At 34.6% G+C, this 144179-nt stretch overlaps 7 protein-coding genes and 2 long non-coding RNA genes across 14 annotated transcripts; 4 read left to right on the top strand and 5 right to left on the bottom strand.

Annotated features, from left to right (window-relative positions):
• Window positions 1-2844: 2844 nt before the first annotated feature.
• On the bottom strand, window positions 2845-4818 carry LOC125588312. The gene has a single exon (XM_048759599.1). The coding sequence runs from the start codon at window positions 4816-4818 to the stop codon at window positions 2845-2847; it is 1974 nt and encodes a 657-aa protein (XP_048615556.1).
• A 1418-nt stretch (window positions 4819-6236) lies between these two features.
• On the top strand, window positions 6237-7875 carry LOC106405385. Its single transcript, XR_001281340.3, has 4 exons — window positions 6237-6808; window positions 6876-7249; window positions 7348-7518; window positions 7599-7875. It is a non-coding gene; the product is annotated as an uncharacterized LOC106405385 (long non-coding RNA).
• Window positions 7876-39852: 31977 nt separating this feature from the next.
• Window positions 39853-42548, bottom strand: LOC106404232. The gene is made up of 3 exons (XM_013844967.1): window positions 42088-42548; window positions 40998-41988; window positions 39853-40776 (listed from the first exon to the last, which is right to left on the bottom strand). Exons 1-3 carry the CDS (start codon window positions 42546-42548, stop codon window positions 39853-39855), a joined length of 2376 nt encoding a protein of 791 aa, XP_013700421.1.
• A 23888-nt stretch (window positions 42549-66436) lies between these two features.
• Window positions 66437-71463, bottom strand: LOC106402454 (NADP-specific glutamate dehydrogenase-like). Of its 2 annotated transcripts, none has more exons than XM_022710299.2 (17): window positions 70970-71463; window positions 70682-70796; window positions 69633-70258; window positions 69162-69291; window positions 68869-69070; window positions 68698-68784; window positions 68555-68614; window positions 68406-68492; window positions 68233-68304; window positions 68102-68157; window positions 67895-67980; window positions 67534-67624; window positions 67301-67458; window positions 67113-67204; window positions 66933-67013; window positions 66771-66844; window positions 66437-66670 (listed from the first exon to the last, which is right to left on the bottom strand). In XM_022710299.2, the coding sequence occupies exons 3-17, from the start codon at window positions 70183-70185 to the stop codon at window positions 66595-66597; spliced, it is 1905 nt and encodes a 634-aa protein (XP_022566020.2). In that variant the 5' UTR covers window positions 70186-70258; window positions 70682-70796; window positions 70970-71463; the 3' UTR covers window positions 66437-66594. The 2 variants fall into 2 exon arrangements, with proteins under 2 accessions (XP_022566020.2, XP_048616394.1); XM_048760437.1 differs by lacking the exon at window positions 70970-71463 and adding an exon at window positions 70386-70459 and having other exon boundaries at window positions 70682-70884.
• An 8473-nt stretch (window positions 71464-79936) lies between these two features.
• Window positions 79937-84061, top strand: LOC106406590 (ubiquitin carboxyl-terminal hydrolase 6). The gene is made up of 17 exons (XM_022709772.2): window positions 79937-80068; window positions 80243-80388; window positions 80466-80501; window positions 80592-80699; window positions 81137-81237; window positions 81346-81472; window positions 81588-81647; window positions 81730-81848; window positions 82324-82432; window positions 82584-82672; window positions 82842-82911; window positions 82992-83072; window positions 83151-83237; window positions 83323-83371; window positions 83479-83601; window positions 83669-83743; window positions 83839-84061. Exons 1-17 carry the CDS (start codon window positions 80059-80061, stop codon window positions 83892-83894), a joined length of 1446 nt encoding a protein of 481 aa, XP_022565493.2. The 5' UTR covers window positions 79937-80058; the 3' UTR covers window positions 83895-84061.
• A 3714-nt stretch (window positions 84062-87775) lies between these two features.
• On the top strand, window positions 87776-90483 carry LOC106404233 (G-type lectin S-receptor-like serine/threonine-protein kinase At1g34300; the record flags this gene model as incomplete). The annotated part of the gene is made up of 2 exons (XM_048759598.1): window positions 87776-89117; window positions 89197-90483. Coding segments are annotated over 2 exons (2493 nt in total), but the record flags the coding sequence as incomplete, so codon positions are not given.
• A 4457-nt stretch (window positions 90484-94940) lies between these two features.
• LOC106406623 (serine/threonine protein phosphatase 2A 55 kDa regulatory subunit B alpha isoform-like) lies at window positions 94941-98577 on the bottom strand. Of its 4 annotated transcripts, none has more exons than XM_013847314.3 (14): window positions 98235-98577; window positions 97923-98026; window positions 97754-97849; window positions 97540-97659; window positions 97174-97299; window positions 96977-97068; window positions 96733-96851; window positions 96499-96622; window positions 96287-96410; window positions 96120-96188; window positions 95942-96033; window positions 95767-95844; window positions 95614-95669; window positions 94941-95519 (listed from the first exon to the last, which is right to left on the bottom strand). In XM_013847314.3, the coding sequence occupies exons 1-14, from the start codon at window positions 98356-98358 to the stop codon at window positions 95374-95376; spliced, it is 1470 nt and encodes a 489-aa protein (XP_013702768.1). In that variant the 5' UTR covers window positions 98359-98577; the 3' UTR covers window positions 94941-95373. The 4 variants fall into 4 exon arrangements, with proteins under 4 accessions (XP_013702768.1, XP_013702769.1, XP_013702770.1 ...); XM_013847315.3 differs by having other exon boundaries at window positions 94941-95516; window positions 98235-98576; XM_013847316.3 differs by having other exon boundaries at window positions 97177-97299; window positions 98235-98576.
• A 13938-nt stretch (window positions 98578-112515) lies between these two features.
• On the bottom strand, window positions 112516-117933 carry LOC106406313. The gene is made up of 9 exons (XM_013846943.3): window positions 117556-117933; window positions 117348-117469; window positions 116909-117104; window positions 116307-116823; window positions 115968-116219; window positions 115684-115875; window positions 115528-115602; window positions 113200-115431; window positions 112516-113108 (listed from the first exon to the last, which is right to left on the bottom strand). Exons 1-9 carry the CDS (start codon window positions 117744-117746, stop codon window positions 112830-112832), a joined length of 4056 nt encoding a protein of 1351 aa, XP_013702397.1. The 5' UTR covers window positions 117747-117933; the 3' UTR covers window positions 112516-112829.
• Window positions 117934-118115: 182 nt separating this feature from the next.
• LOC106405128 lies at window positions 118116-120715 on the top strand. Of its 2 annotated transcripts, XR_001281272.3 has the most exons (9): window positions 118116-118793; window positions 118869-118950; window positions 119049-119173; window positions 119296-119376; window positions 119486-119603; window positions 119678-119835; window positions 119933-120053; window positions 120259-120363; window positions 120440-120715. It is a non-coding gene; the product is annotated as an uncharacterized LOC106405128 (long non-coding RNA). The 2 variants fall into 2 exon arrangements; XR_002660925.2 differs by having other exon boundaries at window positions 119933-120363.
• The last annotated feature ends 23464 nt before the right edge of the window (window positions 120716-144179 follow it).

The raw sequence follows: 144179 nt of genomic DNA, 5'->3' as shown, positions 1-144179 counted from the left end.
TTCTTATCAGCTTGAAATGGCATGGGAGGGAGCTGTGAGCTTAGGCGGAAGCAACACAAAGTTCAGATGAACCTGGCTCTGATACCATATGAGATTTGTAGAGTTCTCTTCTCTGGTTGTATGTGTGTGTGTAAAACTCCAATGGAGAAAGATGAGAGCTTGCTCTAGGTGATTTAGAAAAAGAGATTGATGAGAGTGTTTATGGGAGAATAAGAGACTTAGGAACAAAGATTAAGATACTGAGAGATTAGGAGAATAAGAGATTAGAGATTAGGGTTTCAGATTCAAGAACAAGTTTATCATTCATGAAGTGGAGAGGGGAACTCCCCCTTACTCCCTTATGGTTACAAATTGCCACTACATAGCCTTTATATAGGCTTTACACTTTGGAATTACATAAACCCTTAATCTAATGGATAGAAATAACTTGAGATGAATGGATGGCTAGGATGGAGAGTGAGTTTGCAATCTGTGTGATGTCTTGTGATTGGATGATAGATGATGGTGTCTGATTGGTTAATTCAAATCTGGTCAAAGCAAGGGCTGGCTTCTGATTGGCTGCTTATAGGCTCCTATGAACCTTCACATGTATCAGACCAGATACATGGTCCATGCTCCTTTAACTTTACAGCTCACTTCAGCTCATGACAGCCTGGCCTTATCCACAAACGTCCACAAGCTGCTACAACTCAGGCCGCCTCTCTTCTTGCTGAACCGGTATCCTATCTTTGCACTTCTTCACTTCGGGTTGATCCGGAACAAGTACGGTCGATGGTACGGACCACCTGTCCGTACCTCGCCCTATTTTTGCACCATCACCCAACTATCTCCAAATGGTGTCTAAGTCCCTCCTGGACTTGACCCTATCTTTGCACCAGCTTCATAGTATCTTAGACTCCTCTGAAGCCTTTCTATAACACTCCTGAAGCCTATCAAACAATCTCTGGAAGACTTGTCCTATTCTTGCACAAGACCCAAACTCAAATCAACTCCTCCTTTGGTTACATTTCTTTCTTCAAGTTAACACCGCCCACGCCCGAAGTGTAGACAAGAGAAGTGATCTAAGTGATTTTCGTACTGTTATTAATCTTACTTTTACTAGTTGAATATATTGAACACTAATGGGAAATATAATTTTTGATTCTTTACAGTAATTGGAAATAAATAAGGATTTCAATATTTTCTGTGTTTAGGTTATTGTTCATAGCATCCTTGATGACGAACCTTTGCAACCTATTGATGCTGGAAACTTAGTTTATTCTGACGAAGAGCAAGATTCGAGAGTAGACAACCTGGTTGAGGGCATCAACTGTAAAATTAATTATAATTACGATTCTTTTCATGGTGGGATGAGAAACATTGATGTTGAGTGTATGCGATAATCTTCAAAAGGATCTACAAAGTCAAAGAAATCAAAAAATTCGCAGTCTAATGTTGATGGCAGTGATCCTTCTTATATTGCTGCTATTGTGATAGAGAAAATCAAACCTCAGTTTAATTTTCTGGAGAATAACCAAAAGGGCGCATGTTTTAGGATGGATGAAATAAAGGGGAGAGTTGTTAGACAAGTTGAGTCCGTGTTGGTCAAGTTTAAGGAGGACATGATTAACTGTGTTAAGGATTTGGTTTCTGCATTGTGCAAAGATTACCTTGGTGCCCACGAAGTGCCCCAATATGTTCCCACGCCAGTTCCGAATGACGTTTCTGGTCCAGAAAACCATACAACTCCCGTAGCTGATCTAAATGCAGTCACTATCAGAAATGTTTTACAAAATCTTAGTGAGTACTCTACTCCACCACGGTCGACTCCGATGAGTCAGGTAATAAGTTTTACTCTATTTCTAGGTCGGACCTTTGTTTTGGAACACATGTTGTTTATGTAGTCATTTATTTCTCCATGTTCTGTTAATCAATTAGGATGAGAATCTAACTCCAACGAAGAAGGGTAATGTTGGATCCGGATATGATTGTGCTACTCCGGTACCTGAGAACTGTGCGCAATCAGCTAACAGCGAGAATCGTGCAAGGCAAAGTTCTTTCCAACAAAGTTTGGTAAGATTATTTAAATTTAGTTACAATGGTGAGACTGTTGTACAATTTTAAACTTTGTATATTAATTATTATTCATGGTTATTACGAAGGAGTTACATAAAAGGCAAGCACTAAATCTCGCCGACGAACCTTCATTCTCGCTTGGTCTTACTCAGGAAGAACAGAGTCAGGGTGTAGTTAATGTTTTGGCAGCAGAGGATGAATTAGAGGATCTTGTGCCTGCCATTAATGTAGCTGACAACATAGAAGAAAGCCAATTATCTCGAAAGAGCAAGAGGCAGAAGACGGTTCCATCAGGGCTTGTAGAAACATACCAATGTGGTCCTCATTTACTGTCGCGGTTGAGAGAATCTCAGAAGTTCATTTTTTTTATTGGATGATATGTCTGATATGGAAAGGAAGTTTGAGAAACTGTCATCAAATCTAAACAGGAAGTCGTAAGTATTTTGTAATTTTTTTAAAAAAATTCATTTCTCCAGTTTGGCAACAAATGGTTTTTGTTTTATACTATTACTACATTGTTGTATCAGTGTGGTCAATGTTTCCGGAATAGCCGTATCGGTGAAAGAAATCCTCTTCATTGTTGAGAGAACACGCAATTATTCTGCTAAGGTAAGTTCAAATTAACTGAAGCTAAATGTTATGATTTTATTATATGTTTTTCTCATTACATATATATATTGCTCAATAACATCTAACATCTAACTCCCCCTGAATCAAGTACCATCTCCCCCTGCTTGAGTGGAAAACTCTGTGAAAAACTGCATTATACTTGTTGGACCATCAAAACCATCAACTCCTTCTACGCCATCGAACTGGTTCTTCAAGTTCAGTATATTGATCAACCATTCGAGTGTATGACACATTGGTATGCTCGTGTGACACACCTTTCGTAAATTTGGGATACAGATCTTTCTTAGCTATCCATACATATCCATACCTTCTAGGTTCTACATAACAAAGGTTCATCCTCCAAGCTCGCTCAATCTGGTGTCTTCGAGAATAACAGAAATCAACCTTATGACCATGATTCCCACAAAACAAACAACCATTCCTCCTAGTTATTGCAGGCTTTGGAGAGTGTAGTTTTGTCTGAGCATTAGGTTCTTTTTCCACAGGTGTAGATGTATGTCTTTTCTCAGCTTTCGAGCTACTTTCGGGGTTAGATGGAGTACCTTTTACAAACTTGATAACATCGAGTGGAATAGCTTGATCTTTTGGAGCAGCACCCTTGTATCCTAAGCCCCAATTCACCTTTGGAGGTTGTCCAACTGATAATATCTGATCTAAAGTTTCTGATCCTCTGTTCAGCATCCTTAACTTTTTGTAATTTTCACTGAGTTCTCTTTGCAGCAGCTGACTTTTCTCGCGTTCCTCATTCAATAGTTGTTTCGTCTGATCATATTTAGTCTCCATACTCTTTAGATTGTAGGCCTGCTCAGAGATTTTCTTCTGTGAACTATGTGGATCAGACTCCTTCTCTTCTTTTGACACTCTAGTCTCAGATTTATTGTTGGTTTCCAACTCTAGAATGTTCACTTTTGCTTTCAGCATTATTGTATCTTTGATAAGCTGAATATTTTCTTCACTGAGTTTAGCAAATTGACCAAACAAAACCTGATACTCAGCTAGAAGATCCACATTTATATCACTTTCTGCATCACTATGTGACACATCGGAGTTGGTGTGTGACACACACGACGCACGAAATTCACTTTTAGTGATGTCTTTTTCAGACCCCATAGCTCCATGAAGAGCCACGAAATTTAGAGCATCTTCTTTTCTTTCTGGCTTTTTATCATTGCAAATTCTCCTCATCTTCATCTTCTTTGTGTTCACACAATCTGATTTTATGTGCCCATAACCATTACATCCATTGCACTTGATTTCGTTTCTCTTGAATGATGGACAATCTGTTTTGACATGTCCAATACCATGACAGTTAAAACACACCGCTCCCTGCATTTTATTTTTTCCTTCTTCTTTAGGCAGTCTGTCGTTGAACATCTTATACAAGAGATTCATGGTTTCTTCAAGTTTCTGAATCATCAGGTGAATAGATTCTTCATGTTTTTGAGCTCTTTGGATGTCTTCATCAACTGTAACTGTAGAGTCTTGAGCAGGTTTTGAAAACTTAGATTCCAGTTCCATCTCCTCAGCCTTCAATATCCCTACTACCTCAGCAAACTTGAGTTCATCAGTGTTCATCGTCAAGTTTATTGCTGCTTTATGTGCTGCAAACTTAGTAGGCAAACATCGCAAAAACTTCTTCACCAATTTCGCATCTTCGTATTTTTTACCTAAAACTTGTGATTCATTGGCTATGGAGCTAAGCTTTGCACTGAAATCTCCTATCTTCTCATCATCAGTCATCCTTATGTCTTCAAACTGTGATGCAAGCAAATCCAATCTTATCCTCCTAACTTTCGCAGTACCCTCAAAAGCATTTTGTAGTATATCCCAAGCCTCCTTAGCTGATTCACATCCCTGTATAAGCTCAAATTGCTTTCCATCTACAGAACTGAAGATTGTATCCAGTGCTTTCGCATTAAACCTTGAAAGTTTTTTCTCTGCTGCAGTCCACTTTGTCTTCGGTTTAAGTGTCTTCAAGCCATCTTCTTGCATCACACATGGTTCTTCCCATCCAGATTGAACAACTGTCCAAATATCTTCATCAGCTCCACGTAAGTTTGCTCTCATTCTCACTTTCCAGTACCCATAATTCACATCATTCAGCAACAACATATTATTTGCCAAAATCGCCATATTCTCTTCTCAGGATCTCACCTTGGTTCGAAGAACTCTTCTTCGTTTAGATGTCCTGCTCTGATACCAATTGTAGAATCGAGATACAACGAAAACACAAGGCACAAAGTAATTCCAAGAACTCGTATATCTTTTATTAGAAATCCTTTACACAATCTCTTACAGATTTGTTTGATCCGAATTACACAACTCGACACGGATCGATTTCTAACAAACCCAACTTGCTTGACTCAACACCTGTTGATCAAGTCTACCAATTCACTCAGCTATGAAACCCCAAAACCCTTTGTGTTTCTCTCTGAGAATTACAACGTGAAAGCTCTAACCCTAATCTTAGGTAAAGCCACCATATATATTAAATAATATTTTCCTATTATCTAATATAATATTTCCTATATTTTAGCATCACCAAATATTCCAATTCGTGATCTAAGAACATTCCTTTAATGCTTATTTCGTCAACCAAGCATATGGAAATATGACACATCATCGCATCTTGACGTTTTCTTTTTATTCTCCGAAGCATGTGTCACACATTACTCTCCATGTGTAACACATGTACACGAACCAAAAGTCCACCACAGCAGCAACCTATCAAGCTCCAAGTTCTTGAGCTTACACCAGATTGTTGATATTCTTGTCAGAGTGATATGTTCTGGTATCCTTAGTCAGATTCCTCCCCATGGTCCACGAAGTGCTGAATTTCTCGAAACAAAAATTGTATCCGCAATTATTAGGAACTATCCCAAGTTCCGTAAGAGTACTAATAAAGAGGAGTATAATTTCCCGACTGTATTGAGGGATGTTTTTCCGACAAAAGATGATCCAAAGCACCACCCAACAAGGTATTACTTTCCATTCAATGTTGGGAATAAACATTGGGTTGGTATTTGCTTTGATGCTGGATATGGGCACATCAAAATTCTTGATTGTGCAACGTCTCTGCATAAGGATGCTTCAATAGAGAAATATATAAGTCCTGTCATACAGATGTTACCCTATCTAGCTCGATTTGCATGTCAAGATATAGGAGAAGATCCAGTGATCCAGTGTTTTGATGTTTCAAGGCCAAAATATGTCGCCCAGATATCAAAAAGATCTGATTCTTGCCTAATGTCTCTCATCTTAATGGCCACCCATGCTGTTTATGGCATTGAAGCGTGCAAGAGTATGAAAACTGAAGTTCTAACAGATGAAGGAAAAAGGGCTGCGATATTGGCGTATGAGTTCAAGGAGAAGCTCTAGATCATGATTATTGTTGTTATTTTACTAATTTAAAGTTTATATAACTTTAGAACTGTCTTTCACGTTCACCTCTTGTTGTCAGATTCTATCCGAGCTTTATCAGCTCTACGTACCTTATTTGTCACTCCTTTGGTTTTTTTAGTGCATTTATAATTTCTATCGTCTTCGTTTGGCCTACTTGCAATTTTAGCTTGTAAAATATGTTTGTTTTGAAAAAAAAAAGTTTTCTTAGGTAACGCGAAGTATGATGCCACCTAATGTTTTCTCTGTCGCGATAAAAATTTTTAGAACCATCTTTATAGTGTAAGGCCTTTGATTTCATCTTACCATAACCAGCTTTATTGTTCTTACTATAATTATCGGTCGTGTTCGTTATAGAATCAACAATGCTGAAAGATATAACATCTAATGTATACAACAAATCAACACTTACTTCCTAAATAATCCTTTATATAATATTTTTGGAACGAAATGGAATAGTGGAGATGATACGTCTCTTCAAGTCAGGCACGTGTATGGAAATGATCTTGGCATTTCATAACTTTTGCATCATATCGTGTCGGGTGACTCAGAACTCGAATCTCATCATCATAGCTATATTAGACTGACGACCTATATAGTTTTTTATTTGGATGTAAGGAGTTTGCTTGATCTTATCTTTAATTTTGTTTGCTTTTTGTGGTCTATAAATAATTCTGCAATTCAAATTACCTTCCATAACCTCACAGCGACCATAGCAACGAAGGTACCAAAATTACATTTTCATTTTGTTGTTTTGACAGCTGAACACTAATTGAACAAATATTTTTCAGATGTCCACACCATCACCTGTGCGTTTATTCTGTGGAGCTTGGCGCCGTAATGATGATGGGTATTGGATTTTCCAGAGGAAGCCAAGTGACCTTGGCTATAGGGTGTTAATCAAACCGACAGAGACGTTTGAAGGTTTAGAGACTATCATCCGTGACCGTTATAATTTGAAACCTGAGACTCCCTTGTCACTAGCTTATCACCCACCTGAGTGGATGCTTGAACCTGAGGGAACTCGAACGCCGCCGACAACGATCACTAAAACTTCGGAAGTGGAAGCAATGATGCGTCTTCCTTTCTTGGTACTGCGTATCATCGGGTCCTGAAGATGTTGCATATTACCAGTTTCTGACCAAAACAACTTTCTCAATTGGAGGTGCAACATTTGTGTTCAGTGGTTACATTTATAATTAAATTACTTAGATATAGAACATTGACTAGTATATTTATTAAAAAAATGAAATCCGGTTGTAGGTCTAGATGACCGTGAACTTGTTGCAAGCAAGAAGGTTCTCGAGGAGATTTTTAACGAGCAAGAGCTTGTAGGAATCTACAGAGCCCATCTTGAAATTGAAAAGGCTAAACAGGATCGCTGTGGAAATGGTGCATCTGGCAGTGGTTCCGCTGCTCCAGTTGCAAAAGAAGGTTCGATTGAATACAAATTTTACAATTGTTTAAGTTAGTTTATATGAATTGTAGATAACATACATTATTTTTTTTTATAGAATCTGGTTCTTCTCCATCTGGATCCGATGCGTGAACTCATCTGGTTGAACGTTGTTGGTCAAAGTCTCCAAGAATAAGGCATTGAGTGTCCTCTCAAAGTTGAACTTGCTTCTCGTTTAAGCTATGTTATCTGAATAAATGTAGTCTGTTGTATTATTCTATGCATGTGCGGATTAAAATGTTGGTTGTTTGTGTTTATTATGTTTCATGTGTTCCTTGTACTGGACAACACTTATTTTCTATGTATGTGTAATATGAATCGTTTAACTTTTTTAATATTATGGCATGCTATTGGGTACTAACAAATGTGTATAACAAACCAGTAATTGTACTTTCAACGTTTTACAAGTTCGCTATAGTTGGGAGGTTTTAAATGAAAAGAATTAAAAGTCCGAGAAAAGTTGTATAAGAAACAAGTTATTGTAGGTAGATCTCTCATATGAGTTCTCTATAGATGGGAAGGTTTCAAATGACATGAACTTATGTTTTGCTTTGTTGGATAGTTGTGTATAAAATTAATCTCTTAATTTTTTTGGGAGTTGAGGGCGGTTGGTTTAAGATCATAGTGTTGGGGATTTATTGTTTTGATTTTAGGGGTTAAGTTGTATGGTTTTTGGATTATGGATCATGTGTAGTGTTAATTTCAAAGTGTCACAAATGGTGAAATAGTTCTCCCTAACTAGTACCAATTTTTTTATTAAATTGTGTGGCATTTGCTTAGCATATCCGGATGTAGCTCTTGTGAGTTGAAAGAGTTTGTTTTTCTTTTTTCTATATATAGATTGGATTTGTTAAATTATATTTCCTTGCTTTTGTACCATTACCATTTTGCCGTGTATGACTTGTTAATGAAGCAAACTAAAAACATCAAACTATTTGTGATCATGATAACATTAGGGAAGTGGCTTCTTATTTATCTCACATTCTCGGGAAATAGTACAACATGCCTCAGTCCTAACATGGATAAAATATTTTACATTCACATGTTAAAGTTTATTCTGTCTTTGACAGTCCACCATGCATATCAAACACCTTCATCATCCGAGAAGAGCCTCCTCCGACTTCTTACAACTTTTTTTATATCACAACTTTGCATGTTGCTTTGTTATGTCCCTTCCCTTTGCAACGGCTACATAGATGTCTTCTTCTTGGAGATTTCATCTGTCAAAAGGAAATTTGATGTTAACTATAATATAATATTTTAAAAAATTTAAATATCTATTGCTTACCCGTATTTCCCCGGTTGACAATATCCTGCTCTTACGAGGTTTACCCGGAGGTCGTCTACTTGCCGGAGGGAATATTTGTAATGGTTCGTTTTGACCATCTATGGTAATTCCACAGGTATTGACTTCGGATCTTATGGGTACTATATCTTCTGCATATCCAGCTGCAAGCGTTTTCTAAGTGTAAAAATCAGAAACAAGAGATTCAATACTAACGTTTTCTTTGATTGCTGCAGCTATTGCATGGGGGCAAGGTATGAGGAGCATCTGGAATGAGTAACAGCTACAAGATTTTGTGTCTAGGTTAACGTAGAATGATGAACCATTCTTCTCTTTAACCTCGTACTCATCATTGTTAATCCGGCTTACAAGCAGGCCACCGCTTTGGTCAAAGTTGGCTTCCATAATATCTTTCACCCGTGGAGTTAATCTTCCATTTCCCTCCAATGTAAATTACGTCGTTCGGCATACCAATCCATGAGTTTGGATCTGATAAACTCCAACAAAGACACTATAGGATACTCCCTTGCTTCTCGAAGAACTGAATTCCATGTTTCAGCAACGTTGCTTGTCATTATGTTGTAGCGATTTCCAGAGAAATGAGCTCGTGCCCAGTGCTCAAAACCCATACCCATAAGGTATTCTGCACAGGAAGCATTAATGATTTTGATTTCGTTGAAAGCGTTGTAAAATTCACCGAGTTGAAATGCCTTTGCTGCTTTCCCCACCAAGTAACTAAGGTGCTTGTTTTTGAAATGAGTCGTGATGTTGCGCTGCAGGTGTAAAATGAAGGCACAATGTTTTGCTGCTGGGTAGACCTACACGTATATTTACATTTATATCATTGACAAATATGTTGTATTCACTTTTCCAAAACCGGTAAAAATAAGTTATTCACTTATTAGCCATGGATTAAAAATTTGTAGTAAAATATTATATATGATGCAGTATAACGATATGTTCCTTAGAAATTCCATTGTATATGGAAGAGTGTCTGTCTGATACAAAAACGAGATCGTCATCGTTGGGGATGAACTGCGAAAGCAATTTTAAAAACCACTCCCATGCGTTGTCGTTTTCACCATCAACTATGGCCACAACTATTGGAAATACTTGGTAATTGCCATCTTGGGATGAAGCTGTTAATAAGTAACCGGCATATTTACCTCTAAGATGTGTGCCATCGATGATCATAACATTACACATTTGCTTGAAACCGGTAATACATGCACCAAGGGCAAGAAACATGTATTTGAATCTATGACCAACTCCATCTTGGTATACTGTATGAATTTCTGCTATTGTGCCAGGATTTGCTAGAACGAGTTTATGCAGGTACTCTGGAAGTAATTTATAAGACGTATTAAACGACCCTTTTGCATATTGGAGGGCAACTTCTCGTGACCGCCAAGCTTTCCAACAGGAAATTCTAATATTGTGATCACTCAGCATGACTTGAATTATCTCATTTGGCCGTGGGCCCTTACCTGCAAATCTTGCCTTTATCATCTCCCCAATGACAGAATGTGTCGATTGTTCTTCGTATTCTGCGCTTAGAGTCACCATAAGTGGAAAAAATAGAAAGTACACCTTATATAATATCTACTAATTTAACAGTTGCATGGAAACCAAGTCATTTTTCCAATGTCTATGCATATGTTACATAATCCATTTACTTTCCAAATTTGCGTTATTTTACCATTTGTTCGGGAAAACAAAACCATTTACCCATATGTAGGCATAATAAGGAAATGCGGTATATGAAAAACTATTTAAAGAAATATATATATGTATATATATATATATATATAATTATCTGCATTTTATAACCGAACACAAATTTTATTTTCGGACCCGAGCATTGTATGAATTGATGTTAGTACCTGTTCGATCGTCCACTGAACATGTATGTTCCAATATCATTTTCCGAATTTCGTACTTGTCTACGTTCTTCATTTTTATTGCATAGACTCTCTAGTTGCATGTTAAACTTATGCAACGAAGTACCATTCCTTCGGTCGACGAACGGGAGTTTTTAAACCGGAATTTATGTCGCAATGCGTATAATGCCATGTGTTGTTTTAATTCAGCTCTACTTGTAAATATCTTTCCCTCAAATAGTTCATCTGATTTGTTTGTTCCGTTTCCTACAAATTTGGTTTCGGATGGTCCATTAGTACGAAGCTAATTACGATATTAAATTAATATTTTTGACATTAATATTTCACATTACAAGGTGCCGAGAACATATTATGCATCATTAGGGTTTCAGAAAACACAAAAAGGATCTCCCCGCAGCCACATATTTCACATACAAAGCTAGCAGTTATTTATGTTACTTTTATTTCAAAAGAAGCTTTAGGTTTAAAAGAGGGGATCAAACCCACCGCTTCCCTCTTCAGCTTCAGAAGACGAGTCATCCAGATCAATGAGAGGAACAGCACCGTGTTAAAGATCACATGTTAAATGTTGACGGTGATGGACGGTGAAAGAGTTGTTACGTGGAGACATAGTGATAGCAAAGTCAAAAAGGAAAGGCTTGGCCACTGTCAACAACAACTTCTCACCAAACTCTCGTAAGCTCTCTTATAAATACATGATATCTCTTATTGTTCAGAAGCATCCCAAAATCAAAATCACAAAGAGAAGTGAAGAAGAAGAAGAACGTGAGAGAGAGAGAGAAAAAAAAAAATTCTATAATCTCTTACGGGTATTTGAGATCGGGTTGAGAGAAAATTATTTAGAGAGTTTGGGTATTTTCTCCTATTATAACGAGAAAATTATTAATCGATTTCTCCGTTATAATTGAGAGGTTGTAACTCCTATTATTTTTCTCGTAATAAATTCTTCTACCTTGTCCGTGGTTTTTACCCTTTGGGGTTTTCCACGTTAAATCCGGTGTTCCATTTATTACACTATTTCTCAAATTATTAGCTGCGATCCTGCTCTATCCGGTCCAGTTTTACAACAAGTGGTATCAGAGCATAGGTTCTGGAAGAAGCAATGGCGGCAAAATTTGAGATCGAAAAATTCAAAGGCAGTAACTTTGCGCTGTGGAAGTTGAAGATGAAGGCTATCTTGAGAAAAGATGGTTGTTTAGCGGCCATTAGTGCAAGACCGGCTACATACACAGATGATGATAAATGGAACGAGATGGATGGGAATGCTATGGCAAATCTTCATCTTGCCCTTGCAGATGGAGTGTTGTCAAGCATAGAGGAGAAGAAAACTGCAAAGGAGATATGGGATCACCTTGCAAAATTGTACGAGGCCAAATCACTGCACAATAAAATTTTCCTCAAGAGGAAGCTTTATACCCTTCGAATGGGAGAATCTACTTCAGTGACGGAGCACATCAACACCTTGAATACTTTATTTTCTCAACTCACTTTGTTGAGTTATAAAGTAGAATCGCAGGAACGTGCTGAGCTTCTACTTCAAAGTCTACCAGATTCATATGATCAACTCATCATCAACTTAACAAATAATGTCTCCACCGACAGTCTAGTCTTTGACGATGTTGCAGCTGCGGTTTTAGAAGAAGAAAGTCGGCGCAAAAGTAAGGAAGACAGACGGGAAAATTCTCAAATAGAGGCATTGACGGTGATGAGAGGGAGATCAATGGAACATGGCTCAAGTGGGAGTCACAAACATGGTAGATCAAAGTCAAGAAGTAAGAAGACTTTTAAATGCTACCACTGTGGCAAGAAGGGTCACTTGAAGAAGGATTGTTGGGAATTAAGGAATTCCAACCCTCAAGGAAATGTCGCAAACACTTAAGATAATGGAATCGCGCTATGTTGTGAAGCAGCAATTTCAAGCGAAAATAGAAGAAGGTTCGCTGATATATAGTTGTTCGACTCAGGAGCTACATATCACATGACCTCTAGAAGAGAATGGTTCCATCATTATGAACCTATCTCAGGAGGATCTGTGTACAGTTGCAATGATCATGAACTTAAGATTATTGGCACTGGATCCATTCAACTGAAGATGTATGATGGTACAGTTTGTACTATTCATGAGGTGCGACACGTGGAAGGCCTGAAAAAGAATTTACTATCTGTGGGGCAACTTGATGATCTTGGTTGCAAAGTTGAAGTTCAAAATGGTACTCTAAAAGTAATTAGAGGAGCACTTGTGCTTATGAAAGGAGAGAAGATAGCTGCGAAGTTATACATGCTAAGAGGAGAAACTCTGTCAGAATCAGAAGCATTCGTTGCTTCAAGCAGTTCCAGTGAGAAAGCTACTACGGTGTGGCATCAGAAACTTGGGCATATGTCTGAACAAGGCATGAAAATTCTTGCAGAGAAGAAGTTACTTCCGGGTCTCACAAAGGTATCACTATCCTTTTGTGAGCATTGTGTGACAAGCAAGCAGCATCGGTTGAAGTTTAGCACGTCAAATTCTAGAAGTAAAGTTATTCTAGAATTGATTCACTCTGATGTGTGGCAAGCACCAGTTATATCACTAGGAGGAGCGAAGTACTTTGTGTCCTTCATCGATGACTACTCCAGGAGATGTTGGGTGTATCCTTTCAAGAGTAAGCCAAATGTGTTTTCAGTTTTCAAAGTTTTCAAAGCACGGGTGGAACTTGAATCTGAGAAGAAGATCAAGTGTTTGAGGACAGATAATGGAGGTGAATACACTGGTGATGTATTTAGCCAATTCTGTAAAGTAGAGGGCATCAAAAGGCAGTTCACTACATCATACACTCCTCAACAAAATGGAGTGGCAGAGCGGATGAACAGGACTCTGTTAGAAAGAACAAGAGCAATGTTGGGAGCTGCAAGCTTAGAGAAGAAATTTGGGCAGAAGCAGTCAACACCGCCTGTTATGTGATAAATCGGTCGCCATCAACTGCAATTGAGTTGAAAACACCGATGGAGATGTGGACAGGAAAGCCCGTCGACTATTCAGACCTCCATATATTTGGGAGTCCAATGTATGTAATGTACAATAACCAAGAAACTACAAAGCTAGATCCAAAGTCTAGAAAGTGTGTGTTCTTGGGATATGCTGATGGAGTAAAGGGGTATCGCCTGTGGGATCCCACTGCCCACAAGGTTATAATCAGCAGAGATGTTATCTTCACAGAAGATAAGAAGATCGAAGAAGAAAGAAGCAGTTCAAAAGAAAGGTCAGAGACTGTAGCAGTACAAGTGGAAAAGGATAATTCTTCTGGAGCAACACCAGAACACGAGGAAGCCGAACCTGCCGAGTTGGAAGAAGAACTTGGTAAAGGAAAACGTGTAAGAACTACACCAGCTTAGCACGAGGATTATGATCTGAACTTCAACGTTGCATATTGTCTTTTAACTGAGGACGGAGAGCCATCAAATCTCCAAGAAGCAATGAGCAGTCCAGATGTTTCTCAGTGGATGGAAGCAATGCAAGAAGAAATTGAAGCTCTACATAAAAATAAAACTTGGGAGCTCGTACCATTACCGCAAGGAAGAAAAGCCATTGGAAACAAATGGGTCTATAAGATCAAGCGAAATGGTGATGACCAAGTGGAGCGGTATCGTCCTAGATTGGTGGTGAAAGGATATGCTCAGAAAGAAGGCATTGACTTCAATGAAATTTTTTCACCTGTGGTTCGACTTACAACAGTTCGGATACTATTGGCAATGTGCGCTACATTTGACTTACATCTAGAGCAACTTGATGTGAAAACGGCGTTTCTTCATGGAGATCTTGAGGAAGAAATTTATATGCTCCAACCAGAAGGTTTTGAAGAAAAAGAAAAGGAGAACTTGGTTTGCAGGTTAAACAAATCTCTGTACGGTCTAAAGCAGGCGCCAAGATGTTGGTACAAGAGATTTGATTCCTTCATCATGAGCCTTGGATATAGCAGACTTCATGCAGACCCTTGTGCATATTTCAAGAGGTTTAGTGAAACAGAGTTCATTACTCTGCTGTTATATGTAGACGACATGTTGATAGCAGGCCCCAACAATGATCGTATCAATGAACTGAAGGCACAGTTGGCTAGGGAATTCGAGATGAAGGACTTGGGACCAGCAAACAAGATTCTAGGGATGCAAATTCACCGAGACAGAAATAATAGGAAGATTTGGCTGTCACAGAAGAATTATTTGAAGAAAATCTTGCGGAGGTTCAACATGCAAGATTGTAAGCCAATCTCTACCCCACTTCCTATTAATTTCAAGTTATCCTCCGGTATGAGTCCTAGCAGCGAAGAAGGAAGGATGGAAATGTCTCGAGTACCGTATGCATCAGCAGTGGGGAGCTTAATGTTCGCAATGATTTGTACACGACCAGACATTGCACAAGCAGTGGGAGTAGTAAGTCGGTACATGGCGAATCCTGGTAAAGAGCATTGGAATGCCGTAAAAAGGATTTTACGGTACATTAAAGTAACCTCGGATGTTGCATTATGTTATGGAGGATCAGACTTTGTTGTCAGAGGCTATGTTGATTCAGATTATGCAGACGATCTAGATAAAAGCAAATCCACAACCGGTTATGTGTTTGCACTCGCTAGCGGAGCTGTAAGTTGGGTTTCAAAACTACAGTCAATTGTGGTTACATCGACAACTGAAGCAGAGTATGTAGCAGCTACACAAGCTAGTAAAGAGGCGATGTGGCTGAAGATGGTAATGGAGGAACTCGGGCACAAACAAGAGCAAATTTCTCTTTTTTGTTACAGCCAGAGTGCCGTGCATCTTGCAAGGAATCCAGCCTTTCATTCAAAAACCAAACACATACGAGTCCAGTATCACTTCGTTCGTGAGAAAGTGGAAGAGGGCACAGTGGATATGCAGAAGATTCATACAAAAGAAAACGTAGCAGATTTTATGACGAAAGCAGTCACTACTGACAAGTTTATTTGGTGTCGATCCTTTTGTGGCCTGAAGGAGACGTAAGCAACATGGAATGACAAGGTAGAAAGAATGGTGTGAAGATCCGATTGATCCTCAATCAAATCTTCAGGTGGGAGATTGTTAAAGATCACATGTTAAATGTTGACGGTGATGGACGGTGAAAGAGTTGTTACGTGGAGACATAGTGATAGCAAAGTCAAAAAGGAAAGGCTTGGCCACTTTGTCAACAACAACTTCTCACCAAACTCTCGTAAGCTCTCCTATAAATACATGATATCTCTCATTGTTCAGAAGCATCCCAAAATCAAAATCACAAAGAGAAGTGAAGAAGAAGAAGAACGTGAGAGAGAGAGAGAGAAAAAAAAAATTCTATAATCTCTTACGGGTATTTGGGATCGGGTTGAGAGAAAATTATTTAGAGAGTTTGGGTATTTTCTCCTATTATAACGAGAAAATTATTAATTGATTTTTCCGTTATAATTGAGAGGTTGTAACTCCTATTATTTTTCTCGAAATAAATTCTTCTACCTTGTCCGTGGTTTTTTACTCTTTGGGGTTTTCCACGTTAAATCCGGTGTTCCATTTATTACACTATTTCTCAAATTATTAGCTGCGATCCTGCTCTATCCGGTCCAGTTTTACAACACACCCGTGCTGTTTTTGTCAAATCCTATTCCAAGGCTTAAATCAAGGCAGGGTTCGGTATTGGTTGCAGTGACAGCTGGATCCGTGGCGACGACAACCTCGTGGGTGGACGAGGTGTTTTGTTTGGAAACTGCTGCGGAAGACACACCTATATGTATTATTATGTCACAATTAGTGAGAATATTTGACGTTAAGGTTGTTAACTTCGTAATGTTAATACGATTGAAATATCACCTATCACGACCGTTGAAAAGGGTTCCATGTCTTCTGGTGGAGGTGCGCTTGTGACGTTGTCGTTATCGTTTACTCCGTCTGAAGACCCAGTGTAAGAACCATCATTATCGTCAATAATGATAATTGTAGCTGGTTGGGGCGCGGAAACCCTTTTATTTGGGGCAAGTTGGAGACCAAGAACTCCTTCAGTTGGGTGTGGTGACTGAGAAAGATAGACCTCATAACCAGTTTCATTGTCCATCATACCATCCCAGTATGCGTCTTCATGCGTGCTGTATCTCCAGACGTTAAGAGGTTGCACATCCAAAGGAGTTGATTGGTCAATGAATGCATTTTCCAGCTGCTCAATAGTCTAGGTTCCCCGTAGAGCACTAGCAAAGTCAGAAAAATAATTAGTTGGTTACTTTGATAACTGTATATAGGAAATTCCAATAACGTTATAAAATACATACATCTTAGTTTTAGTATTTACCATCTATATTATTAAAAGAGAAGTATCCATTTGAAAATGTTCTTACTTCATTAATTAAACTTCCTATTTTTTTTGCTTGTCTTTTTCAGTTGCATTTATGAAATATCCTAAAACGAATAAAACTTATTAATTTATTACTTGTCTCTTCAGTTACATTAATGAAATATGCTTAAATAAATTTAAACTTCATATATTATTGTTTGTCTTTTTCAGTTACCTTAATGAAATATCCTTAAATAAATAATGTCATTTAATCAACCAAAAAAACTTATGAGTTATCCTTACGTGCATAATTTTAATAATTGAGATTTTTTAAAACGTGCACCATTAAAATGTTACCTAAAACATGCAGCACTAATATATAACATGCATCAATAAAACTAGAATTTGACTCACACAATTGTACGTATATTATTTTCAGTTGATTAAATTTAAAAATAATTATTTATTCAAAAAATATTTAAGAATGGCTATGTTTTTAAAAATTATATGGTATTATTTGCTCATAACTCATTTGTAATTTGATAAATTGTTAGAAATAAAATTTTAGCATAATATAACTCAGTTGTCATTTGCTAAATTTATGGTTTTTATTTATACATTTTATTATTTACTTATAATATTTTCATTTTATATTTGAAAGATAAATGAATTTTCTTTCAAACAATATTTTTGTAAATATATTTTTAAAAAAATAATCAATTAAAATTGTTATTATCATTGAATATCATTATTTTTGATTTGAGTTTTCGTTTACATCAAAATTTATCATATTTTAGGATAATTTTAATTTAAAATGTAATTTTCATATTTTTCAAAAAAATTCTAAAAATATTTTTTAAATATTTTGTTATAATTGTTAAAAAAATATTGAGTTGCATTTCAAATAAAAAGGTAAAGGTATTAAAAATATTCTAATTAAAATATGTTAAATTTAATATAGTTTTAAGAAAATAGTCAAAATAAAAAAAAATTAGACATAAAATAATCATGATTTTTGTTAACTGGCGGATCATTATTTATATGATATCGTACACGAAAGAAAAATTTCTTTTCTTAAAATTATCTAATTAACTCTATACTCATTTTTTTATATTTTTTATATGATATCACACATTCGTAAAAAAATAGATAGTTTAAGATGTAAAAAAAATATATTTACTTAATGAATATAATATGAACGAATATTACAAATACATCATTTAATAAAATAAATAATTAAAAAATAAAAATTCATACCCGAGACCAGCGCAGATCAGAGTCTAGTTTATGTTATATTTCAACAATCTAATCTAAATTAATGGTAAATAACTAAAATGTACTTATTTTCCGCAATCTTAATATCCTGAACAACGTTACTCTTGAATTTTTTTTTTGTTAAATGTTAACTCTCTCCATACCTTCGATGTTAGGATCGTAGTTGGCTGGATCTTCTGGAGGAATTGTAACACCTTCATCCATTGAGATATGTTCCTCGCCGGTTAAGTTCAGAAACTGAGCGGGATCTTCATTTTCTTCATCATCGTTGGGTATACCATAGACCATCTCAATCTCAAGAGCAACACGGTAGACGAGGAGGAGTTGTGGTTCGTTGAACATTAACTCCAAAATATGGTGGCTACACACGATTGGAAGTCCCCCAACCAAGTCTTGCAAATTATATACAAAACAAACGGTTATTGCTAATAATATAGTTTCTATTATTTTTAAAAGTAAAATATTATAGTCAAAGAACCGAACCTCTTATAGCTTGGCGATGTTGTTCTTCACTTACTCCTTCTTGAAGGTAAGTGGTTTCATCTATTGTGAAGGGTGATCGACAAAAAAACTGATACTTGGCAACTAATTCAGGCCCACTAGTTACATAGAGTACCGGCTCAGACATGTAGTCACTCACACGAGATAATCTCAACATCTTTGTCACATGACAACGTGATCCATTTAGGAAGCTACAAGAGGCATATAAGAACGAAGAGGAGTATTGGCATCAGAAAAGTAGAAATATGTGGTATTCATCGGGGGATCTCAACACGAAATTCTATCATGCTCTCACTAAGCAACGGAGGGTACATAATAGGATTGTCAGACTCCATGATGCAGCAGGAAATTGGATTACGGAGGATAATGGAGTAGAGAAAATAGCAGTAGATTACTTTGAAGAACTATTTAGTACCACCTCTCCATCAGAGTTTGACGATTTTCTATCTGAGATAGTACCAGGGATTACTCCTCAGATGAACCAACGGTTATTGCGAATGGCGACGGAGGATGAGGTTAGGTAGGCGCTATTCATGATGCATCCAGAAAAAGCGCCAGGCCCGGATGGCATGACAGCTCTTTTCTTTCAACACTCATGGCATATTATTAAGAGTGATCTGGTGGAGATGGTGAACAATTTTTTGGTGACGGGGGAAATTGATCCAAGGTTAAACATTACTCATATATGTATGATTCTAAAGACAGAACGACCTACAAGGATGACGGAATTAAGGCCTATCAGTCTATGTAATGTAGGATATAAAATAATTTCAAAGGTTTTATGTCAGCGGTTGAAAATCTATTTACCCTCTCTAGTCTCAGAGACTCAATCGGCATTTGTGGCTGGTCGGTTGATCTCTGATAATATCCTTATAGCCCAGGAAATGTTTCATGGATTGCGGACTAATAAGGCATGTCAAGGGAAGTATATGGCGGTTAAAACGGATATGAGTAAAGCGTATGATAGGATAGAATGGGAATTTATTAAAGCACTTCTGCAGAAGATGGGCTTCCACCAACATTGGATTAAATTAATGATGGAGTGTATATCGTCGGTTCAATATAGGATCCTCCTAAATGGACACCCACGAGGTCTCATTGTGCAACACAGAGGCTTACGACAGGGAGATCCGTTATCCCCCTATTTATTAATTTTGTGCACTCAGGCGCTGATTGCAAATATTAGGAAGGCGGAGAGAGAAAAACAGTTAACATGAATTAAGGTAGCCAGAGCATGCCCATCGGTCTCCCATCTGCTTTTTGCGGATGATAGTTTGTTCTTTTGCAAAGCTCAAAGGGAGGAATGTCATACTATTCTCAAGATTTTAAAGGAATACGAGGTGGCTTCTGGTCAATTGATAAATTTTGAAAAGTCTTCAATTCAATTTGGACATAAGATTGAGGACTCGCTCAGGCAGGAGTTAAGAGATATTTGGGGTATACAGAATTTGGGAGGGATGGGATCTTATTTAGGATTACCAGAAAATCTTGGAGGTTCTAAGATTCAAGTTTTTAGTTTTGTGCGGGATCATCAAATCAGTGATTACGGCACTGCCGAACCATACGATGTCTTGTTATCGTTTGCCTAAGGCAACTGTAAAAAAATTGACGAGTGCAGTAGCACAATTTTGGTGGAGTCCTGGGGGCAGTACAAGAGGGTTACATTGGAAATCATGGGACAAGGTATGTGTCAGCAAGGAAGATGGAGGACTAGGTTTCAAGGATATAACTGATTTCAATACAGCTATGCTTGGTAAGCAGTTGTGGAGGCTAATAGAAAAGCCAAACACTTTATTTTCTCGAGTTTTCAAGGGTAGGTATTATAGGAACGCCTCACCCCTGGAACCGATTCGATCATACTCTCCGTCATACGGCTGGAGGAGTATTGTATCTGCTAGATCTCTGGTAAGCAAAGGACTAATCAAAAGGGTGGGAACAGGATCTTCTATATCTGTATGGAACGATCCTTGGCTCCCAACCACTCGCCCGAGACCAGCCAATAAAAATCAACACAATTTGTATCCAGACCTTACTGTGGACTCCCTTATTGATTCCACTTCGCGAAAATGGAATTCGCAGGTTATTCGTACTTTGGTAGACCCACAGGATGTGAAAATCATAGAGAGCATACCACTGAGCAGAAACCACTTGGTTGATAGGGAAGGATGGCATTTCACAAATAATGGAAAATTTACGGTTAAATCAGGATATCAAGTAGAGAGGATTTACCCGGATAGGGAAAGATCACCAGTATTAATTGGACCTACAGTTGATGTTTTGAAGGCATTTTGTTGGAAACTAGGGTGCCCACCAAAAATAAAACATTTTCTTTGGCAATTGGTTTCAGGGTGTGTTGCAGTTAAGATGAATTTGCAGGTGCGAGGGATCCAAGGAGATATATGTTGTGCAAGATGTGGAATGGATGAGGAGTCGATTAACCATGTATTTTTTGAGTGTCTTCCAGCAATTCAGGTTTGGGCGCTGTCAAAGATACCAACAAATCCAATTATTTTCCCAACAAGCTCTATATTTACAAACATGGATCACCTTTTCTGGAGAGTTGTTCCACCGATGGAGGATCATCACTTTGCTTGGATACTTTGGTACATCTGGAAAGGAAGAAATAATAAAGTTTTTAGTAATCTGGATATGGACCGTAGGGACACTCTTAAGTTGGCAGAAACGGAATCCACACTCTGGGCAGAGGCACAGATTTTGAAGAACTAGAACACGAGAACACAGGTTCAGGCATCTCTGCCGTCAATTCCTGGAAGATGGTGTTTTACTGATGGATCATGGAAAGAGGGGGATATGTTCTCTGGTCAGGGGTGGTTCAGTACTTTAGAAGGTTTTGAAAGTCTAATGGGAGCCAGGAATGTAAGAGCTTCTTTAACTCCCTTGCATGCAGAGATGGAGGCGCTACTATAGGCTATGGAATGTATGAAGAATTTACGTCAATTCCAGGTTACGTTTGCAACGGATTGTTCTCAATTGGTGAAGATGGTTTCAGAACCAGAAGAGTGGCCAGCTTTTGCAAGTTATTTGGAAGATATCAAGAGTCTGAAAGAGAGCTTCACACGATCAGAGATTATACATGTACCAAGAACGCAAAATACAAAGGCAGATAACCTAGCACGCAGTGTCAGGAAACAAACGTCTTTCGTCGTTCACATGGATCAATATCTCCCGGTGTGGTTTACAGAGTCAATATGAGTCTATAATGTTGTCGACAAAAAAAAAATAATAATATATATATTTGTTTGCTTTTGTTTTCTAGCGGAGTGATAGTCACGAGAGAGGAAGTAAAAAGATGAGAGAAACTTAATTCTTATTGTAGTTAATTGTGATTTTCACGTACACATATTTATAGTACAAGAAGAAGTGTCATAGTCATCACATCTGGAAAGAGAAGAAGACAAGTGTCTAAGAAGAAAGATGATTTAAAAGGAGATGAGGACACTTGTTGATGAATCATCACTTTATAATACTCCCCCTTGATTCATCTTCTATTACGTAGTGCCTCGTTAAAAACCTAATCACGGAAAAACTCTGTGGGATAAAAACTGTGAAGAGGGAAAAAGAGTACACTGCCGTAATCTCCTCCTGAGAATAGTGGACTTAGCTTTTTCTTCAAAGGTCACGCAAATGCCGCATTCCGATACCGTAGACGTGTTTTCAGAATGTTGTAGTCGGAAGAGCTTTAGTGAACAAGTCAGGCGGATTTTCGCATGACTGTACATACTCAATGTCCACTTCTTTATTTTTCTCAAGTTCCCGTATGTATGAGAAAAATCTTGGAGGGATGTGTTTTGTTCTGTCACTCTTAATGTAGCCTTCCTTGAGTTGAGCAACACAAGCCGAATTATCTTCAAATATTTTTGTCGGCTCTTTCTTGTTAACTATTCCGCTTGATTCTTGTATGTGGTGACTCATTGACCGAAGCCATACACATTCTCGACATGCTTCGTGAAGCGCAATAATTTCAGCATGATTTGAAGAAGTCGCAACCAGAGTTTGTTTCTGGGACCGCCAAGAGATCGCGGTTCCACCAATTGTAAAAACGTAGCCGGTTTGCGATCGAGCATTATGAGGATCTGATAAGTATTTTGCATCTGCAAAACCCACCATACCAAACTCGGGTTTTCTAAAATACATTAACCCTAAATCAACTGTACCTTGAAGGTAACGGAATAAGTGCTTTATTCCGTCCCAATGCCTGCGAGTAGGAGCAGAACTATATCTCGCCAGTAGATTAGTTAGCAAAAGCTATATCTGGTCTGGTACAGTTTGCAAGATATAACAGCCCACCGATAGCACTCATATAAGGTACTTCTGGACCTAATAACAGTTTGAAAGATCTACAAATCATTGGAGTATTCAAAGGAGTCGCTTTGTCCATAAGAAAGCGTTTCAATAACTTTTTCGTATAGTTTGATTGATGCACAAATATTCCTTCTCGGTGATGCTCTATCTGGAGCCCAAGACAAAACTTTGTCTTGCCGAGATCTTTCATTTCGAACTCCTCTTTCATATGAGTTCGAGCATCATCAACCTCCTTTTGAGTTCCAATTATGTTCAGGTCGTCTACATATACAACATTGATCACAAAGCCAGATGACGATTTCTTTATAAAAACGCATGGACATATCGCATTATTCACATATCCTTTACTCAAAAGATATTCACTTAAGTGATTGTACCACATGCATCCGGATTGCTTTAATCCGTAAAGTGATCGCTGTAACTTGACCGAGCAAATCTCCCTGGATTTTTCTTTTAATGCCCTTGGCATTTTCAATCCCTCAGGGAGTTTCATATATATATATATCGTTATCCAACGATCCATACAAATATGCAGTCACAACGTTCATAAGATGCATTTCAAGATTTTTAGATGCCGTTAGGCTCATCATAAATCTAAACGTAATTGCATCCATTACCGGGGAATACGTTTTCTCAAAATCAATTCCCGGTCTCTGAGAAAAACCTTGGGCAACTAATCGGGCTTTATATCGTGTTACTTCATTTTTCTCATTTACTTTTCTCACGAATACCCACTTATACCCAACAGGATTTACGTTTTCAGGCGTTATGACTATAGGTCCAAAGACATTTCTTTTATTTAGGGAGAGTAATTCAATTTGAATGGCCTTCTTCCACTCCTCCCAATCATGTCTTTTCTGACATTCCAAAATGGACCTTGGATCGGGATCATCATTTTCATGATCGATCTCTTTGGACCCAGAAAAGAGAAAATTCCATCAACATCTTTTATCATATTCCTGATCCATATCTTTTCATCTCGGGCGTAGTTGATGGAAATCTCATACTTTTCTGTTCCCTTCTCGTCATCTGGATCATCTTTATCTATGCCTTCTTTCAGACATTTTTTAGTATCAGGTTCTTCTGAAACCTTTTCATTTATGTCTTCTTTCAGACATCTTTCAATATCAGGTTCTTCTGGAACCTTTCCATTTATGTCTTCTTTCAGACATCTTTCAATATCAGGTTCTTCTAGAACCTTACTTTGTTCATCCAATTTCTTTTTCTTTCAGGGATTTTTATCTTTAGAACCCGCTGGTCTCCCCCTTTTTAACTGAACCCTAGGTTCATTCATTTTATTTCCATCAGTTTGTTCTTTAGGAACATCAACTCTTGATGGAACATTTTCAGCGGGTATACATGACTTCGTCACCCTTCTCGTATCTGTGAACGCATCTGGTAACTGGTTTGCCAAATTATGCAAATGCACAATTTTCTGAACTTCCAGCTCTCTTTGATTCGTAGGGGGATCAAGGTGTAACAACGATGGTGTACACCAAGTAATCTCTTTAGGAATTCTATTAATTCCACCCCCTAACGCTGGAAATTCATCCTCATTAAAATGGCAATCGGCAAATCGTGCCGTAAACATATCACCAGTAACTGGTTCCAGATATCTTATTATACTTGGTGACGTATAACCCACATATATTCCCAATCTCCTTTGTGGGCCTATTTTTGTTCTTTGTGGCGGTGCTATCGGAACATAGACCGCACACCCAAAGACACGGAGATGGGATACATCTGGCTCTTGCCCAGATGCCAATTGTAATGGGGAGTACTTATGATATGCACTCGGTCTTAACCGAAGCAGTGCAGCTGCATGCAATATAGCATGACCCCATACAGAAATTGGGAGCTTTGTTCTCAAGACTAACGGTCTTGCAATCAACTGCAACCGTTTTATCAATTACTCGGCCATGCCATTTTGTGTATGAACATGTGGGGAACTGGATGCTCCACATCAATCCCCATTGACATACAATAATCATCAAAGGCTTGCGATGTAAATTCACCAGCATTATCAAGCCTTACTTTCTTAATGGCATACTCTGAGAACTGCGTTCTCAGCTTTATTATCTGGGCAATGAACTTTGCGAAAGCCGTATTTCGTGTCGTCAAAAGAGACACACTTGACCATCTACTAGATGCGTCAATCAATACCATGAAATACTTAAACGGCCCGCACGGTGGGTGGATCGGTCCACATATATCACCATGTATCCTATCTAAAAACATTGGTGATTCATTGCCTACTTTTGCTGGTGATGGCCGAGTTATAAGTTTTCCTTGAGAACATGCATTACATGTAAATTCGCCCGTTTGCAAAATTTTTCCGTTTTTCAACGGATGGTCATTCGAATTTTGCACTATCTTTCTCATCATGACTGAACCAGGATGTCCTAGCCTCTCATGCCAAATTTTAAATGTATCAGTAAACTTCATGTTTACCACGGCATAGGACTCAGTCATGGTTATTTTTGTACAATATAGTCCAGAGGATAACATTCTTAACTCTTCCAATATATGTTTCCTCTCGGACTTAATGCAAAGAAATTCAATGCCATCTTTACTCATAGTCTCAATATGATATCCATTTCTTCGGATATCTTTAAAACTTAATAAGTTTCTATGAGACTCGGGGGAATACAATGCATCACTTATTTCAAATATTGTTCCCCCTCGCATTGAAAATTTTGCTCTTCCAGAGCCCATATAATCTTTGCATTACCAGATATTGTACTTACACTTCCAGCGTAATCTTTTATTTTGAGACTGGAGAAATATTTCTTATCTTTAATTATCGTGTGCGTTGACGCACTATCTGCCAAACACAAATCTCCATCCATAGTTTCAAAGTTTAGCATTTTCTGAATATAAAACATATATTATTAAACATTAAACATGAAACATAACATATATCTTACAACAAAAGATATAGATACTATAATACAGCCTACTTATCACATCGATCTACATCACTCATCGATACTCTCTGGCTCAACCAGAAAATCTTATACATCGAGATGAGTATCATCGTTTAAACCATGAAAGGATGGCCCAGGTTCATCAGACATGAAGTTTGTTTCACCTCTTCCTTTCTCTTTTCCCTTTTGGGATTCTCTATACAGATCGGCTAAATGTTTTGGCGTACGACAGTTACGTACCCAATGACCTTTCATGCCGCATCTGTAGCAAACCTTTCATGTTTGCCTTTTATCATCCTGGTCCTTTTCATTCTTTTCATTTTCGTGGAAGTCTTTATTATTTCTTTCATCATAGGGACGAAATCTTCTTCCTCGTCCTCTTCCACGACCATGATAACGGTTTCCACCACGTCCACGACCTCGTCCTCTTCTATTATCATAACTGGATGATGCAACATTCGCTTCAGAGAATGGAGCAGATCCAGTGGGACGAGCTTGATGGTTTAAAGTCACGAGTTGATTATTCTGCTCCGCTACAAGGAGGACTTGCATCAACTCCGAGTAACGGGTATATCCATTCACCCGATATTGTTGCTGCAGGATTACATTTTCAGGATGGAACGTGGAGAGAGTTTTCTCGATCATATCATAATCACTTATTTTTTCTCCACATAACATCATCCTCAAAGTAATTCCGAACATCGCGGAATTAAACTCACTAACACTTTTGTAATCATGGAACCGGAGATGGATCCACTCGTGTTTAGCTTTCGGTAAGATCACCTATTTCTGGTGATCGAACCTCTCTTTTAAAGATTTCCAGAGGTCACAAGGATCCTCTTTCGTAATATATTCATCCTTTAAACCATCATGGATGTGGTGTCGTAAAAATATCATGGCTTTTGTCTTTTTCTCATCTGACACCGTTTTCGAACTATCGATGGTTTCCAAAAGCCCGTTTCCTCTCAGGTGCATCTTTGCACCCACTGCCCAGGTCATATAATTATTTCCCGTAATATCCAGGGCATTAATTTCGAGCTTTGTCAAATTCGACATGATAACTGTATTCATAGAATAATATATAAATATAGTAAAGACGGGAATTTAAATGCATAATTTAAATGCAGAAATTAAAGGCATAAAATAAAAGCATAAACTTAAATTGCAGAAATTTAAATAGCATAAATAAAATCAGGAGGCTTAGCCTACCACATGATCCGAGGAGTCATAGACTACCATATTGATCATTTTTTCAAAGTCCGAGGAGACATGGTCTACCATTTTGACTTTTACTTATTTCAAGGTCCGAGGAGACTTAGTCTACCATTTTTGACCTTTTCATTTTTATTCACGGAGGCAAAGCCTACCACGTGTTTCTCTGATCGTGAAGGCATAGCCTACCATAATGATCAGTCGGGGAAGGCAGTGCCTATCATCCCGAAAAATAAACGGAGAAGGTCCAGTCTCTCACTCCGAAATAATAATAAAATTTAAATAAATTAAATATATTTAAATACATAAATTTAAACATTACTTCGGCTGGTTTAGGAACTTTCGGATTGATAAGTCTCAGTTGGTCAGAGACTCGTGCTGATAACGTGTTGTATAATAAAAGCCGAGAAAATATATTTATAAGTGTTTCTTTTATTATATTAGTAATATATATATTTGTTTGCTTTTGTTTTCTAGCGGAGTGATAGTCACGAGAGAGGAAGTAAAAAGATGAGAGAAACTTAATTCTTATTGTAGTTAATTGTGATTTTCAGGTACACATATTTATAGTACAAGAAGTGTGATAGTCTATCACATCTGGAAAGAGAAGAACACAAGTGTCTAAGAAGAAAGATGACTTAAAAGGAGATGAGGACACTTGTTGATGAATCATCACTTTATAATAGTTTTTACTTTCTTTCAAAGCTGGTACATATTCTCTTATCAATCTAGGCCCAATAAATAATAGGGTTTTCTTTCTCTTCGTTAACACAGGCGTTCTATCGCCGTGCCCGTGACTCTTGGGATCTCAAACCCCGACCAACGCCTCTGTAACGTCTTCAGATTTTGGCTAGAAGATACATTTATCCAAGCATTAACAACGTCCCATCCACTCCTCCTACTCTTTCACATTAACTCGGCATTATCATCCGCCAAGCTAAACCGTTCAAAGTACCTACTATACAAATGTTCCTTCTTGGACAGACGCACTGCAACAAAATCCCAAAGGTCAATCACTATTAAGCAACAATTCTATCAATGCCGAATCCTTACACTCTTCATGCCGATTTGAAGGTTGATTGCTGCTCAATCACCGCCGAGGTCCGCCTTCTCGGAAGGTAACTTCGGAACCATCATATTTTCTTATTTATGACTAATACAAAGCTTACAACTTCGAATCTGTTTATTTGTTCTTCTCAAACAGTCAAGGCTTATCCATAGAACATGCCCAACATGGGAGACTAAATGTGTTCTATATTTTCCTCTTCTCTTATCAGAAAATGTGTTTTATTATCTATTTGAGTTAATTAAGAATGTATGTTTTGTTTGGTTAGATCCCTGAGGAAGCTAGAGAGCTTGAAAAACAACTCAGACAGACTTTGAGAAGGTATTGTCTTACTGTCTATAAACCCAAGATTAGTGTCTATAATTCCCTGAGTTCTTCTATAACAGGCTGGTTCTCACTACAGTTACAAACAATGACCATACTCTACACCAGCCTGGATAGTGAACGTAACTCTTACTATGCCATGTCTCATGGTAATTTTGTCAGGTACCGTGTGGAGTTGACCATTTCAGATGAAACCGAGGAGGCTGTCTTCCGTAGCTTTTGATTCTGAGATGATCAAGCTGACTAACGTCCGCTCATCCGAAGTTGGGCAGGTCATGGTTTGATTACAACTAATCCTCCTATAAGTTAACAAATTTCATCTATTCCGGTGGTAGTTTTTTACAAAGCATTATTTCCCATGTTCAGGGTGGAGGTTTTTCTTAGCAGTAGGATAACATGTTCAGGGTGGAGGTTTTTCTTAGCAGCAGGATAACGAATTCCCACCTTTAATCACTGAGATAATCGGGAATGCTTACACTTTTCAGCTGAAGTTGTATGACTTTAATTTTACATCGAAGCATGAGACCTTAGCGTCAACAGGCCCCAAATCCTGATTTTGGTGTTTATGTAAATTTTTCGTAATTGGAATATACACTAATGCGCTGACTGGTTAAGCGTTTCCAAATCTCTTTAGCAGGGAGGAGGTGATGGGCCCAAAGACAATATGCATGGAGTCAGCTCACTTTCCTCAGCTTCTGCAAATCTAGGTAACAACAATGCGAAGAAGACACCGAGACTTACAGACCCTGCACTGGGGAACCTCCCTGAAGTGGATGGCTTCATATCCCAGAATCCAAAGCTCAAATTGAGCATGCTGCTAAGAAGGTTTATTTTATCATGTTGCTGTCGTTTTTTTTAATCTAATAATGCTTTACGTTATTCCATTTTCAAACTATTGCGTATGTTGGTTTAGTTCTTTGCACTACCAATATAAGATTTTTTTTTTTGATCAAGCACTACTAATATAAGAATATTTCGAAGTATTTACCCTTTAAGACAACCCACCACGGGCAGATGAGTTTACATTAAAATTATTTTATATTAAAGTATATTTTAATTTTATAAACATTTGAAATTTTATTTTAAATTGAATATAATAAATATAAATTGTTTCCTAATTAGATCATATATATTTATTTTGTTAATATTTGACATTTGTTTATAATTCTTACGTGTTTGGATTTTTATTTATTATCAACTATATTTTATGACATTGTACTATTTTATTTTCAGTATCCATTTCAGTTATATATTTTTTAATGCAAGTATGGTTTCTTATGTTGTATTTGCATGAAATTATTATTTCTTATAAACCTAACATATCCTTTGATTATTTTATTCCATTTAATTATGTAATTTATATATGTTTTTTTTAACACCCAAGTAATTTATATATGCTTAACTATGTAAAAACTTAGAAGGGAATGTTTGATGAGATATGAATTATAGGCTTTCATTCAATACAACCAACACAAAAGTTACATAATTGATTCAATATTGATAAAAATAAAGTGAATTTCAGTGAACATTTATATGCGGTTTGGTTCTTGATTTCCATATTATTAATGGTTACATTATATTGAAGTTTTTTTCCGTTTAGTTACAGTTTGGCTCATATTAAATTTTTGATTAAATTATTTGATATGAAGTGGTATGTAAATAAAGTAAAAAAAAAACAAATGTGTTATTAAATAGAGTTCAAATAATTTAACAGTTTAGATCATACTTCGAAGTATCATTTTTATTAGTTTATAAAATACTAATTTAAAAAAATATTTTAAATATCATGAGAAAAAATTTCAACAAATAATTTTGATATTATAGAGTTCACCAAAAGCTATAATAATTAACAAAACATTATCAGTAAAACACTAAGATTAATTGAAATTTCATTCAAAATCTAATTATGCACTAATATATATCCTAAAACATGATTTGCTGTTAAATTAGAAAATACTAATTAATATTTTTGATATTATTGAAACTATTTATATAGTATTTAAACATTAGGTTTAATTATTTTATTAAACTATTATATTTTTATTTATTTAGTTTGGAGGTGGATTAGTTTATTATATAAAAACCTAATTTGTGTAAAAATATTCAAACTTGAAAATTCTTGAAACAATAAATTTTATTAATAGAAACTTCAGATTTTATTTTATTATATATGTCAAAGTAAAAATAAAAAGAAAGAAATATATACCTTTCTGAATCACTTTTGTTAATTTTGTATTGTTACTGTTATTTTTAATTCAAACCAAAAATGTTTATTTAAAAAACAATATGATCTTAGAACTCTGTTTATTACTGTTTGTTAGTTTATAGTATTGATTTTTATTTATAATAGTTATTATAATGCTTCATAAAATTTTAAATATTTTTATATATACTAATCTTTAGTACTTATTCCCGTCCGTAGGGCGGGCCAACCACTAGTTATAAATAAACAAGAAGATTGATGTCAAAAGTTTCGTTGGATTAAAAAATGAAATATAAATTTAAATATTTATGGATCATTATATTCTTTGTTAATTGATTTGGTTAAAATGTTAAGAAAATGAAAAATTTAGGAAAATTAAACAATTTTTATATGTCAAATTTCTAGAATACTTCTTGATGAAATGGTTTAAGATTAAGAGACTTTGTTCTTCTTTATTGATAAAGATACTTACCAGTACCAATGTAGGTATCTAAGATGTTCTGGTGTGGTCTTCTGTCTGCTTCCGTAAGACCTGGAAAAACATTCTTCTGTTTGTCTTAATTCATGTGCTTTCGTAGTCTTAGAGCTCCTAATATGTCTTGCAGTTCAGCTGGGTTTGGTTTCCTCGCACACAGAAAATTGTCCGGACGAGGTTCCCCTTTTGGATGTTAAAAAATATGAATTTAATGAAAACTATATGATATAATGCAAAATATAATTTTCAAAAACCTTGCATTTTTTAAAACAAAATTCAAGGTTTTTGAAATTTCGAATTTTGTTTTAAAAAATGCAAGGTTTTTAAAATTTCGAATTTTGTTTTAAAAAATGCATATTTTATTAATAATAAATTAACTTAATATAGAAAATATGTTTCGAATTTTAACATTAAAATAAAATACAATATAATAATAATTAATTAAAAATGCAAGACTTTCAAAAAAATTATAAGTAAATTAATTTAACTCATGATTTAAATTAATGAAAAATAAGAATTAAAACACATAGGATTTAAAACAACTAATCATAAAATGACAACTTATTATTTTAGTTTAATATTTTCAAAAATGTCAATATTTCCAAAAAATTGTTTATTTCAAAATAACATAGAAATCAATATAAAATAAGGAAACCTAACAAAAGTAAAAGATTATATATATTAACTGAATATATAATAAATTTTTGAATTTTGTTTTAAAAATGCAATGCTTTCAAACAATTATAACTATAAAAATTCAAAACAGGTAATATTGATTGTTATTAATAAATTAACAAAATTTATAACCAATATCAAACAAGGTAATTTAACAAAAGTAAAATATTAATAAAAAATAAACTTAATATAGAAAATATTTTTTGAATTTTAACATTAAAATAAAATACAATATAACAATAATTAATTAAAAATGCAAGACATTCAAAAAATTATAAGTAAATTAATTTAACTCATGATTTTCCAATTTTAGACTATATGCTAATGAAAATCCATGTTATATAAAAGTTGAGGCTATAAGCCGTTGAGAGCGTCCACGTAAGATTTAAAAACACCAATTTTATTCTGACACATCAGCATTTTAGTTTGTTATTTCTAAAAATGTCAATGTTACCAAAATCTTTTATTTCATAATAAAATATAAATTAATTTAAATATAGTAAATATAACCATTAAAAGCGTCCACGTAGGATTTTAAATAGCCCTATATATTTTGACAAATCATTTGTTTTATTATTTTTAAAAAGGTAAATATTTTCGAAAATTGTTCATTTCAAAATAGAACATAAACCAATATCAAATTAGTTAAGGGGAAATTGCCAAAAATATCATTTTCAAAGTACCACTTTTCATGTTTACAGTAATCAATTTTATCCTCATCATTAATGAAGGGTAAAAGACATTTATAACGTTTGAGTTAACTTTGACAAAAAAAAAACATTACGTTAACTAATCTAAATTTAAAACATCAATTCTAAACCCTAACCAATGAAACATCAACTCTAAACCCTAAACCCCGAAACATCAACTCTAAACCCTAAACCCGAAACCTTCAAAGCTAAACCCTAAAACTTCAAATGTAAACCCTAAACCCTAAACCTTAAATCTAAACACTAAATCATCAACTCTAAACCCTAAACCATGAAACATCAACTGTAAACCCTAAACCCCGAAACATCAACTCTAAACCCTAAACCTTAAACTTTCAAATCTAAACCCTAAAACATAAACTCTAAACCCTAAACGTAAACCCTAAACTCTAAATCCTATATTTTCTGAAATTCGAACCCTAAACTCTAAAACCCTAAACCTTCAAATCTAAACCCTAAAACATCAACTCTAAACCGTAAACATAAACCCTAAACCTTTAAACCCTAAACCATCAAATCTAAACCCTAAAACGTCAATTCTAGGATTTTAGGGTTTAGGGTTTAGAGTTGAAGGTTAAGAGTTTAAAGTTGATGTTTTAGGGTTTAGGGTTAATTTTTTAGGGTTTTGGGTTTAGAGTTTTATTTTTAGGGTTTAGGGTTTAGTGTTGATAGTTTAGGGTTATTATTGATGGTTTAGGGTTTAGAATTGAAGTTTAGGGTTTACAGTTGATGTTTTAGGGTTTAGAGTTTAGGGTTTAGAGTTGATGTTTTGGGGTTTAGGGTTTAGAGTTGATGTTTCAGGGTTTAGGGTTTGTATTTAAAAAAATAGGGTTTAGGATTGATGGTTTAGGGTTCGTATTTCAACGAAATTAGGGTTTAGGATTGATCGTTTAGAGTTTAGAGTTGAGTTTTAGGGTTTAGGGTTTGAATTTCGAAATAGTATAATTCGATAAAAATTAAAAAAATTATTTTTTATTTTTTTAGATTTATTTATTTATTTATTATTATATATATAAAGAACAAGAAAATATCAGTCTTTTGCCTCTTAACGAAGAAAGTATTTTTGAAAATGTTTCTTTAGTGATGGTAAAGACGAAAAGAGGTAGTATGAAAGTGATAAACATAAAATTTCCCCTTAATTAAGTTAACAAAAGTAGAACATTATAAATAAGTTAACTTAATATATAAAATATTATTCAAAATTTAACATAAAAATGTAAATACAAAATAATAATTAATTTAAAAATGCAAGACTTTTAACAAATTATAAGTAAATAAATTTAACTCATGATTTATAACTTTTAGGCTATATGATAATGTAAATATTCACATATAACATGTATTATAAATAATTAAAAATGTTCACATAATATTTTTTAAAACACCAAAAATATGCGAAATATCATTTATTTACTATATAAAAGTTGAGACTATAAGTCATTAAAAATATACACGTAGGATTATAAAAGACCAATCAAAATATAAAAAATCATAATTATAGTTTACTATTTTTTAAAATGTTAAAATTTCCAAAACTAATTATTTCAATACAAAATAGAATTCAACATCAAATAAGGCAAACTAATAAATAAATCATTAAAATGGAAATAAATTATATGTATACTAAATATTTGGAAATTTAACAAAAAAAATAACTAAAATAAAATAAAATATAAAGAATACACGATTTTTAACTTGCAAGAAATTTCAAAAGTGTATTTTCAAAAGTGTATTTTTGAAATAAAATTTCAAAAGTATATTTTCAAAATAAATATCAAATGTATTTTCTTTAAAAATATCCAAATCAAAAAATTAACAAGGAACACATAAAAAAATATTGGGTTTAAAATGACTGAAGAATAACATTGAATGAAAATGAAAAACATCCGCGATGAAAAGTAATCATACAAGTCAAAGACAAAATCTAATAGACAAAAAATGCATCACACCAAACAATACGAGATATATTAGAGAATAATTTCAAACTATATGATGAATTCTTATTGAGAAGCTCTCTATTGAGTTATGTCGAAGAAAATATTTAGAGAACAATTTTTATAAGATAGATTTAAAATAAAGAGCATAAGAAATCATGGCAAATAAGTTAGTTAATATTTTAAATAAAATTTATAGCTAACACCAACAATAAATTAGCATGAAAGATAACATAAAAATGATAGAAAAAACAATTAATATGAATTTATCAATATAACTATAATATCTACGTACTATAATCAACAAAGTAAAGACATACAAATTTACAAATTTTGAACATTTAAAAAAAAAGTAAATTATAATATATTGTAATAATCATCAGCATTTAGCAACTATAAAAAAACAATTATCAAAATCATGTAATAGTTTTAAAAGAATCTTAAAAATCTTCATGTAAACTCCAAAACTAACAAATATTAATTATTATACCGGAAAGTAAATTATAATATATTGTAATAGATTATACGATCATACAAGCTTAACTACAATATAAATAATCAACTAAATAAAATAGAAGATAAATTTAATGCTTTAGATTCTCAATATTATTAATTCAATAAATAAAAATGTTAGATAACATTTGTTAAATTCATTATATTTACTTTACTTTCTATATTATCTTACAAAGGCAGTTTAATATTAACTATTCATCAAAATATTTATAATGATTAAATTTTAAATTTAAATATTATACTATCTTATATATATATATATATATATATATATATATATATATATATATATATATATATATATATATATACCAATCACACATTAATTGTAAAGTTTTTAAGACTACAAAGCAAAATTAAATATTATGCATATAGTTCAATCGTTTATGTTATACAAATATAATATATGTAAAATATATGATAAAATATAATTTATTACAAGTTTAAATGCATCAAGCAATTTATATAATATTTTAAAATACAAATTAGTGTTTTTAAAAAATTATGAATATGTTTATAAACATAAATATTACATTTATAAATACAAATAACTAAATAGCTAATAAGAGAGTATAGTTATAATTCAACATAAATAATAAAATCAACAAATCATATTTCAGATAAGAAATTATATAAATGCATTAAATAATTAGTTTTTAAGTTATTATAAACATAAATTAAATTATTAATAAAGATTTGCGCGTAGCGCGAGTATAAAATCTAGAAAACATCATGTACAAATCAATATCAAATAAGGTAAATTTACAAAAATATAAATACTATATTAAGTTAACATAATTTTTAATATTTTTCAAAAATTAAAAAAATAATAACGAAAAGAATAATTTAATTAATTTAAGGGGTTCTTTCAAAAATGATTCAAAATTTTAAGTCAAACACAAAAATAACCTATGCTTTTTTGAAACTTTGTTTTGTCCTATTCACCCTTGAAGTTTTAGTTATTCACGAAAATACCATTATTTATTATTATTTTTTTTGAAAATAAGGCTTTTACCTTATTATCCTCATCTTCACCAAATATTTACAACTTTGCCATTGACATCAATACCTCAACCACCATGAACTACCAAATTGAGAGTGTTAATGCCCCAAAGTTTCGATTTTTTCTCATTCTTTCTCATTTCATATCCACACAAACCACATATCTTACACTTTCTCTCAAAATTCATCAAAAAAACTGAAGATTTTGATTACAAATTATGTAAGGTTCATAAGCTCACGATTCTTGGTGATTAACGAGTAGGTAGTTGTTGTGGTGAAGTTCTGGGTGATTGGAGAAACCACGCAAGTCATCTCACGAGTTCAAGGAATGAAATCGCGAACTACATTTTATTTTTCAGATCTGTTCGACGAAGAAGACTTCTTAAGCGAGAAGACTTCTTTATAAGTCTTCTGGTCAATACATAGGTTAGTTTTGCAATTGACCTTCTGTGTGTTTTTAATAGAAGACTTCCCTAGAAGTCTTGTAACTTTCCTTCGAAATTCCCAGAGAAGTCTTCTCGGATAAACAGGTTACTTTTAAATTTGACCGAAGTTGGTCAGAAATTTGACTTTTTGTAGAAGACTTCTAAGGAAGTCTTCCTGGAGAAAACTTCTACAGAAGTCTTCTGAAAGTCTTCCCTAAGTCTTCCGAAGATGTCTTCTGTAAAGTAGACTTCCTTCGTAAATTTGCAATTGCAAAAATGACCTAAATAGAAGACGACTTCTTTTGAAGTCTTCCGTGGATGACTTCAAAAGAAGTCTTCTACGTAAATCTTTATTAAAATTCAAATGTATCCAAAATTAAAATGAATTTTTAATATCTTCTTACTAATTCATGTTTATTAGTCAATATTGGGACTACTGAGTCCAATTTATAACTTAATTGGTGATAATTATAAAGTTACAAACATTGATGTTTAATAATGTTTCTAGCTAAACGGAGAAGTCTTCTGTAAGTCTTCCTCATAGAAGACTTGTAGAAGACTTCATAAGAAGACTTCCCCGATGATTTTGTTATATTATGTTGATGTTCTGTGTTTGTGTTGTCTTCCTCATAAGATACAATTTTTAACTTCCATGAGATTTAAAATTAATGAGATTTAAAATTTGAACTTTCACTTAAAATTCAATTTTGATCTTTTGTGAATTTGACTAAGGTTTCTTGAGAAGTCTTCTCTCTTAGTTTTAGCAAATTTTACTAAGTTTTTGTGTTGTTGTGTTTTGTTATGTGTAGGTAGAATGATTAAAATATTTTTTGGTATGTTGCATCAATAACTTTAATGAAGTCAAGTACTTTTGGTAAAACATGAATATATTTACCATTCTTTTAATTAACATCTCTTAAAGTTTACAAAATAATTCACAACTAAAATATTACACATACAAATAATAAAAAGACCATAAAGAAAATTATTACACAGCTAGATATTATTCCTCAACATAGATAAGCTTGGACTCCACTTCACATCATCTCTTTGTACTACTTTGGGCAGAAGACTTTGGAAGACTTTCTGAAGACTTCGTGGAAAGTCTTACGAGAGTCTTCCGAAAGTCTTCCGAGAGTCTTCCGAGAGTCTTCCAAGAATTATCCCAGAAGTCTTCCAAAATCTGTCTCAGATCTGAAAAATCTGCATATTCAAAAGCATTCAGATGACTTCAAAATCGAGAAGACTTCAAAATAAATTTTTAGATAATAAACAAAACAGTCACATTAGGTTGGATCTATAATTTTTTAGAATCTAATATATAAAACACACAAAATACATATCCAAAATTTATACCACTTTAGGCAGAAGACTTCGGAAGATTTCCTGAAGACTTCGTGGGAAGTCTTCTAGCATAAAATGCATTAGAAGACTTTCTAAGAAGGCTTCTGAGAAGTCTTCCGAGAGTCTTCTGAGAAGTCTTTCAAAGTCTCTCAGATCTGGAAAAACCTGCAAATTCAAAAACATTCAAATGACTTCAAAACAGAGAAAAACTTCAAAAATGAAATTTTATGCTTACAAAATAAACAAAACAGTCACACTATGTTGAATTTATAGCTTTTTAGAATCTAACATATGAACACACACATAAATTTATATCCAAAATTTAGAGATCTACCTTTGAAAGAGTGAAAGATGAGAATCATGTAATGAAAAACCTGCAAAAAGAAGATAAATTAGTGAGAAGACATAAGAAAGAGTGAGAAATGGATATAAAGTTTGGTGTTTTGATGTTCAAAGAAATTAGAGAGAGGTTGGAGAATTTTAAAGCGAGAAACATTACATTTTTGTTGTAGTCATTTGATAGGAAGAAAGATAATGTGTAAATTTTCTTTATATATGGAGACAAAAATTTAATTTAGGTTAAATATTTTCTACCCAAAAGACTTATGGAAAACTTATGGAAGACTCATGGAAGACTTATGTAAGACTCAGGGAAGACTTATGGAAGGCTTTGATTTAGGCGGGATGTGTCGGAAGACTTCTTTTTAAGTTTTCTGTGAGTCTTCTAGATCCTAAAATCAAATAACTATGCAAAAAAAAAAACCTTTTTAAACTTTAAAAAACTAAGAAAGTGTTTAAATCAAATTGTTAGATAGTTACTAAACATATACAAGTCAATTTTTTTTTTTGACGTCAAACGGCCATTCTATTACTCAAGCTTGAGGTGGTCTAGGTAACCAAACCGGAATAGAACAACCAACAAAATGCAACTCCCTATGGAAAGATCTAGCAGTCTTAGCTAAAAAGTCTGAAAAATGATTGCGCGCTCATGGTACGTGAATGATTTTGAAGTCCGGGAAGCATATATGTAGCGTCTCTATTCTCTCCAATTCTGTCGTAAAACTTGGCCAAGCTTTAGGCTCCTTTATCATTGCAATCAGCTCCTTACAATCTGTCCCAAAGGTTTGACATGGTGAATGTTGAAGCATGTTCTCCATTGCCCACCGTAGTGCTTCTACTTCCGAATGCAAGGCTGATTCGCGCCGAGTGAAATTTCTTGTCCCCATTAGCTGAATGACTCCACCACTGTCCATCCAGACCCATCCACATCCACTAAAAGGGGCAGAGGCTGTCCAAGATTCATCGAGCAAACATATAGCCCCTAAGCTTATGACTTGGGGTTCCTCAGTATTATTATCTTGTACCACTGGTTGCACTGCTTCGTTTGCATCAAACCATGCATTGCATTCGCTTTCTGCATGTCGAACTAAATCTAAAGGATCTTTGTCTATCCCCCTGAAAAGCTTTTCATTCCTAGCCTTCCAAATATACCAGATTATCGAGGGATAAGGATCACTGTCTTGTTGTGGCTCGATGATATTATTCTTCCTCCAGAATAGGTAATCCATATTTGTGTAAACGCTTGATACTGGAAATATAGTTGGGCTTGTTGGATTCAATGATAAAGACCAAACTTGTAGAGCTGGCGGGCATTCGAATATGGCATGGGTTACAGATTCTTTTGAGTAACCACATCTTGGGCAGTAATTTTCACACCGCATATTTCGTCTTGCTAAGTTCCTCGTTACTGCTACATGACCAGTCAACAATTGGCATATAAGATGACATATCTTTTTAGGCGCCTTTAACTTCCAAGCAAAGGCTTGAAGCTTCGTGATACTAGGCTCCAATACTTCCTTCTCTTCTTGTGTCGGTAATAAGTTCTGAGCCACCCAATATCCAGACTTAACCGTATATTGGCCATTCCTTGTGTAGTTCTAGCAGAATGTATCACGACGATGAGTCGAGCTTATGGCCAAACTCCTTATGAGTGGTATGTCAGCACGATTGACATAGTTCTCCAAAAGACTAACATCCCAATCCCTCGACTCCTGGTTAATGAGATCATTGACTCTCATGTTGGGGTGCATAACCGGCTTTAGAGGAATAGCTGGTCTCGCCGGAGTCGTTGGAATCCATGGGTCCTCCCAAACTCTGACTTCATAGCCAGAATGTATCTTCTGTCTGATTCCCAGTAATAACAACTTTCTTGCAGCCGAAGTGCTACTAGCAGAGTGTACTCTTAGTGACGAACTCAATCTATAGTACCTTCCCCTCAATACTCGTGCAACCAGGGAGTCAGGGAATTGAACCAGCCTCCATAGCTGTTTTCCCAATAATGCCAGATTGAACTCATGGATCATACGGAAACCAATACCACCCTCTTCCCTTGGTAAACATACCTTTTCCCATTTTGCCCAGTGTATTCCTCTTTTTGGGGGATTTGAACTCCACCAGAATTGAGCAATTGCACTTGCTAAGTTTTCACATATCTCCAAAGGGAGCAGGAAAGTAGACATAACATAGGTTGGAAGGGCTAGCAGAATAGATTTGATCAACACTTCCTTCCCTCCTTTTGAGAGCCATCTGCCTGTCCATCCATTCACTCGATGCATCAACTTATCTCTGAGAAAAGCAAACAGTTTGCACTTTGAGCCACTTATGTCTTCTGGTATACCTAAGTAACTTCCCATTCCTCCTTCGTTTTGTATTCCAAGTGCATCTTTTATCTCATGTCTAGTAGTTGCATTAACCCGCTTACCAAAATGTAAGGACGATTTATCGAAGTTGATACATTGACCTGATGCTTTACCATATTTTCTGACTATTTTCATTACTTCGTCACATTCACGGGGCTCCACCTTACAGAAGAAAAGGCTATCATCAGCAAAGAGAAGGTGGATACCGACAGACACACGCGTGTGACGCGCATCCCCATTATCTTTCCTTGGGTCTGTGCATGATTAAGAAGGCTAGCGAGCGCTTCCGTGCATAGAATAAAAATGAAAGGAGACAAAGGATCTCCTTGGCGTAGGCCTCTACCAGGTACAATATTTCCTCTTGGTTGTCCATTCATGAGCACCTTGTATTTCACCGATGTAATACACCGCATTATCCAGATGATCCATGTTTCTGAAAAACCCATTTTGCGCATGGCAGCTTCAATAAACGACCATTCCATTCTGTCATATGCTTTGCTCATGTCCGTCTTAATGGCCATCCTCTTACTGCGTCCACTTGGTTTTGTTCTGAGAGCTAGGAACATCTCTTGAGCAATCATATTGTTGTCTGAAATCTGTCTTCCAGCAACAAAAGCTGACTGGGTTTCCGATATCAAGCCTGGTAACACTTTCTTCAATCTCTGGCATAAGAGCTTAGAGATTATCTTGTAGCTGACGTTACACAAGCTAATGGGCCTAAATTGAGCCATTTTAGTAGGCTTAGTTGTCTTCGGGATGAGACAAATATTCGTATCATTTAGTCTGTTCGCCATCGTCCCCTCAAAAAGGAATTTATTAACCATAAGAGTTAAATCCTCCTTTACAATATCCCATAATTTCTGATAAAAAAGCGCAGTCATCACATCTGGTCCTGGGGCCTTTTCTGGATGCATAGCAAACAGTGCTAATTTGACCTCCCATTCAGAGACCGGAGCTGTAAGGTTGTCATTCATTGCCCCAGTTATCGTCGTAGGAACTTGAGCTAGTGCCTCTTCAATGTCCTCCGGGTTAGATGATTCAAAAATCTGCCTAAAATAGCTAGTAGAAATGGCCACTAACTCTTCTTCATCCTCAACTGTATTTCCATTTGCATCTAGAAGCTGTGTGATTTTATTCCTTGCTCTTCTTTGCTTTGTTAAGGCATGAAAGAATTTTGTATTCCTGACCCCTTCTCTTAGCCAAAACACTCGACTCTTCTGCTTCCAGAACATTTCTTCTGCCTTAAGAGCGTCAGAGAGTTCTTTCAACGCTGCTGCGATTTCCTCAGTTGTAGCATTATCATTCGCATACAATCCCTTCACTTTTTCTTTCAGCTCCTCAACTAGTTTTGCCAAGTTAACATTGTGTTGCTTCCTTCATTCCCTCAAAGCTTTTCGGCAGCTATAAATATGTTCTATAATATTCGCATCGGGAGGGAGATCAGGATATTTCCATCCCTCGAGAATGACTTGCCTTAGCTCCTCATTATCCTGCCATCTTTTATCAAACTTGAAATTTTTTGATTTCCTCATTGGCTTTATGAGTATGTCTGCAAGAATCAGACGATGGTCTGATCCCCATAACCTCATATACTTGACATTCTTATGGGGAAACTTCTCATGCCAATCCACATTTTCTACCGCTCTGTCTAAACAACATCGAACTGTCGATCCTCCTGCTCTCTTCCCTACCCATGAGAGCATATGCCCCGTGAAAGGGAACTCTAACATTCCACAATCATTAAGCATCTGCTTAAAAGGAAGGAAAGAGCTATCAGGGCGTTGTCTCCCACCTTCTTTCTCATTGTGACCCGTAATTTCATTAAAGTCCCCTATCATGAACCATGGTCCATTTCTTGTTGTTGAGAAACGCGTAAGACGTTCCCAAACTTGATCTCTCCTTTCTAATACAGGGTCTCCATAAACAAACGTCATATAGACTTTTATTCCATCAATGACTGCCTCAATCTCAATCATACGGTTATTCGAAAATAAAACATTAACTTGAAATTCATCCATAAAAAATAAAGCTAAACCTCCGCTGAGTCCAAGTGGCTCAACAGTAAACAAATGATCAAAACCTAAGTCAGCCTGAATATTTTGCAACAGCAGCCTTCTGTTCTTCGTCTCAGAAAGGAACACAAGTCCTAGGCGATGCTTCTGAGACATCTCCGTAAGGCGTCGAACTGTGAGGTCGTTCCCAATCCCTCGACAGTTCCAACTGATTGTCTTCATAGATGATGTTTCGATGAGTATTTGGAACCCATCAAACCATCACTAGTGGACGAACTACCTCTTGACTTAGGAACATGACGTCTTGACTTAGGGGCATGACGTCTTGACGAACTACCATTCTCACTCGATTTAGCACGTCCTGAATACTTGATTGATCTCATTTGTGGAGATCCCCGACTAAGAAACTCATTCTTTTTACTTTGAAAGCCCGAAGGAGCATTCAATTTAGCACCACTCCTGGCTCCTTTTATACCTTTGTGAGCCTTGTGAGCCGGAGATACATCAGCCAATGAGGAAGATCGCGCCTGTTCTTCCATATCCATGAGATCATCACTCAGAAGATTATCGTCTTGGCCATCACAATCCATCATCCCTCCACCTGTGTCCAATAGTTCCATGTTGTTTAAAGCTCCGATCATTTGTTCATTTTCAGCCTCAACTGATGGACCATTTGGAGAAAACGTCGGAGAAAGAGCTACACTTCTGTCTCGAACAGTGACGTTATCAGCCAGACGTAGTGGGTCATGTGATGGAGTCAGTATGGCACTGGCCAATCTTTTAATACCCTGATTTCCTCCACTCGCTTGCTCCACAGATCGTTGTGTAAGCTCATCCCGAGATGGTGTCAAGTTCTTATCAGATATATGTTCATAAGGAACAACAGCATGAGATTGTGAGCTACCACCTAGAGAATCTGCTACCGTTTTCTCAATCCCGCTATCCTTCACCATTTTCTTTTCACGCCAGGTTTGATCAGCTCGACGATCATATGGTCTGCCACCATAGCGAGAACCTCCATACCGAGACCCTTTAGGGACCTCATCACGTCGTCTTATGATTCTATTAGAATGTGACATATAACGATCAGTAGCTCCACTGTTACCGCTCTGGTATTTATTCTCCTCATAAAACCTTCCTCTGTAGTCATGGTTACGCCTTGCATCAAACTCACGTGATGTTACTTCTCTGTTTCGGTCGTTCTTTAGCTGTGGTTGATGGGAAGACTCTACTTCACGTTTGCATTGCTCACCCAGCAAGGCCTGACGACCATACTTCTCATTAGGTAGCTGTACTCGCGCAAAGACTCCCCCTCGCTCCATAAGAGATTGAGGACGGCTAGTGTTGATCGTAGGACAAGACCCTTTTTCGTGAGACATCAATCCACATATAGTACAATGCTTGAAGAGCATATCATACTTGAATTCAATGGTCACCTCCTCTCCTTCATACTCACCCTTCCTTTTAAACTTTAAAGGACGTCGAGAATCAATGTCTATCAGCATGCGACCCTCCTCAAGCTCCAAAGTATCAACGTGGTCAAGTCTGCCTCCAATACTCCTCAAGTTGTTGACATTCCATAGGTGAAGCGGGATTCCAATTACCCGTACCCAAAAGGGAATGATCCATAGGTAGTCATCGTGCAGAATTGGTTCCCACCTCACCAATACAAACATACAGTAATTGTAGTGAAATGGCCCTTTGCGAAGAACGGACTTAAGATCCTCTTCACATGAAAAATTGAATAAGAATTTTCCATTTCCAAGATAATTCGCTGTGATACGATCAACCATTCCCCACTGAGCTGGCATTGTCTACAACAGTTTCTCAACATTTTGCTTCTTTGCATTAAGAACCTTACCAATCAGAGACATCCGAAACTCCTTTATAACTCCATCCTGATCAGTGAGCCTAATAGGTTCATCATCATCCTCGTAAAGAATTCCTTTACTTTTTAGATCTGCCATATGAGCAGATTTGTCTCGGAACATGGACCCCATACAAAGGTATTCGGGCAAAACAGAGTTACACCCAAACAGAGGCTCCGTTCTCTGTCTTATAATCAGAACACAGATTCTGATATGAGCAAGCTGAGAATACGTCTCAACCCCACCAATCTTTCAATCCAATGACAATAGCCTGATATCTGAGCGAAATAGTTTCCTCGAGCGAGTGTGGAAGCAAAATCTGGCCGTGATCACGAAACAAATCGATCGGAGAAACGTTGCGTACCGGTGAAGAAAGTGTGAACGTCAATGAACGTCTAGCTTAAGAGAAGATCGAATTTTCAAGATACAGGTCAATTTGAAAAAGGAAAAAAAATGAATGATAATTTCAAATCTAACCCTAAAAAGATACCAACAATATAATAACATATGTTACCAAACCCTAAACCAATGACTCATGAACCAATCTACATTCACTCATCTATATTGAAAATAATTTAATTTTAGATAAAATAAATTCACATTAGTGAAAAATATTTATTATTACATGATTTCAAATTTTAACCCATGAAAACATTTTTTATAAAAAATTTAAATTATTTTTAAGATCTAATCCATGAGAAGACTTTTTCTGTGAGACTTCTGGAAGACTCCTAGAAGACTTATGGAAGACTCCTATAAGACTTATGGAAGACTTTGATTTAGGCGGGAAACCTAAATTATTCCAAAATTTAGGCGGGAACCATAAATTATACTAAAATTTAGGCGGGATGTGTCTGAAGACTTCTTTTTTAGTCTTCTGTGAGTCTTCCAGACCCTCAAATGTGGGCATATCGGTTTAGTTTCAGGTTCGGTTTGGGTTCGGTTTGGTTTGGTTAATTTGGGTTTTATAAAACTCAACCCAATTAAAACCAAAGTAGCTTTGGTTTGGGTTCGGTTTGGGTTTAGTTTGGTTCGGTTTAGTTCGGTTTGGTTTAGATTTAGTTTGGTTTTCTTTATAAATCTATGAAACAAAAAACAAGCTCGATGAGAAAAATCTTAACCACGTCAAAGGAAGAAATACATAATAAGAAAAGACCAGACTATTTGTAATCTAATTAGCGTAACAAAGACTTGTAAGCATTCCAAAACCTATTAACTAAAAGACTATTTGCATCAACCTTTTTGTTTTTATTGATCCTATGATAACTGTTACATAATTTAGAGAATGAAAATTGGAGAAGATGAACGAAACGAGATGGCTACGATTTAGATGCATATAGTTTTTAGGTTTTGTTTTCAGTACAGTCTTTAGGTGTTAGGATTATTTGAATCATATTTGATTTTTTTAATATATGGAAGTTAAGAAAAAATGGAAAACAAAACTTTAACTAAAATTTACAATATGTTTACATATATATATATATATATATATATATATATATATATATATATATATATATATATATATATATATATTTATATATATATTTATAGATAAAAATATATTGGATTATTGGTTTGGTTCGGTTTGGTTCGGTTTGAACCCAAACCAAACCAAACCATTCGGATTGAGTAAAACATGAACCAATTGGGATATGTAAAGAGCACGGTTTGGTTTGGATTGGTTTAACTTCGGTTGGTTTGGTTTGGATCGGTTCGGTTTGGGTTTTTTGCCCACCCCAACTCAAATCAATTAACTATGCAAAAAAAATTTCTTAAACTTAAAAAAAAAACTTAGAAAGTGTTTAAATCAAGTTATTAAATAATTAGTAAACATATATGGGTCAATTTGAAAAAGAAAAAAAAATGAAGGTAAGATTTCAGAATCTAACCCTAAAGATACATACAATACTATAACATATGTTACCAAACCTAAACCAATGACTCATGAGCCAATATACATTCACTCATCTATGTTGAAAATAATTCAATTTCAGATGAACTAAATTACATCATTGAGAAATGTTTATTATTACATGATTTTAATTTTTTACCCATCAAAATACTTTTTATAAATTTATAAAATTATTTTTAAGATCTACTGAACGAGAAGACTTACAAAGAAGTCATCATAGAGAAGACTTACAAAGAAGTCTTCTCCAACGGAGGGTTATAATGGTAAAATTGAAAACATATTTTTTGTTTGTTCATAAAGGGGACTGTTGTAATTTCACTAGGCTTTTGGGTTACTTTTGCATTTGATTGAATTTGGGGTACATTTTTGTATTCAAAATCAAGTTTTGAGTCACTTTTAGCAAATCTCCCTTAATTTAAAATACAAGACTTTCAAACAAGTATAATTATATATATATATATATCTATATATATATATATATATATCTAAATTTAAACTCATGATTTTCAAAATTTAGGTTATATACTATTGACAATATTCAAAATAACATAAACTATATATAAGTTTATATTATAAATCATTGAAAATGTTCACATATTATTTTAAAGCACCAAAAATATACCAAATCGCTTTTTAATTTGGCATTTCTAAAAATGTTAACATTACGAATTTTTTTTATTTCAAATAAAATATAAATAATTATCAAATAATTTAAACTTACAAAATTAAAAACATCATGTACAAATCTATAATATATAAAATAAAATTTCGAAAATTAACATAAAAATAACAAACAATTATAATAGTTAATTTAAAAATGCAATACTTTCAAACAATTATAACTATATAAATCTAAAACACATGATTTAGAAAATTTAGGTTACATACTGCTGAAAATATTCAACAAAAATATGTACTATATGTAATTGTATGCAATAAATCATTGAGAATATCCACGTATTATTTTAAAGCACCAAAATATGTAAAATTACCATTTTAATTATTATTTTAAAAATTTTGAGATTTTCAAAAAATGTTTATTTCAAAATAAAAAGGAAACTACTATTCAATTTAGTGAAAAGGCAAAATTATTAAAGAAATCAATTTGATATACAAGTAAACCTTTGAAAGACCAACATAAAATTAACTAACAAAAAAAATCTTACCGAATACAAGAATTTAAAATAATAAAAACAATATGAATCTAAAGCACTTTTCATTACATATGAATCTAACAAAATATGATTTCGAAATGGAAGCTATATCTTTCAAAAAAATATCAATTGTAAATTTAGTAAACAAAATTGCCAAATAACTAAAAGAATCAGTTTATTATAAAAAATAAATGTTTGTAAGATAAACATAAAATTAATTAACAAAAATAATCTTAAAAATATAGGGATTTCAAATAATAAAGACAATGTAAATCTAAATCACCTTTTCATTACATATGAATCTAAATAACATATGATTTCAAAATTGAGGATATATATTATTTAAGTGTTCACCGAGAATTTAAAAATATCATGATAATAATATAAAAATCAGCATCTTAATTTGATAAAGTAAATAAAAATACTATTTTATTAAAAATAATTAACTTGATATATAGAATAAGTATATATTTGAAATTAAACAAAAATTAACAAAAATAAAAATATCCAAAAAGAAATAAATTTTGTAAAAACATATTTATAAATAATCACGTATGTAAAAATAAATAAAAGTCAGCACAAGACTATAAAAAGATAAATTATAAATTATAAAAATTATCTTTAAAGATAGATTGATATTTATAGCTAATTATTGAAAAATTAATATAATAAGAGATTATTCACATACCTTATAGGAATTGGTATTTATCGCATATTATTAATAAAAATCTAATTATATCTATAATATTTAATATGATATAGACTATAAGATTTAAAAATCAGAAATAACTGAAAATACCAAAAAAATTTTAAAGTCAGCATCTTAAGTTAATATTTTTATAAATCTTAAATTTTCTATAAAAAAAAACAAAACGAAAAAAAAAAAATGCTTACTTGACATATATGCTAACTCTTCATTAATTAATGTCAGAATTATAAAATTATGTCTTAAAGCATGTCAAAACATACAAATAGCTTATAAATCAAAATAAAATAAATAATTAATATCATATTACTTAATATGATCAAATAAATATATAGGTAAACTGAAATTTAGTATTTGCTTTTTATTTATATTTGTCTCAGCTATAAAATATTATAATGTTATAATATGTTATATGAGTTTCGTAGAAAAATAATGGTTGATTGTGATTCTTTTTTTACCAAGCCAATTTATTATTTAGTTTACAATAAGTTACAAAGCTCTGTTAGAAATTAGTGATGGTAACAATAATTACTTATGTAAGAAATATATTGTTAAACAGGTCGTTTATCTATATTTTTTTAAATCATTTATCTATGTGTTCTCAAGCTGTTTTATCAATAAATGAAATAAACATGGTTATTTAGTAATCAACAATTAAATTTAATAAATTTTGACATATATGTTTTTAAGAAAATAATTATAAAAATATTCATTAAACTAATCAAATATGTTTTTAACAAAAACTCTAAATATTCTGTAATCAACAAGTTTTTTTTTAAATATGGTCATTAAAAATTATGCAAACTATATGTTGACTTTTGATAAGTCTTTAGTGTAATTCACCGATACAATTTATATGACATATGCTTATGAAACTTTATTAAAGCAATTAACATAACATATAAAACTAAAAATGATCACATACGAGTTCTATCAATGAATGATATTTGAAACAAAATGTTATTAATATATATGACAACATAAAAAAAATCAAAGAGGTTAAAAATTAATATAAATTAGTCGAAAATTCAAATAATATTGACATTAGAGTATAGTCTCAGGCTCTTGACAACAGAAAATAAAGATATAAAAAATATTCATTATACATTCGCGAGCTCAAGTTTAGAGAATGAACATGAAAATGATGGAAACGTACAACCCATGTCTAATACGTAATTAAAAAAAAATTGTATTTTAGAAGTAACAAAATCTAATAAATGAATAATGAAAATAATATACCCTACATATTAATCTTGGAGCATTACAACATATTTTTGTAGCCACGAGTCATCACGAGGATGATTCTTAGAATTGTTTTAAAAATAAGTCGGTCCATATACACATATACTATGTTTTTTATTAAACTAATTATCAAATTAATTAGTATTGTACAAAAGAATATTTTTTTTTCCTTAAATAAAAGCTACGAAATTACCTAATATGACTAACATATATAAGACAATTAATGATTATGAATAATTTATATTTGAAAACAATTTTTGTATCCTTTCTTTTTTGTTTAATTTTATATTATTAAAAAAAATTAAAAAATTACATTAGCATATAATTAAAATTAGATTTTTTTTATTATATGTTATATTTTGAATTTTTAAAAATGACTATAAATTACTAAAAATGGTAAAAGTCTCACAATGAAAATTTTGCGATCAATGGTTTAACTGTTTTTTGTTCAAGCAAGATACAAATGATCATATACCGTAGGGATGGGCGTTCGGATACCCATTCAGGTCTGTATCGAGTATTTATGATTTTTGGGTATTTCAGTATAAAGGTATAGAAACCGTTCGGGTATTTTACATTTTGGGTCGGTCCAAGTATTTTATGTTTGGGTTCGGATATTTTGGGCCGGGTTCTGATATTAAAAATTTGAAGAAAAAATAAATAAATGATTCATTGTTTAAGTTTTTTGTATTTAAAATATACTTTTGACTTAACTGGTTTTCTACTTTTTAAAATGTTAAAATATTAACAGGTTTGGAAATAAAACTTAAAAAAAAAGACACTAATTTAGTTGTTGTTTTGAAATTTTAGATGCAACTTTTGTTAATGCAAAAAACAAGAGCTTGATATGGATTTTAGGTGAGTAGCAAATGATTTTGTCCATAATTATATGTATATTATCTAATTTTGAGCAATGTGCATCATTAATATAAATATTTTGAATAAAATGAGAGAAGTAAACTAGAAATATAGAGTTAAGTGTACTTGTGTTTGGTTATCTTCGAATATCCATTCAAATTCAGATATTATCCTTTTGTGTTTGGATATTACCTATTAGGGTTCAGATATTCAATCTCTCTGAATTCAATAACTGTTCTCGAGTATTTTCCTACTTCGTTTCGGATTTACGAATCGGATTCAGATACGGGTTTCAATATCGGATAAAATGTCCAGCCTTAATAAATCGTATGAATATGAAGTCTCATTTGAAATAAATTATATACTTTTTAATAAAGTATTTAAATATATTAATTTCAAAATTTGCATTGAAAAATTATTGAGATCTTAATATTTTAATTTTGAAATTTGTATTGAAAAATCTCACATTAAAAGTTTTATGATTAACGGTTTAAATTTTTGTTACAGAAAATATACAAATGTTAAGAAATCATATGAGTAGAAAGTGTCAGTAATAAATATTTATATTAAAATAAACTATATATGTATCTATGTCAATATCACTAAAGCTTAATTTATACCATATAAATAAAATAAAAATGATTGTTTTGATTTATTTACCAAAAACGTGATTGTAAATTAATAAAAATGAATTGGTTTTGATTTATGTGCTTATTCTAATGTATATATTTTTATGCATACAAATTGTTTTTTAAATAGGTGGTTTTTAATATCATATTTGATCCTGACAATCTCAAAATCGAAGTGATGTTTAATATTGGAAACATTATATATATTATTTCATTCAGTTAAATAATTTAGTCTTGATTTTTATTCTTAAAAAGATTTTAAAGAAATATCATGACAAGATTCTAATCACCCCCTTTTTTATTTTGTTTGAAGAATAAAATATTTGATCATTTGTCTAATATTTCTTTTTACCTAATATTCTATCTAGCTATTATAATTGTAAGAATGAGAGATTTGAACTATTTATTATAAGTTTTATGGTTTATCATTTAATAAATCAAACAGTTCTTAGTTATACATAGTTTACATATACTAGAACAGTAAATTATTATATATTTTTATATGTATACTCTTAAGTAACTAAACCTCAAAAGCTTAGGCTAATAAAATAAGTAATTTATTTTGATGTTCTAGAATTCGATAATTTTAGACCGAATTGGTAAATATATACTAGATAGACATTTATATCTCGAGTCTGCACTTATATTCTACAGCAACTTGATATATTAGATTTGAACACTAACCCGTTAATAGAGTTTGCGTGTGATTTTCGTCAAAACTTTGATTCTTAGATATGTATCTGGAGTGGAACTAATTTTTACAGATGTCTATCTTTTTTAATTGACACTTATTTAATTCACCGAGTTTATAGAAAGAGTTTTTTAAAAAAAACTAAATTCATATCAATGAAACAGACGAGAACGAAAGCACAATTTTATAGAGGTAAAAAAATGAAATCACTTATGAAGAGTCAATAGTAAACAAATCGAGAGCAGAAAAACCCCTGTTCAAAAACACGGCTAGGCGGCCGTCTAGGCGTTGTTCGGAGGTTGACCGCGGCGAATGTGCCTAAATCGGTGTAACTAGGCGTTGATCCGCGTTGACCCGCGTAATACCGCCTAATTTCCGCCTAGACCGCCTAAGTTTTTTTTTCGCCCGTGTAAAGTTGAAACACAGTTGATTATTTTTTACTCATTATTGACAGATTTTGTGTAATTATTCATTACAAAATAATTACAATTAGCTATCAAACCCAAAACAAACACATAATTACTTCATTTAGGAATTGTTTCGTACCAAACACACTATAATCTAGATGTTTGACGAATCAAAAAGATGTTGTTTAAAATTATATATAAAAATTACATAATTATGTCTAAGAACAAGTGTCTTCATGTTTAAAATTAGATAAATATATTATACACATATTAAATTATATTTAAAACTAGACCCCGCGTAATCCCCGAGTACTCCCCGATTTTTCGAGAACTCGCTAGGCTCGGGGTTGCCCCCCGACTAGCGCTTAGCGTAGTTCCGAACAAGAAGAAAACCTCATCCTCTTTCGTCATTATACAATCGATGTTGCTTATTTGGTTTTGGTGATTTGTGTCAACCGCAAAACTTAATTTCTTTTTGTGCATATGAAATTTTAAAAATAATTAAAATGAGCTGTAATATGTTAACTCTTCAACAACGATGATACATTTAAGAGACCAACATTTGTATTCGTAATTTAACAATCGATACAGATTTTAGTGTTGCAAAATGTTAAAACAATTTAATAAATAAACATTATTATAAAAATTTACCCCACGCATGTGAGCGGATTATCATCTAGTTTATATGTTCGGTTAGGTACTCTTACATATGTTTTTCAAATTTATATGCAATATATTCTACTGTTTATAGATTTTTAAAAAAATTAAAGCAGATAATAAATTTTAAAATTTAAAGTAATTTAAATTGGTTATCTAAATCCGAACTGAATCCTCAAAGATCTGAACCGAACACGAAATCCCAAACAGACCCGAAAACGAACCCGAACGCCCACCCCTAATCACTATTATATATCCTATATGTGTCATCATAGGTTACAAAAATATGTGTTATCATATAATTAATCGTATTTTATACGAACTATCAAATAAGTTCTCTTATAATTAATAATATTTTATACGTACAATCATATAAATAATCACATATATTATATTTTTAAATTTCAATGTGAAATATAAAAAGCATAATTTAAGTTGGTGTTTGAAATTGAGCTTTGTATTGTATTTTTCTTATATATATTGAAAACATTTTTACAATGGTTATTGGAAAATAAGTTAGTAAAAATCAATTTTTGAATATATGTATATTTTTGAAGAATTTTCGATATAAATCAATTTTAAATTATTATTTTGATTTGAATAAGTAGATCAAGTAACATAAACCCATTAGTTTTTAATATCATGTAACATATACTAGAATGGTAAATTATTATATATTTTTATATGTATACTCTTAAGTAACTAAACCTCAAAAGCGTAGGCTAATAAAATAGTTCATTTATTTTGATGTTCTAGAATTAGATAATTTTATACCGAATTGGTAAATATACATTAGACAGACATTTATATTTCGAGTCTGCACTTATATTCTAAAACAGCTTGATATATTAGATTTGAACACTAACCCGTTAATAGAGTTTGCGTGTGATTTTCTTCAAAACTTTGATTCTTAGATATGTATCTGGAGTGGAACTAATTTTTACAGATGTCCATCTTTTTAATTGACACTTATGTAATTCACCGAGTTCATAGAAAATGTTTAAAAAAAAAACTAAATTCATATCAATGAAACAGAGACGAGAACGAAAGCACAATTTTATAGAGGTAGAAAATAAAATCACTTATGAAGAGTCAATAGTAAACAAATCGAGACAGAAAACCCCTTGTTCAAAAATGCGGCCCCTAGGCGGCCGTCTAGGCGTTGTTCGGAGGTTGACCGCGGCGAATATGCCTAAATCGGTGTAACTAGGCGTTGATCCGCGTTGACCCGCGTAATACCGCCTAATTTTCGCCTAGACAGCCTAAGTTTTTTTTTCGTCCGTGTAAAGTTGAAACACGGTTGATTATTTTTTACTCATTATTGACAGATTTTGTGTAATTATTCATTATTAAATAATTACAATTAGCTATCAAACCCAAAACAAACACATAATTACTTCATTTAGGAATTCGTACCAAACACAGCATAATCTAGATGTTTGACGAATCAAAAAGAGGCTGTTTAAAATTATATATAAAATTACATAATTATGTCTAAGAACATGTGTCATCATGTTTAAAAATAGGTAAATATATTATAAACATATTAAATTATATTTAAAACTAGACCCCGCGTAATCCCCGAGTACTCCTCGATTTTTCGGGAACTCGCTAGGCCTGGGGTTGCCGCCCGACTAGCGACTAGCGCCTAGCGTAGTTCCGAATAGGGAGAAAACCTAATCCTCTTTCGTCATTATACAATCGATGTTGCTTATTTGGTTTTTGTGATTTGTGTTAACCGCAAAACTTAATTTCTTTTTGTCCATATGAAATTTTAAAAATAATTAAAATGAGTTGTAATATGTTAATTCTTCAACAACGATGATACATTTAAGAGACCAACATTTGTATTCGTCATTTAACAATCGATACAGATTTTAGTGTTGCAAAATGTTAAAACCATTTAATAAATAAACATTATTATAAAAATTTACCCCGCGCATGTGCGCGGATTATCATCTAGTTTATATGTTAAGTTAGGTACTCTGACATATGTTATTCAAATTTATATGCAATATATTCTACTGTTTATAGATTTTTAAAAAAAATTAAAGTAGATAATAAATTTTTTAATTTTAAAAATTTTAAAGTAATTTAAATTGGTTATCCAAATCCGAACTGTATCCTTAAAGATCTGAACCGAACACGAAATCCCAAACAGAGCCGAAAACGAACCCGAACGCCCATCCATAATCACTATTATATATTCTATATGTGTCATCATAGGTTACAAAAATATGTGTTATCATATAATTAATCGTATTTTATACGAACTATCAAATAAGTTTTCTTATAATTAATAATATTTTATACGTACAATCATATAAATAACCACATATATTATATTTTTAAATTTCAATGTGAAATATAAAAACTATAATTTAAGTTGGTGTTTGAAATTGAGCTTTGTATTGTATTTTTCTTATATATATTGAAAATATTTTTACAATGGTTATTGGAAAATAAGTTAGTAAAAATCAATTTTTGAATATATGTATATTTTTGAATGAATTTTTGATATAATTCAATTTTAAATTATTATTTTGATTTGAATATGTATATCAAGTAACATAAACCCATTAGTTTTTAATATCAAGTAACATATACTAGAATGGTAAATTATTATATTTTTATATGTATACTCTTAAGTAATTAAACCTCAAAAGCGTAGGCTAATAAAATAAGTAATTTATTTTGATGTTCTAGAATTAGATAATTTTATACCGAATTGGTAAATATATACTAGACAGACATTTATATTTCGAGTCTGCACTTATATTCTATAATAGCTTGATATATTAGATTTGAACACTAACCCGTTAATAGAGTTTGCATGTGATTTTCTTCAAAACTTTGATTCTTTGATATGTATCTGGAGTGGAACTAATTTTTACAGATGTTCATCTTTTTTAATTGACACTTATTTAATTCACCGAGTTCATAGAAAATGTTTTTTAAAAAAACTAAATTTATATCAATGAAACATAGATGAGAACGAAAGCACAATTTTATAGAGGTAAAAAATGAAATCATTTACGAGGAGTCTAGGCGTTGTTCGGAGGTTGACCGGGGCGAATATGCCTAAATCGGTGTAACTAGGAGTTGGTCCACGTTGACCTGCGTAATACCGCCTAATTTCTGCCTAGACTGCCTAAGTATTTTTTTCGTCCGTGTAAAGTTGAAACACAGTTGATTATTTTTTACTAATTATTGACAAATTTTGTGTAATTATTCATTACTAAATAATTACAATTAGCTATCAAACCCAAAACAAACACATAATTACTTCATTTAGGAATTTTTTCGTACCAAACACACCATATTCCAGATGTTTGACGAATCAAAAAAGGCTGTTTAAAATTATATAATTATGTCTAAGAACATGTGTCATTGTTATAAATCCATGATATGGATATGTGGATTGCCATTAACCATCAAGGAGGTTTACATCTGACCCGACTATCCGGTCCGTCTACACCCGTCTCCGGTTCGTCTCATCCGTCCAAGACTAGTCAAGATGAAGACTCATTCAACCGGAGCATTTATGAGCTTTGACCAAGTCTAGATATTTGTGGTCAATATGTAATAAATGTGTAGATACTCTCCTTTGTTGTAAACCCTTGGAACCTCCACTATATATTGATAGTGAGAGCTAATAAGAAAGACACAACTTTCAAAGCAACACTTCTCTCATATTTCTAACACGTTATCAGCACGATTGTGCTCTCCACCTGAGAAATCTCTCTCAGCCGGCGATCCCCTTTTCCGGCCAGCTCCTCCGGTGCTCAGCCTTTGCTCCACCGGCGCTCAGCCTTCTCTCCACCTGGCCACCTCTCTCTCTCCGCCGGAAAACTCCTCTCTCTCTCAAATTCCGGCCAACTCTCTCTCTCTCTCACGGTGGTCCTCTCAGATTCTTGTGGTGAAAAAGGTAAACAAATCAAAACCTTGAAATCTAAAGAACACCATTATATCGGAAACAAATCTAGGATCTATATGAATCCATAACTTATAAACAATCTATGGATTTAAAATATTGATCTTGTTTCTATGATCCATATGATCCATATGAAACTTGATTCTAAAAGTATCTTGAATCCATAAAACTTAAAATTCTCTAAAGGTTCTATGTTTCTCTAAAAACTTATAAACTTATCAAAATACCTAAAGATCTACATGAATCTTGTTTATAAAAACTTATGAATCATAAAATTATTAGAGAAAGCTTAAACCTTTTTGATTCAATCCTTTTGTTTGGCCATTTTACCAGATGTGATAAACATAAGTGTATAATCTGGCCAAAACAAAATTCCATCAATCCCTTGCTGTGCCATTTTCGGCCAGATCTCCTAAAATCAGTCAACCCATCAATAAAATCGAAATTAAAATCATTCATTGCATATCCTTGACTATTAATATTTATTTTGTAACTATCAAAGTTTTAAAAACCTTTTATGATTTTTATAAATGCATAATCGATTTTATAAATGCTTGTTTGAATTTATTAAGTGCATATCTTTGACTGAAAATTATTTCTAAAGTTTTATAAGCCATAGTCTTGTTTTAAAATTGATATGTCATAAGGTAGAATAAAATCTGGTTGAAATCATTTGATCATATTGTTAATTAAACCAACCATGAACTGATTTTATATCATACTGAATTTTGATCACAAAGTTTGCTAGTTAAAATAAAACTTGATCTAGTTTCATCCTTGAACCTGATTCTATGATTAAATTATGAACTGATCATTTGTATACCTGATAGTATCATTTAGTAAATCATTAGATCGAACTTGAATCATCCATGAACTGACCTTTGCATGCATCCAACTATCATATTGTTAAAACTGGACATAGGTATCACATAATTGAAACCAAACATACATGTTCGCATAGCTTTAGCAATGATGATACTAGTGCGTCTGAAGTGGTTCATGTTGTTTGCATCTAAATGATTCACACTGTTTGCATATAGTTAGACAAAATCGGTTTCCATTTAAAATTTAGTACATTTGCTTTATTCAAAATTATAAACCAAGTTTTAACCGATTTTGAAAATCTACTTTGGTTTACAAATATCTTGAACATTATAAAAGTTATTTGTCTTGTCCATGATGCATTTTAAATCCATCCACATTGATTGACAAAAATTTTTATCTTAATACATATAAAATATTTTCTGAAAATAAAATGCATAATAAACCATCATTATTATAAATCATCAATCTTCTTGGCATATAAATTCAAATCCTGAATTATATTATGAATCCTTACTCCTTTATGGATATTTGATTCAGATGTCGAAAATCAACAACCTTGAATATGCTTCCCTCAATCTCTCCGGAGATAATTACCTCCAATGGGAGCTTGATACCAAAATCCTCTTAAGGTCCAGAAACCTTGGTGATACTATCACTGAAGGAACTGAGCCATCAGACAAGGATAATTACAAGGCACTTGTTGTCATTCGCCATCACCTTGCTGAAGGTCTCAAGGACCAGTATCTCACGATTGAGAATCCTCTGGAACTTTGGACAGAGTTGAAAACCAGATTTAATCATCAGAAAACTGTGATATTGCCAAAAGCCCTTTATGATTGGAGAAACCTGAGAATCCAAGACTATAAGTCTGTGGAAGAGTATAACTCGGCTTTGTTCAAAATAGTCTCAAAGTTGAAACTTTGTGGTGAGACTATTACTGATGCTGATATGTTGGAGAAAACATTCTCCACATTCCACACCAGCAATGTTGTGCTTCAGCAACAGTACCGAGAGAAGGGTTTCTCCACTTATGCTGCCTTAATCTCTTGTTTGTTGCTAGCTGAGCAAAACAATGAGTTGCTCATGATGAACAGTGAGCTAAGGCCTCCTGGTGCTAAAGCATTGCCTGAGGCACATGCGGCCGTAGAGCCAAAAGATGAGACTCCAAGAGAGTCATACCGTGGTCGCATGAGAGGCCGTGGTAGATGGCAAGGTCGTAACCGTGGGTTTCAACCACGTGGCCGTGGATTTCAACCACGAGACCATCTTGGTCGCAGCCGAGGCCGAGGCTACAGCCGAGGTCATCAAGCTAACCGTGGGTATAAGTCCGACTTCAAAACCCATGGCTCGAGCTCGACCAAATCTGCTTGCCATCGTTGTGGGATGACCAATCATTGGGCTAATAAATGCAAAACTCCCCAACACCTTGTCAAGCTCTACCAGGAGAGCATAAAGGGCAAGAACTCTGAGGCAAATTTCGTCCATTATGATAATGAGAATGATCTGGACCATGAGGATGATCAAGCCCATGGCAGAGATGGTCATGAGGATTTTGAGACTTCAGACCTCCTTACAAGTGGCTGAATATGAAGATTTCGATATCATATTGCTTTTGTCTTTGCATTTTGAATTCTTGATTTGGCTTTATGTTCTATAACTTTGGCAATTCTATTTATGAAATAAAGTTTTTCTTACTTTATATATATGCCTTATACAAAGTCGAAATTATTAAGAACATAAAACAAAGCCATTAAAACATACTTTAAACCTTATGTAATATCTAAGGTGTTGACTCTTGTCTATTTTTCAGAAATGAAAGAAGACAAGAACCAGCTAGTAGTGGATAGTGGATCAAGTCACACTATATTAAAAGACAAAAGATATTTTGTTAACCTCATTTTAAAGAGTGCCAATATCAATACTATAGCAGGCACGGCCAGCCTTATTGAAGGCCATGGCCCGGCTCACTTAGTGATGCCTAAAGGCATGCATTTAGAAATTTCTAATGCATTATATTCTCCTAAATCAAAGAGAAATCTGTTAAGTTTCAAAGACATTCGCATGAATGATCTACATGTTGAAACTAGGGGCGAGGGAAAGAAAGAATTCCTCTTGATTTATGAAAATGCCCAAGGCCATAAGAAAGTCCTAGAGACTATCCCTGCTATATCAATAGGCCTCTATTGTGCCAATATAAAATCGAGTGAGGCTAACACTTCAATTCCTAATGAGTTCAGAGAAGCCTTTAAACAATGGCATGAAAGGCTTGGCCATCCTGGCAGATCCATGATGCGCAAAATAATCTCGAGCTCAACTGGCCATTCCTTGAAAGATAGGATAACTATCCCTATGAGCATTACATGTATTCCATGCTCACAAGGAAAATTAATAATAAGGCCATCACCTGGAAAGGTGAGTAAGGAAACATTAAACTTTCTGGAAAGAATACATGGTGATATATGTGGACCAATACACCCACCTTGTGGGACATTTCGATATTTTATGGTCCTCATTGACGCATCGACCAGATGGTCGCATGTTTGTCTATTATCATCTAGAAACTTAGCATTGGCAAGACTATTGGCACAGATCATAAGACTGCGAGCCCATTTTCCAGATTTTCCACTAAAGACTATACGTCTTGACAATGCAAGTGAATTCAGTTCCCAAGCTTTTAATGATTACTGTATGTCCATGGGGGTAAGTGTGGAACACTCCGTGGCACATGTACATACACAGAATGGATTGGCCGAATCCTTCATTAAAAGAATCCAGTTGATTGCTCGACCATTACTCATGAGGTCGAAGCTACCAGTATCAGCTTGGGGACATGCGGTATTACATGCTGCTGAATTAATACGCATAAGGCCATCCAGTGAACATAAATATTCTCCATCCCAATTACTCTCGGGTCATGAGCCAGACGTATCCCATATCAAAACATTTGGATGTTCTGTGTACGTCCCTATTGCACCACCACAGAGAACAAAAATGGGACCTCAAAGGAGGATGGGAATATATGTTGGTTTTGATTCTCCAACCATTATTAAATATCTTGAGCCTACTACTGGAGATTTATTTAAGGCCAGATATGCTGATTGTCATTTTGATGAATCAGAGTACCCAACATTAGGGGGAGAAAATAACAAGCTGGGCAAAGAAATTGTATGGAATCAAACATCCTTATCATGGCAAGATCCTCGGACTCAATCATGTGATTTAGAGGTCCAGAAAATAATTCATATGCAAAAGCTAGCTAATCAATTGCCTGATTCCTTTGCTGACCCGAAAAGAGTGACTAAGTCCTATATACCAGCTTGTAATGCACCAATAAGTATTGATGTCCAAGATGGACACAATCAAGTGGCTACAGAGTCTAAAGCACGTCTTAAGCGTGGTAGACCAATTGGTTCCAAAGATAAAAGACCTCGGAAACTAAAGAAAGGTGCAAAAGAAACCGAGGTCATAGATTGTCCAGACAAGGCCGAAATGGCCATGCCTAAGGTACCAACCAATGAGACTCGGGACGCCGAGCCTCATGGTACTGAAGGTGCTAATGATGAGATCTCAATTAATTATTTAATGTCTGGGACAAGATGGAACCGGAATGATGTCGACATCAATGATATATTTGCATACCAAGTAGCCCTTGATGTTATGGACTTAGATGAGGATCATGAACCCACGTCTATACTAGAGTGCACTCAAAGATCAGATTGGCTCAAATGGAAAGAAGCCATAAACGTGGAGTTAGAATCTTTTAAGAAAAGGAATGTCTTTGGATCGATTATCCGGACACCTTATAATGTTAAACCAGTGGGATATAAGTGGGTATTTGTGAGGAAAAGAAATGAACATGGTGAAATTGTAAGATACAAAGCACGGCTTGTTGCACAAGGATTCTCACAAATACCAGGCATCGATTATGAGGAGACATACTCCCCTGTGGTGGATGCAACTACATTTCGATTTTTAATAAGTCTGGCCATCAAAGAAAATTTGGATATGCGGTTAATGGATGTTGTAACCGCATACCTTTATGGTCCACTGGATAACGAAATATATATGAGATTACCAGAGGGTGTTGAGCTCAAAGCTAATAAAGGTTCTCGAGAAGAACACTGCATAAGGCTGAACAAATCCTTATATGGACTTAAGCAAAGTGGTCGAATGTGGTATAATCGCTTAAGCGAATACCTTGCCAAAGTTGGCTATAAGAACGACCCTATCAGTCCATGTATCTTTATAAAGAAGTTTGCAAACAAAGGATTTGTTATCATAGCAGTGTATGTTGATGATTTGAACATCATTGGAACCCCTGGGGAAATCGCCCAAACAGTTGAATATCTCAAGAAAGAGTTTGAAATGAAAGACCTAGGTAAAACTAAAGTCTGTTTGGGGTTACAACTTGAGTACATAAAAGGAGGAATCCTTGTGCATCAAAAGGCATATACAGAAAAAGTACTCAAGAGATTTAACATGGACCAGGCTCACCCATTGACCAGCCCAATGGTCGTGAGGTCCCTTGGAGTGGACACTGACCCATTTCGTCCTAAGGACGAGAATGAGAATGTCCTGGGTCCAGAAGTGCCTTACCTCAGTGCCATAGGAGCGTTACTGTATTTGGCTAGCCACACTAGACCAGATATATGTTTTGCCGTGAGTCTCCTAGCCCGTTTTAGTTCATGTCCGACCCAAAGGCACTGGAATGGAATTAAACATATCCTACGTTACCTTCAAGGAACTAAGGATTTGGGTCTATTTTATACCAATGAAACCAAAGATGGTTTAGTAGGCTTTGCTGATGCAGGCTACTTATCTGATCCACACCATGCTCGGTCCCAAACCGGATATGTGTTCACTCATGGTGGTACTGCAATATCATGGCGTTCCATGAAACAAACTATAGCAGCCACATCATCAAATCACTCAGAAATCTTAGCCATGCATGAGGCAAGTCGTGAGTGTGTATGGTTGAGGTCTATGACTCAACACATCCGATCAGATAGTGGAATGGTCGAGGACAATGGTCCGACCATCATATATGAGGATAATGCAGCCTGCATTGCTCAACTCAAAGATGGGTATATCAAAGGTGACCGAACCAAACATATACTACCCAAGTTCTTCTTCACACATGAGTTGCAGAAAGCCAAGGAGGTCAGCGTCACTCAAATCCGGTCAAGTGAGAACTCAGCCGACCTCTTCACCAAGTCACTTCCCACCAGCACATTCAGGAAGCTTACGCAGCAGATTGGCATGCGAAGACTCAAGGACCTTCAGTGATGTCCAAATCAGGGGGAGTAATGTGTGTTGTACTCTTTTTCCTGTCCTTGGTTTCCCTTTTTACCACATTGGGTTTTGGGTTTTCCGGGAGAGGTTTTAATGAGGCAACGTTAGCACATTACAAGCCCGATATGGTTATGGCATCCAAGGGGGAGTGTTATAAATCCATGATATGGATATGTGGATTGCCATTAACCATCAAGGAGGTTTACATCTGACCCGACTATCCGGTCCGTCTACACCCGTCTCCGGTTCGTCTCATCCGTCCAAGACTAGTCAAGATGAAGACTCATTCAACCGGAGCATTTATGAGCTTTGACCAAGTCTAGATATTTGTGGTCAATATGTAATAAATGTGTAGATACTCTCCTTTGTTGTAAACCCTTGGAACCTCCACTATATATTGATAGTGAGAGCTAATAAGAAAGACACAACTTTCAAAGCAACACTTCTCTCATATTTCTAACAGTCATCATGTTTAAAATTAGATAAATATATTATACACATATTAAATTATATTTAAAACTAGACCCCGCGTAATCCCCGAGTACTCTCCGATTTTTCGAGAACTCGCTAGGCTCGGGGTTGCCCCCCGACTAGCGCTTAGCGTAGTTCCGAACAAGGAGAAAACCTCATCCTCTTTCGTCATTATACAATCGATGTTGCTTATTTGGTTTTGGTGATTTGTGTCAACCGCAAAACTTAATTTCTTTTTGTGAATATGAAATTTTAAAAATAATTAAAATGAGCTGTAATATGTTAACTCTTCAACAACGATGATGCATTTAAGAGACAAACATTTGTATTCGTCATTTAACAATCGATACAGATTTTAGTGTTGCAAAATGTTAAAACCATTTAATAAATAAACATTATTATAAAAATTCACCGTGCGCATGTGCCCAGATTATCATCTAGTTTATATGTTAAGTTAGGTACTCTGACATATGTTATTCAAATTTATATGCAATATATTCTACTATTTAAAGATTTTTTAAAAAAAATAAGCAGATAATAAATTTTTAAATTTTTAAAGTAATTTAAATTGGTTATCCAAATTCGAACCGAATCCTCAAAGATCTGAACCGAACACGAAATCCCAAACAGACCCAAAAACGAACCCGAACGCCCACCCCTAATCACTATTATATATCCTATATGTGTCATCATAGGTTGCAAAAATATGTGTTATCATATAATTAATCGTATTTTATACGAACTATCAAATAAGTTTTCTTATAATTAATAATATTTTATACGTACAATCATATAAATAATCACATATATTATATTTTTAAATTTCATTGTGAAATATAAAAACCATAATTTAAGTTGGTGTTTGAAATTTAGCTTTGTATTGTATTTTTCTTATATAAATTGAAAACATTTTTACAATGGTTATTGGAAAATAAGTTAGTAAAAATCAATTTTTGAATATATGTATATTTTTGAATGAATTTTCGATATAAATCAATTTTAAATTATTATTTTGATTTGAATATGCATATCAAGTAACATAAACCCATTAATTTTTAATATAATGTAATAGACTTTCAATTTTTTTAATAGTATAAGCCCATTATTTTTTTTTCTAACTTACTGCTATATATGTTTCCAAACAGCACTGTTATTTTTAACTGCTATTTATGTTGCCAAACAAAAGCTTAAAGTACTTCTACTTTAATAAGATATATTTTACAATGGTTATTGGAAAATAAGTTAGTAAAAATCAATTTTTGAATATACGTATATTTTTGAATGAATTTTTGATATAAATCAATTTTAAATTATTATTTTCATTTGAATATGTATATCAAGTAACATAAACCCATTAATTTTTAATATAATGTAATAGACTTCCAATTTTTTTAATAGTATAAGCCCATTTTTTTTTCTAACTTACTGCTATATATGTTTCCAAACAGCACCGTTATTTTTAACTGATATCTATGTTGCCAAACAAAAGTTTAAAGTAGTTCTACTTTAATAAGATATATATGTAATAGACTTTCAATTTTTTTAATAGTATAAGCCCATTATTTTATTTTCTAACTTACTGCTATATATGTTTCCAAACAGCACTGTTATTTTTAACTGATATCTATGTTGCCAAACAAAAGCTTAAAGTACTTATACTTTAATAAGATACTAGACCCTGATCCGCGCGCCAGCGCGGATATGAATTTTCAGTTTTTAATTATTTATTTTATTAAATGATTTATTTGTAATATTCGTTCATATTATATTCATTAAGTAAATTTTTTTTTTTTGCATCTTAAACTATCTATTTTTTTACGAATGTGTGATATCATATAAAAAATATAAAAAAATGAGTATATAGAGTTAATTAGATAATTGTAAAAACAGAAAAAACAATTTCGTGTGCGATATCATATAAATAATGATCCGTCCAGTTAACAAAAATCATGATTTTTATATGTGTAATTTTTTTTATTTTGACAATTTTCTTAAAACTATATTAAATTTTACATATTTTAATTAGAATATTTTTAATATATTTACCTTTTTATTTGAAATGCAACTCAATATTTTTTAAAAAAATATAGCAAAATATTAAAAAACTATTTTTAGAATTTGTTTGAAATTAAAATTATCCTAAAATATGATAAGTTTTGATGTAAACGAAAACTCAAATTATGTCAAAAATAATTATATTCAATGATAACAACAATTTAAATTGATTATTTTTAAGAAAATACATTTACAAAAATATTATTTGAAAGAAAATTCATTTATCTTTCAAATATAAAATGAAAATATTATAATTAATTAATAAAAATATAAATAAAAACCATAAATTTAGCAAATGACAACTGAGTTATATTATGCTAAAATTTTCTTTCTAACAATTTAGCAAATGACAAATGAGTTATGGGCAAATAATACCATATAATTTTTAAAAGCATTTTCATTCTTAAATATTTTTTGAATAAATAATTATTTTTAAATTTAATCAACTGAAAATAATATCCGTACAATTGTATGAGTCAAATTCTACTTTTATTGATGCATGTTATATATTAGTGCTGCATGTTTTAGGTAACATTTTATTGATGCACATTTTTTAAAATCTCTATTATTAAAATTATGCACCTAAGGATAACTCATGAGTTTTCTTGGTTGATTAAATGACATTATGTCCAAATTTATTTAAGGATATTTCATTAAGGTAACTGAAAAAGACAAACAATAAAATAGAAAGTTTAAATTCATTTAAGCATATTTCATTAATTTAACTGAAAAAATAAGTAATAAATTAGGTAGTTTTATTCGTTTTAGAATATTTCATAAATGCAACTGAAAAAGACAAGCAAAAAAAATAGGAAGTTCAATTAATGAAGTAACAATATTTTCAAATGGATACTTCTCTTTTAATAATATAAATATATATATATAGATAGATTACATTTTTTTCAAACTTACTGCTATCTATGTTTCCAAACATCGTTATTTTTTTTAACTGATATCTATGTTTCCAAACAAAAACTTAAATAGTTCTATTTTAATAAGATAAATTTATGAGAAAATGCCACTGGCTTTGTAACTTTTTCTTTGTTGAGTACCAGCGCAAATCAGATGTCTCAGTATGTTCCATTCTTTATTACTTGGAGAACATATAAAGCAATGGAAAGCTATGTTTATAGCAGATAAATATTAATGCTATCAAAGTATATAGTTTCAAAATAATGACACAGGATGCATCTAAATATGTTACAGTTAGTCCAATATAGACAGAAACCCACCAGGACTCTTAGATGCAAGATGCATTATACAGCTAAACACAACCTTGGTCTGCCATAGCTTGAGCTATGTTCAAGAATGCTGCAATTGTTGCTCCGTGTAAAAGTGCCCTGGAAAAGAAGAACCAAACCATTTCTTAGTACAGAAGCGTCTTAGACCAGCATAGTAAAACTGACTGATGGGTTTATTATGATGAGGAGAAACACTTACTCTGGACTTTCTTTCTGATAACCAAAATCATTTGCTGCTTTAAGAGCCTTTTCATAAGTCTGCTTCAGTGCTTCCTGTCAATAACAGAGCAAATTATCTTAATAGGCAATTACCACAGGCCGAAACTGCAAAAATTCGAAAACATATGTGAGGAATGTTTACCTGTAATCTAGACTCAAAATCTTCTGCTGACCATTGCATTGAATTAGATTCACGGAGAACTTCGATTTCTCCAGCAGCAACCTTCAATAAACTTATATAATTTAGCGATCATCATCATCTTAATGGTGGGAGACTAACAAGGCAAAGATTAATGAAAGACGATTTAAAGAGGGAACTCACTCCTCCAGCTCCAGCAGCAATGGCAGGAGCAATCAGAACATTTGCCTTTCTGAAAACATCAACTGCTTCAGCTGTACACGGCATGTTTGAACCTGCAGAAAAAAACACATCCACACTAAAGAATAAAGCACACAACAAAAAGAGAAGCTCTGAGAATTTATTTGCTCAAAAATAAGAAATCTCTATACCTTCTACCAGTAAGCGACAGCCTGCATTGACCAGATTAATAGCATCTGCTTGATCAACTTCGTTCTGAGAAGCACAAGGGAACGCCACATCACACCTTTCATTCCACGGCTTCACTTCATCAAAATATTTCGCCCTTGCATAGGTCTTTGAATAGTCTCTGCATATCAGATACTTGGATCAATATAGTTTAGCCATGTGAAAATATCATAATAACGTGTAATAATATATATACCTCAGACTTCTCTGTTGGGATTTTATCTCTCTCAAGAATGCAAGTTTCATATAATCAAATCCGTCGTCGTCCACCAAATATCCCTTTGAATCTGCAAAACAATTGCATCAGCAAAACAAAACAATACTACACAGACAAGTTTCTTATATTGGCCTAACTAAGCATGATCTATAGTCCATGGGGAATAAACTAGGCGTTCAATTTGAGACCTCTAAGGCCTGGTCTTGAAGAAAATAAGCTACTTCTAACTGTTTATCTGGCAAATCAGGCCTTCTATCGACTTCTAACTCAACTAAGAGCCACCAGAAAAAGGTACAAAAGCTCTTGTTTCAACTCTTAAAAGAAAAGGTGAGTGAATCACCTGAAACAGTAACCGGATGGGCACCACAAGCAATTAGCTTCTCAACAACATGCATCGCAATCTTCCCGCAACCGCTCACAACACATCTGGAATAAAGTTCAAAAAGTATCTTACTTATTTGATAAACTGTAAGATCCAGAAGAAGAGACTGGTGACTAGCAGAATCCCATGAAAGAGCACATATACAAGATGATCAAGAAAGAAAACCTTAGTCCCTTAATTTCTTTGTTCATATCTGCAAGCATAAGTCGTGCAAAGTACACCTGAAAGAATGCAAATGAGTTTTAGTGAATCATGACATGTTAAATAATGTTCTTCAATTAAACAGAAGACCCTACCACACCATAGCCACTAGCTTCAGTTCTGAGGCTAGAAGCAGCCCAATATATCCGGGGTCCTGTAAAACTTCCCTGCATAAGTAATTGACACAAAGATATAACAGCCAAGACTCTTTATTCTCTCCCAACAACAAAAACTGATGTAAACAAATGATTACTGGACATTTCAGTACCTGAAACTGACCAGCGAGTCGTCTGTATTGTCCAAAAAGATATCCCATTTCCCGAGTACCAACACCAACCTCCTCTGATGGAAGATCCTACCATACGTAATAGATTAGAAACTCATTACTTGCTAAAGGGCAAAGACCGCTCTACTTACTTTGTCCGGACCCATGTATCTATACATCTCATTCATGAAACTTTGGCAAAATCTCATAATCTGTGAATGTAACAAAATAATAGATCAGAACATCTTTAGAAAACCACTTGTGGAGAGACAGAAGCAAGGGGCCAAGGTGTTACCTCATTGTCACTTCTTCCTTTAGGATCAAAGTCGCTTCCACCGGAAGCCCCTCCAAGTTTATATGGTGACAGAGCATTTTTCAAAGTCTATGAAAGATTACAAACCATTACAATGAGCAATTCCATATCATGCAAACAGAGGGTTGAGGTACAGATACTAAAGCATTGTACCTGTTGAAAGCCAAGGAATTTGGCGATGCTTAAGTTCATGGATGGATGAAATCGAATACCTCCTCTACATGGGCCCGGTGCTTGATTGAACTGAACTCTAAAGCCTCGGTTTACATGTGTTTCACCACGGTCATCAATCCAAGGAACTCGGAACACTATCATACGTTCAGGTTCTAATAGCCGCTCCATGATGTTGACATAACTGAAATGAATCAGAACAAAAAACATATGAGTTGGACTCAATCTGCTGAAAACTATTTCACAAAAAGATGATAAGCATATCATTAACTTACTGAGAGTTTTTTGCAATTACCCGCTCTAGAGCATGCACACATTCTTGTACAGACTGAATAAACTCAATCTCATTGGGATCTCGTTTCAGGGCACCTTCAACGATTGAACCAGCACTCTTCGACATAAGAGCTTCATTGAGAGGAAAGCGTACAAACAGTTAACAAAACAATAAGCAAGGAAAGACACTAGCCATGTTATACAGAGAGACAAACATCAAACAGAGCAAGACTAAAAAGACACAAGGACTCATCTGCATACACCATGTAGAAATCACACACATGTTGATCACAGACATAAACTTCAAAACTTTAAAAGAAAAGCAGATATACCAAGAATTTAAAAGTTGAGTTTAACACATTGTTAGCTGAAAGGTTGTTAAGTGTAGGTAGGCTAGATGGACCACAAGGAGTTGCCATTTGCCAATGATCTTAACTCACTATCACTTGAAGCAATATTTGTAAATAACTTACTCTTCACATAAATGGGTTTGTCAACAACAATCTTGTCTTTGGAAGCCGTTTGGAGACGGAGAGCCTCTTTGTGCAGCAAACTATTGTTGTGTTCTTCCAACGCACTCATCTGCATGTTTCTACTCCCTTCGTTTCCGTACGGATTCCTCCTATGCTTTCTACCATACTCTCTGCAGACAGAACAGAATATCCTCGCCGTTCCATCCTTCATATCAACATAAGCCCACTTGTAAGTGTCAGCCCACTCCTCTCTCCACCGTTTAACAACTTTCTTCTTTCTCTTCGCCGACGGCTGCCCCTTGGACGTATCCTGATCCCCGCTCGGCAGGTCAGACACCAGAACCATATGCTTTGTCTCATCGTGTTCCCCAGCGGAGGGCTCCCGTATCAATGAACTGTTAGCAAAAGCGGCGTCATCCTCTCCAGGTCCGATTTCTAAATCAATCTCTTCCCCAAGGTTGCTTACGACGAGCTGGTGCCTTTGTGCCTGCTGGAGTAAGTTCATATCATCCATTGAGGGATTCATCCCCAAGCCGCCTGTTGGTCCGAACATTCAGCATCACAGTTCTAACTCCACCTTAGATTCTCTGTTTTGCTGACTAGCAGCAACTGGAACTTACACCCACCTAATGTGCAACAGAAATAAACAGTCCATAGTTAGGACAAGGCCAAAACCAAGTGCACACAAACTAGAGGCATCAAGAAAATAACAACGTATAAGGTTGCAGATACAATAGTCAACATGTTAAAAACCTTTTGATCCTCCACCAAAAACACAAGTCCCTCTGATAAGCTTTCTGATCATATAGTGAAGTGATATTCCATTACTGAAGAATCATCCAAACATCAAAACCCATTTCAGAACCCAACTAGTAAAGTTTGTGTCTTTGCCATAGAAATCATTTTCCAAACTCAAAAAAAACTTGGAAAAATTAATCGAAATCAAACTTAATGGATATCTAATACAAGGCGAGGCAACTTGGAACAGTGAAATTAGGAGGTCAAGTCCGAAACTCTAAAGTGAAGAAGATAAAAGAATGCAACTTTACTTTGGCTGAAGCGGCCGGTCGCCGGAAAAGAGAATCCAAAGAGAATTGTGGGTAGAGACGAGACAAAAAGATGCTCTGCTCGAACTTGTCGATAGTTTCCTTTTCGTCGCCGACGCTGATGGAGCAGGTATCCAAAAAAAAAAAAAAAGATAAAATACAGACCAAAAAGATCCCAAAACATAGTAATTTAACTAGTCAAACTTCCCTTAAAAACGGGTTAATCAGGTGAATATACAAATTTTGTGTCGAAATTGGAAAAGTCTGCATATTAAAAATTAATTTGCGAACCATGTGAACGAGAAGGTTAAAATGACAGAAGTGACCTCGTGTGGCACCGAGAAACAATTATCCTTACCCCGTAGTCGGTTATCTTATCTGATTCAAAGAACATGTAGTTTGACAACGACAGCTTTAAAACAATAGAATTTGATGAACTAAAAATTAGAAACAAAAGATGTAATATCTTATAACTATGTTCGAAATACGGGTAACACGTCCGATTAGGGGCTGGCGAGTCGCTCCGCGGAGCTGGGCCGTGGAAATTTCACCATAGTCGGCGAACAAATCGGAGATTGCTGTATAATTTTTTTTTTTTTGAGTTTTGAATGTTTTAAAACTGAATTTTTATGGCAAATCTATGTATTTGAGGCATAACTACCACGAATTCACACAACAATTTGATTATTTACATGAGAGTAGTTGATGGCCGCCATGGATTTAGCTTTGCAGAGGCGAAGCCCTAAAAAAAAAATCTTGGAAGATGATGAAAATATTACGATTATGCTACACATTAAAAAACTAAATCAGAAGCCCAAAAAAAGCTTTGGTTTGAACCCAACAACCGGTGAATACCAATGTCTCTTTCCACCAGGACATTGACAATTATTGTTACATCTCCCAAATACTAAATTAAATTAACTATAGTATCTGAAAACCGAAAACTGTACCAAAAACTAGTCCCTCATTTATCCTCGCGTAAATCCCGATTTTTTGGTAACTCGCTAGGCCCGAATTTAACCACTTAAAATAATGAATACTAAAGTTATATAGTAGCACAACTCAATTTGGCCATGTGTAATCTTTTGTAATAACTCAATTTGGCCATGTGTAATCTCTCGTAGTTTCTTTTGAAAATAGAATAAGTCAATTAAAGTAAAAAAAATTGTTACATAAAACATAATGGTTATTGGATGTTGTATTCGGTATTTTAAAATTATAACTGGTTATATGTGGTTATTAAATTATTTAAACTAAATTGCATGTGAAAAACTACCGTAAGTCATATTTTGCTTATGAAAAAAATAACTACCGCAAGTCATATTTTGGCATGAATATATAGATTCACCATAGGGGAACCCAAAAATAACTCTTTTAGCACTGTTTACTCAAGTTTTTCATTTAGCTTTTTGGTTTTGGATCTAAATTTGTATGCTAAGAGGAGGATGAAATGAGTTACTTTTTTCGTCGAAAGATGGTGACTTAAAATTATAACTGGTTATATATGGTTATTGGATGTTGTATCCGGTATTTTAAAGTAAAAAAAAGTTGTTACATAAAACATAATGGTTATTGGATGTTGTATCCGGTATTTTAAAATTATAACTGGCTATATGTGGTTATTAAATTATTTAAACTAAATTGCATGTGAAAAAAATTCATAGTTTATCAAGATCGATAAAAAGTAATTTGGTTAAATTGATAAATATAGCAATGATTTGTTTTACAATCGTAATTTTAAGATATTAGTAGGTTAATATTACCAGATATACGATAAGCAATCTGGTTAAATCTATATAAGACGAGTTTGTGATTTTCATGTAAATTTAGGTATTATTCGTGTGACATGATACATTTTTAATTTTTTAGTATTCAAAATATATAAGTTTAATATCCAAGTATTGTTTTTTAGCTGATTTTTGTAAAATTAAACCAGTTATTTCTGGCGGACAAAATTAATTATGCTAAATTGCATGCGGAAAATATTATACATGGCTAAATTGAGTAATTAGAATATATGAAGTAGTGTTGATACATGGATCTTATAATTGGATATTACACACTTATGTTGGATCATACTTATAATAGCCTTGACATCTAACAAAAACAAAAAGAAGATACAGCTTTTGAATCCAAAGCCAGAGAAAGTCACCATCTTTCCACGAAAAAAGTAACTCATTTCATCCTCCTCTTAGCATACAAATTTAGATCCAAAACCAAAAAGCTAAATGAAAAACTTGAGTAAACAGTGCCAAAAGAGTTATTTTTGGATTCCCCTATGGTGAAACTAATAAAAAACTACGGCAAGTCATATTTTGCTTATGAAAAAAATAAATTAAAAATAATATTAATTGTAAGAAAAATTGAAATTGTAACACTTTAAATCCTAAATCTCGTACCTCAAATTTTAAACACTAAGTCCTAAGATTAACTCTAATCCCTATAGCTCAAACTCTAAACACTAAACCCAAAGAATTTTTTTTGGGTTCACCAACCAATAGTATTTTATTATTTCATATTATTTTAAAAGGAAACAAAATAATAAGTATTTGACAAGTTATATTATGTTTTTAAAATAAAAAGATAAAAAATAGTAGAAGTTGCAAAAAAATATTTTTAACGCCGTCAACAAAGCACTAAACCCTAAACCCTAAATACTAAATCTTAAACCCTTGGATAAATCTTAAACCCTTGGGTAAACCCTAAACCCTTGGGTACACCATAAACCCTAGGGTTTAGGATTAAAAATAGTAGAAATTGCAAAAACAAAATAATTTTTTTAAATATTTTCAACGCCAGCAGCAAAGCACTAAACCCTAAACCCTTAGATAAACCCTAAACCCTTGGGTAAACCATAAACCCTAGGGTTTAGGATTTATCTAAGGATTTAGAATTAAAAATAGTAGAAGTTACAAAAAATGAATTTTTAAAATATTTTTAACGCCGTCAGCAAAGCATTAAACTCTAAACCCTAAATACTAAACCACAAATCGTTGGGTAAATCCTAAATCCTTGGGTAAACCCTAAACCCTTGGATACACAATAAACCCTAGGGTTTAGGATTTATGTAAAGGTTTACGATTAAAAATAGTAGAAGTTTCAAACAAAAATGATTTTTTAAAATATTTTTAACGCCAAAGAACTAAACCCTAAACCCTAAATACAAAACCCTAAATCCTAGGATAAACCCTAAACCTTTGGGTAAACCATAAACCCTAGGGTTTAAGATTTATCCAAGGGTTTAGGATTAAAAATAGTAGAAGTTGAAAAAAAAAATTGATTTTTAAAAATATTTTTAACGCCGTCAGCGAAGCACTATACCCTAAACCCTGAATACTAAACCCTAAACCCTAAACCCTTGGATAAACCCTAAACCCGAAACCCTCCAAGGCTTTATGATTTAGGATTAAGGGTTTAGTGTTTTTAAGATTTAGTGTTTAGTGTTTATGATTTAGGATTTAAGATTTATGCAAGGGTCTAGGGTTTACCAAATGGTTTAGGGTTTACCCAATGGTTTAGGATTTAGTATTTAGGGTTTAGAGTTTCGTTGACGGCGTTAGAAATGTTTTTTTAATCGTTTTTTTATAAATCTAGATATGGGGTTCGAATCCCAGACTATGCAATTTCTTGCATATTTCACATTATAGGAGGCATAGGTTTCAATTTTCGGGAAAAAAAATTTATTAAACAATTATTCCTACAACAAAAAATAACAATCAATTATTTAATACGAAGAACAAAAATGAATTATATTTTAGTGGAAAAGAAACTTGGTAGACTATATTATGCAGGAATATAAGACTCCAAATTAGGATGATCTAATAATAGCGATACATTAATATGTGTGTATCTGGTTATGTTTTTATTAAAACCAGTTATATAACAATATATATTAAAATCACAGGCATATATATGTTATTTGAAAAATACTCATTTGTTCGATGACTAACTATATACAAGCTCTCAAACTATATATTAATAGATTTCTTTTGAAAAAATCACTTGGATCGAACGACACGGTCATGTAAAACCAATGATGACCATATATGGTCTTTGACAGTATAAATCTTCAAATAATGATTAATGGCTAGCATTATATAAAATAATTCAGAATACTATGTAAATAATCAAAACATTGACTATAACCGAATACAGAATATCCACTCTAAATATTGTTTTGTTATTGAGATTTCAATGTTTGTGAGCTCCAAATATAAACGGAAATGTGATGAGTTATCTTGATAAATAATATCCAGTCCTATTCTACGATTGTCGTGGATTAGCCAGCATCTCCAATGATGAGATCTAGAAACCACTAAAAATACATTCATCTATACGAGAAAGCCACGAGCAGCTCGGTAGCTTTCTCTTCCTCACCAAGATTTGTGTCGTCTCTGGTCTCTTCTCCGGTCGTAGCACAGTTGAAATCCACTAGAAATTTTTGAGAAACTTCTTCTTGTTCGTTTGGTTCATTGTCATCTGCGTTGAGTGAGCCGACGTAGAGGAACTCTGATTCTGGAGGGAAACCATCTGTGATTTGGAGAGTCTTCGTCCCATGAAAAACTATATTTACTGACTTCAGCTTCTCTTTTCGATTAGAGAAAAACATAACTTTTAACAAGAAAAAAAAAAGAGAAAAAAAAAGAAACATAACGAGAAAGAGAGAAGGAGAGAGAGATGGCTAAAGAGGTAACAAGTTTTGTTGGATTATGTTTGCAAAATACAATAAGGTTAATTTTGGAATTATGAAAATTGTACGGTGCCTATGGGTATACACCTAATAAAATAAGTTTTCGTGTATATCCACAGTAAATTCTCTTAAAAAAAGCCTTTCATTTCTTTTTCATTACTTTTATATCTAAATCTATTTATTTTCTAGATTTCTCATATATATTTTGAAAAAAACAGTTGGATGCCCTATAGTTAACATGCTATTGTATATTTATATAAAAGGCAATTTTTTTAGATAGACATTTTTAAGTTTTTGTCATAAAAATAGTTCTCAAGAAAAATATTAAAATAGCTCTTTTTTATTTTGAAAATTTTAATTTTAATTTTTTATTTTTTTTTTTAATTTGTAATCATATCCCCAAAACCCCACCCCTTAACTCTAAATCATAAGACTAGATTAGTTAGGTAAAAATACATTTTCACTCTTTAATAAAACTTGGTCATTTTCTTCGTTGAGAGTTATTTTTGTGACAAAAACAAAATGACTATCCTAAGAAATTTCTTTTATATAAATGTTTTCAAATTCATTTATATTACATGTTTTTTAACCACCATTTCTATTTGATGTTATCTAGCCATATCGATTTTTTCAGATTAAATTTTACATAATTTTTCAAAATAAATATATTTTTAGGAAAAATCAAGGGCAAATCTCCAAAATATCACATTTCTAAGTTTATATCACAAAAATAGCACTCAAAAGCTAAAATGACAAAAATATCATTTTATTATGAAAATTTTAATTTTTTTATTTTTTAAAATTTAAAATCTTATCCCCAAAACCTCATTTCTCAACTCTAAACCCTAAACCCTAAACTCTAAACCCTAAACCCTAAACTCTAAACCATAAACCCTAAACCCTAAACCTTAAACCTTAAACTCTAAACTCTAAACCCTAAACCCTAAACTCTAAACTCTAAACCCTAAACCCCAAATCCTAAACCCTAAACTCTAGACCCTAAACTCTAAACCCTAAACCCTAAACCCTAAATCCTAAACCCCACCCTTTAACTCTAAACCCTAAGTTTGTGACTTTTGATAAAACATTAAGTGCTATTTTTGTGACTTTTGACCTTGAATGCTAGTTTGGGAACAAAAACTTGATTTAGTGTTATTTTTGTTTTTTTCTCAAAAATCAAATATATAAATAGATTTAAAATGGTAAAAGGAAATAATTTTGTTTTTGTGTGTTTACGTAATTTGGGGGAAAGGATTGTCTGTTGCCCAAATTTTATTTTGTTTTATTTAACAACTTTTGCAAAAGTTAATTTGAGAGGAATTCTATACACTTTTAGTTATAAATCTACATTACAATAGGGCAGTTGCATCATTCCTGATGCGACACGTCAGCGATATGTGGGTTCCACTTTTAAAAAGTATGAAAAATGTGTCAAATCTGTGACTCGAACCCGGGTTATTGAGATCTAAACAACAACATTTATACCACTGAGCTAAAGGATTCTTTGTACATTGAAGGCTGAAACAAATATATATTTATGAAGGTCAGAAACCTTTGCTTCTTCGGTTTCCTCTATGTGACCCATACTTATTTATTTTATCTAATGATTTAATAAATACTTTATAACTCACGTTTTGAAATGGGATTCGTTAAAAAAAAACCCAATAAACCTCTTTGGTCTGTAAGCGTTCTCTTCAATGGAAGTTTAGGGCTTTCAATTTTTAATCATCGGTTCATGACTCATCTAAGAAACAAAGATTGGCTCTTTTAAGTTTCATGAATCAGTTTTTCCTTTTTAGTCTCTACATCTCCTCATCTTTAATAAATTCATCATCGGTTCTTTTATTTTGCCTGATAAATCATGATTGTGTGGTTTTAATTTTCTTTGGTCATCCTTAGCTTGCACCCTTTGATCTAACCAAGAACAAGAAGAAGACATTTGTCGTTCAGGATGCCATCGAGGACTCAGCTGAGTCACACGGGAGACATACTATTCGTTTCCTGATTGTTCAAGAAGAGTTTATGTGCTGTGAAACATATTTGTTTTTTTCATCAGTTGCTTTGTTTAATCTTTTTTTCCTGCAAATAATGATGGCTTTGACAGTTCATTCACGGGAGCCAAGAAGTAAAAGAGGAAGAAGCCAGTGAGTGTTTGACATTTTCTGTCTTCCTGAGTTTTTTTTCCATTCATTAAACTTGGATTTTGAAGATTATGTGCCTCACAATCTTTTTATTTTGATGGTTCTTAGGTTGAATGAAGATCATTGAATAAAGAAAATGTCGATGCTCCTGAAGATTTGGAGGGTACTTTATATTTCTTTCTCTAATAATTCTAGCGACATAAATTTGAACCTTACAGAGGGTATATTGCAGAGCATCCTAATGATGAGGAAGAGGTGGAGGGAATTGATCTGCACCAGCAACATTACCCGTGGGAGGGAAGTGACATGTATTACTTATACGACGAGGTAAGCATATCATTAGATGGTTTGCGGTCCATCTTTGAGAGCCATCGATTGTAAGTGTCTATCGTTTTGAAGTTGTACGACACTAAGATGTAAAGAATTACTAATCACGATTACCTTACTAGCAGAGTTCTTTTGCACAGCTATTGTCAATGGAATTAACACTGAAAATTGATGGTGCTATATTTCATGTTCCAAATGCTAACGCAAGCTCCAATGATGATTCTCAGCTTTAACATGCCAAAATCACAATGCAGTGGGTGTTGTAAGGTAATTCAGTAGGCACAAATGTTCAGTTGAAAAAAATTGTAAACTATATTTATGCATCAAACTTATAATCCGTAACATAATAATATGCTTTTTCTGTGCTAAGAACCGTTTGTAAATAAATGTCTCGGATGTATATGACTGCTTAGTTTGTTGCTTTTGACAGTGAAATCACTAAGCTTGCAATGTGCCAGGACAACAAAAACATCTCAGCTGATGGTTAGCTTTACAATTTCGTTGGATTCTTTTTCCTATTATGTTGAATGGATTATTTTAGCTAACAAATATCGCAACAGAGCGCTGGCAATAACTCTAATAGATTTATATATACATTTAGAATTGGAAGTTTGGTGAGAACAGGAACAAGTACTTCTGTCACGCTATTGGACAGTTATACGTCATTTCAAGAGAATTGATTTCTTATATTTCCCATAATCAGTAAGATTTTAACTATTTTGTCTACTTTGCATTCATACCTTATTCTCCATCTAACTTCTCGGTGCTACTATATAATGATCAAGTCATTTTCTGCACAAATAGGCAAGTGGGGATGTTACGTTGGGTGCTCGGTTTATTGGGCTTGGCTATACAAAGTCTGTTGTGACTCTAAAACTTTTACCTCATTTAACATTGATTTTGGTTCTTGGGAGAATTGCAGATTGTGAATGAAATGCACAAAGCAGGGAACATATGTGTAGCTGCGTTCGACTCGACGTGTAGCGGTATATGCAGATCCGTTGATCCCATTGTGGAGGTTTAGATGCAATGTGTTGACCTGGAAATCATTATTTGGAAGCTACATTTCGAGGCATTTCCTCAACATATAAATAGACCATAGACAGAGTTTGATATTTATAATACTCAGTGATCATGGAGTCTGCAGAAAACAGTCTTTTTGCATATTCTATATGGAACCAAGAGATATATCCTTTGTTTGATGATTGTATTATGATAGCTACTAACATAGGAAATGACTAGAGAAAGAGAAATGAGTATGAAACTCTTATATGGGTAGCTTTTGTAAACACATTTGGGTTTATTAACAGTTGTGACAAGCAATTATGTTTATAGTAAAAGAAATCCGCCGCAGCGTCAATAACAAATGCGTCTGTTTTTTTGTTGTTTGGGATTGAAATAGCTTATGGGTTTTTTAAATCAATATAATTTATTTGACTAAAGCTATCTTGGATGACAAAAAGAAGGATTGCAAGTTTAATAACTTATACTTTAGACTTTAATTTCAACTAAATTATAATCAGTCTTTTATCCATATCATCTTAGTTATAATCGTAAGGATTTATTAGAATAAATAAACAGTTTCAACAATATTTAATATGTGATTTAATAAACAAAAGAACATGTAGGATTTTTAGGATTTAAAGAGATTGGAGACAATAGTTAATGAATATGAAAAGAATACGAAGTAGATGATGAAAAATGATTCGAGCAAATTAGTGGCAACACAGAGTTAAGCGAGATAAAAATATCAATCAATAAAGAATGAAAGAAGAATGAGCAGGGTTAAGTTATTACACAAACCAAAACTAAAACAAATCAAACGACAGAACGTGAAAACAAATGTAAACAAGACAAGAGGAGATGGTAAAGATAAAATGCATTGAAAAACTGAATGCTAGATTAGTAAGCAAGAGATAAAAATAGATTAAAATGCAAAAACCCCGCGCCTTGGCGCGGATAACGATCCCTAGTAAATAATAGTAGATACGTTTTTAAAAAAAAAATGAGGTTGTAAATAAATAGTGAAAGTTGGGCTTGTCCATTCACCTCTTGGAATGGTTTGTTTGGGCTTTATGAATTTGGGCCGGCGAAAATATATGAGAGGAACTGACTCAACCGGACCGTTGTAAACCCGAACCGTTCTCATCCCATAGAAAGAAGAATCTCGTTACCGTCTCTACAAGCAAGAAGAAGAAGCCTCTCACTTTCTCACGGCAAAGATGCTCACAGGTCCTCTCCTCTTCTCTTAGTAAAGTAGATGCTTAAATCGATTGTATTCGTAATATGCAATTAGATCTCGTTTTCTTCTCCGCCTGAGAAGGAATCTAATTAGGGTTTCCCGACTGATCAATGTGTTTTGCCTAGAATTGAGTAAATTTAAACCCTAATTTGTGTTTTGTACAGTAAGCGTAAAGTGGCAGAAGAAGGTGTTTGAAGGCATCGAGATTGATCCCACTCTGCCTCCTTATGTGTTCAAGGCTCAGCTGTATGATTTGACTGGAGTCCCACCTGAGAGGCAAAAGATCATGGTCAAAGGTGGCCTCTTGAAGGTATAGGATCTTGTGTGTTCATTCACCAGATTGTTTATTTCTGTGTTGATTGACTATTTTCTTTCATTTGGGCGCAGGATGACGCTGATTGGTCTGCCATTGGAGTGAAAGATGTAAATCTCTCTCTTCTTTATTCCTTCCTCAATTGATTCGTTTTTTGTTTGTGAAAATATGTTTATTCGTTTGTTTTGGTCTGTGTATAGGGTCAGAAGCTGATGATGATGGGAACTGCTGATGAGATTGTGAAAGCTCCTGAAAAGGCTATTGTTTTTGCTGAGGATCTACCTGAAGAAGAGCAAGCCACTCATTTGGTATATTCTTTTTTTTTTTTTCATTGCTGATTCTAAGTGATTTTGATATGAGCCTCGCGTATCCCCTCTGCGGAATCAAATGACAATACCTGAAACAGTAATTCCAGCTGCCCTCTAACTGGCAGCTTAAAGTCTGCTGTTTCTCAGCTAGGTAGCTAACAAACTATCTAGGCAGTTGACAGTTATGCAGTATACTAACTAGTAACTAACAAGCATGCCTTGTCCATATGTTTCTTGGGGGGGTTTGGTAGTTTTTTTAGCTTTACAATGCTTGGACCCTAGAAAACATGATAGGGTTCTGGTTTTAAAGATATGATAAACTCAACTTTCTGCTAGGCAATGTAATTTGTTAAAGTTGGGTGTTCACGTTTTGTTTGTATATTCAGAAAATTGGGGCATCCGTCTTATCACCTAACTTGCATTGCAATTGATTTCAGGGTTATAGTGCAGGCCTTGTCAATCTTGGCAACACATGTTACATGAACTCCACGGTGCAGTGCTTAAAATCAGTCCCAGAGTTGAAATCTGCATTGTCCAAGTCAGTTCATCTCTTATCCTTGCTGTTTTCAACCCAAAAAAAAATTACCCAGAAATTTCACTGTCTTTTAATTAAAACGTTATCTCATGCAAACAATTTCCTTAACAGCTACGCACTGACTGGACGAAGCGCTGATGTCGACCAGACTTCTCACATGCTCACAGTTGCCACACGCGAGCTATTTGGGGATCTTGACAGAAGTGTCAATGCTGTTTCCCCTACGCAGTTCTGGATGGTTAGTTTTCTTTGGACGCCTCATCTCAAATGTCTTTTGCTTGTTCTTATTATCAGTGTCCATGCCTTATCATGTTTCTAGTTATTGGCTCATATCAACTTTGGTCTTGATGCAGATATTACGAAAAAAATTCCCTCAGTTTAGTCAGTTGCAGAATGGAATGCACATGCAGCAGGTTTGTTTCGTACTACAATTTCGGTTGAACTAAGCCTGTAACGTCTCTGTCTGTAAACCCGTGCTATTAAATTGTCCGACAGGATGCTGAAGAATGTTGGACACAACTGTTATACACTCTTTCTCAGTCCCTAAAAGCACCAACTTCCAGTGAAGATTCTGATGCTGTGAAAGCTCTCTTTGGTGTCAATCTTCGGAGCAGGTATCCAAGCATATTTCAAACCTTACTGTTACATATGGCCTATATTATTTGGATAGAGCATCCATGAATTGATTTTGGGTCTCGTCGATTTATAAACAAGTTAAAGGACTTCATTCTCTGGTTTTACGATTAAACTCATGCTCCATACCTGCAGTAAAACAGGAGCATCTTCTTAGTATCCTTAATAAGCAGGATAACTGACAATATGAAAGGCAATACTTGAAAGTTTTAGTTACAGCAGCTCACTTACTCATTCTCTATCTCTCAACGACATTAGGGGTGTTTAAAAATTTACAGATGATATTTAAATACCAAAGTGCATGGGTTTGTATGCATGTATTATATATTTGTTGGGGGTTTTCCTAGAGGGAAATATATGAAATGTTTATTGATGATGCTTGTTCATGTGAAATTGACATTTTCCTCGCCTTGCTTAATATATCCAGTTGTGTTATAACTGGTTTCTGTTCTGTAGGGTGCATTGTCAAGAAAGTGGCGAAGAAAGCTCAGAGACGGAATATGTATATTCTCTGAAATGTCATATATCACACGAGGTGAACCACTTGCATGAAGGATTAAAACATGTGAGTAAAACAAGTTGTTTCTGATTTCTGATCCTGCATTTTCCTTTGATATAGCGCATGCAAGCATATCATAGGAAAATTAGGACAACGTGGTGTTGTTCTGTTTTCATAAAACCTTGGATGCACTGAGTAGCCCCATTTCTTACTGTAGGGGCTGAAAGGAGAACTTGAAAAAACATCTCCTGCTCTTGGCCGTACTGCGCTTTACCTCAAGGAGTCCCTTATAGATTCCTTGCCCAGGTCATCAGTCTCTGCTTACTGTTTGTGACTTCTATTGCACATCTCAGTTTTCTGTGACCCTCTTGTGGCATAACTTCGTGACCTAGAGAACCTAACCAACATAGTGCAACTTCTAATCTTTTTTTCCTCTTGACATTACTTTTTCTTTCTCTTATTCATGATCTTGAAGGTACTTGACCGTTCAGTTTGTGCGATTCTTCTGGAAAAGGGAGACTAATCAGAAAGCAAAGATTCTCAGGGTACGTGTGCTTTCTGGTACTAAATCTTAACCAAAAAACTCGGGATGGTAATAATGTCCCTCTCTGACTGACCTTTGCAGAAAGTGGATTACCCGCTGGAATTGGATATATTTGACCTTTGTTCTGAGGAACTCCGAAAGAAACTGGAAGCTCCTCGCCAGGTTTGCATTTTCTGTTGTAGTGAAAACTAAAATTATCTGTGAGCTGGGTAACCAAATGAACTGAGCCATGTCTTTCAGAAACTAAGAGATGAGGAAGGTAAAAAGCTTGGTCTGCAACCAAAGAGTACCTCAAAGGACAGCGATGTGAAAATGACCGATGCAGAGGTACCCTATCTATTTTCTAGTTATAAAATCATAAGTGAAATGCACAATCCTCTAAGAAGATTTATTTCTCTGTATTTGTTTGCAGGCGTCATCAAAAGAAAGTGGAGAATCATCCACCGTTACCCAACCGGAAGGTATGTATCTAAGACGCCTTTTCAACATCTATCTTGTCTGGTGCTGAATGAGACTTGATTGGGGTTGTGGTGCGGTATTTGAAAAACTTCTTTTTGCAATGACATAGGTGGTTCATCTGAGAAGGGAACTCTTCACATGACCGGAATCTACGACCTGGTCTCTGTGCTAACCCACAAGGGCAGGAGTGCGGACTCTGGTCATTATGTTGCATGGGTGAAGCAAGAGAGTGGTTAGTTCTCTTTCTCACACACAAAAAGGTCTCTAATATCATCTAACAACAATTCACATAATGACAGGCAAATGGATTCAGTACGATGATAGCCACCCGAGCCTGCAACGGGAGGAAGACATCACAAAGCTATCTGGAGGAGGTAAACCCAATGGCTTCTCAATCTAACTTCAAAACTGTTGTGGTTCTCACGTTTTAATCTGATCCGTTTTCTTTATGTGAATAATGGATTCACAGGTGATTGGCATATGGCGTACATCATTATGTACAAAGCCCGCTTCGTCTCCATGTGATCTCTCTCTCCTCCTCTTGGTTCTTTTTTTAGTTCTTGAAACGTTCATGGTCGTTAAAAGCATGAAATAGACCACCTCAGAGGTTTCAGTTTATTACAATGTTGAGACTGTATTTTGTCACAATATACTATCAAGACCGTCAATTGTTTCTTTCGTTTTACCCATCACCCATTATGGCAGTCCAATTAGGATATGATTTTGAATGTTTCATAGCTAACAGACACACCTAAAAGATAAAACAGATAGTAGGCTTAACAAGCAAAGTTTCTTTGCCGCTCATGAAACGGGAGAAGAAGGCACATCGATTAATCAGTCACTTTCTTTATCAAGTTGCCGTTACCCCTGACCATTTGTATACCACTCACTTCTACGGCTTAGAATTGGACCATTTCTAATTTATTTAACTCTATAAAAATAAAAACTATATAAATATAATAATATATACATTGCTAGAGATCAAAAATGAAATTTATCTAGATAATTCATCTGGATTGTTCATCATTAGATAAAAAGAGAGAATAGAAGCTCCTCGACGCTTTCAGCCGCACCGACAAAAACCAAACCCTAGCTCCGGTCCGGTAGTTTTGTCGGTACCGGAGGCACCCTTCTCCCTCTTTACGCTTCTTTTCTCTTTGCTCTCTTCCTTGTGGTGTTACCCTGTGTCAATATGCTCGCTCCTCTGTATATGACGGAACCCATCAGTTGAGTCGGCTCGTGCTTGACGGAGAAGGTAACCGGCTGTCTATGGAGCAGCGGCGAGACATACGGTGTGACAGATACAGAGAGGGTCGGTTTTTAGGGCCGAAGATTGTTGTCAGATTTGATTTTCCCTCTTCAGATCTGCGGCTCCTTCTTCTCGGTGACGGCGCGTGTCTAGGCGAGACGTCTCCTCCACCATGGTTCTACCATCCTGTGCAGAGGCGGAGCCTCAGGAGGAGTGGTTTAACGGCAAAAGAAACGGTTTGCTCTCCGGATACTGGAGATGTAACTGCATATTTCGGTGGTTGAGTTTACACTGTTGAAATCTCCGATTAGTAGGCCTGACTCGTTTGCCGTCTCTAAGGCTCGTCCTTTTGTCCTGGTTTGTTTCTGTTGCCGGTTGAGAAATGGAGCAGAAGGCTTACCTTGGCGTTAGTGGAGTATCGTTTGGACCCTCCAGCTTGAGTCTTGTTTTTTGGGTTTTAGATTTGTTGGTCTGATTGTCACAGTGCGGTTCAGTTATTATTCGGGCGTTAAAGGATCAGGTGCAGATTTCTCTTTCGGTCGTGGTGATTGCAATGATCTCTCGTCGAGTTCGTTTGTTGCTGATTGTATTTGTTTTGGGTTTCGATCGACGGGGCTTATTTGTTTGTCTGGAGTTGTTTGGTGGGCTTCTATCTAGGTGGAAAGTGGACGTCAGAAAGTGCGTTCTAGCCGTATCCGAGAGATGTGTAGATCGTGAAGCGGTCCTGCTTGTCGGGTTGTGAAGTCTTTGTTCATGGGTTCTTGTAGAGGATGGTATCGTTTGGCAGGCCATAGGCGGCAGCGATAGATCCGGGGTGAGAAGACTGGGTGTCTTCGGTTCTAGAAGTGGAGGATATCATACGGCTTGCCGAGGGCAGCGTGGATAGATCCTGATCATTGCATCTTACTATGAAAGAAAGGTTCTGCTTTGAAGTGTTATTTGCTCGGGTGTAGTTGATCTTTACTTGCGTTCTTTAGGTTGCTTATTCTAGTTTCGGTGTCGGCTTGTATCTTGGTAGTGTTCGTGTCCGTAAGCTGCCCTGTTGTGGGTTTTAGTTGCCTTTCCTTGGGCTCGTGTTTCTTGGTTGTTTTCGTGTCCGTAAGCTGCCCCGTTGTAGGTTTTAGTTACCTCTCTTTTAGCTCTTGTTTCTGGGGATTTTCATATATCCGTCAGCTCATGTATCAGCTTGTACTCTTACTTTGAATAAATTTTATCAGATGGAAAAAAAAATACATTGCTAGAGATCATGTACTTTTAAGGGAGAGAATATAGAGTTGAGTTGAAAATGTCATGAGATTTCTAGTTTGCTAAAACAACAAATGCATGGCTAATATTGATGCTTAACCACACGGTCCACACAAAAAAAACTGAGTTGAGTAATCGATGTCCCTTAGTCAACTACACGTAATATAATCATTTAAAACTTTCTATCGCTTTATCAACGGTCGGCTCATATGAAATAACTTGTTGAATATGATGCTATCTTGTACTTTGATCTGTTCTTTGAAGCAGTCTATTTGGCTTAAACATACCAAACAAATAAGATTCATTATCATCATCATCCAACATCTACCTAACCATCAACAAAATCATTATCATCACATATATAAGTTCTGAATGGTAGCATAAAACCATTATCATAAACAGACGATTGATTTCATAATCATAAATATTCATAACAAAAAAAAAAAACTGAAACAAAATCATAAACAGAAATAATATACAAAGCTTGAACATCCAACTAATTGTGTTTCTATCACTAGCATATCAATGATACTTGAAAGAATTTCATATTCATTTTCTGCATTCACTATAGAATCTAATTTGGCATTAATTTGGTTTTATACTTTCTTGCAACAGGGCATTCCTATAAAAATAAAACAAAAGGTTAATATACATACAATATTATAGCAATAGAATCTAACTTTCATACACTAAGACATTAACTTATGTTTCCAAAAAATGTTTCATTTGATCAAAACATACTAATATATAAAGCAAACTCAACTCAAAATACACCTAATATTTATTTGGTGAAATATATAATTGTATAGTTATAGAGTCCAATTTCCCAAATTTAAAGTAAAATAAGCTCTATTTTTTTACAAATTTGTGTATTTAATTTTACATAATTGGTTGATTATTATTAGATGTTTTTACCCTAAACAAATTTTATTGGAGAGTTTTCATTAGAATTCCTAATCTAATTGGTTGATTATTAAATGGTGGTATAGCTTTGAAAACTCAAAATCTGTATTTTCCAACAATTTTTTTTTTATATATATTTAAGAGATCTATGATTTAAAAATATTTTATATTATTCTAATAGGTCATAATCATTAATATTGTAAATTTGTAAAATGAGCAGCTAATTTTCTTATAAAGAAAAAAATGGCTGGTCCCAAGAATAAAATTGATAAAAGTATACCAAAGATTAAGAAAAGGATGATACAACTGCAGAGGCGAGATATTATCTCTTTCCTTAACTCAAAATACGTCCTGTAGTGCGACGGTTTGATAACGTAATGAGTCCCAAGATACAACTGCAAAAATCTTCTGATTTGCGTCACTCTATCAGAAGCCTGACGAAACTAGTTTTGTGTATACTCTCAGATTCAAGGAAAATATCAAAGAGAAAGAAGAGAGAAGAAAAAAAAATAATGTGAGGGATTTGTTTTTTCTGTTCGTCTCTGAATGAGCCTTACACGTTTGACATTTAACTTCAAAAGTTAAAGCTACGTTACATATTATGGAGTCAACCAACGTTTATATTGTAGTGCAGTAATGGAAATTGATTCTCCATGACTCACTTACGTTGACAAAGTAATTATTGTTTTTTTTGACCAAATCAATTCAAAGCCAATGAATTACTTTTGTGGGTTTGTATTTTTATGCTTTAATAAAACATAAAAGATTATCACTAATAAAATTTGAAAGAATAAGTTAATTGATATATTGTTCAATCAACAAATTCAAATCCAAATTCAAACGCAAATATCCAAAATAAATCATATGTTAAATTTAGCCAAATAAAATGCTTTATAAGCTTTTTATATATTTATTTTGGGATCTCCATTTCTCTTTCAAAATAACTTGGATTTTAACAATCAAATACACTAACTCATAGTGTTCATGGTGACGATTACATCGTGCCCAAATTCCAGTCTTTCCGACAGATGTCTCCGTCGAAAAACCCATCAAAAAATGGTCCACACCACCACTTTGTCAAAAAACGAGTTCCAACATATCTGACATTACTTACTTCACTTCTCCTCTCCTTCACTTAACTTTCGTAGCTTGCACTACTATACCCCTCGGCTCTGTTCTTTACGTAACCGGTTCAAACCAGTCTTCTTGGTCGTCTCCCAATTCCACTTTCTCCGTCTCCTTTGTTCCATCGTCTTCCCCTGGTTCGTTCCTCGCCGCTGTATCTTTCGCCGGCAACGTTACCGTATGGTCTGCAGGAAGCGTTGACTCTCGAGGATCCCTTCGTCTCTTACCCTCCGGCTCCCTCCGCCTCATCAGTGGCTCCAACACCACCGTCTGGGATTCCGGAACGGATGGTCTCGGCGTCGTTTCCGCGACCATTGATGATTCCGGTGAACTTCGTCTCCTCAACAACCGAAGCATCACTGTTTGGTCATCCTTTGATCACCCGACAGACACGGTCGTACAGTCGCAGAACTTCACCGCTGGTATGGTTCTCCGATCTGGTAACTACTCGTTTCAGTTAGAGAGAAGAGGAAACCTCACACTTAAATGGAACAACAGCACGACTTACTGGAGCCAAGGGCTAAATTCGTCTTTAAACATGAGCCTGTCGTCCTTAAGTTTACATACTAACGGACTTCTGCTGATCTTCGATTCCACTCATAGTGGCGGAGCTGAGATCATTTACAGTGTAGATTACGGTGAAGGTAGCAATAATTTTATGTTCTTGAAGCTAGACGATGACGGAAATTTGAGAATCTACAGTTCCGCTACTAGGAACAATGGCCCTATGATGGCTCGCTGGTCAGCGGTTGCTGACCAGTGTCTCGTCTATGGATACTGTGGAAACTTTGGGATTTGTACCTACAACGATACCAGTCCGATTTGCTTGCGTCCTTCTCGTAACTTTGATCATGTTGATGAAAATGATAAAAGAAAAGGCTGCAAGAGAAGGGTAGAGTTAAGCGATTGCTTTGACAACGCAACCATGGTGGATTTGGATCACACCAGGTTGATTACAGACCCAGCTGACCCTAACTCGGAGGTTGGTAGTTCGTCTTGTGGATCGAATTGTCTCCTTAGCAGCACTTGTCTTGCTTCTGTCTCATTGTCTGATGGGTCAGGAAACTGTTGGCAGAAACAAAACGGTGGTTCCTTCATCACCGGGTACGAGAGCCCATTAGTTAAGACTACTTCTTATGTTAAAGTGTGCGGTCCAGTGTTGCGTAATGGACCTTTGGTTGCAACAAAAGATGACCGTAAAAGCTCGAAGTTAAAACTCATACTCGGTACGCTATCCCTCAACCTTTTTAACCGTACTATCACGTGCATAAAACCGAAGTTTAAAGAAATGTTCTCTTATTGCAGGAGTGTCAGCAGCTTCAGTTGTGATGATCATTATTATTGTCGCGGTGATAGTAAGTGCAAAGAAAGCGAGAAAGAGTGATTGGAATGGCGAAAACATTGAAGAGATTGTAATGTTGAAACATTATAGTTACGCAAGAGTCAAGAGGATGACAAACTCATTTGCAAATGCTCTCGGGAAAGGAGGATTTGGAACTGTCTATAAAGAAAAGTTACCGGATGGAAACCAAGATGTTGCAGTAAAGATCCTGAAGGAGTCAAAGGGGAACGGAGAAAAGTTCATAAATGAAGTAGCTAGCATGAGTAGAACCTCTCATGTTAATATTGTCTCTTTGCTTGGATTCTGTTATGAAGGAAACAAGAGAGCTATAATCTACGAGTTCATGCCAAATGGATCCCTGGACAAGTTTATATCCAAGCATATGTCAGCAAAGATGGATTGGGAGAAGCTATATAATATTGCCTTAGGTATCTCTCGCGGCCTAGAGTATTTGCACAATCGTTGTGTGTCAAGGATTATGCATTTCGACATAAAGCCACAGAATATACTCATGGACAAAGACCTTTGTCCCAAAATTGCAGATTTTGGTCTTGCTAAGCTCTGTAAAAATAAAGAGAGCATCATATCAATGCTTGATGCGAGAGGAACAGCAGGATACACTGCCCCTGAAGTGTTTTCGAAGAATTTTGGAGTTGTCTCGCATAAGTCTGATGTGTATAGTTATGGGATGGTGGTTCTTGAGATGATTGGAACAAGGAATATAGGAACCGTGGAACATTCTGGATCCAACAATAGTTCAATGTACTTTCCAGATTGGATCTATAAGGGTTTTGAGAGGGGAGAAATCATGAAATTTTTTGGAGATCATATAACCAAAGAAGAAGAGAAAATTGCAAGGAAAATGGTATTGGTTGGTCTATGGTGTATTCAGACCAATCCAACTCGTCGTCCAGCAATGATCAAAGTCATTGAAATGCTAGAGGGGAGTCTAGAGGCTCTTGAGGTACCACCTAAGCATATCTTGTGTTTAACCGCAACAAGGGTTCCAGACACTACTGAAGATAGTAATAATGAGACTTCAAGCTTCTCTTACCCAAGTCAGTTTGAAAGAGGCACCCTCTCTGGTGAAGATACTTTACGCATTTCGGCATAATATATAGTTCAATGTCCTAGCTCTTAAAATTAAAGTCAACAAAGAGACCAGATCTCGTACAACTTGTCGAGATCTTGGGATATTTGTGTTGGTTGTTTTTATAAATTTTATGATTTCATGGTGTTAGTTACATGCTTATGAGATGATGTTTTTATGAAGACGCCCAAAAATAGTTGGTTAAGAACATAAACTACTTTCTGGTGTGTTTTTGGAAACATCATAATATTAATTAATAACACGGCTAACTGAAAACGTTATAATTTAATTAGTTTTAAAATGTACATAACAAATATGACATGACTAATGCGAGATTTGCTTAAATAAACTATATTACCACATTTTAAATCTTGTAGTTATCTTAATCAACACTATACGATCACCTGTTGACAACATATTCCTCATTTCCAGCCATGTGCAGAACGATTGCTTGGGAGTGCCATGACTGAACCACACTGCATTGTGCCATTCAACTTTTTCCTGAGATGATAGGATATTATGCCAAGTATCTTTGGTGCTGAAAGTTCTGCAGTAATCATCTTGTTTCCCTCGCCAGAGTACAAGATCGTAAGAGGCAGTCCTCTTTTGTAACAGTTGTTGCAAGTTCAGTTCAATGGTATCAAGATTGTCTTGGCGATGTCGTTTTCTCCTTCTTTTGTCCCACGCGTCTGGAATGGAGTTGTGTCTCACGAACCCCAGATCAACAATACCTCGACGACCAGTAATATCAATCAGACATCGCATACTTGACCAAGTATCATACCAGAAAGAAGTACACAGTCCATTTCCAGTGCGGTGCAAACGTTTTTAGGGGCCCAAGGCAATTTTTTTTTTACAATACCTAAAGCAATTTTTTCTCAAATGATACCTTCATATAAGATTTTGGTATGTTTACAAAGAACTAAACTGTAGACACATAACTATGTTTATAATTAAAATCTAAGAGAAAAGAATCCAAACTAAAATGATCAATTAAACTCCATAAATATACATCATATGCTTGTATGTGAGCAACTTTAAATGGGGCCCTAATTTTTGACTAAAACTAGGGGGGCTGAGGCGCTTGCCTTTTTTTTACAAAAGCTAAGCACGACTCTGTCCATTTCCAGTCATAACTTTGTATATTTCTCTTGCAAAGTTCCTGTATTTAAGTAACTTCTTCAGCATCCATGATCCTGTACTTGTGCCATTTTTCACAGACTAAACAGACTTATTCTTGAGAAGATTTTGGTGCGTCCAGGTTACCCAGAGAGAGGGCTGTCGAGAGACTAGTCTCCAATCCATAGAAGCTTAAGGCAGCAAACCTTATTTAATTCTCTTAAACACCGGAGTCTTCCCTCTTCTTTCGGTTCAGTGATCTCCTCCCAAGAAATGTTCGCCTTCTTTGGGTTAAGCTCATGCCCAGACCATAAAAAAGTAGAACATAATTTCTCAATATCCTGGATTTAAGAACTCTGTAACCTGAAAGCACCCATCCAAAAGTTTGTAATACTCTAGAGAACAGATTTTATGAGCTCAAGCCTTCCCACAAAAGAGAGGAAACACAATTTCCATGAGTTTATCCGCTTCTGAATATCTTCCAGCAGAGGGAGATAGTCACCTGAGGTCACGCATTTAGTTGTCAGCGGAAGGCCGAGGTATTTAACCGGAAAGTGGCCTGTTGTGAACTGAAATTTACTAGTGATTTCATGACAAGAACTCTCACCAAGATAGACTGTTGTTTTCTCCATACTTATTCGCAGACCAGATGCTTTAGAAAATTCATCAAACACCTTTACTATGCCTTCCAAGGGTCTTATTTTTCCATCAGTTAGCACCATAAAGTCGTCTGCAAAGCTCAGGTGGGTTAGGCCTAAGTTATTGCAGCGAGGGTGGTAACCAAACAGTTTATTACTTGCAGCTCTGTCCAATAATTTAGACAAGACATCCATTACCATGACAAACAAATAGGGTGACAGGGAACAGCCCTGCCTGAGACCTCTCCTGCTCTAAAAATAACCTACCAACTCCCTGTTAATCTGGACTGAGAAAAATGCTGTTGAATTGCATAGAAAAATCTAGTGAATGAACTGTGGAGAGAAGTCCATTGCTGAGGATACATTCAGTAGAAATGACCATTGAACTGAATCAAAAGCGTTAAATATGTCAATCTTAATTGCACATCTAGCTGATACTTGTGGCTTGTGGAAATCCTTAACAATTTCGGTGGCTAGAAGTAAATTCTCAATCAATAGCTTGTCTTTAACAAAAGCTGATTGGTTCGCTGCAATAAACCGAGGCAGAAGAACTTTCAACATGTTTGCTATGATCTTGGAAAACACTTTATAAATCAAATGGCAGCAAAAGATGGGTCTAAAATCTTTCATTTAGGTTGCCACTTTTGTTTCCTAGGAATTAATGCCAGAATAGTTGTGTTAGATACCTTTTGGGAGAAAACCTTTCTCCAAGAAGACTTGGTTTATTGTTTTTCTTTTACCTAAGAGCATCTCCAAAAGACACTCTATAACTTCAAATAAGAAGTTTTTTGCTCTCCAAAAAGAAACTTCAAAACTTCAAATTTGAAGTTTCATATTTTTATTTGCATTTTGGTCCCTACAATCACACATCAACTTTACTACTCATAAATATTTTCTCGTTTATTGTTTTAATCCTTAAAAAAATTATATCTCATAAATATTTTAAATTTTATTTACAAATTTTAAATTTTACACATAAAATTAAATGAAACTTTAAAATAAGATTTAAAATATTTTAAGCTAGATTTAGACAACAATAATATACAAAACAAAACTTAACAAAAAGATTTTAAAAATTACATGAAGACATAAATATTACACAAATTTAAATATCGCCACAACGCTAATAGTCAGCTAAGTTTGATCTGGAACCTTCAAAATTTTTAAATATTATCCAATTTTTTTTTGTGTAACTAAAGATGGTTGTTATTGTTGTTTTGGATGTCTTTTTCGTACAATTCTTTCTTTTTTCATATCGAATATATTCAAGAGTATTAATATAATCGAAAAGAAATTAGTCTTTTACCAATATTTTATGTTTCTCTTTTACTTTGTTATTCCGATCTAATGTATTTACAAGTATCAATATTACCCAATTTCAACAACTTTTAGTTTGTAATCTACAAAGTAAAACTGAGGAGAGCCATTTTTACTTCGAAATGCACTAATAGATCATATATGCATTACGAAAATCATTTTATGAAATAATATGGTATTTTGTTTTAAGTTTAATATTAATTAAGTTATTTTTATTTATTTTAATAAAATATTTTATTAATTAATGTTGTTGTAATTTTTATTATATTTTAATATTTTAATAAAATATTTTATTAATTAATATTGTTGTAATAGGGTTATATATGTGCTAGTTGTTTATAAAAGTTTTATGAATTCAAATTAGTTATGACAAATATAAGGACCATATTATAAAATATAAATAGTTTTTGAAGTTGAATTTGAAGTTTTGCTTTTAGAGAAAAACACATTTAAACTTCAAATATAGAGTTTCGGAAACTTCAAAATAGAATTTATTTTTGGAGTTTCTTTTTGGAGTGATTAATAAATCGACAAATTTAGATACCTTTCGGGAGAAAACCATTCTCCAGGAAGGCTTGGTTTATTGTTTTTTTTTTACCTACGTGATTAATAAATCGACAAATTTAGTTAATTCCTTTTAGTTTGTTTTGGCTATTTTTGTTACCCATTTAAATTAGGCCTGAGCATTCGAGGTCCCAATCGAGTTTCGGTTTAGTCCAATCGGGTTTCGGTTTTTCGGGTTTATCAAAATCAGCCCCATTCGGGTTATATGAAAATTCGGTTCGGGACCGGTTCGGGTTCTATCGGGTTCGGGTCGGGGTTAGTAAATCTTTAAAAAATCGGTACAACCCGATGTACTTTCGGGTTCGGGTCCCAATTGGTTCTTCGATTTATATCTACTTTGTAACCAAAAAGTAAGTAAAATCAGTTCTTTGGTTTTAAAATACTTGATTTGTACCTATTTTATAACCAAAACATAAATAAAATTGGTTCAAAAAAAAGAAAGGAACATCAAATGTGATCATTCAAAATAAAGTGAAAGGTAAACATAGTTATTGATCGAAAGAAAACCAAATAAATGAAAGCATAAAACGAAAACCAAGTTCTCATGAAATGAAAAACATTTTTCAATGAAAACAAAACCAAAATCTAAAAACTTCTAACCTTCAGCCGCCACCTTCAACAATCAATCTTCATATAATAGATAATTATTTAGATGTTCAATATATTTTGAATACATATTAGGAATTGAGATCATGATTGGTACAAGTTCTTTTTGGAAATTTTAAATGTTTCGGGTTCTATCGGATATCCATTTAGGTTCGGGTTCGGTTCGGATAATATTCATAACTCGAAATACCATAAAACAAGATTCATTCGGTATTTATGCCGGTTCGGATCGGTTCGGATTTATTTTTATCGGATCAGGTTCGGTTTATTTGCTCAGCCCTAATTTAAATGGATGTGTTTGTGGATTTGATCAAATATTACTTTTTTTTGTTTACTGAATTTGTCAAGCCAATAAGCAAATAAGAACACAACATTAGTAGTTAAATATATTATTTTAAATAATTCGCCAAAGTAAAAAGAAGTTTAACAAAAGAATCAATAAAACAAATGATTACACAAGACCCAGAAAAGATTGTAAGAAGAATATAAATCTATATCCAATCCAAAAGTCATATGAGATTAGCATTTTACTAAAATCACGATTTCTTCCAATCGGATTTTCTTTTTTCTTTCTTGGCCTGTAAAAGTTGTTTCCGGGTGAATTCTACACTTCAAAATAGATTAAAAAAAAAAATTTGGTTTTCACTGCTTGCCTTTCCAGAACCCCCAACATGATGATGATTACAGAGCTTAAGTGTGACCAATGATGATGATAGCGATCCCCATAAGGAACCATGAAAAAAACAGAGTCCAGAAGCAGAGAAAATGCGCCTTCTTAGCTCCTTTTTTGTTGCTGAGTATGGGGGTTAAGCACAGTACATGTACAAGCTATTTCCAGCAGCGCAAGCAATTAAGTTCTCGTTTGGATGCCAAGCAAGATGCAGCAACTTCGTTGTGTAATCAAGAGCATTATTGCTATTCCCATCCACTCCAGCAGCACTCTCTGATCCTGCTTTTTCACCATTTAAATATTTTATTTTACTAATTTGTTGCCAAATTCTTTAAATATATATGCTTAAATGAGAGAAGTGCAGAACGAGACTGACCTCTACCTGCCATACCACCTAGTCTGGGTGGCCTTGAGGGAACTGGGACATGTCTCCTGTGATAAACCATAACAAACAAAAATTACATTTCATCAAGACTGAGAAAGAGAAGACTGAACAAACTAAACTCTTAATAGCTTTGACCAAGTTTACCTCGTTGGATTTCTGCTTGCTTCCAACGTTGCAGTCTCAGTACTTCCCGGGGAAACACCAAGCACACGGAACAGATTGCTGGATAGAGTGGTGTAAGCAGAGGGAATGATTAGAAAGGGAACCATAGTCATCTGATAATGCTAATAGCCTAATAACAAAGCTTAAAGGAACATACCTGTAAGAACCTGTAGCTGCTCGCAGTCCATTGCCACTTATACAACACTCGAACTTGTCAAAGATGGAATCATTTTCATATAAATCACAGAGCTGTAAATGGCCAAAAGGGAAAAGAGAACAAATCAGTCATGCACCAACTCGTCAAATGCAGCTCTATCAAAGTATATGAAGCTTACCTTCGGTTTCAGATATTCATGAACTTGGAAAGTTGATACCGGACCTGAATCCATGTTGATGTCCCATAACTGAAAAGCAAAAAAAAAACATAACCATGTGATCAGGGAACCTTAGCTTTAAGCGCTAATCATAATCTAATGCCAATGGAAAAGATGAAAGTATGGACCTTAAGTGTCATGTAGTCACGGCTAAGTAAGTATCTTCCTTCTTTTGCGAATTTGATGTCTGACACTGAAGCAATAATCTCAGTGAAGAAGGATTTAGAACCACCTGCATCTGGTTCCTCAAACCTGCATAAACAAGCAATGTTGAGCCGTTGCTGCTCTTGCAACCGCATGATATAGGAAGTTAACAGAGTTACCAGTATCTGAGACTTACAATTTGGAATGCGAATCACATAAAGCTGATTGGCGCAGATCAATAAGGCGAATCGAGCCTTTGGAACTGCTGTAAGCTAACATATTGCAATGGGTAGGATGAAACTCTGCTGCTGTGATAACCTCTGCAAGAATAAATGCGGTAGTAGTAACTTAAAATATAGTATTAAATTGCTCGACCACCATATCATGTAGGGAACATAATGGACAAAAAGAACAATAAACCACGGCTTACCAGACAGATCTTCCATTTTCTCAGGCTTCACATCAACAATGTTGAAACTTTGATTGCTAATCTCCAGATTCCAAAGATTGATTCGCAAATCATCAGCAGAAATAAATGTTTCGCCATCACTGATTTTTAATATAAAAACTATTAGGAGCAGAACATTTACAATGAAAGTATAGATCTCAAGCTAACATTTACAATGAAAAAGCAGTCGAGGTATAAATCTAAATGCGTGATATGAATAACCTACCTGTTATTTGAGATCGAGTTGATGTGATAATCATGAGCATGAGGATAGACTCTTCTACATTTAGCCACAGGGCTCGACTCATGGCTAGTTACCTGTATATATGTCAAAATGAACTATTAGTCTACAAATGATTGCATATCAAGTAACTTTGCATGACTTGAGAATCAATTTCTAAACAGAATGTTAAAGAGTACAACTACCACTGGCAACCGGAGCGATGAGATGTTTGCGTCAGGTACTCCGTTCGCGACGGTTCCATTTCCCACAGCTCCTGAAGGATTTGCATTTATATCACATATTTTCTTTATCTTCTTGTCTTGAACCTGTTAAAACTCACATCAGAAACAAGAGGAAAGAATCACCACCCCTGTATACTCATCTCAACAAGCAAGGAGTAACTCTTTAAAACATTAAGGACTTAGAACCATCTAGATACAGTAAGCAACCCAACAAACAATGCCAATGCCAATGCCCAGAGAGGCAACATACTAAGCTCCCACTGAAACAAAAAGTCATTACTTGATCTAGATGCCAACAACAAAAATAAAGAATAATATCCTCACCTTCCAATACTTGATGATTTTATCGTTTGTCGATAGGAGAAAGAGAGCGCCATTCGCAGTTTGACACCATCTAATTTTGTTGATCTTCTCCTCTATCTCCAAACTCTTGAGGTAATCAAACTGGTAGACAAAGATCAAACATGAAAAGACCAACACAAGCACTCTTATCACATACTACAATGACGAAAAGAGAGAGAGAGTAAAATCATAATACCGCAGGGTCATGACTCTGAAACTCTGTTTTATAACAAAACTCAGGGTGCCTCACTGGATAATCTGTATCTTCAAGATCCCTTCTAGCTCCACTGCTCTGTAAATTGATTATCATAACCAAAATGTCAAATTCCCAAAGGAAAAAAGAAGAAGAAGCAAAGAGACATTACATGTTTGGCATCACTTCTCTCGAAGAGAACAACCCTTCCTCCACGGTCCCCAGTAGCGAGATGGTCACCGGAATGATCAAACTCGATTGCTGAAATCATATCAACTGCAAGAGGAAGAAACACTTTCAGCTACTCACACTCAATGACCAAAGACTTAAAAACTTTCAGACTAAAAATCAAAACTTTAAGATAACCCACCAACAGATCTACCATTACCCAGAAACCCTAATCCCCAATTCGACAGATTCAGATCGAAAAACTCATGAGCTCAATCCGATGGAATCAAAGTCAAAAGAGAAGACTTTTTTTCACCTGGTTGAACTTCTTCACCGGCGCTTCGTTCACCGAAGACCTGAGAGAATCTCCATTGCAGAGGCGGAGACGCGTCTGCCGAAGCTGCGACGACGACATCCTCATCATCACCACCACCGTTCATTTCCCTCTCTGTTTCTCAACCCACACACACTCTCTCTCCTTTCGGATATAACCGGATCAGAACCGATTAAACCGGTTGATTGAGTTCGCCGGTTGGTTTAATCTCACGGCGGATGTAGCCAATCGATCAAAGGAGAAGGAGAGAGAGAAGAGAAGAGAAGAGAGGAGAGGAGAGTATATATCAGATGATTCCTTCCCAGGAACAAATACAGTCCCTTCTCTCTCTATCTCAGCAGGTAATTATAATATAAAAAATATTATTAATGAAAAATGTAAATATTTGGTATTGTTTTCTTTGCAAAATGTTAATTATTTTGGTTTTTATCCCTTTTTATGGATTTCTTTGTTTAAATGCTGGGAAATTAGATTTGTTTCCAAACTTTACTTACTCATATTAGCTGTGAGTGACTATAATGTGACAACAAATAAATAAAAGAAATTAAATCTTCCCTAATAGAAAATTAGTGGATTTAGATTTTATTTCATTTTTAGTGCACGGAAATTTCATTTTTATTTCATACTTACTCACTCCTAACAGCTGTGATTGTGTATGAACAATGTGACAATCTTAGGAAATTAATTTCCCTTTTTATTTGGGTGTAGATTTTATTTCTTTTTTTAAGTTTTTGTAGGATAAATGTATCTATTCTTTTCTTTTTTGAAAAATAAAGATAAAGATATATGATCTTCACAAAATACAGTAAAACTTGTTTCTAGATATGTTTATATGAGTGGTGAAAAAACTATTTTCATATGAATCGACAATGTTGTTTTACATCTGTTAATATATGTTGTATAAAGACACTAATAATGTGATGTTTATGCCTTGTACTATAAAATATTTTTTACTTTTTGTTGTTATTACCAACACTTATCATTTTTATTTAAATAAGTCGATTTTATCATACAACAATATATATATATATATATATTCCTGTGAGAATTTCCCATAAAGTATCTCCCTTGTTAAAAAAGAAACTAACAAACAGCATTCGGTTCTCAATTCCGGTTCCGGTTCGATTTTTCGGTTCTAAAAGTTTAGGATCCATTCATGTATTTAGAAAATTCGGTTCGATTTCTGTTTTTTTTTTCAATTTTTGGTTCTGTTCGGGTATTAAAGTTACGAACTGGCTAATGTCCTATCATTTCGGATCCCATTTGGCTCCTGTTTGGTTCCGGTTTTTCGGTTAATTTAGGTTAAAAAATAAAAAAAATTCTGGGTTTTCCATATTAAATATCAAAAAGTTGCGGGTCATCTGATAAAAAATTAGGTAATTCATAGCACTTAAAACTTTTGGATAAAAAAGATTATGAAAATTCGCTTTTGGGTATTTTAGTTTATAAGTAATATTTTTTAATTATTTGATTATTTTTAAACATAATACAATTAATATTTATAAATATATAAATTATATTAAAGATTTCTGGGTACTTATTTGGTTCTTGGCCCGGTTCTAGTTTGGGTTCGGTTCTGGTTCCGGTTCGTTGGCTCTAGTGATATACGATCCACGCAGGTTTTTGATACGATCCAAACGAGAACCGAACCACTATTTTTGGTTCTGTTCGGTTCTTCGGTTCCTGGTAAATGTGTCCAAGCCTAACAGAAACATTACATTGGACATGATTTTTAGTCATGTGTAATATTACATAAATATTATAGGTAGTTAATAAAAAGACAAGAACTCATTAACGGTAACTATATAAAACAACATTATACTACTAATCATGTTTCCAAACCCAAACATTATAAAATATTATATCTCACTTTTAAATATTTTTTTATTAATCTTAATATATATTATTTAATAAAATAAAAAATTTATTTAAACAGCCAAATCATTTATAAAAATCATTTTTTGCAGGCTTAAATACTAAAAATATTTTCATTTAATATGAAGTAAATTAATTAACAGATCAATCTATTTGTATTTTCATATATGAAACACATTCATTTAAACAAAACAAATTTTCATAAGAAATTAAGACTGTATATGAATAAGATGTTAATATCAATGACTTACAATAAAAATATTATAATAATTTTTATATATCAAAATTTTAAAAATTAAAATATATAGATTTATAACAGTTTGTTACGATAGTATGGGTTAAAAGTTAAATAAAATAATTTATATATTTAATTTAAATACAGGCAGTAAAATTATATCATATTATTATATACACCACATTTTTGTTTAATTAAATTAATTTTGTTAAAAATATATTTCTACATTTTTAAAACGCATAATAGAAGCTAGTATAGTATTGAAATCAAACTTCGTTTGTTGATAACACCTTCACCTTTTAATTTAAATTACACTTCATCACAAATCATATTGATTAGCTGCAAATGGGCATTTTTGGATCATTCCACAAAATAAGAGAAAGAAAAACAATCTATTTTTCCGATATGATTTTTTTTTAAGGTTTAATGTTAAGTATATTACCAACTTTTCAATTTTTTTTTACAGAAATACGGAGGATCATAAGAAAGAAAGATGCTGAATTTAAACTAAGCAGAAAGAAATACTCTTGGAAAAAATATGATTTATAAATCTACTTTTAAAAAATTGGAAGAAGAGAACCATATAATGAAAAATCTGCTAAACAAAATAAATCAGTGAGAAAGACATGGATAAAAATGAGAAATTGATATAAAGTTTGGTGTTTTTAAGTTCAAAGAAATTAGAGAGAGAGGCCGGAGAGTTTTAAAATGAGAAACATTACATTTTTGTTTCAGTCATTTGAGAGAAAAAGAGAAAATGTGTAAATTTTCTTTATATAGAGAAACAAAAAATTCCAATAAAGTTAAAAAATTTTGATTCAGAAAACTTTCAAATATGTCTTCTAATAGAAAACTTTTTAGAAGACTTACCTGAAAGTTTTCTAGACCCTAATTTTACTATTAGCCCAGAAGACTTCCGTAAAAATCTTCTAGTGCATTATTTGTTGGAAGACTTAAGTCACTTAAACTCTAAACTCAAAATAACTAACTAACTCGAAACAAACACTTCATGAAACATAAATCAACTTTAAAAGTGTTTAATATACACATAACTAGACATATATAAGCCAAAATTTAATTTTTACAAAAAAAAGTTAAGCTTTCAAAATCTAACCCTAAGAATACATATAATACTACAACATATGTTATCAAACCCTTAACCAAATAATATCATGACACACTACATTCACTCATCTATGTTGAAAATCATTCAATTTTACTAGATCTTAATTTATATTATTTACAAATCTTTATAATTACATGATTTCAATTTTTTTCCCATCAAAATATATTTTTATAAAATTTATAAATTATTTTTAAGATCTACTACATGAGAAGACTTCTTGGAAGTCTCCCAGATGACTTACAAAACCTTAGAATACTTACAAAACCTCAAAATACTTTACAGGGTTATATTCGTAAAAAAAATTTTGATTTTTTGTTTGGTCATAAGGGGCTGATTGTAATTTCAGTAATTTGTTGGGTTACTTTTGCATTTTATTCAAGTTTAGGTATACTTTTGGGGTTAAAATCAAATTATAAGTCATATTTGGCAAATTTTCTTATTATATATTTCATTCACAAGTTGTACTCTAGATATCAGAGAAATAAAAATTAATTATTGCAACATATTATTTTAGTAAATTTCATCAATATATATTATTTTTTTTGGATGTTATGGTATTAATTTTTCTGATTTTTCTGTTACTGAATTAAATTTCAAAATATTACACTACTTTTGATTTTTCCAACATAAATTTTTTTGTGTCACATTTCAAAAAAAAATATACTTTAGCATCTATGATTTTACCTTTTTAAGAAACTTGGAATATTATCATGTTGAGTTTGTAATATTTTATTTTAAAATTGTATATTTGGTCGAGAGAAATTTTGAAAAACTAGACAACTATTTTGAGTTTGGAAGATTGTGTGACTTTGAATCTTTTTGTTACTAAGTTAATGCATTATTTATAAAAATAATTATAATTTTGGTAACATTTTTATATTTTTATAATATATTTTGATATAATTAAAAATAAAGATGAAATTTATAGTTAAAATATATTTGTCATTAATATCCTTAATGATTTATTACATTTTCAAAAAAAGTCTAATAGCATATTTTGCAAATAATACCCTTTTTGTATATAATCACTTTTTAGATAATATGTTGTGAGTTTCAGAATATTAAAAAATAAAAAGATAATATATAGTTGTAAAGATAATTTTATTAATATATATAGTTGTAAATATAATATAGTTGTAAAGATAATAATACATATGTTAAGAATTTTATTTTTATAAAACAATATTACATAGTTTAAGAATTTTAAACCCGTTTTATGGTAGATAATATCTTATTTAAGAAAGTACTTTTTAAATGAATAAGTTAATAATAATTTAATATAATATAGGCTATAAATAAAAATTTATAGAAAATAGAATATAATTTTATTTTTCGTTTATACTATAATTTAACATTAGTTATAATAATATTATATTACAATTACGAGATCAAGGGTTGCATTATTTTATAAACATATTTGAAACCAAACTATATATTAACATAAGTAAATAATTAAAATAAAATATATCATACTATTTTCACTTGTATTTTAATTAAGACTTTTTATACAACGCAAAATATTAGAATTTAGATTCTGTATAGGGGAATTTTATGTTTACCACTTTCATGGTACCACTTTTCATCTTTACCACCATTAAAAAGACATTTTCAAAAATACATTATTCGTTAAGTGGCGAAAGATTCTTATACCCTTGTTCTCTATATATATAATAAATCATTATTAAATAAATTTTTTTAAAAAAAATTAAAAAAAAGGAAAAAAATTAAAAAAAAAATTATGTTTTCGGATTATATTTTTTCAAATTTGAATTTTTAATATTTTTTTTGAATTGTTTTAATTTTTTTTCAAAATTTATTTTTGCAAATCGAAAATTATGTTGAAACTATTTTTTAAATATTTATTTATATATTTACTAGAATCTTAAATTTCACATTCCGAAAACTCTACATCACCCCTCAATTCTAAACCCTATAGATTAGTTAATCGTACAGATATAAGTGTCGTTTACTTTTCTTTAAAAATGAGGATAAAAATAGTCATTGTACATTAACCGCATATGAATAACTCTCGCTTGTAGAGTGTATAATACTAAAAATATCATTTTAGGTTCTAATTTTTATAAAGGACAAAGCTACTAATATTAATTGGGAAAATCGCATTTTAAACCCTCGGAGCGTCTCATTCTCGCATTTTAAACACTGAACGTTTTTGACTAGCACTTTAAACCTTGAAAGTGACATTTTTATCATAACAAACCTCAAATGAGGTTTGCTTGTTTACCAAGTCAATGAAGTGACCTGTACTATTCATTTGTAATGACGTGTCAGTTTTGTTTTCTTTTAAAAAAAAAAATACATAGAAAATTCGAAAAAAATCGAAAATTCGATTTTTTGAAAAATTCAAAAACATAAAAATAGCATTTCAAAAAATTAATCCAATTATAAACCAATAAATATATATACTATAATAACTTGAAAGGTGATACTAGATTCTGTTTTTTTTTTTTTTGATTTTTTTTTAATTTTTTGATTTATTAATACTTAACTTATTAAATTTTTGTGAAACTAGAAAATATCTCATAGACCACTTAAAATGTTTTTGACCTTAACTAAAATACTTTAAGCTAGTTTGAAATATAATTAAGAGATAGAGAGGTATGTCTTTAGATTTGTATACGTTAGGTTTTGGTATGAGTGGAGCTTCTTAGATAAGTAACATATATTTTAGTTTCTCTAAAGTTTGATTAGTTATTTATTTAATTTCAAAGTTATTTACTATTTTTAAGAACTTCACTTATAAGTTAATTTCTTTTAGAACAAACTTAAATTACTAAAATAAATATCATTTTAATAAATAATACCAATAATAGGATTAATTTTGAAAATTTAACAAGTTAAGTATTAATAAATCAAAATATTTTAAAAAATCAAAAACCAAAAACCAGAATCTTGAATCACCGTTCAAGTTATTATATTATATATACTTATTGGTTTATAATTAGATTAATTTTTAAAAATATTTATTTCATTTTCAATTTTGAAATGTTATTTTTTATATTTTTTGAAATTATAGATTTTTTTGAATTGTTTTGATTTTTCTCAATTTTATTTCGATTTTTTCCGAATTTTTTCGATTTTTTCGAATTTTCTATGTATTTTATTATTTTTTTAACGAAAAAAGAAAGAAGAAAAAACCGACACGTCATCACAAAAATGAACAGTACAGGTCACTTAGTTGATTTGGAGGTTTGTTATCATAAAAATGTCAATTTCGAGGTTTAAAGTGCTAGTCAAAAACGTTCAATGTTTAGTGTGCGAGAATGTGACACTTTCAGAGTTTAAAAAGCGATTTTTCTAATATTAATTTAATACTTGAATATTAATAATTTTATCAGCACTGATCCCTGTGAAAAATATTTTTAGCTTCACCACCGAAACATTGACTTCCATGCTTACTTCGAGAAGGTACTCTGGTACGTCCTTGTTTATATATATATAATGCTAGTAAATTTGAATGTTTTTAGAGAAAAAAATCTGAAATATTATAATTTTATTTTTAAAAAAATTACATGTTTACCACTTTTATGCTACCACTTTTCATTTTTACTACCACTAAAGAGACATTTTCAAAAATACATTCTTCATTGAGTGACAAAAGACTTTTATGTTATTGTTCTTTATATATATAATAAATAAATATTTAAATAAATAAAAATTTAAAAAAAATAAAAATTATTTTTTTTTTCGAATTATACTATTTTGAAATTCAAACCCCAAACCCTAAACCCTAAACCATCAATCCTAACCCTTTTTTTTTTGAAATACGAACCCTAAACCCTAAACCATCAACTCTAAACCCTAAACCCGAAACATCAACTCTAAACCCTAAACCCTAAAAAGTAAACTCTAAACCCTTAACCCTAAAAAATTAATCTTAAACCCTAAAACATCAACTCTAAACCCTAAACTTTGAACCTTCATCTCTAAACCCTAAACTCTAAACCCTAAATCCTAAACCCTAAATCCTAAACCCTAAACTCTAAACTCTAGAGTTAATGTTTTAGGGTTTAGATTTGAAGTTTTAGGGTTTTAGGGTTTAGGGTTTACGTTTAGGGTTTAGAGTTGTTGTTTTAGGGTTTAGATTTGAAGGTTTAGGGTTTTAGGGTTTTGGGTTCGAATTTCAGAAAAATCTAGGGTTTAGGGTTTAGGGTTTCCTTTAAAGGTTTAGAGTTGATGTTTTAGGATTATGATTTGAAGGTTCAGAATTTTAGGTTTAGAGTTGATGTTTCGGGGTTTAGGGTTTAGAGTTGATGTTTCATGGTTAAGGGTTTAGAGTCGATGATTTTGGGTTTAAAGTTGATGTTTTAAGTTTAGATTTAGGGTTTAGGGTTTACGTTTAGGGTTTAGAGTTGATGTTTTAGGGTTTAGATTTGAAGGTTTAGGGTTTAGGGTTTAGAGTTGATGTTTCGGGGTTTAGGGTTTAGAGTTGATGTTTCATGGTTTAGTGTTTAGAGTTGATGATTTAGAGTTTAGAGTTGGTATGGCTTTTGAGTAATGTAAAAGATAATCTGAGTTTAGATGAGAATAAAGAAGAGATTAGAGTAGATTAAGAGAGACTAAGAGATTAAGAAACTAATGGAGAATCATTGTGAAAAGCATAGAGAGATTAATTGTTTAGAACTGCCTAACTTTCATTAATGATCTGAGATTACAATATATAGAGAGGCAACTTAGAGACTAAGGTTTTAGGAAAGACACTATTACAAGGGATAAGCTTTTGCTTTAATTCAAATGATCCAATAAGCTTCCTTCTCAAGGATAAGGTTCCTTTTGCTTTATGCCAGCCTCGGATAGGCTGTCACACGCTCTCTTTCTTCCCTTTTAACGGTCTTGATCCCTTAGGTAACAAAGCAAGGCTTCTTCTCATCTCACAAAGTTACTTAGGTAACTTTGTTTTACCTTTGGCCGAGTTACTCGCCCAAGATGTACGGCCTGGTACGGTATCATGTACGGCCGGTACGGATGCTCACCCAAGCTCGCCCTAATTCCCTAAGTTCATCCTTTCCTCATCTCCCTTAGCTTCTCATGTTTCCTCATATACTGATCTCATCTCAACACTCCCCCTCAAGCTTAACTTTGTGACAGTCTAAGCTTGGACAACCATGAGATCTTCCTCATTAAAAACCTCATCAAGGAAAATCCATTGGGACAAAACCTTGATGAGGGAAAAAGAGTATAGACCTCATGACTTAGGGGATCAGCTCCTTCTCTTCCCAAGATCTATGAGTCCCAATCTGATATGAATGGACTTCATAGTCTTTTGTCTTGCTGCCTTAGTGAACACATCAGCCAACTGATCTTCACTCCTAGTGTAGCATGACAAGATGACTCCTAGGATGATCATCTGCCTCACCTTGTGGCAATCAACTTCAATGTGCTTGGTTCTCTCATGGAACACCGAGTTGGAGGCAATGTAGATGGCGGCTTGGTTATCACAATGCATGGCCATTGGTGTGGCTTGATCAATCTCCAAATGCTTCAAGATGCCTTTGATCCACACCAGCTCGTTTGTAAGCTTCAGCATAGCTCTATACTCAGCTTCTGCACTTGAGCAAGACACCACCTTCTGCTTCTTACTCTTCCAAGTAACCAAGTTGCCTCCAATGAATGTGCAATAGCCGGTTGTTGATCTCCTGTCTGCTCTATCACCAGCCCAATCCGCATCACAATACCCAACCACTTTAGTGTTCCCATTGCAACACATCCATACTCCTTGATCAGGTGAGCCGTTGAGATACATCAAGATCATCTCCACCATGCGCCAATGATGCTCCTTAGGCACCTGCATGTGTTGGCTCACCTGATTCACAGCAAAACAAATGTCAGGTCTAGTGATGGTAAGATAAATCAATTTGCCAACTAGTTTTCTATAGAGTTTAGGATCCTGATATGGTTTGATGTCTTCAATCTCCCCTTCTCGTGGGACTTTGTAACCATCCTCCATAGGCATCCTTGCTGTCTTGCCTCCATAAGCACCTGCACCTTTCAAGAGATCAAGTGTATATTTCCTTTGGGACATGAACAAACCTTCCTTGGATCTACATATCTCAATCCCAAGGAAGTATTTCATTTCTTCCAAGTCTTTAATCTCAAACATAGACTTAAGGAACTCCTTGGTTGCTATGATACCTTCCTTATCACTTCCTGTGATAATGATATCATCAACATACACAAGGAGTGCTATCATACCTGAGGGAGTGGTGAGAGTGAAGAGAGTGTGATCTAGTTCAGACTTCTTGAAGCCTCGGCCATTCAAGGTAGTACTAAGCTTGTTGTACCAAGCTCTTGGTGATTGCTTCAATCCATAGATGGCTTTCTTCAATCTCAACACATTTCCCTTCTTCACCAAGTGTTCCAAGCCTGGTGGAGGATGCATATAGACTTCATCCTCAAGCTCTCCTTGTAGGAAGGCATTCTTTACATCCATTTGCCATAAACCCCATCCAAGGTTCACAGTCAAGCTTAATACAATTCGGATTGTATGTAGCTTAGCCACTGGTGCAAATGTCTCTATATAATCATCTCCATATGTTTGAGTGATGCCTATTGCAACCAGTCTTGACTTCTTCCTATCAATATTTCCATCAGCCTTGTATTTGATAGTGAAGATCCATCTACTAGTCACAGCTTTCTTTCCCTTAGGTAGCTCACTCTCATACCTTGTGTCATTCTTTATCATTGCTCCTGCTTTAGCTCCTACTGATTCCTTTCATTCTTTATCCAACATTGCCTCTTCATAGCTTCTTGGGACATAACTCTCATCCAAGTTCACCATAAAAGCACAATGTTCTTCAGGGTATTGAGCAAAGGAGCACACGGCCTGAGAAGGATGCTCCACAGCCTGGGCATTGTAGTATACTCTCGTGTTTACCCAGCTAGAAGGATCCTTTCTCAGCCTTGTACTTCTCCTCAATACTGGTTGCTCTTGAACCTGCTCCTCTTGGACACTTGGTTCTTGTACTTCAGCCTGAGCTTCTACATCTCCTTGGCTTTGACCACCTTGATTATGAGAGCCTAAAACACTCTCTTCTCCTTCTTCACTCAAGCCGGTTCCATCTTGTCCATTTTCTTGAGTTTCAGGTTCACTTCCCCCCTCATGATCAAGGTGAGGTGTTTGAACAACTTCAATGGGCGTGGTAGGACTCTCTTGTTGACCTCCATCACCTGTAGGTTGTTCCTGATTCATCTTGATGCCGAGACCTTCCAAGATCTTTCTTAGAGCTCCGGCTTTATCTGATGTGAGATCCTTCAAGTCCTCTTGATTCTTTTCTTCATAGTATCCTCTTGCTTCAATAAACTTCACATCTCTAGAGATCAGAACTCTTCTAGTGTCTGGATCATAGCACTTGTATCCCTTTTGTGTTGTAGAGTAGCCAATGAACATTGCCTTAGTGCTTTTTGCTTCTAACTTGTTTCTCAACTCTCCTGGTATCAACACATAGCATAAGCATCCAAATACTCTCAAGTAATCCACTGATGGCTTGTGCTTGTTTAGAACTTCAAATGGTGCTTGATCCTTTAGCACCTTTATGGGAATTCTATTAATCAGATAGCAAGCAGTGGCATCACTCCAAAATCTCTTTGGAACATTGGCTTGAAACATTAGTGATCTAGCAACCTCCATCAAGTGTCTATTCTTCCTCTCAGCCACTCCATTCTGTTGAGGAGTATACGGACAGCTTGTTTGATGCAAGATCCCATGGTGGTTTAAATGGCTCCTGAACGCATAGTTTGTGTACTCTCCTCCATTATCTGATCTCAAAATTTTAATCTTGGCATGATAATGGTTAGTCACATAAGCTTGAAAGTTCTTAAATGCATCTATCACCCTATCTTTTGATGGAATTAAGGTTAACCAGGTGTATTTGGATTTTTCATCAATGAATGTGACAAAGTATTTATGATTATCTCTAGATATGCAAGGTGCAGTCCAAACATCAGAATGAATCAGATCAAAGCACTTATCATAAACACTAGTAGAATTTGGAAAAACAGTTTTACAATGCTTGCCTAAAATACAAGCTTCACAATCCTTATTCTCAAATAAAACACATGGTAACATCAAGTTCAAAGCCCTTCAATGAGGATGTCCTAATCTAGCATGCCACAAAACATTTTTATTTAAACTAGAAGCAGAAGTAAATGAGCAATTGTAGTTGGAAACACGATCAAGTTCTTCAAGCAAATACAACTCTCCTTTAGTGATTCTTTTTCCAATCAATTGGCTGCTCTCAATATCCTGAAACTTTACATCATTAGGACTGAATATAACATTGCAATTCAAATCAGTTGTGCATTTCTTAACCGACAGTAGGTTAGATGTAATATCAGGCATATAGAAAGCTCTAGTGTTTTTTATCAAAAAATTTCAAGTTTCCTATTCCTCTAATAAGTATCTTATCTCCATTTGCAATCATCACATGTCCATTAGCTGGTTATATATCCTTAATAAGATTAGTATCACTAATCATATGATGAGATGCACCAGAATCAACAATCAATGGCTTAGGTATGTTGCTAGCATTATGACAAAGGTTTAATGGTGATCTAAATGCATTGAGCTTATCATTCATCTTAGCATTTTTAGTAAAGGTGTACTCAGTTCTAGCATTACTCTTATTTAGATCAATCCTAGCAATATCAGCAACACAAGAAGACATTTCTATGGCTTTAGCAGCCATAGAAGCACCAAAAGAGTACCCATGAATGTTACCATTATCCTTGAGCATTTTGATGAAATAATCCATCTCGGATCTCCTGCTGAAGTCATGATCATTGCCACGGATGCTAGGAGCTCCTGAATATGTCACCAATGCCTTGCCATCACTCTCACGGCCCTCTCCCTCAGCTCCACGGTTAGATGACCCAGCTCCACTCGCTCCCTCAGATGCATGAGCTCTTGCCTCTCTTTCCTTCATGAACTTAGCCGGCTTCAAGTGGGGATGTAGTATCCAACACTGGCTCTTCTTGTGTCCATGCTTCTTGCAATGATCACAGTTCCCATTGAACTTCCTATCTTCATACTTGCCATGTGCTGCCTTATTGGCATGTGGGATCTCTTCATGATAAGTTTACGCAGCATTGGCAAGAGACAAGTCTCCTTTGCCACCAAACAAGCCAATAGAGCCTTGCTCCTTTTGTATCTGAGCACACACATCCTCAAGATCAGGAAGTCTCTCAGCCCTCAGCATATGCTTGATCAACCCATTGTAGCTCGGATTCAATGTAAGCAACAACCCAAAGACCTTATCCTGCTCCCTCTTTTCGTTTAGAAGCTCCGGATCAGTTGTGCTTGGCCTCAGCATCTCCAACTCAGACCAGAGTGTCCGGAACCTCCCCAAGTGCTTAGTGAACTCCGTGTCATCTTGAGCTAAGCCATTTAGAGCCTTCTTCACTTCAAAGACCCGGCTAAGGTTAGAGGTGTTTCCATACACCTTCTTCAATGTTTCCCACAGCTCCTTGGCTGTCTCACAATAGCTCTAAGCATCCAGAATGGACGGCTCCAACGAGGCATGAAGAACAGACATCACCATCAAGTCCTCTTGTTGCCACTTCTCAGCTTCAGCTTCCGAGACACTCTCCTTGTCTCCTCCTTGGGTAATAAGCTTTGGAGCCTCACCAGATGTGATATGCTCCCATAAACCTTTGCTTCCCACAGCAGTCTTCACCATCCTAGACCATACTAGGTAGTTACTTCCCTTGAAAGTCACAGCAACCTTCATCTTTGTACCGCTTTCCATCCTCAACAGTTTCACTTCAATAACTTGTAGAAGACTTGATCTTGAGACTTAGAACCACACCACCAGCTTCAAACCCCTCGTGCCTTGTCTTTAATCTTCAAAGAACCAGATAAGAAATCCCGAACGTAGATGAAACCCCCGTGATGTAGATTCTTCCAAGAACACTTCAACACACTCACTTGATCTCTTAAAGCTTCAAGTTTGAATCTTCAAGAGAAAACACCAAGAACTCAGATTGAAATCAACCTGGCTCTGATACCATATGACTTTTGAGTAATGTAAAAGATAATCTGAGTTTAGATGAGAATAAAGAAGAGATTAGAGTAAATTAAGAGAGACTAAGAGATTAAGAGACTAATGGAGAATCATTGTGAAAACTGAAAAGCATAGAGAGATTAATTGTTCAGAACAGTCTAACTTTCATTAATGATCTGATATTACAATATATAGAGAGGCAACTTAGAGACTAGGGTTTTGGGAAAGACACTATTACAAGGGATAAGCTTTTGCTTTAATTCAAATGATCCAATAAGCTTCATTCTCAAGGATAAGGTTCCTTTTGCTTTATGCCAGCGTCGGACAGGCTGTCACACGCTCCCTTTCTTCCCTTTCAACAGTCTTGATCTCTTAGGTAACAAAGCAAGGCTTCTTCTCATCTCACAAAGTTACTTAGGTAACTTTGTTTTACCTTTGGTCGAGTTACTCGCCCAAGATGTACGGCCTGGTACGGTATCATGTACGGCCGGTACGGATGCTCACCCAAGCTCGCCCTAACTCCCTAAGTTCATCCTTTCCTCATCTCCCTTAGCTTCTCATGTCTCCTCATATATTGATCTCATCTCAACAGTTGATGTTTTAAGTTTAGATTAGTTAACCGTATGTTATTTTTGTCGATGTTAATCAAAATGTTATAAATATCTTTTACCCTTCATTAAAGATGAGAGTAAAAATAGTTAGTGTAAACATGAAAAGTGGTACTTTGAAAATGGTATATTTGACAATTTTCCTTTATTTTTAGGTTTTTTATTTGACATTGTTAATATATAATAATTGTTTTATACATAATTTACTTTGTTATTAATTTATATTACATATTAAAATATTTTTCGAGGTGGGTACAACAAATTTATAATTTAAAAAAAAAGTGTTACAAAAAAAAAAAGATTATGAACAATTATTGGTTTCTTCTTGTGTTAGCTTCAACCACCTCGAAAGGCAGCTCTCATAGCCATTCACTAATTTTGTTACCTTTACTGATCAAGTAAATAAAACTCTTAAACGCAATAAATAGTGAGAGAGAGATCATAAGCAAAGTGTATCGTGCTGACTTAAGTAAACAAATAAAACCCTCTAAGACTGCATAAAAATCCAATAAAACACTTGTAACATCAGCTTCACAAGCTCTACATAGTGTATAACAGATCACATTTAAAGCCGCTCAAATCCTGGAACTTCAACTCTTACTCTTACTACACTGCTGCTCTCAAGATGGTAGTAACAAATGTAGAAAGGAGCCTTTACTCCATGCTTTGACCATTTACGTTCCACTAAAACCCACAACACAAAGGTAGTCAACTTCATCAGTTTACCCTTGTAGTCCACAAGGCATGCATTGCATTCAAGTCGCTCAGACTTATTGACTTGAGTGATGTTTTATATAGCTCTCTTAGTTTCCCAGAGCTCTGAGACTTGTTTGCTCCTTCCGCGGGTATGGATAAGGTCAGCATTCTCTTGAGAACCATCTGCGACTGGGCCCAGAATTTGGAGTAAAGCTCCGGGTCCTTGGTTCTTAATGATTCCGCATGTGTTTCGGAAATGTGGCGGCCTTCAAGCAGGCAAGACAAAGCCATCTCAAGCATCTGCAGCAGCAATAACAGAGAAGTTGCGTAATTATAAGATATAAAACAAGTCATTCTTCAACCAAAGAAGACACAAGGCAAGAGCACTTACACTTTTTGATTGCCAAAAGTTTGAAACGCTAAAGGAAAGAGCAGATCTCTCTATCAGAATTGTCAAGAACATTGAGGGATGATTCTCAGGGCCATAAAAGTCCATTGATCTCTGCCAATTTCTATCTGCCAACAAAGCGTACTGCTTGGCTCTCTGGACGACATTAGTGTCAGGTTTATGCAGGTCAGTCTCCAAAATCCTTAAGCAACAATCTTTGTGATACCTCGCTAACTGAAGGTAAGAGTAGGCAGCTTCCTGTTTGCGTATTTCCTCAAGAGATTCGTATAGAGCCAATGCCTCTCTTATAGCATCACTAGCTGATACTTCATGAGTAGTTTTCAAGATGCTGTTCTGTCCACGAGCTGCAACGGTTGTGTCTTCCTTTGCTAAAAGCATTCCAAGTCTCAGATATGTATGAGCAAGCTGCGTGTAGACCTCAACTTTCAGATCGTCTTGAACCAAATCAGTGGCAACACTATGTTCTGCCTTTGCTGCCATGTAATAACTGAGTGACTTGCTGTATTCTAATTTTGCAGTCTCCAAAGCTTGTCCGTAAGCATTTTTGAAAGCAGGATGCAGTTTAAGAGCTTCCATCTTTGCGACTATTTCTTCAGCTAGGGCTCGTCGTCCATGACCCAAGTTGCAGTTGATTAGTATAACATTCGTGTGATCATTAACTTCCTTGAATGCCACAATAGCATCAGCAAAAGCATCTTCAGCTTTGTTTAGCTCTTTGCTCTCAAGTCGGTTCCGACCAAGTTCATTACAGACCCAACCTTTCTTTCTGTTGAGAGACTGAAACTCGTTACAGCCACTTGGAAGCTCCTGTAATGCTCTTCTAGTTTCCTCATAACAATTCAACGCAGCCAAGAGATTGCTTTCTGCATCATCATCATCATCAGACTTGGAACCCTTGAGATACTTAAATATTCCTCCCTTTTTAACACCCTTAGAGCTGCTGGATTCATTCTGATCCAAAGGGACAGCTTCTTCTTTTGTTCCTGCTGGCGTCTCTATTTCTTTATGGCTTTTGTTCTCAAAAGTGACATTAACATGTTCATCTTCAACATTTCGTGAGAGCCCGCTAGTGACAGTCTTGGACTTCAGTTTTCTATTGTGCTTTCTGTTATGAGACACAGTACGAACACTACTTCCACTGCTGCTGCTTGCGCTTCTTCCACTGCTTGCTCTGTCACTCTTACAGCTGCAATTTACTAAAGAACACGAGTCACAGTTTTGACTGTACTCAGTTAACTTCTTCTTGAGCCTCTCTACTTCTTTTACTACTTCTGACGGCATTCTTAATTGACTGTTAGGTGTCACTTTTGGTCTTTTGGAGAGCTCTTGACCTTTAACAATGTGGAACTGAACGTATACATCACCAACCAACATCCACACTTTAGCCCAGAAGAGGCGTGCTGATGATGAAAGTTCCGCTTCAAAATCTTCAACTTGCGTTGTTACCACAGACTTGTTCATTGATGAAACAAATAGCGTCTCCTCAAACTTCTGTGGCATTGATCCATAAATGGAACAGGCTAATTCCACAGTATTCAAAGACTGGTGCAACTGTCCATCCTCTTTGTAAGCTTCTCCTAGAGACAGATATGATTCACCAAGTAGCAGAACAAGGTTCCACAATTTCCTATCTAGTTTAGATGTTGGAAGCCACTTACGGATATCACAGACTTCAATACAATCAGGATCACCACATGAGCATTTCGAAAAATCAGGAGATGGTAATGTCTCATCAAACGAACCGTCCTGTTCTGAAGACTGTAATTGCCGTGTCCACCTGAGAGACTTTATAGCTTGAGAAACATGGTGAACTGCTGCTAGCTTCGATGAAATCAGATAGGTTGTAGTCTCAAGCAGAGGTGCAGGAGCTTGGCATACAGGACCAAGAACGAGATTAGCATCTGAACTAACACAGGTTTCAGCATTATGTGAATCCGGACTGTCTGGACTGTCTGAACTCAATAGTTTCTTGCAAGGTGGCACGTCTGCCTCAAGCTTTTTGTAAGAACCCGAATAATCTTCAGTGAACTTGTCCTCCGAGAAAACCACCTCCTCACTTTCATGGTCAACAGTAACAGTATCAAGTGATTCTTCTTCTAGGTCTGTTATTTTGACTTCACGTTGCACATTATTAGACTCGAAAGTCAAATCAACTTCCTCGTCATTATTCAGAATGAGCCTTGCAAACTGCTCGTGTGCATATGCTCGAACAACCTGTCAAGCATGGTATCAGAGATGAGTTCCCATCAAATATTTAGCAAGAAAAAAAGGCTCAATGCTATTTAAAAGATGGTCTTAAGAAACATATACCATATGATCAGGCTCGTCCAAAAAATTCAAACATTTTCTGAGGAAACTTGCACATTTGGTCAGATCATTCGGCACCTGGACATGATGCAAAGTGTTAGAAAAGCGGCAGTTAAGCTGTTATCATGTTTCATGCATATTAATACACTGTCTCCTTACCACAGACAAAGAAAGTCTATGACCAACACGATATAGAAGATTTCCTAAAGAAAACAGTGAGTCACTTCTCCCACTGTAAATCATAGACGGTAATGTGCCTGCGTTGTCGTTTTCATCTCCTGAAGAATGGCTCTTTGAAATAATGGAGAGATCAAAAAGCTGAATCACATCTTCACCCGCACTTTTGTAGAGCTGAAAAGGACATAGCCAAATCAAATGTAAGCAATGAATCAACAAATAATAATTCTAGCTAAAAAAATAATAATAATAATCTATAATGTTACCCAATAAACTCCAGGATCCTCTTTGCAATTTGATTGAAGAAACCTTAGAACAGCATGACCATTCTTCTGAACAAAATGAGGATGAAAGGCAGGTGTACCATCCTCAGAGATTCCTTTTAGTAGAAATATATCCTCTGTTTTTAAGAGCTCATACCCTTGGACAACACCCTTCTCATGGTAGCAAATTGCTAGCTCGGGCACACTTGCCATTACATTATCAAGCCAAGCTTCAAGCCATGTTAACGGTGTAACCTGTGCAAAAAAAAAAAAAATGAACAATTAGCAGAGACTCTACTGATAAGAAGAAAAAGCAAAACCAGTCTAGAGCATAGCAGTAACCTTTTCGCTAACATCCCACAAATGCAAGCTTACAGCCAAATATTTTTCGTTGCTAAAGAGAAGCAGATCACTTCCCAGAAGCATGCGGAAGTTATGGAATTGCCAAAACAGAACTCTTAAAAACTCATTGCTCCCACATCTTTTGTGTTTCTCAGAGTCTCCTGACGGCTTGATCTTTCGATTCTTTTCGCTGATCAGAGTATTTTTTCTTACTTCCTTGTTCTTATTGCTCTTCTCATTCTTACAAATAAGACCATCATGTTTCACTTGTTTACCACTCCCTGCAGCTTTGTCAAGTCTGTCGTCAGGAGCACTACGTGAGTTCTCTTCCGCGGGGAGAGCAGAAGAACTTGACTGTCCCTCGGTATGTGGCGAATGTGTTGGAGGGCAATCACATGCCTCCATCCTCACTGAATGCATAGCAAAGTTCAAAAACAAAGACTCATCCACGTTTTTTGTACATTTGGGTTGATTCTTGTGCCTCCTAATCAGTTTCTCTCCTTCTTCAACATCAGGTCTACATCACAAACAATCTTAACATTAAAAAAAAAAAGACTTGCATGATTCAAAAAAGGTGGAGTTAAGTATAAAAAGAGGCACACCCAGGGTTCAAGACGAGAGTCTGTCCAACACGTTGAACAGCTATGGAGACTCGAGCCTTGGAGTAAGGTATCTTAAAGATTTGCTTAAGAATGTCAACCGGCGCAATGACGTCTATCTCATCTCCGTACTCTGCTAGACCCGAGACAGCAAGTGCTTCACATTTCTTGCTAATAACATTAGCCTCCTTAGATATATCTGTCATATCATAAACACGAAAACCATACCACCTTAAGGAAGTTTCATGGACGCTAGGCACAAGTAGAACTAGAACACAAAATAACATTAGCTTATCCATATATATGGAGAAAAGTCCAATAACACCTAAGAAATTTAACAAAAAACATAAAGATACTAGATACATAGTAATGTTTGTTAACAGCGGTGCGGTTGTAAACATTTGAAGCCTTAGACTAAAACCACACAAATAATAAAAGGTACCTCCGGTGATTCTAGACTTGACGGCGGCGAGGGGTAACATTTTCTCAGGAAAATCAGTTAGGAGAGGAGGCCGATTAAGATCTGTCTCTGGTGGAATCCTCTGGTACCTGGGAGCACTAACTCTGCAACAACACCAAATAGGTAAAAGAGCTTTTGCATACAAAGTTCAAGTAGAAGAAGCTGAGTGGGAGATGATGCAAAAACGTACGTTTCGTGAGAGGGTAAGAGAGCGGAAGTGAAAGTTGGAAATGAGTTATCGGCGAGAACAGGAAGCGAGCCACAGAGAAAACCGATCGGTTTGGGGGCGGCGATCTCCATAGTTCCGACGCATTGCAAATCTCTGGAGCTTTCGATTGTGATCGGGAGAGAAGGCTTTGGAGTAGGAGCTGATTGATCCATTTCTGAATTCCGGATTTGAGTCTGTTCGTCGTGAAATGTAAGTAAAAACCTGAGTCCTGATAATTACGAGGTTTGTGGAAGAGGGAGACAATAAGAGATCATTATTCTCCGGCGATGTTTCGAGAACTCTATCTAGCACTTACAAGAAGCCCTAAACCGTTTGACTTTTGTCTGAAAGCCCATTTGAGTTCTTTTTTTTCTTTTCGAAGTGATGTAGCTTAACTCTTGTATGTACAGAAAAAAATTCTATAAATTAATAACGTTGCAACTTTGAAATTTTATTAATTTATAGAGATATTAATTTACAAAAATTTCCTTATTTATATTTCTTGTTTTAAGATATATTTATTCTAAGATAAAAAAAAATTTTGATTTTATTATATAGACATTAATTTTTATATTTTTTTTTAATTTGACATTTGTATTAATTTTATTATATTATATGGTGTATATCTATTATAATAAAGTTGGATTGTTTCTCTTCTCCTGCGTCCACGTCATCAAGGAAGGAGGAGTGTTTTTGGACACGTGTAATTGTTATTTTAACTTTTTGGACTACTTATGTTTTTTTCTTTGATGGGCTCTTCATAGATGGTCCATCTCCGTCTAGGGTTTCTGCTTGCTGCGACCAGGACTCGTCTCCTTCTCCAAATCTCTTCGTCTTCTAGAAACTCAGACCATCACCTCTGTAACGTCATCCGTTTGTGGCTTCGATCTCATCATTTACCGCGTACCCATTACTCATTCAACTCTCTCTAAATTAAACATAGTCATTATCATCAAAAGAGACTCTTCACTATAAAATGGTACCTTCTCAGAGATGAATAGCCACAGTTGTCCTCCGAGATCTCTGCTTACGCGTTTAGTGACGTTACACAGAGCGACAACAAATTCCGGCTCTCTGATGCCCATGTCTCTATTCGATTCACTGATGGTACAAATTTGAAGAAATAACGGATTCTGATAAGCTGATACCAACTGAGATGTTTCGATTCCGCAGCTACAATGATCTATTGGCACTGGCAAATACCAATAAACAACTACCAGGTATGCTTTGGATCTTCTATATCTGACTGCTTTGTAACCGTATTATTCACCCCATTGGACTGGTAAACTTGCAAGATATACTTGGAGAGTTAATTGCTATCATCAATGATGGAACACACGGTTCATAGTGTGTCATGCTTACACTACGTACAGAAAGGTACTTTGTGTACATGGAATTCAATTGTAGATTTGATCGTTTTGACTGTATATCTGAACTTAGATTTTATGAATATTATTAACATTGAATCTACACAGGGACGTGAATGTATGTGTTAGCCTGTTTGACGGTTTACCTTTCGCATTTCATAGCAAATTGGACAGCTACGGCTCTGAGCCAAAAGTTGTGGTGGTTACTAGCATAAACCCTAAGTTTGTAGGAGGTGAGAAATCTGAATATTTATAATCTCTCATGCATTAATCCCTACATGTTCTCGACTGCATTGTATATATTGTGTTCTCATATTAACCTTTTTTTTTAATAATCAAACACCCTATTATGAAGCCCTGTTATTCCTCAACTTGACATCTGGAAACTATCTCTACTTTGACACTGAGCAGCTGCGGGAAAAGAAAACTATGAAAAGTAAGTATCTCTAATTTTAATAACAGATTACATAGTGGTTAGTTCATTAAATATCTTACCATATGATTTTGCCTCACTTTAACTAAGCTACCACATTAAAACTCTTTAGATAGATTGGGGATGGCTCTAACCAGACACTCTCTTCATCAAAGTTGCTTCACGCCCAGAAAATAGAACCACTCACCATATCTGAGCTAAACAAATATGTTATCACATCTGAGCCTCAGGTCAAATTTACAACACTCTCATGTTACTCTCGCATTTGTCACTTCTAATTGTAACTGTCTCTGACTTATAATAGATTATTGCGTTTCTGTGTACCGCCAAAGTTAATGGTACTCAGACAGATAAAGGATGGTGTTATATTGGAAGCTCGAAATGTTCAACAAAGCTACAGCGAGACATTTCTTCTTTCACATGCCTTTTCTGTGATAAAACCAACGTTGTGGCTGCCCTCAGGTAACAATACTTAAGCTCTGCTATCCATGATATTATAGCTCCCTTCCAAATATTTCCTCACTCTACAATACACTTTGTGTCTGTTCACTCACTACAGGCACCGCGTGGAGCTGTCTGTATCAGACCTGAAGGATGATGCTGTTTTTGTGGCCTTTGATATGGAAATTGTAAACTTAACAAGCATTCAAGCATTTGAAGCTGCGCAAATTTTGGCATAGGTTCCCTCTTTCAAGCATTTAATTTTAATTAATTCTCTTACGTCTGTGTATAGCAATGAAACCCACCTTAATATTTATGTTATATCAATGATTAAATTATGTTTTCACCTATCAATGAGTTCAAGGTACAAGTGTGAATGCTCGTGTATACAACGATATCCCCCAGTTTATCTCTGATATTGTGGGAAAAACTTGCATATTTCAGCTCAAGTTAGTCAAGTTCAATTTCACATCCAAGCACCAGACCTTCACCATACCCCGTATCATCAGTGAGCATCAGCATCCACCACTCCCAGACTTTGTTATACATGTTGGTACCTAATACTGAGATTTTTTCTACATCTCTTTGAATTATATATTCATCTTAATCACTTTGATATCACCAGGAAGATGGTCATGAGAATCGAAAAAGAAGTCCCGCATGGCATAGCTACAGTTGCCGAAGCAATATCCCCACTTACTATACTTACTAAACAAAACTCTCTATTTTATTGTTACATTAATGTCGTTGTGGCTGTTTGAACTATTTCTGCAAGTTTTACTATAACAAGGCTTCGTTTTATTTTAACACATTTGCACTTTTATGAACTTGCATGCTATCCAAGTTATATATTTTTGTGAAACATGTACCAATGTAATGTCGTACCTATATATCAAAAACTATTGATAAAGAATAAAAATACATTGGTGAGTGGTGACCGGACATTCTTCAGACTTTAATAATTCTCCGAAATCTTTAAAATAGCATAATATATAAACAATGTTCGTTCAAAAAAAGAAAAAAGAAATATAAACAATGATGAGCATCTGTCAAAACATTAAAACAATATATATTTTTTTTTTTCCTCATTTGGTAAATTTTCCTTTGTCAAAACAAAATTTTCTCACGCAGTTACAAAAAAGAAGAAGATATTTTCTCACCTATAAAATAATAGTAACTCTTTCATAATAGGGTGTCATATTGTGAATAGATTTTAAGGTTTCACGGCCTGACTGAGTTCCACAACCGCAAATGCATATGTTTAGAAAAATTAGAGTCGTCAAAGCATTACCTCAATTTAATAATTATTAGGTTACGAACGTTTAAATTCAGATTAGTCTCTAAAATAAAATTTCAAATTTCGTCCCTTCTATATACTGTCCACATAGTACTTAACATTATAAGTATGTTCTTTAAATAAAACATCAACTATACTTTATGTTTAAATTCCAACTAAATTAACTTTGTTACGACTATCAACTTTTTTTTCTACTTTTATTGAATCGATTAGTCAAAACCACTTATGCTATTCTACTTTGCACCAAGCAACTTCAAAACAAAGCAATACACTACAGTCACTAATCACTATCAAATGGATCGGAAAAATCTCATTCTCTTTTAACATATTTTCATTTTTATATTTTTGAACATATTTTCTTCACTAAAACCATTAAATGAATTGTAAATTTATTTCAGAACAAAACATACGAACCCGGCGCGTAGCGCCGGAATACCACTAGTAATATATATTGCATAGAACTTAAATGTAGTTTTAGATATAATATTACTAAATCTTATCAAAATATATTAAGTGTTAAGAAAATATAAAGATAATTCTATTGTGAATATAAAACAAACAATATAATAATATGTTCTTAATTATATAAAATATGTATACATATAAATTATTAATTTATAATTTTAACAGGACCATATATTTACATATAATGTTCTAAAAAATTATTATCTTATTATTTTATCGATTTGTTTCAAATTTTGAACCGGTCCATGTTGGAACCGATAAAATTTATTAATTTATAGAGTTTATTAATTTATCAATATTAATTTATAGAGGTTTTAGTGTACTTTGTCCAAATCTGTTAGAATAGAAAAAAGACAAATACAGTAAAAAAGGTGGAGTAGAGATTATTACATCATTATCCTTCGGGATCGTTTATTAGATATGATAGGCTTAAAATGTAGGTTTAGGTTAGGACATGATGTAATGATTTGGTTTAGATATTGTAATCGATATAAATGTGTATGCATAGAAATAGTTTTTAGGTGAAACCCCCTTAGTCCAATAGTTTGATTAATGATTCAGTAATGCTTCTATACTAGAAGGTCTGGGTTTCGAATACTAGCAAAGGCGAATTATGCAGATTTATGGAGAGAAAAACATACAGGAGATCTTTGGCATAGTGCAAGGAGTACTGTCAGACATGGATCTCATAGGACGGCTGAAGATGATGTAGTCAGACGTGAATCATCATAAGACAAGTAAAATTACCGGCCGTAGAATCGTCTTGTAATATTTGTGATAGTTTGTAATAACATAATTAACCATGACAATATATATATAGTTTCTCGGACCCAAACTTGACCAACAAGTGTCTGGCCCATTGGATTGCATTTAATGTCGAATCAGTAAAACATTTGGTGCATATACAGATTTGGCTCATATACTTTTTTTTTTTATAACCGTAGTGTAGTGTGATCCCAAATACTTTCTAGGCTCAAGGACTAATCATTACGAAGTCCGCAAGATCCACGTTTTCTTATCACTTAAAGCGCCTCAGGTGTCCAAGAAGAATCGAACCCAGAGCAGTACTCATAGCTGTGAGCCCTTTACCACTATGCAAAAACCACTTATATAATAGTTTACCAGAACCGACTCATAAATCTACCAATTTTTAATAGGTTTTTGAGACTTCTTCATCGTCATCTCATATTTCCCGATTTGGTAGAACTGAAGATATGCAAAAGAAAGCTAGTTAGTGCACTATTTATCCAGTTTTGGTTGATGATATATTTTCCGGAGGTTGAACAATAAAGGAAAAATTGCATAAAAAACCATGAAGTTGACAAAATTTGCACTTTAAACCTTGGAGTTCAACTGCTAACACTTTAAACACTAAAACTTGTTTCAATAACATATTAAACATCGACACTAACTTATTTGTTGCACACGTCAAAATTGTGACTGGTTACTGTTCATTAGCATGTAAAACCGGTGATGTGGCGGTTTACTTTTTTAAAAAATAATTTTTAATTATTTTAATTAATAAAAACAAATAAAATAAAATATAAATTCTAAAAATTGATACAAATTCAGAAAAACAAAAAAAATAAAATAAAATTCAAAAATAAAAAATAAAAAAGTTATAAATTCAAAAATTTATAACAAAACTAAAAAAAATGTAAAAATAGACTAAAATAATAAAAATAATAAAAACAGAAACAAATTTAAAAAAATGAAAATAATAAATTGTATAAATCGATTAAAATAGGAAAATATGAAATTTATAAAAATCTGGAAAAAATAAAAAATTGAAAATGAAAAGTACTTGAAACCGAACATCTTTGTTTGTTAGGTAGGCATTTGAGCGTTTGGGTGTCCGGGTTCGGATCCTTCGGATCCTAGAGATTTGGAGTCAACAAGGCACTTGAAAATATAAACTTTTGCCAACTTCATGGTTTTTGCCAATTTTTGCCACATGGTTTTATTTTTCCATTTTTTCTTAATTTTTAATCGATTTTAACGATTTATTTTTGTTTTTATTATTATTTTTTGAATTTATACATTTTATTTTATTTTATCATTATTAATTATCAGTTTTGGATCCTTCGGATCCTAGAGATTTGGACCCAACAAGGCATTTGAAAATTTTCGGTTCGGGTTCGACATGAGGTGATGGTGGCAAATTTAATCATATCACTCTAAAAAGCTATTACGAGATATAATAGGATTTTAAAACATTTTGTTGACTATTAAATTTTTGAATTTAAAAAAAAATTAAAATTTTTTATTTTGACTTTTTATAAAGTATTTTCATTTTACTTTTAATTTTAATATTTTAATATTTGAACTTTTGAATTTTTTTTATTTTTCATATTTTATCTAAATATTCCTATTTTTTCCTATTTTTTATCGATTTTTGTAAAATTTTATTGTAATATTTTGAATTTATAAAATTATTTCTTTTCCTATTATTATTTTTGAATTTTATTTTATTTTCCTGATTTTTTTTAATATATATCAATTTTAAGAATTTATATTGAATTTATATTGAATTTTATTTGTTTTTATTAATTAAAATTATTAAAATTATTTTTTTTTAAGTAAACCGCCACGTCACCGGTTTTACCTGCTAATGAACCGTAACCGGTCACAATTTTGACGTGTGCAACAAGTAAGTTAGTTTCGATGTTTAATATGTTATTGAAACAAGTTTTAGTGTTTAAAGTGTTAGCGGTTGAACTCCAAGGTTTAAAGTGTAAACTTTTGTCAACTTCAAAGTTTTTTATGCAATTTTCCCGAACAAAAAATAAGGAGCCCACATTTATTACGTCATTTTCTGGAGCTATTTTTGTTTGTTAACGTGGATGATAAACCATATTATAATCGTACTTGTCTTTCTATCTAAATAACCATGTTCGGGAACGCGCTAGGTGCTAGTCAGACGGTCGGGTTGGGCCTAGCGCCTAAAGAGAAAATCAGAGATTAATCGAAAATTATGCGGGGTGAAATTTTTAGATTGTTTACTATGTTATAAAACATGTTAATCTTTAATTATGTATAACATTAATACATTTTCAAGTTTAAGATTGTATAAAACACACAAATAGAATATATAAACTTAATATAGTGTAATTTTCATCAAAATTATAAATATAAATGATATTTATTAAATTTTAGATCAAATAAATAAATAAAAATATTATTAAAAAAAATGGATTAGGCGGTTAGGAGGTCATTTAGGCGGTCTAGGCGGAGAAAATCGGATATCTGATTTTTTAAACCGATTTGGCATAAATCGGGGCGGAAGAGTGACACGTAGCGCCCAGACGGCCGCCTAGAGCTAAGCGGCCGATTTTTAGAACATGGCTAAATAATAATGATTGTTATGAATTTGTTTTTTAGATGAGGGATGCTCGTTCGTTGGCGACATGGAGATATTGTAAGGAGAGTAATTGAAACGCCCGGTCCGTCCACGGCTAATGGGCCATCCACGCCCGTTCTCTCGGCCCGTAGGTCCCATCCTGTTCTGAAAGACTTATTTACTGACCCTGCAATCACCACATGACATTTCCTCGTGCTTTGGCCTTACTCACACGGTATCGTGAATCAATTTCCGATAGGTCATCCATCATTCCACTACTCCAGCCCAAACACATTTAACTCTGGAGTTTTAAACAGATGTGTGACGGAAAAATTAAGTCAACTTTGGTGACATAAGTAGCAAAATCAATTCTCTTAAGTCTTTCCATATATCACAATTCGAAATGTTACAATTCACCCCCTCTCAAAGAACGCAACGTCCTCGTTTCGCCCCACGACATGTCCCAAGACGCCTTTCGGGCCAGAACCGAAATGGCTAACATGGCTCTGATACCACTTGTAACGCCCCGTCCGCCCACGACTAATGGACCACCCATGCCGGCTCTCTCGGTCTGTGGCTCCCATCCCGTTCCAACGTCGGTGCGTTAATTTTCCAAGGTCCGAAAGACTTGTTTACTGACCCTTCAATCACCACATGACATTTCCCATTGCTTTGGCCCACTCACACGATATCACGAATCACTTTCCGATAGGTCACTCATCTTTCCAGTACTTCAATCCAAGCACGCTTAACTCTGGAGTTCTAAACGGATGTGTGACGGAAAAGATAAATCAACTTTGGTGACATAGGTAGTCAAATCAATTCTCTTAAACTTTTTTATATATCACAACTCAGGATGTTATACTAATGGTGACTAGTATTTTGTACCAGAATCATCGGACTTGGGATTCAGAGCTATGCTAAAGGAGAATGACCTATGGACTCCTCGATGAGTATAGTCTGAATGAGGTATGTTGGAAGAGAGGACTTAGTGGTCCTTAGCTACCAACTCCATGAGCGGGTTGTAGTTTTGGAAGCAAGAAAACCCCCTCTAGTAAGTGTTACAATGACGACGAATGAGTCAGTCATAATGGCTATCCGTGATTGGTTCACAAAACTAACGTCGTATGTAACTTTGTAGTGGAAAAGATGAATTTTGTTGTTGATGAGAGCCAAGATGAATATGACAAGTGTTGGGCCCAAATCCCCGGAAAACATTATAAAAGAGTCAAGGCCGACGATGGCTCAGATCTCGTATACTCGAGACCCAAAAAGGAGAAGCCGACGGTGGCCAAAATCTCGTATATGTATACAGTAGAACCTCATTAAATTAATATTCGATAAATTAATATTCGATAAATTAATAATCTTAATAAATTAATAAATTTTTTTGGTCTCAAATTGGACCGGTATAAAATATAACACAAATCGATAAAATAATAAAATAATAATATTTTAAAAACTTCCATGTAAATATATAGTCCCATTACAATTATAAATTAATAATCTATATATATATTTTATATAAGTACAAACTAAACATTATATTGTTGGTTTTATATTCACAATGAAAACACCTCTATTTTTTTTAACATTTCGATATATTTTGATAATATTTAGTCAAATTATATCAAAAACCACATAACAATTCTCTGAAACATAAAAATATACACCAAATAAGATAATAAAACAATATGAAAGTCAAATTTCTAAAATTTAAATAATGTATATACGGTAAAATCAAATACTTTCTTTTTTATAAATAAAATAAAAAAATAGAAAAAAATCTAAAAAGGAAAATTTTGTAAATTAATATCTCTATAAATTAATAAAATTATAAAGTCCCAACATTATTAATTTATAGATGTTTTACAGTACAATAATGTTTTCTCAATAAAACTGCAAATTCGAGTTTTCTTACCAAAATAGTTATTTTGCCGCCAAAACCAAAAAAATGATTTTTCATGTTAAAACTGTAAAAAACAAAAGTTATGTCAAAACCGAAAGTTGAGTTTTCCCACTAAAATAAAAAAAATAAATTAATCGAGTTTTCCTGCATAACATAAATATAGATTTTTCCGTCAAAATCAAATTTTCATTTTCCGCCAAAATCGGAAAATCATTTTTTTCCCACCAAAATTCCAAAAAATTTCTGCCAAAACCAGAAATTGAGTTTTTCTGCCAAAAATGACAATCTCATTTTCTCGCCAGACTCGAAATTATTTTTTCCCGCTAAAACCACAAGATTGCATTTCCTGTCAAAATTCTAAAATCATATTTTTCCGTCATAAACGAAAAAATCTATTTTTCTCGCCAAAACCAAAAATCAAAATTTTTGGCCAAAACCACAAAATCGCGTTTTACTGCCAAAGCTGCAAAAATTATTTTTTGTCATAACCGCAATGTCATAATTTTCATCGAACTGACAAAATCATGTTTTTCCGTCAAAATCGAAAAATTGGATTTTTTTTTCAAAATGACTATCGAAATTTTCATCAAAATACCAAAATCATATTATATTTTGTTACTAATATTGTTTTTAAATATATTTATCCAAATACTATAATTAGTTTATTATTATTTTGGGTTTCATGTAACTTGTGCTGGAACAGCAGGATTTTTCCATCAAATAAAACACTCGAATTATGCAATAACTCAAAAGTCCATTAACTTGTTATTTGGTATCAAGTGTAGACTCTCACAAGATTGTCTTCTGAAAGACTGAGACACACTAAACAAGAACGAAATTTAGAAACCAGGACCTCAAACACTCAATGTCCTGTTATCATGATTCTCATGGTCCTTTGGAAGAAAAAAGTATTAAACTCTAGTTCAGGTTGGACAGTGTAGAGGACTACATACACAGACATAGAGATGGTCAAGAGATACAAATTTGATTTCTTATAACAGTTAACAAGTCTCCCACTGAAGTACTTGAAGTTAACCAACACTTTTTTAATATTCATTATAGTTTATACACAACGAAAAATTAAAGCTTGACTTGCGAACAGAAATTTAAGAACGCATATAATACATAATACACCAACACATACAATACATACCAGTGGCGGATGCCGCGGATCTATAATACATTTTTATCCAGGGAAAAGATGAAATCTATTAGCAAACAATAATATATGAGCAGGAGCTTAACTAAAAGTTTAAATAAATTACACTGGATTTTAAAATTTCATCGGGGGCAACTGCCCCTCCCTTACTTCATGTGGCTCCGCCACTGATACATACATAATATCGAAAGAAATTAAAAGCTCAACTTGTGAGACTACACATTAGATTAATATATATCTAAGCGACCCATATATAAACAATGTCCACCACGACATGTCGACGGGTTTAGTTGTAGGACTAGGGGGCTGGAGTGCGACCACCACCATGTCCACTGCTTGATGGTCCTGCGAATATGTCTCCATTTGGCCTATAAATACTCATCAACCTTCGCCCTGCAATTCGTGTATATTAATTTATATAAAGAATTCACTTTCAAACGACGATAAAAGGCAGCAAATTATAGACAAACTATGTTAATGAAACCAGATTAGAAAAATTGAAAAAAAAATTAAGTAAAATATGAGAAAAGAGATTATATTATAGATTTTTTGTGGTTATGACCACCACTTTGTACTTGTATTGTGGTGGTGGTGCATCTCGTGGCCTGGGTGCACGGCCAAAATTACCCTGCATTCTCCTCCTTTCAAACTATTCCTTATAGTTTATACATACACACTATACAAACAATATATTTATTCTTTCTGATGTTAGCTAAACTCCGGTTTCGATCAATCCTACTTAACCGTTCAAGACATATTCAATATTTTATCCATAGACAAATTTCATGAACTCTTTCATCAGTTTAGACTATTCATGCCATGTCAAATGTCAGTTAAGCAACTTATACGTGTTATGGCTTATGCATATTATTGGCTTGTGTTGTACTAACCGGTGACTGGAAGTGGTTGCTGGTGAGAAGGCAGAGCAGATTCGGTAAGGCAAGGGATGACGCAAAGAAACAGAAGCACAATGAATACTTGATTTAGCTGTGAAGAACCCATGTATCTCTTCTCTCTATCTTTATATCTTCACCGATAGATGTCTTTATATAGCGATGGATCTAACAAATTCTATTAAAACTAGAGATAAAGATATCAAAAATGAAAAAAGTATGATTGTTCTTCTCCACTCAATTTAATTATTGCCCCTCTTGTCATCCCAGCGATCCTTTTTTGTCGCCATCTATGATATTTCTTAGTTATTTATTTGTTCTCGAAGCCATCCAAATTGGCTTTGAATTATTAAGATAAGTGGAGACATCTCATGGTGTGGTAGACCGAACGATCTAGCTTAATGCTCCCTCTCTGAATAAGTGTCGTTGTAGAGAATTTTTTCGTTACAAAGTAAGTGTCGTTTTCGATTTTCAATGCAAAATTTATTAGTTTTATTCAGTAATTTATTTTTCTATTGGTTGAAATATGATTAGGTGTATTGGTAATTGTGTTTTTATATAGGAAATTTACAAAATTAATTGTTTTCTTAATCTGTGTGCACAGACCCAAAACGACACTTAATATGAAACAGAAGGAATATTATTATCAGAAAATTTGGATTCTTGTGATAAAATTCCCTTTAAAAGTTAATATGGATGACATATTTAGTTTAAACAGACTATGGTAAAATTGATACATTTTCAGATAAACTTGTCGAATTCCAAAATTATCGCCACTATAATAAACCCTTTTGAGAAACGAAATCACAGTTTTCACTAAAACTTCTTGACACATGAGAGATACTGAAAATGTCAGACATCATAATCTGTTTCATGTTTTGTTCTCAGAAACTACAATGAACAATATTGAATTTGTTCATGTCCAACAGAAAGACAATGTTTTAAAAACTTCTTATCCGCAAAATTAAGAAAAATATTCGTAAATTCTAAAAAAAAATTGTTGTCAAAAAAAATAATCTGAAATTCTCTTTTTAGAGATTTTGCATTGTATAACCATAAACAAATTAAAATTATGTAACTAACCATCACATACATTATTATGTATATTTATATATTAATTACAGTTTTATCCTTTTCACATTTTTCCACTAATCTTAATCAAATTTCTTCTTTTTATTCCTCTCCTCATCCCCATCCTCTTTCTCATCCTCCTTTTCCTCTTCTCCTTCTATCTTTTTCCTTTTCCTTATTTCCATACTCGTCTTTATACTCCTCTTTCTCAATGCCAACTCTGATCTAAAGCTTTGGAAATTTGGGGCATTAGGCGCCAAATCACACTAAATATTTGAAGGCATATCTATGACTAAAAGTCTCATATATCCTAGTGGTTGTTTCCCATTTTCTGGTGTATTAAGTGGCTTGTTCGAATTTGTATGAACGCCAAATTTATTTTTAATTTCGACAATATTTTATTATGGACCTTCTCATTGTCTTCTTCTTCCTCTTCCCTTTTTTGTTCTTTATATTTTATATACGTTATACTCTTCATTCTTCTCTCCCTATATTTTTCCCATATACATCCTATTCTTCTTTTTCCGATATTCTTTCTCTTTTTTATTCCTTACTTTTCCTATATACTTTCACATTCTATATTATATGGTCATCAAACATAAAATTTAAATTTTTTTGTTACTATGTCAACCGACTATATAACGCAACTGGGGTGTACCCATCCCATCGAAAGGTGTTAACATGTTCCAGATATTTATTTCTAACATATATTAGGACCATAAAGTTAGATGAAATTTATTTTTATTAATTTTCCGTCTGTTGTGGTTATACCCCAAATTAACCTTATTTATCAATACCACTAATAATGATTCATTCTTCTATACTGGTTTTTGTGCTCTAATAATCATCACTCATTGTAAGCCTATTGGGCCTTGATCTAATGATGGGAAAGACCCACAAAATGTCTATCTTTCTATCTTACTTTCATATACCTCAATCTAATAAAATATGTCATTTTCTGTGTCTGTTTCCTGCCATTATTTTTTCTTGGATCTTACGCGAAGACTAAGCAAAACCCACATTTGTTGGCTTAGTTCCTTAAAAATTGATATGCTCAAATAAGTCATAATGAGCTATATTTCACTTTCAGAGATGCATTATTTAAGGATCTAATCTACAAAGATTCAAGATCACTCATTGATATAAGTTTTCGAGTTAAATCAAACAAAAGTAAATTAAAAATGAATAGCAGAGAAATTTAAACAGTGGAAAGTTTGATTAGGAAAAATATAGACTCAAGGATGTTCTTAGGTAAATCAGAATGGAAAATTAGACAAATTGCTTAGGGTGTATTTAAGAACTGTTCTTGAACTAAAATTACATTAATCAAATCAATCAACTTTCACTGCATAGATTATCTATGTCAAGATCTTACAATTCCAAATTTCTTTACAAATTCAACAGTTCAGATAAGGATTAAACATGAGTTTGTTAAGTTCACAAAATTCATAAACCAAATTTCTTCGATGATAAATATTTTTTCATCTAAAATTAAGTCAGGAAATCAATAACACTTTCACATCTATCAATTATCCTAAGATCTAAATTACGAGGGATCAATCTAGAACTAGCATTAATTTCAGTCTAGATGAAGAACAAAAAGACTGCCCTAGAAATTATATCCAATCTGACAATTCATTCTTAACCTTTAAAAAACTCTAAATCTAACAAGCAAATCGAACATGATTAATGAAACCTAAACTATTATTTGAATAAATTTCATTAAGAAATCAAAAGAGTAAATAAAGGAGTTCAAAATCTTCTCTCTACAAAATGAGTTTCTGTTTGTCTGTCCCAAAATATCAAGCAATCTCTCTCCAAAGTCTGAATAATATTATAATAACTTTAGAAACCTAAAATATAGTCTAAAACACAAAGTGACTTGTTTGCAAATAAGTGTAAATTTTGGATCAGTTTTCAATTCTTGAAACTTGTTAAAAACTCGTCGAAGAGTGTTGTGTGATCGGTGTTGGCTCCAAAGGATGATGTCGATCGGCACCAAGTCTAAAGATTCAATCCGACTTGTTCTTTTCAGCTACAATGTTCCTCAGGTTTTAAAGTGCTCGAAAAACTTTATTTTTTTTCCAAAACGTACATGAACGTACAATGACTCAAAGGACTCGAAGAACACTAAAAATTTTAAAAATCGGACTTATATCATTGTCAAAAGTCCAAAAAATCCCATGATATATCAATTGGTTAGTTAAAATCTAAACTTAAGATACATATACAGATACAAATAACTAGATGAATCAATTTCATGTATGAATTATTATTTTTACTTTATTGTCGTTTTGTAGATTTCAAAGTGAAAAGTTTCTATTTTTGTAAAAAAAGGTGCTTTCTTTTTTTGGGTTTCTTGCAACTTGGTGCTGGAGAAAACAACCGACTTTCCCAGCAAACAAAACACTTGGATTATGCAATAACTTAAAAGTCCTTGTTATTTGGTATCAAGTATAGAGATTGTCTTCTGAGAGACTGAGACACACTAACAAGAACAAAATTAGAAACCAGGACCTCAAATACTCAATGTCCTGTTATCATGATTATCATGGTCCTTTGCAAGAGAAAAGTATTAAACACTAGTTCAGGTTGGACAGTGTATAGGACTACAAAAACAGACATAGAAATGGTCAAGAGATATGCAAATTGGATTTCTTATAACAGTTATCAAGTCTCCTACTGAAGTACTTGAAGTAAACCAACACTTTTTTTAATATTCATTATAGTTTATACACAATGGAAAATACATTTCATCAATTCTGAATTGGACTGGTTCTAAATATGACGCAAATCAATAAATTAATAAAATAATATTTTTAAAATAATTCTATAAAAATATATGGCCCCACTAAAATTATAAATTATTAATTTATATATGTGCAGTTTATATAAGTAGAAACTATTTTTTTTAAAGTTCGCAATGAAGTCTATTTCTATTTTGCGTTTCATTTTAAAATATTTTGATGATATTTAGTAAAATTATATTTGAAACTCATCTAACTATTGTTATACATATTTCATATGTATACTAAGTAATATAATAAAATAATATGAAAGTCAAATTTAAAACACTAAAATTAATTATTGTTTTATTTCACAATATATTCTAAAATATAAAAATATAAAAGAAAACTTTTGAAAATTAGTAACTCCATAAATAATAAAATAAAATACTATAGGTCTGACATTATTAATTTATAGAGTTTTTAATGTACATAATACACTAACACATACAATATACTTTTTTTTATCAACTCACATACAATATACATAAAATCGAAATAAATTAAAAGCTTGACTTGTGAGCTCAGACACTACACATTACATAAATATATAAAGAGACCCATATATAAACAATGTGCACCAGCACTGCACCACATGTCCACTGGTTTAGATGTAGAACTAGGGGGATGGAGTTCTACCACCACCACCAGGTCGACTTGTTGATGGTCCTGTAACTATCCCTGTACCCATCAACCTTCTCCCTACAATTCATGATATATATATTTAACTATATAAATGAAAGGTTTTGTAATGACCCACCATCTCCACCATCCCCACCATCCCCAACTTCTTTAAAGAGAAAGAAAGAGAGAGAGAGAGAGAGCTCAAACGCCTCTCTCTTTCTCTTTAAATTCAATATTATAATCTACCTCTTCAAACGACGATAAAAAGCAGCAAATTACTATAGACGAACTGTGTTAATAAAACCAGATTACAAAAAATAAAAACATTCAAGGGGAAAAAATATAAGAAGAGGTAGATTATAATATTGAATTTACGTCGAGGACGAAGCCGTAGACACCAACCACGCCTCAAACGGAGCCCGGACGAAGCCGCACGCGCCTCCCGAAGATTCGCCTCGGCGCGCGCGTGAAACACACGCGCCTCCGCCGTCCACCGGAGCCACCGCGAATTCCGGCCACTCGCCGTCGTCTCCGACCAAAGTTCGCCGGAGCCGCCGTGACCGACCACCGTCCGTTCGCCGCCGAGAAGCTGCCGCCGCATCGCCGCCGTCGCCGCCGTTGATTTTTCCGGTAAGCCGCCGCGTCGCCGCCGCGTTGCCGTCGCCGCCGGTGACCGACACCGGTGACTCGCCGGTGACTCGGTCAACCGGTGGTTTGACCGGTTTAAATCAATTTCGATTCGGTTAGGTTAAACCAGTCGGTTAAAATCAATTGGAAATCGGTTAGGAAAAACCGGATTTAATTAATTAATTAATTAATTAATTTAATTAATTAATTAATTAATCAAATAATTAATCTTTGACCAGCGGGTTGACTTTTCCGTAAATACCCGTTTTAAACCGTTCGAAAGGCGTTCTGACTCGAAATTTCGATCTGATTTCAGATTTGGAGTCCATTTGAGCAGCTGGAGTTCATAGATACCACCTCTTATTGTTGCTAAGGTGAGGGTCTATTCCCGAACTTCTCGTACACGGCTTAGGACCTCGAATAAATATAGTTTATTTCTAATGTGTTTCGTCTGTGTGAAATCGAGTCTATCATTGCTTGTTTAGTTTTAGGTTCTTTGCATAAACCGGAACTAGGGGGTTAGAGGATTCAACATTGATTGTTTCACTTAATGTAAATTCTTAGCTAGGATTGTTTTTGTTTGGAGACGGATACAGAGACGGACTTCTGTATGCCGGATTGTATGGAGGTCACGACCAACTTTAGTCGACCGGTTGAGCCGTAGACTGGAAGTGTCGATAAATCGTCTATGGGCGTGTGTTACCGAGCACTTTTTCGGTGTGTGTATGAACCGAGCACCTTTTCGGTAGTGTTTTGGCCTGTTAGTGGGCGGCGAGTGTGCACCTCGCTAGGACCATTGTTTGTTGCTTGAGTACTTTAGGTACTGTGTTTGATATGCATTAGAATTAAATTATATTTATTCGGAGTGCTATGTCCGGGTCCATGGACTTCGGGGTAGCATCCCATACCTCGCTGAGCGATTCCCCTGTCGCTCACCCCTCATTCTTTCCCCCTTTTAGGTGAGACCGATGAGCAGGAGTGATTATCGGACCGGTGCTATTGGGCTTTTGGGCTTCTATCGCTTTTACCGCTTTTATCTTTATCGGGCCTTTAGGCCTTTGGACTTTTATCGTTTATGTTATTCCTATTTCAGACTTTCGGTTTATGTCGTATTTTATATTTCGGATATTATCGATGTTGGGCTTTTAGGCCTTTTGTTACCGTATTGACTTTTAGATTATATGAAGATTATTATTATTTGAGTTGTATTATTATTTTATTTCCGCTTTTATCAATTTATTATATTTCGAAAGTGGCGGGTGTCACAATTTGGTATCAGAGCGGGTTCCGTCCCGGCTCCGACCCGGGATGGCGATTTTTGGAGACCTGGTTTTATTCGGTTTTGACGGTTTTAAACGATTTCAAAATATTTTCAGGGATTTGGGAATTTTGAAAATAAAAATAAATAGCACCTTTCCGTTCGATATCACTCCTCCTTAAATGTTGGTATCCAAAGTTCAGGGTAAGTTAACTTTTCACTTTCCTTTTAGATGCCGCCAAGGAGAGTCAGCTTATACCTTATTCGACACAGGAGCCTCTCATAGTTTTGTGAGTCCGCGCTTAGTCCAGTCTTGGTCTTTTCGGGGAGTCTTTGAACCGAAGGCTAAGCAGATCCAGACTGCCGGCACAGAGAAGTTGGGTGCAGTTGGCATTCATCACGATGTACCAGTTCTACTTGGAGGAGTCGAGTTGCTCGGAGATTTGACGGAGATGGAGATGAGCTCCTACGATGTTATACTTGGGATGGATTGGCTGTCGCGACATCGAGTAGTCTTGGATTGTCCGAAGGCAAGAGTTAATATCCCTAGAGAAGAAGGAATGATCATTTGCGAGGGAATTCAGACACACCGGGAAATTCCTATCGTCTCCATGTTGCGTGCAGAAGAATTATTGGAAAGTGGAGCAGAGGGATTTTTGGCAACCATTTCGATGGTTAAGGAGGACGGTCAGCAGAAGCTGCATGATATACCAGTGGTCGCCGAGTACGAGGATGTTTTTGAGCCTTTAAAAGGGCCACCACCAGCTAGAGCGGACGTTCTTACAATAGAAGTAGAGCCAGGAACAGCACCAATTTCACGAGCTCCATACCGTCTCGCACCAACTGAGATGGAAGAGTTAAAGAAACAATTGGAGGAGCTATCTGATAAGGGGTTTATCAGGCCGAGTACGTCACCGTGGGGAGCACCAGTGTTGTTTGTGAAGAAGAAAGATGGGAGTTTCAGACTTTGTATAGATTACAGAGGTTTGAACAAAGTGACCATCAAGAATAAGTACCCGCTCCCGCGTATCGACGAGTTGTTGGACCAGTTACAGGGAGCTTCATGGTTCTCTAAGATTGACTTGGCATCGGGATACCACCAGATTGCGATAGCTGAGGGAGATGTGCGGAAGACGGCATTCCGTACCCGTTATGGACATTACGAGTTTGTGGTGATGCCATTTGGGTTGACGAACGCACCAGCCGCGTTCATGAAGCTTATGAATGATCTATTCCGTGAGCACTTGGATAAATGTGTGATCGTTTTCATAGATGACATCTTGGTTTATTCTCGGAGTAGAGAAGAGCATGCTGAACATTTGCGGATTGTGTTGGGTAAGCTTCGGGAACATCAGTTATTTGCCAAGCTGAGTAAGTGTAGCTTTTGGCAGAAGAAGATTGGATTTTTGGGTCACGTGGTTTCAGAAGCAGGAGTTGCCGTAGATCAGGAGAAGATTAGCGCCATTTCAGAGTGGCCGACACCTAAGAATGCGACGGAGATCCGCAGTTTTCTCGGTTTGGCAGGATACTATAGAAAGTATGTCAACAATTTTGCTAGCATTGCAAAGCCAATGACACGGCTAACAGGAAAAGACACCGAGTTTGATTGGACAGAGGAATGTTCGGGGAGTTTCACTGAGTTGAAGCGACAACTGACCCATGCACCAGTTTTGGTACTCCCGAGGCCAGGGATACCATATGATGTTTACACTGATGCGTCAGGCACCGGATTGGGATGTGTACTGATGCAGGAAGGTCAGGTCATTGCCTATGCATCACGACAGTTGAGGCCTCACGAGGCCAATTATCCTACTCATGATTTGGAATTGGCAGCAGTTGTATTTGCATTAAAGATCTGGAGGTCATACTTGTATGGAGAGAAGGTGAAGATTTTCACGGACCACCAGAGTCTGAAGTACATATTTACGCAAATGGACTTGAATTTGAGGCAGCGTAGATGGATGGAGTTGTTAGCAGACTACAATTTGGAGATCACATATCACCCGGGAAAAGCCAATCATGTGGCGGATGCCTTGAATAGGCGCAGAAGCGATATATCGGGAACTAAAGAGGTCCAGGAGCTTACTGGGACACTTGCTAGTCTAAGATTATGTGCAGTTACTGTAGAGGGAGAGTCAGTTGGCGCTGAGGCTGTAGAGTGGGCAGACTTACTATGGAGGATACGCAAAGCTCAGGATAGTGATGAAGCTTTGCGTAAGCAGATCGAGATGGAGAGTATTGGTTTTCATACAGCCACCAACGGGATGTTCATGTATCGAAACAAGATTTGTGTGCCCAATGATGAGTTGTTAAGAAAGGAGATATTACGGCAAGCACACCACTCGAGTTTCTCTATTCATCCAGGAAATACCAAGATGTATAGGGATCTGAAGCGATATTACCATTGGCCTGGTATGAAGAGAGATGTTGCTTCAACTGTATCGCAATGTCAGACGTGTCAGATGGTTAAGGCCGAGCATCAGGTTCCTAGCGGGTTATTACAAAACCTGCCATTACCGGAGTGGAAATGGGACATGGTAACTATGGATTTTGTGACGGGTTTGCCGACTACATCAGGAGGGAAAAATGCCATATGGGTAGTCGTGGATAGACTTACGAAGTCAGCCCATTTTCTAGCGGTTAAGAAGACAGACAGAGCTGATCAGCTAGCAAAGACTTACATCAGCGAGATTGTAAGATTGCATGGAGTTCCGGTCAGCATTGTATCGGATCGGGATACAAAGTTCACGTCTGAGTTTTGGAGAGCCTTCCAGAAAGCGCTTGGGACGAAAGTTCATATGAGTACGGCTTATCACCCGCAAACAGATGGTCAGTCAGAGAGGACTATTCAGACTTTGGAGGATATGCTCAGAGCTTGTGTTTTAGATTGGGAAGGAGGTTGGATGAAGTATCTACCTCTAGCCGAGTTTGCCTACAACAACAGCTATCATTCGAGTATTGGGATGGCACCATATGAGGCTCTATATGGTAGGCCTTGTCGCACACCACTTTGTTGGACGGAAGTGGGAGAGCGACGTGAGATAGAACCAGCCATGGTTCAAGAGACAGTCGAACAGGTTGAGATGCTCAAGATGCGACTTAAGGAAGCCCATGACCGTCAGAAGAGTTATGCAGATAAACGGCGAAGAGATTTGGAGTTTCAGGTTGGCGACCTGGTATACCTGAAAATGAGGATATTTCAGGGAGGATCTAAGACTCGGAAGCTAAAGAAGCTTAAACCAAGATATATGGGACCATATCCTATTTTGGAGCGGATTGGAGCAGTTGCTTACCGACTAGATTTATCAGGAGAGTTATCAGATTTCCATGACGTGTTTCATGTTTCCGTTTTGAGGAAAGTAGTGAGAGAGCCAGAGCTCATTTTGCAGCAACCACCTAGAAACCTTGGCAAAGGGTTACGTGGGTTGTGCCAACCAGTAGAGATATTGGATCGCCAAGTGAAAGCAGATCGTGGAATGATGACCATGTTGATCAAGGTTCGTTGGGAGGGAGACGGAATTCAGGAGGATACCTGGGAGTCCGAGCCCCAAATGAGGATTGATTATCCAAAGCTGTTTCGGGGTGTCATTGGAGAGTTTGGTGATGTGAATTCGGGGTCGAATTCCTTGTTAGTGGGGGAGAATTGTAATGACCCACCATCCCCACCATCTCCACCATCTCCACCATCCCCAACTTCTTTAGAGAGAGAGAGAGAGAGAGAGAGAGAGGGAGAGAGGGAGAGAGGGAGAGAGGGAGAGAGGGAGAGAGGGAGAGAGGGAGAGGGAGAGAGGGAGAGAGGGAGAGAGAGAGGGAGAGAGAGAGAGAGAGAGAGGGAGAGAGAGGGAGAGAGGGAGAGAGTTCTCTCTTTCTCTTCTCCAGGAGCCGGAGCAACCGTGTGCCGTGATCACGTTCAGCTTGCCACCACCAATAAACGCCCTAGGTAACCGTCGGAAACCGCATTCCTTAAGCTCAGTTTCGTTTCCGTTTAGTAATGCACCCATAACTTCCTAACCATTGATCATATCGTGCATCCAAGGCCATCATCGTGTTCCTCTCGTCGAGACGAAGCCGTAGACACCAACCACGCCTCAAACGGAGCCCGGACGAAGCCGCACGCGCCTCCCGAAGATTCGCCTCGGCTCGCGCGTGAAACACACGCGCCTCCGCCGTCCACCGGAGCCACCGCGAATTCCGGCCACTCGCCGCCGTCTCCGACCAACGTTCGCCGGAGCCGCCGTGACCGACCACCTTCCGTTCGCCGCCGAGAAGCTGCCGCCGCGTCGCCGCCTCGCCGCCGTCGCCGCCGTTGATTTTTCCGGTAAGCCGCCGCGTCGCCGCCGCGTTGCCGTCGCCGCCGGTGACCGACACCGGTGACTCGCCGGTGACTCGCCAACTCGGTCGAGTCAACCCGGTGAGTCAACTCGGTGACTCGGTCAACCGGTGGTTTGACCGGTTTAAATCGATTTCGATTCGGTTAGGTTAAACCAGTCGGTTAAAATCAATTGGAAATCGGTTAGGAAAAACCGGATTAATTAATTAATTAATTAATTAATTAATAATTAATCAATTAATTAATTAATTAATAATTAATCAATTAATTAATTAATTAATAATTAATAATTAATTAATTAATTAATAATTAATAATTAATTAATTAATTAATAATTAATTAATTAATTAATAATTAATTAAATAATTAATCTTTGACCAGCGGGTTGACTTTTCCGTAAATACCCGTTTTAAACCGTTCGAAAGGCGTTCTGACTCGAAATTTCGATCTGATTTCAGATTTGAAGTCCATTTGAGCAGCTGGAGTTCATAGATACCACCTCTTATTGTTGCTAAGGTGAGGGTCTATTCCCGAACTTCTCGTACACGGCTTAGGACCTCGAATAAATATAGTTTATTTCTAATGTGTTCCGTCTCTGTGAAATCGAGTCTATCATTGCTTGTTTAGTTTTAGGTTCTTTGCATAAACCGGAACTAGGGGGTTAGAGGATTCAACATTGATTGTTTCACTTAATGTAAATTCTTAGCTAGGATTGTTTTTGTTTGGAGACGGATACAGAGACGGACTTCTGTATGCCGGATTGTATGGAGGTCACGACCAACTTTAGTCGACCGGTTGAGCCGTAGACTGGAAGTGTCGATAAATCGTCTACGGGCGTGTGTTAACGAGCACTTTTTCGGTGTGTGTATGAACCGAGCACCTTTTCGGTAGTGTTTTGGCCTGTTAGTGGGCGGCGAGTGTGCACCTCGCTAGGACCATTGTTTGTTGCTTGAGTACTTTAGGTACTGTGTTTGACATGCATTAGAATTAAATTATATTTATTCGGAGTGCTATGTCCGGGTCCATGGACTTCGGGGTAGCATCCCATACCTCGCTGAGCGATTCCCCTGTCGCTCACCCCTCATTCTTTCCCCCTTTTAGGTGAGACCGATGAGCAGGAGTGATTATCGGACCGGTGCTATTGGGCTTTTGGGCTTCTATCGCTTTTACCGCTTTTATCTTTATCGGGCCTTTAGGCCTTTGGACTTTTATCGTTTATGTTATTCCTATTTCAGACTTTCGGTTTATGTCGTATTTTATATTTCGGATGTTATTGATGTTGGGCTTTTAGGCCTTTTGTTACCGTATTGACTTTTATATTATATGAAGATTATTATTATTTGAGTTGTATTATTATTTTATTTCCGCTTTTATCAATTTATTATATTTCGAAAGTGGCGTTTCAAACGAAGATAAAAGGCAGCAAATTACTATAGACGAACTGTGTTAATGAAACCAGATTACAAAAAAATAAAAACATTCAAGGGGAAAAAATATAAGAAGAGGTAGATTATAATATTGAATTTATGCCAAATTATGACCACCACTTTGTACTTGTGTTGTGGTAGTGGTACATCTCGTGGCCTAGGTAGACGGCCAAAATATTTTAGGGTCCGATTGGTAATGGCTGTAGCTTTAAAATTTTTGCCGTAGAAAAAAATCTGTAGATTTTTTGCTGTGGCTTTAAATTTTATTGCTGTAGAATTTTATGAAAGCACTAAAAATTTGCTTTGGATATTTGGCTCTGCAGAGCACTTGTACAGCTGTAGGTTATTTCTGAAGCTGTGGCTTCGAAAAAAAATTTAAAGCTTGATTGCTCTGAATTTGATGCTTTAGAAATAAATAAGGCTGTGGAGAGCACCTACAGCAACTACCAATCACCCCCTTAATATACAGAATACAAAAAAAAAGAAAACATTTTTATACTTTCTTATTTTAGCTAAACTTCCATTTCGATCTATCCCACTTAACGTTTTGAGACATATTCAACATCTCATCCATAGACAAATTTCATGAACTCAAATGGCAGGTACGCAACTTAATTATATATGTTATGGTTTATGCATGGTCGGAACTGGCACAACTTAGTAGAATATTGGCCTTGGATCCAAATATTTTTAGAAGTTTTTAACATAGGATAAAATCCAAATTACAAAATATTTTATTTATTAAGGTTCTTAAAATTTTTTTGCCCATGATATCTCAGATCCAGCTTGGATTTATGCATGTTATTTATTTGTATTGAAACACTGACCGATGACTGAAAGTGGTTGTTGATGAGACGGTATAGCAGCTTCGGCAAGGCAAGGTATGACGCAAAGAAGCAGAAGCACAATGAATGCTTGACTTAGCTGTGAAGAACCCATGTCTCTTTTCTCTTTATCTCTATCTCTTCCTTCACCGATAGAAGGCTTTACATATAACCATGGATCGGAGAGGCGGAAAGTGTAAGAAATACTATCAAAACTAGAGAAAAGGATAAAGCAAAATGAAAAAGCTGTAACTGTTCTTCTCCACTCAATTCAATTATTGCTCCTCTTGATATCTCTCAGTGACATTTTTTTTTCTTTTGTCGCCACCAATGGTATCTCTAGTATTTATTTAACCAACCAAATTGGCTTTAAATTATTAAGATACGTGGAGACATCTCATGGTGTAAGATCTATAATTTAGTTACATTATTTTAAGAAATTTTGGGTTCTTAGTTAGGATAAAATTCCTTCTAAAAGTAATATGGATGACCTACTTAGTTTAACAAGATTATGGTAAAACTAGGGGTGTACACAGATCGATAGTACTATAATTTTTAGTATTTGTGATTTATTTCGTACTTGAAGGATATATAATTTTATGATTTTCTTTGGTTTAGAAAATACGGATATCTGATTTTTCAGATATCTAGAAAATTTACATATTTACAAATATTTACGGATATCTCATCTATTTTGTTTAGTACAAACAAAAATCTAGAAAAACATATACTAGATTATTTTCAAAAATTATATTTTACATAATTTAAAACAAAAGTAAAGATTAGTGAAATTACATGTTCTATAAACTTTTAAAATTATTTAATATTTTTTATAAAACATTGAAATTTAGAAAATTGAAATTTTATAAAGATTTATATTCATTTCTTAATTTAATACTTTAATAAATAATTATATATATATATATATATAATTATCTGTTAAAATAAAAATTATAAAAATTATACAGTTAAAATTCTATATTTAATTGAAGATATATATATCTATTATATAAAAGTCGGTTCAGAACGGATATCTCTGAGTATAAAATTTTAAGTATTTGTGATTTGTTTCGTTTTTAACGGATCAAATCAAAATTAACAGATAAAATGCTTAGCCCTGAGTAAAATTGATACATTTCAGATAGACTTGTTAAACTTCAATTATTGCCACTATAATAAACTCTTTCTGAAAAATATATAAATCATAGTTATCATTAAGCTTCTTGAGACATGAGACACTCTGAAACATCATAACCTGTTTCATGTTTTAAGAATGATTCATTCTTCTTCTCGACTGATTCTTGTGGTCTAATAATCCTACGGTCCTACCACTCATAGGGTGTGACTGTATATCCTTAATAGAGTAAAACTTTACTCTGGATTTGAAGTTTACTCCGATTCCAACTTTATTTTACCAGTCAAGTGAAATACAAAAGAAAAGAAAAGTGTATTGGCTTTTGTGAATCATTTCTCGGCTAAAAGAAGGTGGAAATAGGGCTGGGCAAATAAACTGAACCCGAAAATCCGAACCGAATCCGATCCAATAAAAATGAATCTGAACCGATCCGAACTGATCCGAACCTGACATAAATACCGAATGGATCCTGTTTTTTGGTATTTTGGGTTATGGGTATTATCCGAACCGAACCTGGACCTATATGGATATCCGATAGAACCCGAAACATTTAAAATCACAAAAAGAACTTCTACCAAATATGATCTTAATTCTTAATATGTATTCAAAATACTTAAGATATTATTGAACTTCTAAAATAATTATCTGTTACATGAAGGTTGATGGTGGAATGTGAAGGTTGAAGCCTGAAGTTTTTAGATTTTTGTTTTGTTTTCATTGAATAATGTTTCTCATTTCATGAGAACTTAGTTTTTGTTTTATGATTTCATTTATCTGGGTTTTTTTCTATCACTAACTATGTTTATCTTTCGCTTGATTTTGAATGATCACGTTTGATTTTTTTTCTTATTTTTGAATCGATTTTAGTTATGTTTTGGCTATTAAAATATGTACAAATCATGTATTTTAAATCCGAAGAACCGATTTCATTTATGTTTTAGTTACAAAATAGGTACAAATCAAGTATTTTTAAACCGAAGAATCGATTGGGACCCGAACCCGAAAGTACAATGGGTTATACCGGTTTTTTGAAGATTTACTAACCCCCGACCCGAACCCGATAGAACCCGAACCGGTCCCGAACCGAACTTTTATATAACCCGAATGGGGTTGATTTTGATAAACCCGAAAATTCAAACACGAATAGATAAAATCGAAACCCGATTGGAACCCCGAATGCCCATGCCTAGGTGGAAACTAGAGTAACACATTTTCTCTAT

Source organism: Brassica napus, chromosome C6, assembly GCF_020379485.1.
Source record: "Brassica napus cultivar Da-Ae chromosome C6, Da-Ae, whole genome shotgun sequence".
NCBI classification, from domain to species: domain Eukaryota; kingdom Viridiplantae; phylum Streptophyta; class Magnoliopsida; order Brassicales; family Brassicaceae; genus Brassica; species Brassica napus.
Note: the sequence above shows the minus strand (reverse complement) of the source record. Positions and strands in the feature narration are given on the sequence as shown.

What these genes read in the sequence shown, in the direction of transcription:
- LOC106402454 (XM_022710299.2), bottom strand. Translation starts at nt 70,185, where the DNA reads ATGTTCGGACCAACAGGCGGCTTGGGGATGAATCCCTCAATGGATGAT. An exon ending in GTAATTGCAAAAAACTCTCA is followed by an intron (nt 69,071 to 69,161) that starts GTAAGTTAATGA and finishes GATTCATTTCAG; the next exon opens with TTATGTCAACATCATGGAGC. An exon ending in AAAGAAATTAAGGGACTAAG is followed by an intron (nt 67,981 to 68,101) that starts GTTTTCTTTCTT and finishes ACTTTATTCCAG; the next exon opens with ATGTGTTGTGAGCGGTTGCG.
- LOC106404232 (XM_013844967.1), bottom strand. Translation starts at nt 42,548, where the DNA reads ATGACGTTTGTTTATGGAGACCCTGTATTAGAAAGGAGAGATCAAGTT. An exon ending in CAGGATAATGAGGAGCTAAG is followed by an intron (nt 41,989 to 42,087) that starts GCAAGTCATTCT and finishes GAGGGAATGAAG; the next exon opens with GAAGCAACACAATGTTAACT. An exon ending in TTACATCGGTGAAATACAAG is followed by an intron (nt 40,777 to 40,997) that starts GTGCTCATGAAT and finishes TTCTTCTGTAAG; the next exon opens with GTGGAGCCCCGTGAATGTGA.
- LOC106406313 (XM_013846943.3), bottom strand. Translation starts at nt 117,746, where the DNA reads ATGGATCAATCAGCTCCTACTCCAAAGCCTTCTCTCCCGATCACAATC. An exon ending in TGTGGGATGTTAGCGAAAAG is followed by an intron (nt 116,220 to 116,306) that starts GTTACTGCTATG and finishes TTTTTTGCACAG; the next exon opens with GTTACACCGTTAACATGGCT. An exon ending in ACTTTTGGCAATCAAAAAGT is followed by an intron (nt 113,109 to 113,199) that starts GTAAGTGCTCTT and finishes TTGCTGCTGCAG; the next exon opens with ATGCTTGAGATGGCTTTGTC.
- LOC106406623 (XM_013847314.3), bottom strand. Translation starts at nt 98,358, where the DNA reads ATGAACGGTGGTGGTGATGATGAGGATGTCGTCGTCGCAGCTTCGGCA. An exon ending in AGAGAAGTGATGCCAAACAT is followed by an intron (nt 97,850 to 97,922) that starts GTAATGTCTCTT and finishes ATCAATTTACAG; the next exon opens with AGCAGTGGAGCTAGAAGGGA. An exon ending in GAAAATGGAAGATCTGTCTG is followed by an intron (nt 96,623 to 96,732) that starts GTAAGCCGTGGT and finishes TTATTCTTGCAG; the next exon opens with AGGTTATCACAGCAGCAGAG.
- LOC106406590 (XM_022709772.2), top strand. An exon ending in CCCCTACGCAGTTCTGGATG is followed by an intron (nt 81,473 to 81,587) that starts GTTAGTTTTCTT and finishes GTCTTGATGCAG; the next exon opens with ATATTACGAAAAAAATTCCC. An exon ending in GGTGTCAATCTTCGGAGCAG is followed by an intron (nt 81,849 to 82,323) that starts GTATCCAAGCAT and finishes TCTGTTCTGTAG; the next exon opens with GGTGCATTGTCAAGAAAGTG.
- LOC125588312 (XM_048759599.1), bottom strand. Translation starts at nt 4,818, where the DNA reads ATGGCGATTTTGGCAAATAATATGTTGTTGCTGAATGATGTGAATTAT.